Source organism: Podarcis vaucheri, assembly GCF_965113315.1.
Source record: "Podarcis vaucheri genome assembly, chromosome: 4".
In the NCBI taxonomy this organism is placed as follows: domain Eukaryota; kingdom Metazoa; phylum Chordata; class Lepidosauria; order Squamata; family Lacertidae; genus Podarcis; species Podarcis vaucheri.
Genome location: NC_138762.1, coordinates 49,208,468 through 49,352,646, shown reverse-complemented (window position 1 = coordinate 49,352,646; position 144,179 = coordinate 49,208,468). Strand labels below are relative to the sequence as shown.

Sequence of the window (144,179 nt, the reverse complement as noted above, 5' to 3'; positions counted from 1 at the left end):
AATGTGCCGTCAAGTGATCATTTCCCCCCCTTTTGCAGGCACCACTTAAACTGAAGCTGCCTCTGCAAAGGAAGACCTTTGAATTCAAGGCAGGGAATGTAAGGGAAGAATCAGGAGTGAAGAAGAAGAAGAAGAGTTTGGATTTGATATCCCGCCTTTCACTCCCTTTAAGGAGTCTCAAAGCGGCTAACATTCTCCTTTCCCTTCCTCCCCCACAACAAACACTCTGTGAGGTGAGTGGGGCTGAGAGACTTCACAGAAGTGTGACTGGCCCAAGGTCACCCAGCAGCTGCATGTGGAGGAGCGGAGACACGAACCTGGTTTCCCAGATTACGTGACTACCGCTCTTAACCACTACACCACACAAAATGCCCTCCCAATTCTTCCTTTGCAACCAAAAGTTGATACCAAATCAAAAGGTGTCCATTTTTGCTGCAAAGGTTTGCATTCAAAGATTACTCTCCACTCTTCATCCTTTAGCCACAGCTTGAACTTGTCTATGCCTGATGTGATATATAATGTCAGGTCCAGGAAAAATAGGCATGGTTTTTCCAAATCAGTGGTTCTCACCACTGATCAAAGTAACCTTCAGCTGGTGCTAGATAGGACATGAGCTCCAGACCAGGGCACCACGACTGACAAGGCACTCTCTGCAAACACTGCCCACATCATCTCTGACAGGAAGTAGACTCAGAGAAAGGCCTATTACGTCAGACAAAGGCACCTATATACACTTTTCATTCACTTCTCTAAGACACAAAAAGGGTCAGTCCTAAGACGTTTTTAGGCTGATTACCAATTTAACCAAAGCACTACAAAAGTTAGTATTGCAAGCTGCAGCTACCAAACTCTGTGCAAATCCATTAAATACTAATTTGAGAACAGTATTTATGATGAAAACAAGACTCTCCCCACCCCCCTAGAATTTCATAGTTATTTGATGCAATGTCGCTACAGTAGCTGGAGGTTGCTGACTGCTAGGACAGAATGGTTAAGTCCTCCTGATTACAGGTTTTTTATGTTATTACCATGCACTCAGTCTTGTATTTGAGAGCCAAATTCATCTTGGATGTAACCTAGTTTGAAATGAATGAAAGCTCCTGGCCCATTAAGTTTAGCCTGTGATAAAGTCAAGGGCAAAAGGATATTCTTATGCAAAGTAGCATCAATGCAGATATGCCACTAATCGCTGTGGATTAGGAGGAGGATATCCATGTCCTCATAACACCTTCATGCTGATCTTTCTCTCTTTCTCATTTTTTCTAAACACAAGTATAAGGATTTATTCCTTCCCCAGAGAAGACACAGTGCTATCTGTTAATGAAGCAACAGAGCATCATTAAAGGTGCAAATCTCTTATTATTTTGGAGATGGTGATTTGATAAAAGTGTTGTTATGCACAATGTCATATTAAAGGTGTTCATTTTGCTTCTCCAGACCCTATCAAAACGTATTAGCAAATTGGCTTCCAGTGCTGGGTACAGCAAGGTCAACCTAGCCATGCCAAAAGCTGACAATTCAAACTGAATTTAGGCACACACCTGATAGTTTGATCATGAAATCAGTTCTACAACCCACTGTAGCCCCCTTCATAGGTTAATTGCATGGCGGCAACGCCACGTGATTAAGAGGAAGCAGGGCTGTGCCTTTGGGGTCATTCCTGATGTCACAAATCTTCCTGGCCCTGGCCCTGACCCAAACATCCACACACTGAGAAAAGACAGTGTAGAAACATGTTCTGGAATGCTGCGTGATCAGGGCTGCAGAATACACAAAGGCAGCTTCTGTGGTGCCACTTTGAGACTGATTCAGTAGGAAGAATATAAGACAGAGGCCAAATTCATATGGGAGATTCTAGGTGGCTTCAAAAAGACTGCCACTGGAGCTAGAGTCATATGAACATGCACAGTTGCAAGCCGGAAGTCAATTTCATTGGGCAAAGTGCGGCTGAAGTAAACATGCATAGGAGCAAGCTGTTCAGTTCTCTGATTTGTAAAAATTGAAGTGCCAAGCACAGAGGAGGCACAGAACAAAGAAGCACTTTGGATTCAAAGTACTAAATAGGCTAATAATAAAGACAGCACCTTGGTATATTTTCAATCCTTACGCCTCATGGTATGTGTAGCTGTGATAAGGCACAAAGCAACTGCGCTGTCAATACTTCAGTAGCCTGTTAAGGCAAATGTGGCAAATCATTCCTGCTAAGCTGCCTGACAGCTGCAATCCCATTATGAGACTATTGCTACATATCATGTGTGCAGGTTTGCTTGGACGTAGATGCCTTGATGTTTATTGAGATACCATAAGCATAGTGCTGAAAGGTATACAAATGTCTCCTTCAGTCTTTATTCCTGGGAAATACAACCCCTTTGTGCAATGGCCACTTTGTTAAAACAATAATGGGGTTTGTTGCCAGGCTAGTAGTACTCTCTGAACTCATTGCTCTAGTATAACATACAGAGTTGACATATAAGATGGAGGAAATGCAAAATACAACTTTGCCATGTTGACTGCTGGTTTACTGGTGCATTGGCCAATTAACAGCTCTTTCACTTTACTTACATGAATATTTACAACCAGAAAAGCAACAGACAGATCACCTCGCATGCTCTGCAATTCCATTGCAAACCAAAATCTGTTTGATATCAACTTACCTGCTATTAAGAAGAGATATATTACTCTGAAACTCAAGTGAAATGTCACAGTTCAATGATTAACTGATAATATATATTGAATTCAGTTAACATATATTGAATTCGGTTGCTGGGTGTATGCTTAAGCATATTTAAACAGAGCTTATGTGAAATATCTCTGTCTTTATGCAATTATAAATGGAGATGCAGAAGTAGATTATGATTTTATTGCTTAAAATGCATTTCCTCACTTAATCATAATGTTCTGAGTTAAGGTACATTGCAACTGGGAATGCAACTATTGGGTAAAAACTAGGTTATGTTTCTCTTCCATATGTGAGAATATGCATAAAAGATAATCATTTTGCTAAACGGATATAAATTAAGAGCGGTGTAAATTACTGTTACTGTAAAAATAGGTTAAGATATTTCTACCACACTCTTCCTTATTTTGTTTCTAAATAAGCATACAATTTACAGTCATGTCTTGTGTTATGTTTGCTTCACATTGTGGCTTTTCAGGTTACAAATGTGGCAAACCCGGAAGTGTTTACTTCCGGGTTCGCCCCACGCACATGCTCAGAAATGATTTGCATGCTTTGCGCATGCACAGAAGCACTCTATCATGCTTCGCGCATGTGCAGTAGTGGCACTCTACTTACAGACTTTTCAGGGTGCAAACGGCACCTCGAAATGGATTGCATTTGTAAGTAGAGGTACCACTGTAGTTATTAAATTAAAGGCTGACTACATCTTACAGACCAACTTGCTGAGCCAAGTCCAGACTACAATGTTTTAAATACACAAGGCACTTTCCTTTCCCTTTTTTTCTTCCTCAGACCTGCGTTCCATCTTTCTGGTTCTACTAAAGCACATTATTTCATTTCATCCTTGGGTTTTACCTGTTGGCTGTGCCACCTATCTTTTGTGGATGTTTACAATAGCATCAGGAAAGTTGTAGCCATTTGATGAGATAACTTGGTCCTGTGTAGATTTCACTAACAGATGCATTCATGGGAACATTCAAGGTTCCTTAAAAGTAAAACTGATATTTATGTCGAGAGGCAGCAACATTTTGAAATTGCTCTTGCATACGCTCACACTTTCTCAGCTGGGAAAGGATTTTCAGGCTCCTAACATGCCAGAGACAGGTGGATATCCAATATAGCTGCATGCTGCAGCATCTGCTAATGGTCACAGATTACATTTAAAACAGCTATGCATCTGATAAGTACACTAAGTGTTGACAGGTATTCAGCTAAAGCAGACTGTACAATAATATGAAAAAGCAACACATTACACCCATGTTTTAATCTTAGATGCCACTTTAGAAAGGTTAAACATTATTAACAGATACAGACCTCATTTCACAGAATGCATTTTAAGGACAAGAGAGCTAAGGGCCTGGTGCACTGATCCACATCCATTCACTTGCAAAACAGTCACAATTAGAATGGCTCTGTTATATAAACATATGAAAGTTTCCAAGCAGGTCTAGAAACATATGTAATTTGTTTCCCAATGTTTCAGTTATTTCCTTTGACATAGAACACCAGCAGAATAACTACTGTTTGTGGCAAGGCATGGGGTTCCAACTTTGCATAACCTTTGCAATCATATTGTCAGAGCTGCCCGAGGTCCCAGCTCACAAAGGACCAATGCCAGTTCGTTGTTATATACAAAAGTCTTTATTGAAGTTCAGTTTCGCTTTAACAGCCGCAGCGTGCAGCTCTACGTCTGAAACTCTAGACCGCCGAAGCTCCGTCTCCCCCCAGACACCAGTTTAAGACTCTAGCCTTGCTCCACCTCTTCCTCTGCTCTTTCCTCCTCTGGTTCCGCCTGTCAGCTGGGGTCTTGCCCTTCCTAGACTCTTCTGACGCTGAGTCCCCTTTGTCTTCCCCCTGCCTCTGGCGGGCTTTAGGACCTGGTTCCCAATCCGGGTTTTCTGCTGTCCCATGCGCCTGTACATTTGAACTTGGCGCACGCGCCCAGCCGGCAACCTTCCTCCTGACCGTTACACTGCTCCTGTCACTGCTTCCCCCTTCGGGGAGGCTAGCTGGACCTGACCTCCCCTCCGTTCCCCCACTCTCCGATAGAGGCGTGGTCAGCCCTGACTCATCTTCTTTCCCTGCTGGAGGAGACGCTGGCCCTGACACATGGGACTCTTCCCCCCCACTACGCTCTGGTGGGGAAGCTGGTCCTTATCTCCCGCTGCTGCTTTGGGAGTCCCCGCTGGCCCCTTGTTTCTGGTGTGTCTCCCCTGGGACCCCCCTTGCCCTGACCATCGGCGCCTCCTTCTGGGAATCTTCTGATTCGCTGGAGAAGCTCATGGAATCTCTCGGGCCACTGTCATACTCCCCTACGCTGCCCTCAGATTCTTCCCCTTCGCTCTCCATTTCCTCTCTCCCCTGTACCTCTGTTCCTGAGCCCCTGACACATATGTTCCCCAGATTCATCTGCCAGTCATCAGTAAGAGGGGAACAAAATTCTACTACCACTGGAGTTTGGGCTGGTACTGTATATTCCAGCGAGCATAACAGAATTTCCAGAACATAGTTAAAATCGCCTGTTTGGCATCAAGTTCTGGACCTAGCCTAGAAATAAACAGAGGCCCCCTGTGAAGGAAAAGAGGATTTTGCTTGCAAATTCCTGCCTTGAAGGACCTGGGGGCATGCCAGGTGAGGACTAGTGCGGTGCAGGCAATGCTTTCTTCTGGGGGTACTCAATGGTACAGAGTACCAGCACTTACCCCCCAAATGTTCAAAGCGTGGCGCTTACTGCAGCAACTTCATGGTGAGTATCAAGCAGACACACAGAGAGAGAGGGAGGGAGGGAGGGAGAGAGCAGCACTGGGTAAGTTACATATGACTAGACACTCTAACCCAACCCTCATATGTTCCAAGACCATCAATGAAACAGTTGGTGCAGTTTTTATCAACACATCTTAACAGTATCTAAGGGCTTCACTGTGGAAGAGGTTGTGGAAATAATCTGCATTACATTCCTGAAGTGAACACTCTGATGATCTGTTGTGGTAGTGATGTCTTTTACAGCCTCTCTCCCCCCCCAAAAAAAACCAAAAATAAAAGCATACTGGATGGCTTCAAGTATATGCAAAGGGTCTCAGTTCTGCTGAGTTCTGCCAATGTGTGTACACCCACAGTGAACTGTAGAAGCAATCCTGTCTTCTGCAATTCACACAGGTTTGGGTAGAATAGAACATTCCATTCTCTGTCAAAATGTCACAGAGTGGAACAGACTATTCTGTTCTCCCCTCATTCTCTAGGGGCAGGTCACATTTGCAGAGTAGAATCTGCAGATGGGAAAGTAATGTGTTTAATTTTACCCTAAGGTTACCAATTCCCCCCCCCCAAATAATCCGGGGACACTTTTTTTTTGTAAAGGGAAAAAAAGCTTATTAAAAAAGTTTGGTTTTTGTTTTTGTTTTGTTTTTTAAAGAAGTAATATCTTCTCTTAATAATAATAATAATAATAATTTATTATTTATACCCCGCCCATCTGGCTGGGCCTCCCCAGCCACTCTGGGCGGCTTCCATAAAAACCAAAAATACAGTAAAATATCACACGTTAAAAACTTCCCTGAACAGGGCTGCCTTAAGATGTCTCCTGAATGTCAGGTAGTTGTTTATCGCTTTGACATCTGCTGGAAGGGCGTTCCACAGGGCGGGCGCCACTACCGAGAAGGCCCTCTGCCTGGTTCCCTGTAGCTTTGCTTCTCGCAATGAGGGAACCGCCAGAAGGCCCTCGGCGCTGGACCTCAGCGTCCGGGCAGAATGATGGGGGTGGAGACGCTCCTTCTGTAGTCTCCTCTGTCACACGGCCTTCCTCTGAGCCCCGGCTTGCTCTCTTTGAGCGCTAGCCGCCGTGGAGTAGGCTTGAGCCGGGCCTGGGCTTGGCCACGTGTCCTTGCCCTACCTCTCCTACCTCTCCTCCTAAACGGCGGTGGTGGCAGCGACGCGGCAAGGTCAAGGCTCCCCTCTTTTTTCTCGTTCCTCTTTCTCTCTCTTCCTTCTCCTCCTCTCCTCGTTTTCGCTGCATCGGCTCCAGGGTTTTTCTGGCCCCAGAGGACTGCTGGGCAGTCGGCCGGTAGGGCGCTCTCGCTCCCGGCTCAATTTGGGTCACTGGGGGGGGGAGGTCAGCGGTTCCCCCAGTTGATGCTCCAGCCGTCCCCAGTTCTCCCTTGGCAATGGCAGTGGCAGCGGCAGTCTCAGCAGCCCGGACCCATCCTGGTAGCACAGTTGGTTCTGGCTGGCTTCAGGAGCTGCTCACTGCCATGGCGCCCGCCATTTTGCCTCACAGGAAGTCCCCATATGATGTGTCTTGTGCCATTGAACCAACCACACAACATTCCTTCCCTACTAATAAATCTACAACACTTAAAATATAAATTCGGGGACATTAAATGAAATCAGGGGACATTCTGGGGATGGATTTTGTCCGGGGACAGATTTGTAAATCCAGGGACTGTCCCCGGGAAAAGGGAACATCTGGTAACAATATTCTACCCTACTCCTCCAGTTTTATCCCAAATGCCATCCCCCCCCCAGGAAACCAGACACTGCAGATCCCCACTTTAGAATGTCTCATGACTGCAACATGCTTCAACAAAGATCAATGCAGTAATTGTGTTATGACATTAAGCTGCTGGACTACATTTTCAGTGAGGAATAGTGGTTAGTGTTGAACTAGGGTCATGAAGCTCCCTGGGTGACCTTGGGCCACTCACTGTCTCTCAGCTAACCCACCTCACAGGATTGTTGTGGGTGTTAAATGAGGATGAGGGAGAACCATGTGTGCCACCTTGTGCTCATTGGAGAGAAAAAAGTGGGATATAAATTGAATAAATAAAGTGTATATTGGTAGTTGTACCATTTCCACCCCACTTTCAGAATCCTATATCAGAACACAGTGAGGCAGCCCTTTCCTGATGTGAAGGCTACAAATGCCTTGCATCAAATTTCCACCAGACATCTTAGTTCACTGGTACATGATGAAAAATGATAATGCTATATTTATAATCTCTGTGGTTTCTGCAAAATACAATTTCATTCCTGAGGACACATTTTTCACAGAAGGATTCTGCCATTATCAGCTTCTCTCCCCCCCCCCCAATGAGTTTTTATTGGTTTATCATTATATATACATATAAACAAATACAAAGTATAACACATAAATTACATGTATTATATTATTCTCATATGTTGCAGGAACTTACTTTCCAGTTCAATTCTCCTTCATGCTTTTGAATGGGGGGGGGGGATAAGGCTGTAATATAGAGATACAAATAGACGAGGCTTCCCAGGGCAGCCCACAGAGCAGGTGAGAGAACAATTTTTCTGATGAGGACTGTGTTCATTCAAGGGTAATTTGTTGGGGTCCACATGTTGGCAATGTGAAGGGTGGGTGCAGCCAACCCAATTTCTCTTGTTCTCTTTCTGTCAGTCCATTCTCTCTCTTTCTCCTTCCTTCTCTTCTGTCTCCATCGCCAATCACCAGACTGCTAGGGCAGGAACAGATCACTCTGACCTGCTCACCTGCAGACAGCAGTGGTGGCACCAGGGGGGAAAGATCTGGGTGGGCACTGAAGGATCAAAGTATATTTCTAGGGGGGAGAGTTTGCTCTCTGGAATAAAGCCAACACTATATGTAAGTGACAGGATCCCAGCAATGGAGGTGCAAGTGGAGTGGGAATCTCCTTGTTTGGACTGGTATTTGCCCCGCCCCAACCTCTGGCAGAGAGCTTTTGAAATTAGATTGAAGACCACACAAAATTAGTCAGAAGACCACATGCAGCCTTAGAGTGCAGAATGTAGATGCCATCATGCTTAGGATAATATTTTATTCTCTGTTTTAAATGCACATTTTATATTTGACTTCCTTTAGTAATGTTTTCTTTTGAAATGTTTAAGATAAATATTTTTTGTTAACTTTGCTATGTTAAATGTGCATTCTGTAGCTGACCTCTTTGCAATGTTTTAATATGAAATATTTAAGATAATATTTTAGTTTCCAGTTAAATATATTGCTTTGAATGAATAAAACAGCAATGTTTTATTATAGAGTCATAGAATCATAGAATTGTAGACCTGAAAAGGACCCCAGGGGTCATCTAGTCCAACCCCCTGCAATGCAGGAATCTCAACTAAAGCATCCATGACAAGGCGCCATCCAACCTCTGCTTAGAGTCCATAACTTCCTGAAGGAGACCGTTCCACTATCGAACAGCACTTACTGTCAGAAAGTTCTTCCTTTCTTGTAACTTGAATGAATTGGTTCAAGTCCTACCCGCCAGAGCAGGAGAAAGCCAGCTTGCTCCATCCTCCATGGAACACCCCTTTAGGTATTTGAAGATGACCATCATATCTCCTCTCAGTCTCCTCTTCTCCAGGCTTTATCCAGTTTTATTGTATGTTTTAATGTAAGCTGTAAACCACTTGGAGATTTTTTTGCTTAAAAATATAAACAGATATAGAAATGAAATGAATGATAATTATAATCAGATGACAAAACAAACCTTCTGGGGGAAAAGGGTGTTACCTTGTAAGAGGGTCACTCTGAAATTAAGTTTACTTTTGGCCCAAGCTGGTCAGTGGTATAAGCAACCTAATCTGGACGGAAGAAAAATGTTTCTCAATAATGCCAGTAGGATAACTGAGAAGATCCCAAGGATGTTGAAGGTCTCTGAAAAGGTTAGAAGTTCAGTGCTTCATTGCTCCAATGGGGGAGACTACTAGACTCATCACCACAATGGGGAAGACAAAAGCCATTTCGCTGCAGCAAGCCCAACAGGCGGCACTTTACAGAAATGTGGGACAATTTCCCTAGAAGAACAAGCAAAAATGGTAGAACCTCTTGCATTAAATGGGGCTGCACTGTTGTGCCATAGTCACTATATTTGGCCCTGAAGAATCATGATTTCCTATTTGTTGAGATCCAGAGGATGCTTATGAATGTGATAAAGCTCACTATATTCAATGGGCCTTATTCGCTAGTAAGCAAGTCTAGGATTGCAGACTTAAACCTTCATATTATCTTTGCTGTGACCCTATTTTAGTTTAACAGAAAAGGTTTTCCTAATTTGACTATTAATCTTGGTGCCAGACTGATGTATTCTTTCTCTCAAGTCCTTTAATTTAGCCACAACAAAATGCACATGTAGGATATTCACTTACGTGTCAGAAGTAATATATATTAATCGCTGCGGTTGTCTGCTTTAGGGCACAGAATTTGTAAAACTCTTACTGGCTGCTCATCCTGGTTGTCTAATATCTTTGAGAAGAGTGACCCTGGATCCCTTTAAAGTCACAGAGAATTGTGGTTAAAGGTCACGGGAGATTTAGGATGTCACTATGTGTATGCTAGTTAACCATGCTCCAGCTCTGTATAAACAGCTTATTGTTTAAGCTCCCTGTCCCTAGCCTTATTTCTAGCACAGCAGAGTCATATAAGGGCATACAATTGTTGCACCAATTACTCATTGTCCTTAGATAATTCTGGTGGCGCTTCCTCATGCCATCTTGTGTGCAGTTGCTAAACTACACCTTGGGCTATTTGCTTTCACATCCAGTCCCAAGGGGACTGATTCATGCGGATGCAGATTCACAGGGGGCGGGGATGATAATTTTTTTAACCAAGCATAAGCCCATGTGGATGAACAGCGAAGAGATGGTATGTCCTTTCTCTCTCAATTTGCTTGATTGGTTTGTAGCTTATTTCAAGCCAACTGCAATAACGCATCTTGTCTTGGACAAGACTGGCTGATTAGCTTCTGGATGTGATAACTGGATAATTCCTTGGGCATTTCCTTCCCCTTAGAAAATTCAGTTTAGAATGATGGGTTCCTCTGAGTTGTCTGGTAAATAAAGCCCGTCATTCTTTGGCTTTGATGGAACTCTTATCAGCAGGTGACAAAGGCACTACTCATCAAAGCTCCTTGTCAAATTTGTTCTTCAAAATCACTTGTCAGTCTTTCCAGCCTTTTCCAAGCTATCCAAGGGTTGGCTGACTTCCTATTCATACTGAAGGTCCTCTGACCTATCTTGAAGTTTGTCTACTTCTTGGCAATCTTCTCTGCAAATATCAACTCTCTCTCTTTCTCTCTTGCCCGTCTCTCTGTCCCTTGATTCAAGGCTTGTTGATAAAAATATTGTTGAAGCAAAATATCTCTTGCCATATGATTTTAACCATCTTGTAGTCCTCGAACTCTTCTTACACTTTATACAGCAGCAGAAACGTACAAAACTTTATTTATTGATATGTTGCCTTTGGGGGCGTAGCCCACCCAAGATGGTTCATGGTATCTTAAAAACACAATAAATCCTCTGAACTAAAATAACCAGAACTAACAATGGCAGCAACATTAACAATTATTTAAAAGGCCAGTTACATAAGCTGGGTAAAATTCTAGGATGTGTAAAGCTCAGCAAACAGCAAGGAGCCATTTTATTTGCACTGTGCGGGCTGCAGTAGCTCATGCGCAATGGGAACCCATGTGGGAAAGTTGAAATAATCCTACTAAAAGAATATTCAATATCCTTTGTCTTAAGTCACACTATAGCAATGTACAATTTAGTGAAGGACTGTAGTTCATCCATTTTGCATGCAGATGGTCCCATGTTCAAGCTCCAGCATCTCCACCAGAGTGGTTGCCTGTCAGTATAGATAACAGTGAGTTAGATGGGCCATTGGTCTGACTCAGTATAAGGTAGGTTCCTATAGCCCAGTAGAACAGTAAAGTGTTGGTATTCTGTGCCTTATATGGTCTGGAGCTGGGGTGTCTGAAGGATTCCCTTCCCCACATAAGCCTTTCAGAAAATAAGATTTTAGGCATTATCTGGGTGTTCACTATCTTCTGAGTGGATGACTACCAGAAACAAGGCTTTCTCAATGCTGGTACCCAAATTATGACATCTCTCTCTACACTGGTGCACCTTAAGTCTTTTGGGATAAGTCTGTCCCAAAAGTCTTTAAAATGTCACCTGATTTGTCTTGTTATAGTACCGTATTAGCTACTATTTATTTTCTTTTCAGTTTAACAGAACCTGCTTGTTGTTAGATTGTTTTTAGGATACTTGTTACTTTTTTATTGTTGTTTATATCTATATCTATCTATCTGCAGATGTATTTGCCATTTTTTATTTAATGTGATGAGACATTTATATGCACCATTCTGTGCTGGGTATGAATGTGATATCAGAAAACCTTCGGAGCTATTCCACTGCAATAAATGGGGTGACTTCAGAGTAAGTGGTCTGAAAGCTTCAACCTCAGATATTTCCATGCATTTCATAGCAATGAAACTGCAGAATGGCTAATTGAAAATATCTTTGAAGAGTGATAAAAAAATTAGGAGCTTCCATCTAATTGTCTGGGCTGGAGAACATTTTCCTATTAGGTAGAGTGAATTCGGATTCCCTTGCCACCACCTCAGCTTTTAGTGAATAATAAAAGACACCAGTCACTGGACTCATCAACAAAAATTATTTAGAAAGCCATGAATGGTGTCTCCTTCAATACTTGGGGAGAGCCGAGACAATTTTGCTGTTGTGTACAGACTTGAAAAATGTGATGTGACTAGTAATTAGCATGCATTCATATAACAACTAGCTGGATTAATCACCAGGAGTGCAGTATTATGTTGCATAAACTGCACAAAAGAGAAAGAGACTCTTAATGAATTTTGGCTGAGTAGAGCTATGTGCAGTGATGTTCAAAACATTTTGGATCCTTGCCAACTGATATAGAAGAACATGTCTAAAAGATTAAGAAGCAATTTGACCAATCCTCCTGCTGATCATAGAGTTGCCCATTGTTTCAACATTACCCCCCACAAAAAATATCTTAAAACCAATATTGATTAATCTGATTTTCCAAGAAAGCTAGCCTGTGGTCAAGCTCAACCGATAATTTTTCAATGTAGTCAAAGAAGTGAACAGTTTAAGCTTTAAAACACTCCCTCATTCTCATTAAAGAGCTTGCTATTCTTTCTGATCCTCATAATTTTGCTACGAGGAAATATTTGAATGGAATGCATTTTATTATAATAGTCTGTAATTATTACTATTGAGAAAGATCAGGTGTTAGTTAAACGTAGGTTTTATACTTCACACATTGCAAAACATAAGCAGCAGATCCCTCTGGACAGTGGAAAGAAGTCATGATGAGAATGTTCAAATTTAATTCCATGAGCACCAGGAGAGGCATAATTATGGCCTCAGTGTCACTAGTGAAATTGGGCCCAATTCCAATCATTACTCGTGATTTCTCCGACACTTATTTCCAACACCACTAAAATCCCACCTCTGTCCTTTCACTTCTTATGACAGCCAGCCCTCCTCCTTGCTAGGACAGGATTTTTTTTGAAAGATGGTATGAAATTCCCTTCCAGAAAGAATGCAGAAAGAGGAGGTACTGGTTCTCAGAAGTTCCACCTAAGAGGACTTGATTACATCTCAACATGTTTCAGAAGACAGGTTCCTCTGGCAATGTGATGTGGTTAATTCCCTTCTAGCTCCAAATGTCTGCAATGACCACTGAAATTTCACCTCATGGAAAATTCAATTTGGCTGTTCTTCCTCAAATATCCAAGGCATTTTCAAACCACAGAACTAAAAGAATTTCCATGAGACCTGTGACATTTCTCAAAGCAGTCCTCAGATTGTCACTAGCGCTTACTCAGAGTAAAATTTTGAAGCAGAGGTTCCTCTTCAGATGAAATATTCAAGGATTGTTAGCAAAACTGGATAAAGCTGGCAAAAATTCTTACAGGGGTTTCATGCATCTGTACAGATGGTAAGTGAGGTTGTTTGATGGGGTGAGTGGCAGTATCCTAAGAAACTATTTCACAAGCTGCTCTATACTAATTGATTGGTGTATTACATACTGAGAAAGAGGGCATGTTATGCACCAAACAACTATTCATACCTGTTTTATTAGGTATTGCATCAATCTGGTTCATTGGAAGATTGAAAAGCAACCTGATGATGTAGCCAATGGAACAAACTCAGACAAAATGTGATCTCATTGCTCACAAGAGGCTGTTTATTGAAGAACAAGTTAACATACAGCTGTATAGGAATATGAAAGTAACCACTAGAACAAGCTAAATGGGGAGTTTTAGCTGTAACCCATATTAATGGGAGTCAATATTTAACTCTATAATTTCCCATTATTTCACTCATGTTGTAGTTAAATTTATGTTTATTATATTGCATTTGTAAATAAATAAATAAAGTTAGAGGCCACAAGTGATGTAAGTATTGTACCTCCTTGTTCCTCTCTGAATTAGGTATGATAGCACAAGCTTTGCATATACTTTGGCTACGAAAGATTTAGATCAATAAATTGCTTACACATCAGTCCTACTCATAAGGATTTATACTTTGTATAAATATCTGCTGTTCACATCAAGAAATTTAAAATCTGACCTTGCTTTACTTTCCAACCTTGACTTTTGAGCACCAAGGCCAGACACTGAATCATTACCATTTAAGTTTGTACCCTTGACATTCCACTAGTAATTGATCTCATCTCTCCATTATTATGTTAAGCCTATATGGATTTAGAAGCTTGAGATTCTTTCTTAATTGACCTCAGCTCCCCCCTACCAAAAAAGTAAGATTACTCAAGACTGACATGGGTAGTTCATAATTTATCTGAATTAAATGATGGACTTACGTATGAAGGCTGGGATTTTGAGACATAGTGAAAGCCATACTTATTCTTCAGCCCTGCATATATATATATATATATATATATATATATATATCACAGAGCATTTTCTCAATTCCAGATATTTATTTAACCACATGATGGTGACAGCAGTCACGAAATTAAAAGACGACTGCTCCTTGGGAGAAAGGCGATTGCAAACCTAGACAGCATCTTAAAAAGCAGAGACATCACCTTACCAACAAAGGTCCGTATAGTTAAAGCCATGGTTTTCCCAGTAGTGATGTATGGAAGTGAGAGCTGGACCATAAAGAAGGCTGACCACCGAAGAATTGATGCTTTTGAATTATGGTGCTGGAGGAGACTCTTGAGAGTCCCATGGACTGCAAGAAGATCAAACGTATCCATTCTTAAGGAAATCAGCCCTGAGTGCTCACTGGAAGGACAGATCCTGAAGCTGAGGCTCCAATACTTTGGCCACCTCATGAGAAGAGAAGACTCCCTGGAAAAGACCCTGATGCTGGGAAAGATGGAGGGCACAAGGAGAAGGGGACAACAGAGGACGAGATGGTTGGACAGTGTTCTCGAAGCTACAAACATGAGTCTGACCAAACTGCGGGAGGCAGTGGAAGACAGGAGTGCCTGGCGTGCTCTTGTCCATGGGGTCATGAAGAGTCAGACACGACTAAACAACAACATTTGACCACATCCATATAGCACACAACAATGAATGTGTTATACTTTGCATAATACAACACCAACACATTTGGGGATGGTGACCTTTTCCAATTACTCCCAGCTCAGTTTGTTTAGCTGTTGCCCTGCCCCAAACTATATGGTTGTGGTGCCAGGGACGCGGACTTATAAAAAATATTGGGGGGGCCCGGGAAAGCTCGCGAAATGCAAATAAGCTCATGAATATGCAAATAAGCTCATGAATATGCAAATAAAGTGGCGCCGCCCCCTCGTGAGCGAATAGGGGAGAGCGTGCTGCTGCCTATTTATCAGCTCCGGAACAGCTGATATGCGGGAAACCTGGGGCTAGAGGCAGGAGCCCCCGCCCCCGGGGATTCCCTAATCTCGCGGGGGACGGCCGGGGCTCTCCGGCTAGGGCGCGCGGCTGGCTGGCTGGCGAGGGAGCAGGTGGGGAGGAGGCGGGGGACGGCGGCGGTGCCCGAGATTATTGGGGGGGCTGAGCCCCCCAAAAAAATTTTTTGAGGGGGCTCAAGCCCCCTCAAGCCCCATGGAGTCGGCGCCTATGTGTGGTGCCATACCTCAGGTGCCCACATTCACTAATATACTAAAAGGTAAAGGTAAAGGTACCCCTGCCCGAACGGGCCAGTCTTGACAGACTCTGGGGTTTGTGCGCCCATCTCACTCAAGAGGCCGGGGGCCAGCGCTGTCCGGAGACACTTCCGGGTCACGTGGCCAGCGTGACAAAGCCGCATCTGGCGAACCAGAGCAGCACACGGAACGCCGTTTACCTTCCCGCTGGTAAGCGGTACCTATTTATCTACTTGCACCCGGGGGTGCTTTCGAACTGCTAGGTTGGCAGGCGCTGGGACCGAGCAGCGGGAGCGCACCCCGCCGCGGGGATTCGAACTGCCGACCTTTCGATCGGCAAGCCCTAGGCGCTGAGGCTTTAACCCACAGCGCCATCTGCGTCCCAATATACTACTTACATCCTAATCCTAACTACTCAATCGTATACCAACTCATACATATCGCTCAACCATCCCGAATTGAGCAGGACATCTCAGAATTACAGAAGCCATCTCGTTTTTTGGTCCAGCACTCTGGCGTGAGTCAGCTGGTTCATTCCAGACCAAAAGACGCTTGTTTTTTGGTCTCATGATCTTGTGTGAATCAGCTCTCTCACACCAGAGCACTGGACCAAAAGACATTGGCTCCCACGGGACCATGGAACCAAAAAACAAGTATCCTGATTTTGATAAGCAAGATGTTGGAGAATATGCTCATAGACTTCAGTAGTTCGAAAGAACTTTGCTACTGGTCCCACATTGACTTTTCTTAAGACTTTCATGCATAAGGCAAGGCCTGGTTTTGTTTTAAAGCCCTCCAGCCAGCCAGGTTATTGATGAGATTGCTCAGTTCTCAGGAGGATCAATAGCCACGGATATATATTCACAGTGAATCTTTTTCACATTTTGTCTCTCACATGCAGTTGCAGCCATGACCTCAGAGCAGCTACTGAAACCACAAAATGACAAGCCAAAACATCCTCCAGTGATTCTGCCTTAAGATGCTCTGTCTCTATGAATTAACAGCTGAGTAGTTTCACCTGCATGGGAGAAACAGCATCAACTCCAGTTAGTATTCTCCTTTGAATATACACTGACCTTTCTTGTCAGGAAATGCCTTTCTTGGGAACAGATTCTTCAAAACTATTTATGCTGGAATCAGTGGGATAATCCTGAAGATGCTATTCAGCATGACTGAGGAGGACATTTGTTAGAGACCATTTCACTTCTCCGCAGCAGTAATGAACCAGTGTTCGGAGGCTCAGCCATGCAATCCAAAGTGAACTGAGCAAGATGGTGCAGCTTTGAATGATACACACACACACATGATCATACCTGAAATCGGTGTAGTTCAGTGTACAGAATCACATAATGGAAAATCAGCACCTACTTTGGCCAGTGAATGCTCTCCACCCACTTGGAATAACTACCACAATTTATTTCAGGCATCATCATGTCTATATCAATATAAAGCAGGGGTGGGGAACTTGTGGCTCTCCAGATGTTGGTGGACTCCAACTTCCTTGACCCTTTCACCATACTAGGGCTGATGGGAATTGGATTTCACTAACATCTGGAGGGCCACGTGTTCCCCATCCCTGTTTTATATTGATTTGGAGACATATTAGCCACTTCAGCCACCCTGTGAACTGCCCTGAGACCTGTGGGTATAGGACAGTAAATAAATCATCATCATCAACAACAACAACAACATTCTGCGGCTAGAGATATTCATACCCAAAGAGGGGTAGCCTTTATTTAGGGCTGGTTCTGCCACTGCTTTTACAAACATACCTCATATTTTGTAATCATGTTTGGGAGTTCAAGGCTGAAACTACTCATATGAAAGTGTAGCCAGTGAATCCATGAGGACCCAAGGTTCATGCAGAGCAGATAATTTGAGAAAGGGAGCCAAGCTACAGACTCCAGGTCAGGTTACACGTATAATATAGACAAGTTATTAAGCAACATGGAAACACAAACCAATTTTATCCCTCTCTGTCTCTCATCAAGATATGTTCTTCCATGAGATGAGAACCAGACCAACACATTGCTCTCTCTCTCTCGTTCTCCTGCTGTAATAGCACTTTTTGGACTAATTTCATACTACTCTGGACAAGCCAACAGAGAAGGCAGGCAGGCTCTGGGCTAGGCTGTCAACAGTGGACTCACCTGAAGATAGCAGCAGGATATTACTGCCCTCATCAGAGTGGCAACCAGTGTTTAAGCAGAGCCAGCGAGCAAGCCAGCATGCCTTTCTTCCTTCTTTCCAACCATGCAGCTTGCCATGCATCCCCATGAAATATGAGCGCACCTATGGCACAGCCGTCAGTGATTCCAAGTGGACCTGGCAGCCAGGCACATGCCTACTTGCTTACCGGCTGCAGCAACAGCCATTTCAAGTTTTATACATAGGCTCTCTCTCACATGTTATGCCTTCTCTACTTCTTGCTTAGCATGCATGTGGAACAAGTGTAGCAGAAAACAACAGTAGAAGCAAACAAAAATGGTTAAGATAGTTAAATAAAGGGAGGGGAAGGGAGGAAGTAAGCCAATTTCCACTCCTCTCTCTGTGACCCTTGTCATTTCTCAATCTAATCCATGTGTTGTATTTCTCATCTGCCAACACCAAGAGATTGTTGAGGGTGAGAGGCGTGTCCTTGCACTTAGCAGGCACCAACATCATTGCAACTAGAAGGAGGAGGAGCTCCCTTTGACTTAGCACAGTACAGACTTGGCAGGGTTACACAATAGCAGAGTCAGAAGCAGAAGCCCTGTTTGTCCAGAAATGAATGTGGATTAGTGGATTCTATTACCTGTCTAAAATCTGAGATGCACTTGTAGCATTCCATGTACCAGTCCCTTCAGAGGAAGCTGCCTTGAAGGCAGCCCTGTTTAGGGAAGCTTTTAATGTTTGATGTATTACAGTATTATAAACAAAATTTTTGGAAGCCACCCGGAGTGGCTGGGGATGCCCAGCCAGATGGGTGGGGCAAAAATAAATTATTATTATTATTATTATTATTATTATTATTATTATTATTATTATTATTATTTACTGAAGTTCCCACCCTGGGCCAGCAGGGGGAATCTGTAGATAGTTATGCAAATAAGGGATCGAAACCGACGTTCAGTGATTGGATAGTTTTAGAAAATTGTTACAGTTGCATTGTACTGGAGCTCTATATAAGCAGGCTGACTGAACCCTGGCCTTCAGTTCAGTTCTGTTCTGGCCTGTGAATAAGCAAGAGCTGTTTGAAGAATTGCTGTGTCGCCTGATATGTTCACCCACAACTTAAAAATTATTATTATTATTAAACCAAGTCAGACCATTGGTCAATCTAGCTCAGGACTGTCTTCACTGACTGGCAGCTGCTATCCAGCATTTCAAACAGAAGTCTCCCCCACCCCTACCTGGAGATGCTAGGGATGGAACCCAGGACCAGATGCTCCAACAATGAGCTATGGCCCTTCCCTCATCTTCAGTTTATGGGTGCCATGACTGACTTTTCACTTTCTCTGTGATGCACACCCACAGGTTTTGAGTGACTGGAACCTGCCACAGTGACTGGTTGTGCTTCTACAACCCAGTCATATGAGCTGTTGTCTCAGAAGCTGCTAACAGCATTTGGCCATAAAAATGTTAGGCTCATGACAAAGCCTCAATTTATTAAGGAAAACACAGGACTTTTCAGACACATTATGTACAAATTTGGTAAGTGGCCTCATGGATCAAACGATGAAATCATAAAAAAGAAAGAAATGAAACTAGCTGATCCCCTGTAACTGTGTGGAAAAGGTGTTATAAATATTATGAGCTGCTTGGCTCTATTTGTTCACTGTCAAATATATTCCCTCGGGTCTCTGTTCCATGCACAAGGCCATTATTTGATGGAAAAGTATAAAGTCATAACAGGTTGATGTAAATTTCTTTTAGATGCCTCATACCTCATAAATACCTCGGGGAATATGAAGCAGCGGTTTTGCTCCCTTTCATAAGCTTAAATGGAGCAAATGATTTGTTAATAGATGCCTAAGGCTAGAATCCTGTGCACACTTTCTCGAACTCATGGACCTCCCTTCAGAATAAACATGTATAGGATCAAGCTACACACCGATACCTAATGACATAGCCAGAGCATGTTCTTCCATATTTCACAACATTTTTGAAGATCATTCTCAGAAGATAAAATTCATATACAGGGGGGATCAAAAGAAAACAAGGAAGATGCTGCGTTGTTATTTCTGTGTCTTTTAGGATTTCACTGTGCACTACAATTTAATTAAAAAAACCCTGTGAGATATTAATTCAAGACATCAAATCAGAGGTTGGCTCAACTGTATCATCTTCCTCAAACCTTCACCATTCATCCTTCAGTGTTTGACACAGGTAGAGCAAATGTACGAGTTTATGCTGTTTCCTAGACTCATGTAAGACTGAATGTGAATGTGGTGTGGCCTCCTTGTATATTTTTCCTGATACTGAGGAAACAGTTCTTATTAGACAGCAATTATCATTGTGTGTGAGAGAGACAGAAATAAATATTATGTGATCTGTTTAATCAGTACCAGCAGGACATCACCGATTTCCCATGGTAAGCTTGAGGTTGCCTGTGGAGTGAAGCAGAAATGACTATACTTGCTCTAATTGTGTGTCATGCCATGCCCCCATGAGAGCCATGTTGTGTTATATCATGCCCCACATGGCACCCATGTTGTATTATGCCATGCCTCCAAGCAGTCATTTCATGACATGCTCACAGCACCTTCTCAGAATTCAAACTGTGGTGACTGGTCTGAAAATATTGGTGACCCCTGTCACACTTGACAGCAATTTAGTGCCTTATGTGGCTCATGTGTTGGTCACACTCAAGTATTCCAAGAGGGTGACAGCCACAACGTGGCTTACAAAATGTGAAATAGTCAAATCCACTGTAGATGTGATAATAAAAATCCTAACTAAAATACAGTACAAATTCATTTAAATGAATGTAAGCAAAATATGAAATGTAACATTGTTGTTAACAGAGGCTGTTTTAGAGTGGCATAACTGGTATGACGGCACTGGGTTCTGTGCTGCAGGGGTGCTTCAACAATGCTGTAGAACAGAGGTGGGGTGGGGGGACTTTAGCATCGCACAGGGTACTGCTGAAATTTGGGAGCCCAAAGCCTGCCATTGTTAATGTTAGGGTTATGTGGCGAGTGAGCTTGCCCCACTCCCACTAAGACTGGAATGAAAAAATTGAGGGCTGGGGGACAGATGATGAGATTGAAATTCACTACCATGTCATTGATTAAACCAAACCCTCTGTCTAATATCTTTATATGGGTCAGTCACCCTAGGTTAGTATCCCCCACACAAAAAGTGAGGCATCGTTGACTCATTGTGCACTGCACTGGGTTGGGTCTAGAGTTTGTCATACTTGAAATCCCTGGGTCTCCTCTAAGCATGACCAAGTCCAACCCAATGTATAGATGTGTGGATTCAAAGATACGGAGAGTGAACTATGAAATATCAGGACTAAAACGAAGATCTGGAAATGTAGTAAGATTATTTGTGGGTCAGGGAAAATACTGATGGTCAAAAACAATGAAGAGTCTTGTTGCAGACTGATGCATTTATTATGGCACAAGCCTTCATAGATTAGAAGCCATTTCATCAGTTAATTTGGTCTGCAAAAGCTTACACCATAATAAACTCCTTACTTTCTAAGATACTAAAAGATGCTTATTTTCCCCCCTTTAACAGACTAACACCATGGAAGTTGTTACGATGACAGAAGGATGAAAAAAATTGTCTTATGAGATTATGCTTTGAAATATTGACCTGATTAACTTAGCAAAAAGATGTTTGAGAGGAGACATGACTGTGCTTTGCAAATACATGAAGGATACTCACAAGGAAAGGGAATGAGATCTTGAGAAGATAATATAGGTGCAGTGCAAGGAGAAATGAGAACGCAATGAGTAAATGTAGTGTGGAAATGAGATGAGGAGGCTAAATTTCTAGCAGAATTACAGAAAGACAGTTGTCAGAATAATTTTTAAAAATGGATTAGGTTAAAACTGGAGACTTTCAAATTCATATGCCGTATTTCATGAATCATGAGTCATGTGAAGGGAATAACAAAGGGGTTGTGTACCTGGACAAAATGCTCGTTCACAACAGAGCTTGTTAAGCCAAGATATCATAATCTGAAGTGGGTTATGATCATCCTTCCCCAAACTGGTGCTTTACAGATGTTATGGACTACAACTCTCATTATATCTGGAGTCAGGCTGGTGGGTGCTGTCGACAAAAACATATTGAACACATTAGGTTAGCAAAGGTTAACTTAACACAATAAGGGCTCGTCCACACTTCAGCTTGTGTCTAAAAAGCACAGGGCTTCTGTTCTCTTCTTGTCCTGTGCTTTCAGGGAACAGATCCAAGAGGTTTTGACTTTGCCCAGCCACTTCCCCCCAGAAATGTGATCTTTAACGCTAAACCAGAACAAATGGCAATCCGCAGAAAACCTGATTGTAGTTTGTTCCACTTCAACGCTAAACCGTGGGTCTCCCTGGGAGAAACTTGTGGGGAAAATGGAAGTGTGGATTGTATTGTAAGCTAAAAACTTATAAGCAGATCATGGAGATTGTAGTTCCTTTTTTAAAACGTGAAATAAATCCTCTCTCGCTGCCCAGCATTAAACTTGCAATGTTCTAAAACAAAAAACAACAACACTAATTTTATTCACCAAAAACTTTATTCAGTTGATTTTCTAGACTCCCAAAACTTAGTCTTATATCCCTTTTGCGTGTGTTTATTGATTTTATATAGAAACATACAAAGGACACAACTCAATTCAGAAATAAAACACAGTTCTAGAGATTAACAGGCCCAGCAAAAAAAAAAAAAAAAAATCACACAGGAATTACTCAAAGAATAATGGTAACGGGAGTTTATCCCCCCACAAATCTACAATTCCCAGCACCCTTAACAAACTACAGTTTCCAGTTTGCAGACTAGGAAAGAAGACAAAAATTTTGATGAGTTGCAACACAGTATTCTGTAATACAAAAGCAAACACCTAAAGACTTTTCCTGCCCACCCCCTGCTGGTGGGACGAGGAGAGGACAAGTGCTGCCTTCTGCAAGTACTTTCCTGCTGAATAGCTACAGGCAGTGTCCTCCAAGGGTTGGACATGACAATGTTGCTGGCTATACTGGCAGCTTGCCAATTATCTTGTTGCCAATTCCACTCAGGTAGTGACCTTGCTAGGTTATAGAAGCATGTTGTACTGACTTTATTACAGCGTGCCCTTTTATTGAGGGTATGTTTAGTGCATGTTTGGGGTCTAATTAAAATGCTAAAATATGGTTCCGGGAGATTATTATCCTTCCTTCAAAGAAGACACAGAGCCATAGGACTTCTGTGCCGAAAGTGGCTGCATAAGTTGAACAAGCAAGGTTCTGGAACCTCCACAGATTCACATTAGATGCATTATCTTTGGTGATTTCTTTCACATTACCTTCTAATCGGCAGATGCACTATCATGGAACGAGTCAAAGAGTTAATCAGAGAATATGCAAATTCTTTTACTAATCCTAGCCTTTACCCAAGTTGCTTTGCTTCTTCTCTAACAACAAAACAACAACAAAACAGATTACCTGACGGCTTCTTGAAATGGTGAGAGTAAGTAAGCAAACCCAACTGCTTGTGAGTCTAGCTTACAACCTTGTGAAAGCATTATAATGGCATAAGATGCTTTTGCATTATGAGAGCACATGAATGCCTAAATCATTAAGGTCACATAATGAGGTATCATATGTCATCTTTAAAATCTTTGAAGATACATCTTTGTTGTATCTTTGTACACTGCTTATAGACTGAAGTTTCTAAATTAAGCAATATATAAATTGTTTTTTAAAATAAAATGAATTAGGCAATATTCCTGAAATTGTGTACACTTTTCATGTATTCCCCAGAAATAACTTTGTCCCCACATATTCTTATGGCACATTCTAAACTTAGAGGGTCATTTAAATTCCATATTGATATTATTTTCCCTTTGGAAATGACAGGTTGTGCTTGCAGACTTCTCACTGGTATCTGGTTGGCCCCTGCAAGAACTGGATGCTGGACTAAACAGGTCTTTCACCTCATCACCCAGGACCTTTCCTATGTCCTTTGGTTAAATTGTAAATTTCTCATGTAGGTGTCAGTACCGAAAGCTCTATTGCTTTCTTCTTTCTTTCTCTTCATAAATAATAAGATGCCAGCTAATTAGAAAGATAAGGATAAATCTCCTACTTGTACGTGTGTGGTAGTGCAAACATTGGGTTAATAATGGAAAAATAATAATGGGGAAAAGTGATTATGTTTATTCAGTCTCAGTGAAATTTGTCTCTCCATTTGTATCTGGTTGAAATATGCACAGTTGCCTGGTGGAAACTGTAGCTTATGTACTTCACTACAATACATTGAAATGTGTTTTAGTTGTAAAAGGCTGGATTGATTCAAATTCTGTGGTTTCCATCATAGGCTTATTGATAAAGCAAGTTAGCTGGATATTAAATTCACAAAAAGATCTATTATGTTGACTGAACTACTAACTGGATAAGGTTACTGGAAACCACATGGTATCCTGGGAGATTGCTATGTGGAATCTGTACCACATGGAGAAATAGTTGCTGGTAGCATCTGATCATTGGGTTGCTTTTCCAGTATTACTATCCAAAACCACTAAATTTCTGAATGACTATGGAAGGTTTCATGGTGGTGCACTGAGTTCATAAGTGACTATATCATCATTCTTGGTCATCTGAATGTATTCTGTGACTATCCTTATGAATTCCATAGATGTTTAAAGCCTTTGTTGTTGTTGTTTATTTGTTTAGCCATGTCCGACTCTTTGTGACCCCATGGACCAGAAGACCAGAACATGCCAGGCACTTCTGTCTTCCACTGCCTCCTGCATTTTGGTCAAGCTCATGTTGGTAGCTTCAAGAGCACTGTTCAACCATCTCGTCCTCTGTTGTCCCCTTCTTCTTGTGCCCTCCATCTTTCCCAACATCAGGGTCTTTTCTAGGGAGTCTTCTCTTCTCATGAGGTGGCCAAAGTATTGGAGCCTCAGCTTCACGATTTGTCCTTCCAGTGAGCACTCAGGGCTGATTTCCTTAAGAATGGATACGTTTGATCTTCTTGCAGTCCATGGGACTCTCAAGAGTCTCCTCCAGCACCATAATTCAAAAGCACCAACTCTTCAGTGAGGAAACCTACTGCAGACTGATAATAGCCTCGGAGATAGACATTCGTTCCGTGTCTGTTTTATACCTTAATAATTGAGCATGGCTGCCAATAAAACCATTTCTGGATGTCACACACCTGCTGTAATATATGTAAGAAGACCAGCAGCTGATTGGCCCTTTCATTTGAAAGAGTCTATCTGGCAGTGTCATTCCATTTTTGAGGGTGTGCACACTCTCTGCAATAAGACTAGTTCAAAAGAAGAGCCACTTATATATATCAAATCATTTATATGAAAGGCCATGCTTCCTACATAACACCTATGCTCCCTACATAATCTGTTTCTTCTTTGTATCCCACAGCAGGATCAACCTAGTGCTCTTATTGGAGACCTAGAAGAGAAAAAGAAAACTCTCCGCCCACTCCTCTTTCTTTCTTTTCAAAGATTCATCAGAAAACACAAAATTTACACTTCTACTTCACAGTCGCTTGGGCCTTTGTACAATCTTGGCTGAGAGTATGTCTGGATTCCAAGTCAGAGCAGCCTGCTATGTCAAAGACAAGCTGGTGTGTGTGTGTGTGTGTGTGTGTGTGTGTGTGTGTGTACCTCATTTGTAATCCAATGGAGTAGTTAAAACCTTTCATGCTGTTCATACCCAAGAGGGTGAAATTGCATTTTGCACACCCACACTTAAACAGATGGATTGTGCAGTGCTTAATAGAGTCAATATTTAATTTGTCAATATTAATACTGAAATCTCTAACTGGGGGTTGTTGCATTACATCTCCCCCTCCTCTTTTTATTTTTAGAAAAATCATGAAGATTATTCTTTCTCAAGGCATTTCTCACAATAAATGGTTTGCAGAATGTACAGTTGAGCCCATCCATTCCCTTTGTACTCTCAGCAAGGTTTTCCTAAGGAAGTCCAACTATAGGTACCACAGAGTTCATAAAATCCCTAGACTGAGAACTGTTTAGACAAGTGCACATTTTAGAGGTGATGATTAGAGAACATTTCAATTTCTTGTTTTTCAATTCATAAGAACACCTGTGTTCATTTTAGTTTGAATAAGCTTCTTAAGTCCCATACTTGTTGTAGAACAAAGTTTGGGAATATGGCCAAAGAGTATCCCTAATGTTTCAAAAACTGAAGTACTGTTGTACTTTTCTTGTGCTTTCTCTCTCAGAAACTCCCAACAGTTTTAACACCTGACATATGATTTGTATATGAATAGGTTTCATGGAACAAAATAAGAAAAGTGCAAGTGCAAAAGTCAAACAAAATATAACATATGAAAAACTTTAAAAAGCAAAAAAAAAGGCCTTTTTCTTCTTTCTCCTTCCTTCACTATTCAGAAACAAGGCAGGCTTTGAATTTATTAGCACACTGACAGTTTCTGGGGGGAATATGTCTTAGTGCTAAGTGAATGTGGTTAACAGACACCTCACAATAGGTGAAATTTGGATACACCGAGCCTCATAATAAAGACGTAGTTATGTGTTCTTAGCATTTGTAAGGGGTGGGGTGGTCAGTGGAACTAAGCCCCCTTTTAAAATGGGTTATACATTTAGCACTGGCATATTCTTGTGAATTATTTGGGGTATTATCCTGCCCTGCCCATCAAACCTCCCTCATGGTAGACATTGGGCACAAAGAAGCATTGAATCTGGCCTAAAATACTAAAATGGCTCAATAGCATCCCAGTGACAAAATGGGCCCAAGAGAGGCTTTTTGTCAGTTGCAGAAAACATGAAAACCAGCCTTCCATGAATGCCCAGTTCATGGAAGACTGATTTCCTGTTTCCAACGAATGACAAAATGCTTCTCTTGGGTCCAGTAACTCATGGTGAGAAGATAAACAAGCTATGTTAGCCTTTCAAAATGTTGTTCTAGTACATTTGCAAAACTTGTTCTGTGGTATGTCTCACTCCTACTGACTGTCCTCCGAGGAAAATATTGTTTCTACAACAGAGATGACTATGCATAAAATGAAGAATTCCTTCTTACGTGCCACAGGCATGCTGCCTGGACAGGATTTTTAAAGCCTGCCATTCCAATAATAAAGTGATACAGCAGAAGCTGCTGAATGGTCTTTTCATAATAATCCAGAAAATTATTAGTAGCATTAACATTTATTTATATGGTGCCATCAAGGTACATAAGCAGAATTCTCTCCCAAAGGGCATACAATATAAAAGAGCATATATAAACAACACAATAAAAGCCAATAGTTCAAAATGCACAGGTAATACTGAAACAGCCACACCTACCCAGAACTGGAACTGCTCATAGTATAGGACCAGCTGGGATTGCTCAGCTGATAGCTGAGCCATAGGCAAGAGGCCTGTGCCTGAAGGTGGTGGCTCCCATACTTGAGGGGGTGGGAAGAACAAATCCAAGCTCACAATAGAGGCTGAAATCTCCCAGATGTTTCCCTTCTCTCTCACCTCCAGCAAAAGCACAGTGTTGCAGCCCTGTTTCCCCTGATCAGCTCTTGATTTAAAATATTCCTCTAGCCAAATATTTGAATTTGGAATCTACAGTTCAGATTAAAGTTTCACATTCTCCACTGGAATAGTGTCTTAGAACACATCATATTCTATTGGGCTAGAATAGAAAAACTAGAATCCAACCCTGTTTATGGATTGTTTTAATGTATTTGTCTAACTTGCGGCAATAGTATACTGGTGTGGGCTAGAAATTGGGGCCTCCAGAGTGGCATTTTGATAGCAGCTCAATCCAATAAATTGTTGTCAGTTCTATGACAGACTAAATAAGAATTTAGGGAAACTGTGGCCCTTCGGGTGTTATTGGACCAGCTGACATCAGTTCCAGCCAACATGGCCAATTGTTAGGGATGATGAAAGCTGCAGTCCAACATCTGGAAGGCCGAAGGTTCCCAGACTAAAACAATGGTTTGATAGCTAAAGAAGAGTAGTTTGCATCGTGGACAGAATAGCATATCTCTTAAGCTGCTGCTCTCTACATATTTTGACATACAGCTCCCATCAACCCCAGCAGAATTGTAGTCAAAAACATCTGGAAGGAATCAGGTTGGTGGTGGCTTCCTTACGTTGCACCTGCATATACATTTATATTATACCAGACTTACCATTGCTTATGGCATATGTTTTCATTTTTCTGGTTTACTATAGTCTTGGGGAGGGCATGTTTTATATTGATTTAAAAACATTACAAAGACTTGTTGAACCTGTTGGCCAGGGAACACAGTAGGATAGCAAAATGAAAAATATGTATCACTAGCAAAAATGCCTAAAAATCACCAAGAAGCTATTATTTGTACACAGTCTTATTGCCACACAGTTTGCATCACAAATGATGGCTGCCCCCATCTGCTTCCTTACTACAGATTATTTTTGGGGGTAGAATTGTGTGACAAAGGATTACCACTATGGCCATGTCTCCCCCCCCCCAAGTAGAATTATATATAGTTTATTCCCATGTTCACAGCTCCATAGTTTAAAATTACACAGCTACTATACTTCATTCAGGATCAATGTAACCTCTCTCTCATGCACATGCAATGGTTCTCGATATAACACCCTTCCTCTTTTGGTTTTCAAAAACAGCTTGCTAGCATCTATTCCATGCATTTTTTGTTTTTGGTAGAACATGCGGTTGGATGTGGCTGTTATACTGGTCCAGTGGGAGGAAACCTAATAATTCCCCTAGTATTTTTACACCATTTGTTATGGACCGCTTTAATTAAATGTTTGGAAGATGATCTTGAAACTCTGATAGCATATGTTAATAAAATAAATAAGTAATGAAGTCAGGGATTTTTTTTTTAAGAAAGTGAGGCATGGATTAAGGTAGCGGCTTTCTCAGCATGAAAGAAATTGTGGAGTCAGGAAGAGCAAAGGACTGGAAATCTTTTGCATCAGCTGGGGTGAAAGATAAACTACTATTAGCTCCACCACAAATAAAGGCAGTTTGTGAGATTTCGGTGGTGGGTGTTGATGTCAGCACGGACTAAAATTTAAAATGTTCACTATAAAGTCCATTGATTTTAATGGAGATTACTTCAAGTAGTATAAAGGTAAAGGTAAAGGTCCCCTGCCCGTACGGGCCAGTCGTGACCGACTCTAGGGTTGTGCGCTCATCTTACTCAAGAGGCCGGCACCGTCCGAAGACACTTCTGGGTCACGTGGCCAGCATGACGAGGCTGCACTGGTGAGCCAGCACCAGCACTGCACACGGAAACGCCGTTTACCTTCCCGCTATAAAGCGGTACCTATTTATCTACTTGCACTTAGGGGTGCTTTCGAACTGCTAGATGGGCGGGAGCTGGGACCAAACGACGGGAGCTCACCTCGCCGCGGGGATTCGAACTGCCAACCTTGCGATCAGCAAGTCCTAGGCACTGAGGTTTTACCCACAGCGCCACCTGCGTCCCTTTCAAGCAGTATAGGCTCTGTCTTTCATGACTTGAAATGGGTTTGGTGGTCCAGTAGTAAGAATGGGGAATGCAGCCGTTGAATAGATGCCCGAATAATTTCAGAAATTCCTCTGAAGGAAGCTAAATGATCGTGGGAGTAAGTAAACATACCAGAAATGCACTAGTTCTTTGCTTAGGGGACAACAAACTTACGAAAAGATTTGAAAATGTCGGTGTGGACATAGATGTAGCTCAGAGGAAAACTTAAATATGGCTTTGGAGAAACTGGAATGATGATGAAGAAGAGGACAGCTCCTGTGCTAAATGAAGGGCAGGAAGAAACTGAATGATTATGGCTGGTAGCAGGATGGGATTAGATGAGTGCTCACTGCACAGGAATCTGCAAAAGACAGATATGAGCCCTGAGTCTAAGAAAAATGGCAGTGACCTAAAGTATAACCTGGGGATCTGTAAAGAAAGAGAGGAAAGGCATTTGTTGAGTAATATGGCTGGTGATGGGGGCATATTAATTAGAACATTAGAGAGGGCATGATGATCTAAGAGATTAATGTAGGGGATTTGATGAAATGTGCAAAGCTGCCAAGGGTCAGTATTACCCAGAAAACAGAAAGAGACAAGGATCTAGGAAACTAGACAGGCTTCAGATTCTAAATAGAAAGGGCAGGGTTACTGTATATACACCCATGTACCTGGTTTGTCACATTACCATAGACATATTCAAACACAATTTATGCAGATGTGCCCAGATATGCACTGGTAATGCTGGTCATATGGGGTGTCCAGCACACATTTTAGGTACCCTTAACTTTTAACAGATTGTTATTTCAATAGAAACTGGAATATGAGCTCATATTTTTACGTGGAAGGACAAAAAGGCTCATTGGACTATCAAGCTGTAGGAAATGAAACCTTATTTCATTTCTTCATTACTGTATTTATATAGGATGCCTATATAAACATATTCTAACAGCTCACAAGAGATGAATGTGTGTATGCCCCTACCTGGATTGGCAGTGTTGTGTCTTGGACCTATACTGATTTGACAGACAGTGATGAACAATACATAGACATATGCATGGTTAATTGGAAGTAATTAAGTTTCATTTATCTCAATGCAAGTAAACTTCCCTAGGATTGGGTTCCTGCCCTATAATGCCTACTAAATATATACTAAGTAGGAGGACTAATTTAATTGATGTGACTATATCACTGTAAGTAATTTTAAAATTACATAATTGCAATCCACCCAATGTTATTATTCATTCAGAAGACTCAAACCAAAACCTTCAGTCTAGATTGGGTTATCTTTAAACCAGCTAATATTCAGTCTCAGCCAATCTCAATTCACTGGATTTAAATGTCCCTTAAAAATTCAGTATTTTCATAATGTGTTCCGAGTCTTGCAACTCAAGACCATTCCTTCACTCACAGCACTACTGAGCATTTTGGCATGTACTCTCAAATCTTCATGAAGAACATAGTGGGGATCAGGCTGTCAGTTGGGTGAAAGGTGCCCTCAGGCGAGTGGAACTGTCTGTCAAAGAACATCAAGTGCCATGAACTTTCCTATCCAATCAACAGCCTGCAGCGAAGGGGACAAAATCAGAATGTTCCCTTAGGATGTGCAGTGTTGCCCCTATGGCTCTCAAAATGGCCCCTTGAAGCGTTGACAACCAATTCAATTAAAGCCAGCCTTTAGGTTGCTTCGAGCCATGCTGGGGGTTGCACACGGTGCATACAGGACTGGATCATCAAAACACAAAGCAGGCTTGATGTCATATTTGTACATTCCCAAGACCAAATAATTTTTGGCTGCCACTCAGGATCTAGACATGTCCTTTGTAATCAAACAGTAAAACAACTCCTTTCTCCCCTGCTCTTTCTGCTTCTACAGATTGGTACGCTAAGCACTTGTATTGACCTCAAGAAGCCTTTATAGTGACATTTACAAGACCATAGAACTGGAAGCATCTCACAAAATAGATTTTATTTTATTGGTGGATAAAATTTAAAGAACTTTGATTGCTGAGATATTATGTGAGAGGAGACTCAGAATCAAGACAGCTATCAAATTCTCTTCAAGCTACTACTAACTGTAGGTGGCAGTGTGCTACAGTCTTAACCTTCAGACTACAGTATTCTTATTGCCCAGGATTTGCACATATGGAAGCTCTTACCACCAGGAAAGACATTCCAGACACTGGCATGATAGAAAACTAAATTTTAAATTAGACATATCTCATCTCAGAAAAGAAGACCAAAAGATGCTCAAGTCTGGTTGAGCATCATTAAATTTTTAATATTTGTCCCTTTCTTAAACATAATGACAATTGTTCCCTTAAATTTGTTGAGGTCATGGCATTATGGATCATTCCCCCCTCTTCCACATATCCCCCCCCATTAATTTCCTATTGGGATAGTTTTTACTTAAAACAAAATGAAAAGGTAAATGGTGAGCCACCTTCCTAATCGGTTTAAATTACGCTGTCTTATGTGGGTACCTTGGTATCTGCCTAAGAACAAAAATGTTCATAATGTGAGACAAGAAACTTACTAGGAGAAACTTTGAACAACATGAAATTAGTCATACAGAAGTTGTGAATGAACTACATAGATTTGTATCAGCCCAAAGCTGTAACATTCTTTTTAATGAAACAGAAATGATAAATAACTGAAGCTTTAAATAAATTGGTATCCCTGGCACCATGTTCTTCTCCCTTCATTGGCACAGCATAGACTCAGGGGTTATCCAGTGCAGTGCCTCCAGATGTCATTAGATCAACTCCCATCATCCTTGATCCCTGGCTGTGCTTCCTGGGGCTGTTGGGAGCTGAAGCCCACAACTACAGGACAGCATTATCCCTAGTGTAGACAAACCTGGAAAAAACTATACAACAAGAGTGACTTCTTAGATGAATGGCTTATTATCTGCTCATTTCTTTCTTCCCAGTGAGTCATCTATGTAGCACATTGCATTTGCAACAATGGAGTCTTCATTCAGGAGCTCTTGAATATGTTTTGTGCAAGGAGATTATTTCACAGCAAGAGGAATCTTTAATAATCAGGCATGTCTAAAAAGAAGCCTTTGAAATGAGGCATGGGCTCACCTGCTTGCATTTTATTCACACACAGCCATATAATAGAAGGCTAATTTAGGACTGCAACTTCTACAGTATAGGCTAACCCAGTACTGACCTGTTTCCCCCCCACCCCCGCCTTCCCGTCACTCTTTCCATTTCCTAACATCTAGATGTGGCAGCAAAAGGGAAGACTCATAGCTGGGGCTATAATAAGACTAGTGTTGATTACAAGTATCGAGAACCACCAGGAAAGATTTTGTGCATATTTATTGTATATGTACATTTTTCATGGTTCCTTGTATCCCTGAATGGTGTTGGAGACCCTGAGGTAGCTCCCATCTTGGGTTCTTGCTGCCTTTACAACATCCAGGTAAGATGAGAAAAGAGGAAGGGGAGGTTAGAAGTGAGAAGGAGAGATGGAGGCAGGTTCAGTCTGCACTAGACCCAAATTAGGACATGGATTCTGTGCAGTTCAACATACAGAATATGCCTTACAAAGTCATTCTGGAAGTAAAAAGTCCCCCAAATTACAAGCATTATGTCCTCTATTACAAATCACTTTTAACTATCTCAGCTGGGTCTTTTTTTGCACAGAAGTTTGTAATTTCCTGCTTTGGAATGGGCATTTCTCATGTTGGTACTGATCATCTGTATTACAAGTCAAAAACTTTTCTCTTAGGTGTCCTTTTCAAGGTGAGAATATAAAAGAAAATTCTGCACATGCATTGTCAGCATTCAGTATGTCCAGATTGCAAAAGTTATCTAATGTTAGCTCCTTACTTTAAGTGAAACCCTTATCGAAAACTCTCATTGATTGCTGAAAAGCAATGTGAACTACAAGCCAGCTGCTTTGTAGGTGCATATGCAATTATTTAATGTAATCTCTTTGCATGCAATGGAACCGTTATTGATCGCTGTGAACTATATGACCAGGTCAGCAAACCAAGCAGCTTTGCACTTGGGAAGTACCTTCTTTCTGTTTGGGTCAATTTTCAGGATTGTTTCTTGCAGACAGTTGGTATGGTTGTAGTCTCCCATCCGTACCTAAAACCCACTCTTGTTCCTGGGTACATTTGTTTTGGCAGCAGAGAGGTGATTTTCAATTCTCAAACAGCTATTCCCATAGCTGTGCTGAAAACCAGTATTCTGGGAGGTAGGGTGGCATTACAACACAGTGCAGGAAGACCATTGAAAGCCAGAAAGACCCAATCAGCCTTGGGTCAGCCAGCTAGCCATTCATTCATTCATTCATTCATTCATTCATTCATTCATTCTCTCTCTTTCTTGAGTGGGGGACAACCACATACACTACCCCAAGCTCATTCCAGATGAGTTTTTACTTCCCTTGTAGATGGAAATGAGCAACATGAGCCAATGCTTTGAGACCTCCAAATACACCTCCTTTAACATGTACATTTAAAACCTGCCTGTCCATGTTCAGGTGTACAGATTGGAGCACAGCTGCCAAACTCACAGCATAATGGGTCTTTTAACCATGATACATCCTAAGTGATTTGATGGCCATTTTAAGATCTCCAAACTCCCACTTAATCAGACGAATAACAGTGCTTTACAGCTTTGTTAATATGAAGACTGCTACATTTCTCTTGACTTCTGTTCTCTTCTTCTTACCAGGAACACATGTGTTTTGCTTGAGGTGTGAGATGTATCTTGGAAACTGCCAGGCTTTATGATTTTAAGAATGGAGATCAGCTATTGCTTCTGTATCCCCGAATCCTAGCTGTAACCTGAACCCTGCAGCAGTGCAGCACCTAACAGACACTCAATCAATCAATCAATCAATCAATCAATCAATCTGCAATCTCCATCTTGATACTGAATCCAAATGCCAACCTCCATTCCTACAGTACAAAGCCTAATTTTTGCACCTTTTTTCCTTATTCCCACATCCCCTGCTTTGTACAACATTTAGTCTGATGAAGAGTTATGAAGTACCTGCTTACAATTTTCTGACATTTTGGTTGATCCAGTAAAACTGTTGCCCAATCATGGGTTTTGGAAACATGGCTACCTTAAGTGTTGTCTTTTGCTTTTTTCTAATGTGGCATGAGACTTACGGTATATCAGAGTTGCCAACCTTTTTGGCCAATAGGCACACCTGGAAGTCTGAGAAAGTGCTGTGGAGATCAGTCATAAATCAGCTCCCATGAAGGTGTGGCATAATACTCAATGGCTGTGGTGGATATGTGGCACAATATGGCTGCGACATCCCCCAAAAAGCAGAAAAGGAGGCAGGCCCACAAAATTGTACAGGCATGCCCTCCCCACATCATTGGAGAAAAGGCATCTACACGACCGACCCCCATGCTCCATCATAGAGAGAAGCTCTTTGCATCTCTCCTCTGTTCAAAATAAAATGATGGGTGGTTGTCTAGTCCTGGCAATGAAATGTGGGGATGTTTAAGAGGGCACATTCAATGCAGACAAGGCAGAACAGGCAATATAGATTTTTGAGGGGATTTACTGAGATCTTTTGTGGACTCCAAAGGAGGTACTGGAAAGCAGAATGGTTCCTGCAGGTGCCATTTTAATGAACCCTTTCTAAACACATCCACAGCCCAGTCAAGTCACAAAATTATACATTGCAGCAAAACTTAACAGCTTCCCAGATGCAACTGAAAACCAGTTTTTGCTTTTTGTTTTTAATTTTTGAGATGACACAACAACTACCTTGCAGTATTAGCATGTGGTGGCTTAAAAATTCCAGTCTGCTTGTTGCTTATTTTTTAAAAAAGATATTTATGTGCGCCTAGTCTGTCAAAAAACGTGGATTCTCTGGATTAATCACATAAACAGAATGACCGCTCCACGCTTAAAACGGGGGGCGCCCTTTGCGTGGACGCGCGCAGCCCCTAGATCTGGAGCGGCTCCAACAGCATAGGCTTGGCTTTGCCTTCCCTCAGGTGGGATACCTGGAGGTCTCCGCCTACCTCAGTCAGTTGTCCAATCCCACCTGGGGGAAGCGTTGCCAAGGAGACCAGGCCAGGTAGGGGAGGGATTACCTGCCCACACAATAGAGGGAGGATCTTACCTGGGAATCCTCACTTGTCTCCAGAGCTTCTCCCACCCTACCTACCCTCAGTTAATGTCATATTTGCAGATTAATTTTTCTCCACAGGTTTTGCAGGTTAACTTTTCTTCACAGGTATGCGGGCGCTGCTACGTTAAGGTTGCTGTTAAAGGGCCGGAAAGGAATTTCCTTGCATTGGCAGGTTTTGCCTTTCCCGTAGCAAAACGTCACAACTTTGGCGGTATCAGGCCTTGGGAGGAATCCTTTAGTCCATCTTCCTCTTGCGGCGGCGATACCAGGGTTCCCCGTTAAAGGGGTTTTCTGAAGGGAGGCTTTGGCCGTACACCGAAAGGTCGTCATTGCTCTCTCCTGCGGCGGCGGCATTACGGGGGCGGCCATCTCTGCTTGAACATATGTTCTCCAGAGACGGCCCATCCCCCCCCCACACTGGATAACCCTGATGCTCCCTAGGTCCCCAGCTGGGAGGGAGGGAGAACGCCCAATGCCTGAGCCAAGGTCTATCCACATTTGAAATTTAATAAAGTTGTGGCCAATTTAATCCCATAGCACGTTGTCATGAGTCGTTATTTCACATGACGGGGGGACCGCGCGGGATCTGGGGACTCCGCCTGTCCACGCAATGTGGATTAATCATAGTTGGTAGTTTGCTTCTGAATACGGATGGCTAGAGACCACAAGAGATGAGAACTGCTTATAGGTTTCCCACAGGGTCTGCTTATAGGTTTCCCACAGGCATGTTGGCAGCCACGGTGAGAACAGGGTGCTGGACTCTAGTCCAAGAGGGTCTTCTTGGTTCTTGCAGTAGGAATAGTGATGCACGTTTCAATGTATAATTAAACATTCAAATACACATATACATTCAGTTGATGCCACAGTCCCTGATCCATAAAGTCATGTGATGTGTGCATAAGCTACAGATCCTGTACCCATATCCCACTGACTGATTCTAGTACTATCGATTTTAGTAAGGTATTCATATAAATAAATATGCTTATTTAGCATGAGGACCTGAAATGATATGAGGGGCTGAATTCACACCCTACATTTTCTATGGGTTCTTCAGCTTGTCAAATAGCTTTCCTTACATGGCTGGTGGAGATAAGCTCATGAGGGACTTAATTACTGCCAGCATGGTATTTTTTCTAATTACACATCATTAATCAAAATTATGTGATTTGGGTCACTGAAATCAGGTTAACCATATGGCAAGCACAGCGAAGGCTTAGTAATGTACAGGTTTGCTAAGGTTTAGGAATCTGTTAGAGCACAGATTTGGAATTCCATTGAAGAAAGTAATGAACTGCATTTGAGAGGACGCAAAGTAATCTCGGATAATCAGAGAAAATAGAGTCTGCTTGACAGTATGTTGAAAAGGTTCAAGAGGTGAAGCAGAAGTCATGCATAAATACGAAGAGGCAAGGCTTTATTATTTGCAGGGGGTCTGGAAATCTCCAAGTCTGTGATTATGCCACAAAGTATGAAATATTGTATTTAATACTGAACCCCAAGAATCCCAGCATTCTATGACACAAATAAAAAAGAAGCTTTCCTTTCATAGAAAAAGGCAAATCATAACTCAGAGCATGACAAATACATTTAAATGCTCTGAAATTATAATGAAAAGAAGGGTGCACTAAATACTTCTTAAATACTTGACAAAGTCGCAAACTCTGCTCTCCATATATTAATTACCCTGGCAGGTTTTCCTGACTTACTGGAAGGTGACACCAATAATCTTGATGAAAATTAAGTAAGGTGTTTGGTGAAACACGGAACACTTTCTTTAGTACCAATTATTTCTTTCCTTAGAAATACACAAAGACATACACAGAAAATTGCTCTTTGATTGCCCTTAATGAAACATGGATGCCTATAGTATATGAAAATACATTCGGCTTATATTCACAGCAATTATTGCCGTAATGTACTAAGTATTTTGCTTTTTCATATACACAGAAACAAAACAAAGAACACTTCAGAGCCAGCATGGCTTTGGAATGATTTCCCTGTATTAAAGCAGATTAGCCTACTGCACACCACTTTCCCGAAGCCTTAAATCCCAGCTCTCATCCCCCACCCTCTACAAACAACATGAATAACTTAAAATTCATTTCATTTATTTACTTCTAGTGCTGATACAAAGATCATGACAAACACAACAAGGAAGAAGATAACTAAAGCATGGGAAGGGGCAGATTTACTGGGAGACGGTTGTGGCTTTGATGGGTTTTGGCAGTACAAAGGAAATTAATGTTGGGGAGATGCTTTAGACAGACACTGCAATAAAGCCAGCATTTGTGGACTTTGATTACAAACAGAAATCATCTACTTGCAAGGTCTTTTCCAGTCATTTCAGCAATGGGCAGTGCACCAGGGATAGTCAATGTGGTGCCTCCACCAGCCAAGTCAGCATAGCCAGTTGTGATGGGAAATGGGAGTTGTAGTCCAACAACATCAAGAGGGTGCCATGTTGGCAACCCCTGCTCTACATTGAACTGTATGGCAAGGCTGATGCAGGGTGCCCATAGGATAGCATTGGCCTTCAGCTGGGGCTGCCTTTTACAGAGGCCCCTGCTGCACCCACCCAAAGTAGGGTGTTTAGGAAGTTACCACTCATGGTGTTCCCACCTTGATACCTAGCACAAGACTCCACAATGGGGAATTATAGAGAAAAGGAAAACAGACCCAGTGGATCCAAAAGTGGCCCATTTCCCAGGTTGATCAAGCCTAGAGTTTGCACAGCAAAATAGAAAAACAAAGTACCACTTTCTACCCTGATTTTTTGGGGGGATCTGGTGATGGACCTGTCACTTGATTCTGCCCTGCTGCTCCCGGCTGAGGTTTGGAGCTCTTCTAATTGGTATGCCCTAAGACTCTTCCTGTATCCGGTGCTGGATCCAGGTTTGGGGAGGTCCTTGGCCAACATGCCCTCAGTGGACCTGCTGCCTGAGTTGGCCATGTCTTTTTCGCTACAGCCAATTCACTTGCCCTCTCCCTTTGGGCTAATCCACACAGCCACCCAAAAAGGAAGGTGAGTGGAAGTTGCAGTTACTTCCTCCTCCTACCATTGCCCAGCTGCTTACAGGAGGCTGACGAACAGGCACAGCAGAAACAGCAGAGTCAGGGGGTTCCAGAAATTGGCAGTGCCCCCTGCTTTGTGATGTGCACCTCAGTATGTGCCCAAGGATCCTGACTCTCGCTCTGCCTGTATCAAGCATCCTTTCACTCTTAATGCTGCTTTGAGAAGCCTCCTGGTTAACAGAAGTGTTTGTCCTGCAAGGGTTCATTCACCAATCCCATTGCCCTTATTGGATTTTATGACTTTGTTCCTGTGAGCCCCATCAAATCTGTATTGATTTTAGGTGGCCTTCTCTTTATATATCCATCTCTCATTCATTTTAGCTAAAAAGGTAAAGGTAAAGGTACCCCTGCCCGAACGGGCCAGTCTTGACAGACTCTGGGGTTAGTTGCTATCTTAAACAGATTGTTGGTGGGAACAATCTGTTCTCATCTCTAAAGTAACTTGTGTTTCTCAAGGAGATCGCCCTCTTAGTCTCCTTAACATGAGCTATAAAGGGCAAGACTGATTAACCTTCTTTCAAAACTCTAATTCGCAAAGCTCAGAATCATTTTGGTTGTCCTTTATTACATTCATCTAATCGTCTACATCTCCTGCATTGCGTATATATGATGGACAACTCTGGTTGGTGTTTCTTTCAAAGATACATCAGTGGATTCGGTATGATCATCCCACTGATCTGAAAGAAGTAGTGGGGGGGGATTTTCACATCTAAAAAAAAAAAATCTTGCCAATTTAAATCTAGATTAAAACTTGTTTTCTGCTATTACAGTGGATCTGGCAATGACTTTTATTCCCCTGAGCAGAACAAAACAATTATTTAAGAATAGTGTTCCTTAATACATATTCTGCTAGGCTCATTTAGTTAACTTGCAGAATGGCAAAAATAATAATAAAGAATCATGACAGTGAGTTTAAACAGTTGCAAAGAAGTGTTTTTAAGAAGGCCCAAAGCATACATTATGAAGCTTGAAAATAAAGCATACTTAATATCAAACAAGATGTATTTCTGGAGAACAATGAACTGGATCCTCCAGGATTTTATCATTTAAAAACAGCTATTGGGTGTTAGGGGTTTATCGGAGTACTGCAGCTCCCAGGGAGCTGAAATCACCTCTCAGGGGTTGTCAACCAGGTCCCTACCACCCACTAGTGGGCGTTTCAGGATTCTAGGTGGGCGGTGGGGAGTTGTATGGCACAAGCTGAATCCTCCTTCCATCGAGCACTGGTGGGAGGTAAGGAAATTTTACCATCGAGAAAGATGCATTAGTGGGCGGAAGGTATAAAAAGCTTGACTACCCCTGATTTAGTTCTTGAGAAGTATATGTATGCCCTCTTAGAAGGAAGATGGCAGCACCATGCCATCGTTTTCCACTTTGAGGGAAGGGAGATGGCCCTTGGAGTGCTGCAAGAGTCTGTAATGTGCAGCGACTATCTATAACCTTCGGTTACCGAGGGGGGGGGGGAAACAAATAAGCAATGCAGGCAGGAATGTTGTAAATGTCTTGGTATGCTTGATATGAGAAAAGAGGAATTGGAGAAAATTGGTTTCTTTTAATGTTTTAGCACGTTTTTCATTACTGCTTCATGAAGTGTTTTTGCCTTTCTTTGGCAGCACTGCTAGGAAAAAGCAAATATAGATATGATTTCATTAATAACTTGGTAACCAAGACACAAACAAATACTGTAGAAGTGTTATACAGTGGTACCTCTGGTTGCGAACGGGATCTGTTCTGGAGGCCCGTTCACAACATGAGCAGAACACAACCTGCAGCGGCGCGTCTGCGCATGCACGGGTTGCAATTCGCCGCTTCTGCGCATGCACGTGACATCACTTTGCACGTCTGTGCATGCGCGAGCAGCAAAACCCAGAAGTAACCCTTTCCGGTACTTCTGGGTCACTGCAGGACGCAACCTGAAAAGACGTATCAGGAAGCAAACGTAACATGAGGTATGACTATATATCATTACAACACACTCACACTTTATTATATTTGTATAATTATTTATTGATGTTCTTTATTTTTCTGTTGTTGTTTAGTTGTTTAGTCGTGTCAGACTCTTCGTGACCCCATGGACCAGAGCATGCCAGGCACTCCTGTCTTCCACTGCCTCCCACAGTTTGGTCAAATTCAAGCTGGTAACTTCGAGAACACTGTCCAACCATCTCATCCTCTGTTGTCCCCTTCTCCTTGTGCCCTCCATCTTTCCCAGCATCAGGGTCTTTTCCAGGGAGTCTTCTCTTCTCATGAGGTGGCCAAAGTATTGGAGCCCCTGCTTCAGGATCTGTCCTTTCAGTGAGCACTCAGGGCTGATTTCCTTAAGAATGGAGAGTTTTGATCTTCTTGCAGTCCATGGGACTCTCAAGAGTCCCCTCCAGCACCATAATTCAAAAGCATCAATTTTTTGGCGATCAGCCTTCTTTATGATCCAGCTCTCACTTCCATACATCACTACTGGGAAAACCATAGCTTTAACTATACGGACCTTTGTTGGCAAGGTGATGTCTCTGCTTTTTAAGATGCTGTCTAGGTTTGTCATTGCCAGTGTGGTGTAGTGGTTAAGAGCGGTAGTCTCGTAATCTGGGGAACCGGGTTCGCGTCTCCGCTCCTCCACATACAGCTGCTGGGTGACCTTGGGCTAGTCACACTTCTTTGAAGTCTCTCAGCCCCACTCACCTCACAGAGTGTTTGTTGTGGGGGAGGAAGGGGAAGGAGAATGTTAGCCGCTTTGAGACTCCTTCGGGTAGTGATAAAGCGGGATATCAAATCCAATCCAAACTCTTCTTTTCTCCCAAGAAGTAGGCGTCTTTTAATTTCATGACTGCTGTCACCATCTGCAGTGATCATGGAGCCCAAGAAAGTAGAATCTCTGACTGCCTCTATTTCTTCCTCTTCTATTTGCCAGGAGGTGATGGGACCAGTGGCTTTGATCTTAGTTTTTTTGATGTTGAGCTTCAGACCATAGTTTGCACTCTCCTTTTTCACCCTCATTGAAAGGTTCTTCAATTCCTCCTCACTTTCTGCCATCAAGGTTGTGTCATCTGCATATCTGAGGTTGTTGATATTTCTTCCGGCAATCTTAATTCCGGCTTAAAGGCCTAAACACTAAACACTAACACTTTTAATTGTGCTCGGAAACGTACTGGGAGCCAATGTAGGTCTTTCAAGAACAGTATTATGTGGTCTCGGCAGCCGCTCCCAGTCATCAGTCTAGCTGCTGCATTCTGGATTAGTTGTAGTTTCTGGGTCACCCAACATAGAGCGTGTTGCAGTAGTCCAAGATTATATGCCACTTAATCATCAAAATCTCTAAGTGCTTTGCAAAAAATATACATTAAAATTACTGGTAAAGTAGCTGTTAAAACAAGCTAGCTTGATTTTTTTCCCATAGCAGTTTTAAAATATTCATTATAAAATAAAACTACATATAAATATACATGCCAAATTTACACGTCTGGACAGGCCTGTTTCAACAAAAAGGTTCAGCAGGTGATGAAAGCAATACAGCTAATAATAACAATCCCCTCCAGGAGGTTGGTTACACATATGTGCATTGATTTTAAGCATTTAGGTTTTAAAGAGAATTCCTTTTGCCCTTTTCAAAGATAATGTGGGTGTCAGTGTACTGTGTGAAAAGAATCATGAGTAAGAGACCTTTATGCACATCACACATTATCATCCATGCTTCTCTTGCAACACAGGAACTGTGCAGTCATTTTCTGTGATGTATTAAGCAAAATGCCCATCTACAGAGCCACAGGTACAATGTGTGATAATCCCTCCCTGTCCCCCTCCTGCATTTTCTGATTTAGTCTGGCTAGGTGAATGGGCTGCATACCTTTGAATGCAATAATCCTCTGATTCACACGTTGAGTTAAATTCTTACCAGTCTGTAGCACATGCTTCTCTCATCCATTAGCATCAGACGACATACTGCATTCACCTACCGAGTGAGCAAGAGTAATAAATGTCTACTATTTATTTAGTCTACAATAAATTTAGCCTTAATAGATATATATATTGATCATGTATTTACTTTACAGAGTTTCACTGCATATTTAAAAACTGACATCCTGGAGCACTACACTGGTACTATGTTCATCAGGTTCTCTCCTTTAATAGGTCAAATCATCATTATATATCACTGGGATGCCGGGTTTTAATTCATTTAACATTTTAATCTTTCATCAGTTTTTCATTTAAGAGGATTTCACTGCATATACTGGATTTGTATAAATCTGTGTGTGGTAAATTTATTCTTTTAACAGTTTTATTCTTTCATCAGAAATTCATTTAAATAGATTCCACTATATATCATATCTACTTCCAGTGAGGCTTTAGGTCAGGCTGTAATTGATGCAAAAGCAATGAGGTATTAAAAGAGATGGGAAATATCTGAAATTGGAAAGAGTTCAAAATGCGTGCCATTGTGAGGGCATGACATTCCTCAGATACGCAAGGGGAGGGGAACTAATGAACCATTTTGTTCCAAAGCTTTGAACAGTAGATCATTTTCTGTTCTTACGGGAAAGTCAAAATCTACACTTTCCCTTCCCTTTAAGTCAAAAATTAAAGGAGTAATCAATGTGATATTTCACCTCCGTCTAAAAAATAGCATTTCCCATGTTCTAGAACCATTCAACAAAAGCCTTCTGACTTTTAAGCCTTTAAGACTTTTAAGCCTACTGAAAACTTTGTTCTGCCAGGCTTGTGAGGGCAATGAAGAATATGTTTCTCCATAATAGTTTGTTGCTAGGCTCTGATTTTAAGTGGCCATGGGTTTTTTTTAATGAAAATGTGTTGTTGTAAACGGCTTTGATATTTTTTATGATATAGGAGGATAATTACAATTTCCTTATTACAACAGCTTCACTCGCTACTTCTCTGCTTCCAAGCACAATTCAAAGTGCTGTTTCTAACCTATAAAGGCCTATATGGCTTAGGTCCAAGCTGTCTGAAAGACCATATTCCCTCATAGATCATTGGGGAAGGCCCTTCTCTCAGTTCCACCACCCTCACAGGTATGCTTGGTAGAGATACAGGAGAGGGCCTTCTTGGTGGCTGCTCCCAGATTTTGGAACTCCCACCCTAGAGAAGTTTGAGTGGCTCCCTCCTTGTTGTCCTGCCAGCAGGTGGTTATTCTACTGATTGCATTTAATGAAAGGAATGTTTCTACGGTAATTATCTGTATGGTTTAAATAGAGGAGAGAGTTTCTCTTCTTTTAATTTTTAATTGTTTCTTAATACTCCCCCCACCCTGGGCTATATTTTTAGCTGTTCTTATGTTATCTGTAAGCCACCTTGGGTCCCTGTCTGGAAAAAGCCAGTAAGTAAGTAAACAAACAAACAAACAAACAAACAAACAATCTGTAGTGTCCAGTGTAACATTTGTACATTTCTTTATATAATATTTTGTGTTTTAGCTAACAGTATTTAACTCCAATTAACCTTTAACTATTAGTTAACTGCCTTTACCATCTCTACAAAAATAATTAAGGCTTTTGATCCATAACAGCTATATAGAGTTGTTCAAATTCGTATTTTATTATTTCGGTAGATATTAAAAAGCAAGTGTTGATGGTTTTTAATGCATAAGAGAAGAGACTGCTGTAGAAGAGCATACCTTGCCACAGATCCAAATCAAGGACTCAAGAAGCACAAGTTACAGTCCCAAGAAGCTGTTCTTTCCTAGCCATATAAACTGCAATGGAAAATGTGAAAGGAAGTGGTTTCATAGGTGAGTAAACCCAAGTCATATTTTTTCATCCTACTCAACTGTGATAGAGAGAAAAGGAAGCAGAAAATTTAAAACTGCTGATCAAAGGTTTATGTGGGGTGATGCAAACACTGGTGAATGATGGAACGGAAATGCCAGAGGAGTATAGGAGGGTGAAAAATATAGCGTGTTTTACAAGATCTCAGTGAAACAATGAACTAATTTATTTGAGAAAAGCCCAGCTATGAATATCACTGATAAATTGCATTTATGTCATGTGCTCAACAGCCTTTTCAATGCATAACGTTGAATGTTAACCATACCTGCAAAATTCAAACAGATTTTAAAACAATAAGTGTTATATTTTGCTTTCCAAACACCACACAGTGGAAAGAAAGGGAGTTGAACTACAAACCATTCCCCAAACAACAACAAAGCGTGTTCTCCTTCATGGAGAGCACATGTTGCGGTGGGGTCTTACAAGACATCCCACTGTTGCAGGACGGGTAAAGGTAGTTGGCCACCATTGCGATTGGGTTCCTCTTGTCGTTGGGGAGAATTTGATGTTGCCATTTTTTGATTGACAACCAAGAAGTTTTATATTCCCTGCACGCAGTGTTGAGCTTCCTCTTTTCGCTGTGTGCATCAGATTACCTGCCCTGGTGTAGTGGTTAAGAGCGGTAGTCACGTAATCTGGGAAACCAGGTTCGCGTCTCCGCTCCTCCACATGCAGCTGCTGGGTGACCTTGGGCCAGTCACACTTCTGTGAAGTCTCTCAGCCCCACTCACCTCACAGAGTGTTTGTTGTGGGGGAGGAAGGGAAAGGAGAATGTTAGCCGCTTTGAGACTCCTGAAGGGGAGTGAAAGGCGGGATATCAAATCCAAACTCTTCTTCTTCTTCTTCTTCTTCTTCTATATTTAGGGTTGTTCGCTTTGACCTTGCTATGCCTGTCATGGGGTTGTCTGTTTTGGGGTCAGGAGCCTGGTAGGAATTTTGTCCATTTGGCTGATTGGCTGGTGCCACTTGGTTTTTGCCTGCTGAGTAGCAAATCTTCACAACTTCCAAGGTTGCGGTTAGGCATTGGTTTATGGTTTGGTTGGCTGAGGGGCATGGATTGGCTGTGCCTGCTCCTCTAATGCTGCTGCTGCAAGGGTATTCCGTTAAAGGAATCCAGGGGCTTGCCATGCTTTTGTCCGAACCTCTGTCAAGGGGCTAGGGCCACGCAAGAGCCCCTGGGAGCATTTGGGGAGAGGTGAGGGCATGGTTCCCAGCTCCATCTTTCTCCCCAAAATGTTTTCCCTTTCTGACTTTCGCGGGCATGCGAATGTAAGTCTGTCCCCGGGCGGGGACAGATAGTCGCAACCAATGCATTTTTTGTATTTTAATAAAGTTGTGGCCAAAATTATGCCAAAAACCTTAAACAAAAATTCTGTGTGAATTGTGTTTTATTGGGGTGGCTTAGGGACCTCGAAACGCAACCACAATCTAAAGAATATGGAGACATTGTGAATGTGTGAAGAATGGAGAAGAAACATCCATTTAAAGAAACCATTTGGCTTCCTTTTCTTACAAACCATGTGCTCTACCACTGATCCTTATAGTTGAATGAGCAGAAAATACTTTAAGACTCAAAATGGGTAATCCCATAAGTCTGAATTGCAGCCTGGTGCCTCTGCATTATGTCATGATCCCATGTGGCCCTCCAATCTTAGGTTTTCCAGTCGGTGAAGTGGCTTGCTTCATTAGCCAGGTTTTCGATTCAGGCCTACCCATGAATTGGCCCATGTTGGGCAGGCCTGAATGACAGGCACCTCCCTGGGGATAGGACCAACAGAGGCCAAGACTTTCCTTGGGTTCACTCCTAGGCAGTGCTTTTTCCCCTAAAAAATATGTTTATGAGTACTCTCATTTTGACTCAAGGAAATCACCATTTTATCATTCAAATCAGGAAAAATAAATACAATAAATGGACAAAAGTATAAAATTCACAAAATATTTAGGGGTATGCGTACCCCTGTGTAGGCCACCCAAAAAAGCACTGCTCCTAGGGAATAAATATCAGCCTGCTCTTGACCCTGGGTTGCAATTCTTCACCGGGTCTCCCTGTCTCCTTCTCTCCCTCCCTATGTGCTCTGCGAATTCATTGTGGCATGAACTTGCTATGGTCATTGTTGGCCACCATATTCAGGGCCTGGCAGGAATTTCTCCCACCAGGCAAAATGGTTCATGCCTTGTGGTTTTCATCTACCTCATAGTAATCATCACAGTTTTGGTGCTATAGGCATTGGGTAAACCTTAGTCTTGGCTGGAGGGGAGGTTCTAGCCTCTGCCTGCGCTTCCAAGAACTGGCTATTCCGTTAAAGGGATCCAGGAGGAATTGCTTCTGTCCATATGCCCAGGTGGGGGCGGGGACCACAGCACTCCTCAAAACAGTAATCCTGCAACTGGTGACCCAATATGATGTAGGTCCCAGGACCCCTCTCACTGTTTGTTGACCTGATAACTTAATTCTGGCAGGTGGGCCTGAAATCAATGGTAATACCCTACACCCAATATGCCAGCAAGTTTGGAAAACTCAGCAGTGGCCAGAGGATTGGAGAAGATCAGTCTACATTCCAATCCCAAAGAAAGGCAGTGCCAAAGAATGCTCCAACTACCGCACAATTTCACTCATTTCACATGCTAGCAAGGTTATGCTTAAAATTCTACAAGGAAGGCTCAAGCAGTATGTGGACCGAGAACTCCCAGAAGTGCAAGCTGGATTTAGAAGAGGCAGAGGAACCAGAGACCAAATTGCAAACATGCGCTGGATTATGGAGAAAGCCAGAGAGTTCCAGAAAGACATCTACTTCTGCTTCATTGACTATGCAAAAGCCTTTGACTGTGTTGACCACAGCAAACTATGGCAAGTTCTTAAAGAAATGGGAGTGCCTGATCACCTCATCTGTCTCCTGCGAAATCTCTATGTGGGACAAGAAGCTACAGTTAGAACTGGATATGGAACAACTGATTGGTTCCAAATTGGGAAAGGAGTACGGCAAGGCTGTATATTGTCTCCCTGCTTATTTAACTTATATGCAGAATTCATCATGCGAAAGGCTGGGCTGGATGAATCCCAAGCCGGAATTAAGATTGCCGGAAGAAATATCAACAACCTCAGATATGCAGATGACACAACCTTGATGGCAGAAAGTGAAGAGGAATTAAAGAACCTTTTAATGAGGGTGACAGAGGAGAGCGCAAAATATGGTCTGAAGCTCAACATCAAAAAAACGAAGATCATGGCCACTGGGCCCATCACCTCCTGGCAAATAGATGGGGAAGAAATGGAGGCAGTGAGAGATTTTACTTTCTTGGGCTCCATGATCACTGCAGATGGTGACAGCAGTTACGAAATTAAAAGACGCCTGCTCCTTGGGAGAAAGGCGATGGCAAACCTAGACAACATCTTAAAAAGCAGAGACATCACCTTGCCAACAAAGGTCCGTATAGTAAAAGCCATGGTTTTCCCAGTAGTGATGTATGGAAGTGAGAGCTGGACCATAAAGAAGGCTGATCGCCGAAGAATTGATGCTTTTGAATTATGGTGCTGGAGGAGACTCTTGAGAGTCCCATGGACTGCAAGAAGATCAAACCTCTCCATTCTGAAGGAAATCAGCCCTGAGTGCTCACTGGAAGGACAGATCGTGAAGCTGAGGCTCCAATACTTTGGCCACCTCATGAGAAGAGAGGACTCCCTGGAAAAGACCCTGATGTTGGGAAAGATGGAGGGCACAAGGAGAAGGGGACGACAGAGAATGAGATGGTTGGATGGTGTTCTTGAAGCTACTAGCATGAGTTTGATCAAACTGCGGGAGGCAGTGGAGGACAGAAGTGCCTGGCGTGCTCTGGTCCATGGGGTCACGAAGAGTCGGACACGACTAAACGACTAAACAACAACAACACCCAATGCCTATGCCACACCTAGGATATCTGTAATTCAATAAAGTGGTGGCCTTATTTCATCCCAATGCACTGTTTCTTATCCAGTAATTGTTGGATGTGATGACGGGTGCTGTAGGGCCTCAGCACGTAACTATCTGCCTATTAAATAGAGAACAAAGCACAGTCTTAGCAGCTATTGGAACTCACTAATAGCATGCAGCTGAAGAATTGGCTGGTTAGTTCAAATCAATAATTAAATCTCCCTCTCAAAAACACATACACTTTGTTTTAGCTTTTATTGACCTCTTTGATTTGATTTGCTGCAGTGAGAGTAGAATCTGCAAAAGCAAGAATTCACTTCTATGCAGCTCTTTCAGATGCTGCAGCCATGTCCTGTCCTAAAATCCCCAACAATGCAATCCTATACATGTCTAGTGAGAAGTAAGTTCTATTTCGTTCAACAGGATTTAACATCAGGGATTGCAGCTTATTATTCCCAAACTCCTTTGTTTAACTTTTTTTTGGCCAATAGTGCACAGCCCTAATTCCATTCCCCCACCTTGATTTAATTTCCTTGGCTCCCAATTTCTTCATGTCTCAACCACCCATTCCTCAGGTTCTTGGTTTTAGGCCAATGCCTGCTTCATATCACTTCCTTTACATATCCTGTCTCATAGAATGCTGCTTGATTTTAAGAGTTGTGCTTTTTCATGGCCCCATCCTTAATTCATCCTTTTGTAACTTAATTCACTGTCTGCTCTACCCTTTCCCATGGTTCTCTGTGCCTCTCCAGTGGAATCCTTTGTATTGTGTACTCATGACAATTTGTACTCATTATGTTATCAGAGCAGTTACATGCAACCCTGCTTCTAATAATATTAGTAATAATATATTTTCACATCTAACCTCACATACAGCAAGTAATGCGTGCAAATAATAAGACTTCCAATAAACCCACATCTACAAACATGTACGCACGTAAGTCAAGATAGACTAAAAATAGCAACCATCCATTTTGTTTCATAGACATAATGTGAAAGCCAAGTGCAGTAGACACATTTGAAAATACGTTTATCGGTTTTTCGTTTGATGCTTCTCTATAAAAAACCTTCGTTCCAGTGAATATTCAAACAAATAGTACTGTACTGTATTTTTCCGTGTATGATGAGCTTTTTTGACCCAAAAATTAGGTTCAAAATTTAGGCTCATCTTATACATACCGTATTTTTCGCCCCATAAGACGCACTTTTTCCGCCCTCCAAAAATGAAGGGGAAATGTGCCTGCGTCTTATGGGGTGAATGCAGGCTTTCGCTGAAGCCTGGAGAGCGAGGGGGGTCGGTGCGCACCGACCCCTCTCGCTCTCCAGGCTTCAGGAAGCTCTGCGCAACCCTCGGGAGACCGGCTCCGAGGGTTGCGCAGAGCTGCCTGCGGTCCTGGGACCAGCGCAGCTCTGCCCGGCCACCGGAAGCTGGGGGCGAAGCTCCGCCCCGCTCCCGGTGGACGTGCAGAGCTGCCTGCAGTCCTGGGACCAGCGCAGCTCTGCGCCGCCATCCCGAGCGGGTCGCTAAGTCCCGCCCCGCTCGGGATGGCGGCACAGAGCTGCCTGCCGTCCCGGGACGGCAGGCAGGTCTTCACCGGCATCCGGAGCGGGGCGCCAAGTCCTGCCCCGCTCGGGATGGCAACACAGAGCTGCCTGCCGTCCCGGGACTGCAGGCAGGTCTGCACCGGCATCCGGAGTGGGGCGCCAAGTCCCGCCCCGCTCGGGATGGCGGCACAGAGCTGCCTGCCGTCCCGGGACTGGTGCACTTCTCCCCATCGCCAGCCCCACAAGCTCGGGGGACAGCGGGGAGGCAGAGCGTGCCTTCCCACTGTTCCCCGACCTGGTTCTTCCAGCCCTGCACCTGGGGGGGATTTTTTTTCTTTATTTCCCCCCCAAAAAACTAGGTGTGTCTTATGGGCCGGAGCGTCTTATGGGGCGCAAAATACTGTAGGTAGTGCTGAGAGGGGATGTGCAAATGGTTTTTTGGCATGAACCAAGATTGTAAGAGGCGATTGGCCACTTGATTGTTTGGGGGGGGGGATGCTGAAAATAGCTCACCCACCAGAATGCAGTACACAACTGCTCGCATCGCTTACAATCACCGCTTACAATCTCAGGCTCGCACTTTGTTCGACTTTCGGCATCTCCCCACAAATAACCCTCCCCAAAAGCTCAACCCCCCATTTTCTAAATTTTGAAGCCCCCAAAATAGGGGGTGTCTTATAGACGGAGGCGTCTTATAGATGGAAAAATACAGGACTTTACTGAAACCAGGTTGTAAGCTGGTTTGCCATCCTCTCTGGCTGCCTGAGAGTAACTGTTTTATGGCTGGAAGTATTTGTGGTTATAAAGGAGCAGCAATGAGAAGAAGCAGACATAAGTGGGGGTGGCTTCCACACCAGTAAGAGGCAAAAGAGCCCTAGCTGGTCTTGTATTATACAGTGGTACCTCTGGTTACGTACTTAATTCATTCTGGCGGTCCGTTTTAACCTAAAACTGTTCTTAACCTGAAGCACCACTTTAGCTAATGGGGCCTCCCGCTGCCGCCGCTCCACCGCCGTGCGATTTCTGTTCTCATCCTGAAGCAAAGTTCTTAACCCAAGGTACTATTTCTGGGTTAGTGGAGTCTGTAACCTGAAGGGTATGTAACCCGAGGTACGACTGTACAGCCAAGAAAGCCAGTCTGCTATGAATTGAAATTTCTCAAGCTATAAAGCAATGCTAGGTGATCCAGACTTATGTTCTGGTTTTAAGGCAGTAACTAATAAAAGTACAGTTGGTGTTTGAGATAGAAGATTGTCCCACCTCTGGCCTGAAACAATCTGCAGAGGTACTTCGGAGAAGCATTAAAAGTGCCCTTGGAAATTTATTTTGGACAATCTCCAGTTCTCCGACCTCATTGTAACCCAATAATTCTCTACTATAAAGTATTTGTCCTTTGTACTTGAGCTGTAATAATGAGGAGTGCAAGTGAGATCAAGTTTCCACTACTTGATTTCGTACAACCCCAAATTGTCTGCATCGTGTACACAGCTTTTCATCTAACATAGTTGTGAAAATACATTGCAAGTCTAGACCCTGCTGCACACTGTCTCAGTTAAGCCCTGACTGAATCACCCATTCACAGCTACAGTAGCTCCCTTCACATGAAATAATTATAATTAATTATTATAATTTATATACTGTATACACAATCAGGGCCCTGCAGCAAAATATTGCGCTGTATCACTGGTGTCCTGTGGTGGATGGGGCTGAAAAACGAAAAGATAATGACAGCTAAGACAAGAGTCCCTGCTATAATTTGGCTCTTACTTCATGTGCATTTAAAAAGTTTATTGGTCTTTTGATAGTAAATAAACATAAGTAAATGTAAAGCATTCTCTCTCCCTCCTTTAAACATTGCCAACTAATGTGCAATTTTAAACAATTAAAAGCTTAAGCAGTCTGCATGCAGACAATATGAGGCTACTGCATGCAGTTGAGTGCTGGATTTGTCCTTGGAGGAAGTCTGAGGGGGACAATTTAAGTAGATTGACCATTGCTGCAACATGAAGGGTATGGGGGATTTCTTGTTCCCTCAGGGAATTGGTGGGCTGTATAGTATTTGCACACTGATTATGCATCTTTGTGGACCTAGACATTCAAAGTTAGCTATATACTTAAGTCGTTAACCATGTGTCCTACCTTTTACCTACCCATGGGTTTGAATGAGCTTCAGCATGACTAGCTTTAGATGGATCAGAGTCATTCTGTAATCTGTCAAACCCTTCAATGTATCTGAATATAAGCATATATTCCTTTCTGATAGGGTTTAACATTAACCAGCTGTTATCATCCATATGCTGGCCTCAGTGAAACTCTGACATGCTTCATTGCCCATGAAGTACCTTCCACTAACTCATATTATATATATTACACTTGAGAAACAGTATTTTGCAAGACAGGCATTTCCAGTAATAAAGTGTGTTTTTCCCAGAAAGGGTATTAATTTTGCTGACATGTTCTGGATTTGGGGGTTCTAGACAGACCAAATTAGCCATATGTAGGGCCTACTAAAACCAATGTGAGCAGTTTGTCATAGCTCTCATTGAATTCGACGCATGTCTAGTCAGAGTTAAGTCTCATTGAGCTCACTGGAGCAAACTCCCGAGTAGGTAGGTTTCCAACCCATTGTGTGGAAATTAGGGATGTAAAGAAGCATTGTTTCCCATTCTGCTTGTATCTAGTTTATTGTTACTGTACACAAGTAACAATAAACAAGGAAACATGCTGCAGATATTCAAGTGCCAGTTTGGTATAGTAATCACCATGTTGGATTCAGACCTGTTTAAAGCCCTGTTCCATCACAGTGATCACTAGGTGACACTGGGCCAGTTGCTCTTTCTCTCTCAGATTAGTTTGTGAGTCAAGGAACTGAACCCGTGTGGTGGTAAATAAGAGATAACGACGTAAGAATTTAGGTTATTGGGCTGAAAATAGGCCACAACCTTTATTGGTTACAGCATGTGAGTGGTATTGGCTTAGGCACTGGATAAAACAACCTATACATGACCCCACTCACGCAGCAGGGGGGGTGTCTTTGTTAACCTTAAAAACAGTGGAAGGAGCTTGTTGATGCAAATACAACTGGAAGCTTCCCCTGATGTCACCGGGGGACGTGCCATGGCCCTAGCCACTGAAAGGGCATCGGACAGGATCCATGACCGCCAGATTCCATTAACAGAATACCCTACAAGGGCCGGGGTAGGTGGTGGCCAAACCCCACCCACAAAAGCACAACACATATTCCAATGCCTAACCGCCAATACCGGAAAAGTTGTGACGAATTGCTACGAGGTAGGCAAAAAACCAAGAGGCTGGTGCCAATTAGCCAAATGGATAAAAACTCCTACCAGGCCCCCTGTACAACCAGGGTGACCAACCAAAGTCCATAGCAAGGTCAGAAACATGAACCTAGCCTAAAGGGCAGATGGGCGGGTGATCTGCCGTCTTCCGAGGGCTGAATGAGGTGTGGAGGCTGCCGTGGCTGCTTCAATGCGGCTATGCCCCTCCGCCAGACCAGCCCTATTGGCTGACCAGCCAAGGGGGCGGCATGGCAGCCAGGAGATGACGCAGGGGGCCGAACACGCCCCGCTGCTGCCATGGGAACGCTTCCCGCTCACAATGCCTCCCCTCTTTGAGGAAAGTGGTATAACATATCCATGTAACTCACAGATCCTTCAGATTTCATCCAATGATTTCTCAAATCAGTGTGTGGCATTGGGTTGCCTTCAATGAGCACTAGATGAAAAACCTTGATAAAACACCCTGAAACAAACACACCTAAAGAACTATATGAAATGCAAGCCAAATTCAGACTTCTCACAAAAATGAGCCTTGGCAACCCTGACATAGTCACTTCTACCTATATGACTGGCTGCAACTGATATTTTGCAGCATTGCTGGCAAAATGCTATGCACCCATCATCCAAAGCACATGGGTCAGCATGGCAGGTTTTAGGCTCAGGCTGAAAATGTGATTAAAATAAACTGAAGAAAAAAGCCACAACATTAAAGTGGAGTAGATGTGCCAGCTAGGTAGAGGTGGTAAGACACTTAAGGTATAATTAAAATATTTTCTCCAGCCATATTTGTCAGCATCAGTTGCACTGAAATAGCTTACAAATAATGAATGATTATCTCTGAGTTGGCAATGCTGGTTTTCTGAAAACAAAGTGATTAGTTTGGCTTAGCACTGTATTCCAATCAATGTTTATGATGCTCTACTTTCTCGAAAGCCTCCATCTATCTCTTAAATGCAACAGTTTTATTTGCTTAGGCTTTCTTAGGCATTTTACCTTTTTGCAGTATATTAAACATATACTGTGGTTGAATTATCTAGGCTTTAAAAATATGAAATCGTGCCCAAAACAGTGCTATAGAATGTAGTAATTCACTATGTTGGCTGTAAAGCACAGATGGGAATGTGTAGAAGGAGGATTAAGCAGCTTTCTGGATCCTAAACGTTATCAGGGATAACAGAGAAAACTGTGTCATTCATTACTGCCTGGGGAGTTGTCGAGTGTTAACAATTTATCTTGCTTATACATTAAACAAGATGGAAAGTGTGAGGGTTTTTTTATTAGCAATAATAGTCTATAACTAAAATGAAAGTAAATTGTTGCTTTGCCAGAGTTTTACTAATACAAAGCAAGCCAAACATCGCAAACTAGTTTATTCCAGCTGAAAACATAACTTGCCAGACCCTAAAGATTTTGGAATGAAGCAGGCATTTTGGGGTCAAGTTCCTTTAAAAGATAATTTATGTTTCGAAACCTTGATTTATCTAAGTGTTTATGCCAGTTTTACAGCATAAAAATAATGAACACATCATTTCCCGTCAACCTGACTTTCACTTATAATGTGTTCAGTGAAAGTTAAGGTTGTATCAGGTCACACACTGCTGAACAATTCAAAAATACTTCAAAGCACAAAAATGACCAGTTAAGGTGAAAGTCACCTTCACTGCTTGCTCTCTTCATTTTGCCTATAGTGCTATCACTTAATACTTAATCATCTCCAGCCTGATCCACAACCCAGTCATATCACAGTACTTTGATTAAAGTTGATACAGACACTTTGAAGTATAATGGTCAGGGAGCCCAGTTCTAAAAAGGCATGGTACTTATGGCCATGTCAGAAGTGGTTCTTATTGCATGTCTGAAACCTATTCATGGGCATCTCTATCCACCTGAGCCAGTATTTTCTTTGGTGCGTTTAAACTGAATAGGTTTGGGGGTCACATCTTGATTCAATAGTGTTTTGAAAACTATTGGCACTGTCTTGGTTATTCAGGATAAAAATGTCATATTATTCCAAGGAGCTTGGCTTTGAAGGCTTGTGGTAAAATAACAGCAAAGGGAGTAGGCCATCCTTTGATGTAAAAGTATTTGGTCTCAAGTACCTTAGTGTCTACAGCTTTTTAAGATCTTGGTAAGCTTGTCCCACTTCTCCCACTTCTTCCTCCAGAGCTGTTTTTTTTATTTCTCCTTGAGTTTAGGTTGAAGCATTGAGGTACAAGATGCTCTGGAAATGAACTGAGCACATTTTTAATTCATGAATGGGCTTAACCACAGTTAACTACGTGTTGGACTGTGGCCAAAAAATGCATTTTCTTTGACTTATGGAGTGGACCTTTGTTACACAAAGCCTAACAATGCACTGATTTCATAATGCTCCCCTTTATTTGCTATAGTTACTGTAGCACAGTAGTTCTCAACTGTTTCACTATACAACCTACCAATGAACCTTTGACTCTGAGGTAATTCACACAACCATTTTGTTAAAAGTTATTTTCTCCCAATACATGCCAAGAAGTGCAGCAGTTGAAAAGCCAAAGTCAATATTATGAATTATTAGGCACTAGATAGAAGATAAAATGACAAGTGCCATGTTTTTAATACTAAAATATATAATAATATCCATGATGTGACCACGTTTGAAATTTTGTGTATAGTTCTAGTTGCTCCATGTAAAAAGCAGACATTTGTAGAAGCAGAACGGGAAAAGAGAAATTAAAATCAAGTGGGCTGAGAATCAATCTTACGATAAAAGGTTAAGTAGTCTGGGGCTTTTTTAGTTTTTTTAAAAGTTGATTGAAGAGAACATGAGCAAAGGCACACAATTCTTAATGGTGTGGTGTACGTGAAAAGAGATAATTTCTCCTCTCCCATAATCCACAACTCAGGGTCACCCAATAAAGAAGGTTGTCTGTTGGGTCATAACAGACAAAAAAGAAGTACTTATTCACAGGATACACAATTAACTTGTGGAATCACTATCCAATGTCATGATGATCTTTTAAAAATATTAGATAAAAGAATGGCTGAAATCCTAGACAGCCATAGCTGAGAGGGAAGTAGAACACTTGTAGGTGGAAGTGTTTTGAAAGTTTGTACTGCAGTTGATCACCTGGCTGAACAGACAAGCTAGGTTTAAATGAAAACGTGACCTGTCTATTCTGCAAGGTGATTGATTGGTATCAAACAACGAAGGAATACAGAGAATAGAGCCTCATCAAGCACAAACTCTGTATGCAAAATGAAGGTATATAGTACACTAAATATCTCAATGCACTGTGTACTATAGCACAAAAGAATACAAACTCAAAGATTATATGTACAGTCTCAAATCACTATTGGAGGTGATTGATTGGTAGCGGCAGGGCGGAGGGGGACCCATCACCAAAGCTTTCAAAATGTTCATGTGTACCATTGCTGTCTAGGATTGTGGCCATGGAGCCTAGGTCTATTAATAATTTTCAGCCAGAATAGTTAACTAAAACACTATCAGGAGAAAGTATATCACTAAGCACCAAAAACTGAGGAGTGGAGGTGGCCATCACTGTCATACGCTACATATATGTCAAGTTAAATTCAGGACTGGACCAACCATGAGGTAAAGTGAGACAGCCGGCTTGACCAGGCAGCTAATTATAAGTGTCATGAAGGGCAGCAAATTGTGCTCATGAGCCCTTAGCGCTAGTAGTCATTCTAAATTCTTTACTCCCAGGGAAAATGAGAGGCAACAGAGAAAATGTTTGCCTCAGGTGCCAAAATAAATTATGTCCTCCTTAAAAGAGGGCACGTGTTGTGGTGAGACCTGGAGACTGACCTCCTGTGTTGTGGGTGGGTAAGACTGGTCAGCCACAACACCCGATTGGTAGGTCCCTCGATGTTGAGTTCAGCCCAATGGGGCACAGTCCAAATGGGTTGAGGGACCTATTTATACCCATGCACGTGACCCAGAGCTCTTTCAGCGCATGCATTTGGAACACCCGCCCACATCTCCGTACTATTAGGGCTTTTGCGTTTGACCTTGCTATCCCGTTGTGTGTCATCTTTCATTGGAACAGGGACACGGCAGGAATTTTTCCTACTTGGCTGATTGGCTGTGGCCATTTGGGTTTCGCCTGCTGCATAGCAAATCATCACAACTTGTAAGGTTGTGGATAGGCACTGGTTCAGGTGATAGGGATGGGAGAACGCTCTCACCATCCCTATGTGAAGGGTATTCCGTTAAAGGAATCCAGGGACTCAAATGGTTTGGTCAACCCCTGAGAGGGGGTTGTGCCCTTGCCTGAGTCCAGGGGGACATCTGGGTGGTGAACAGAGTCTGTTCCCGGCTTTCCGCCTATGCTGGTGCCCTGGGTTAGCACTGCCTGCAAGGGAGCAGGGAGCTAGTTGAACCAGAGCCTATGCAACCACTCACTTTCTGTAATCAATAAAGTTGTGGCCTAAATTCTGCCAAAAACCAAACTAAAATTTGAGTCAAGTGTGAATTTACTTAGGGGGGAGGTCTCTGGGTCTGAACATGCAAATTGACTGGCCTTGAGTACTATGTGTCTTGAAGGAGAAGCAGGCCTCATTTGATAATGTGTCTCAGACAGCAATGTGTCTTGGACAAGACATCCTGGCTAAAATTTAAACTCACTGCAGGTAGCTGTGAAGCCCTATTTAGGCATTATGCTATTGAACAAGTGGACAACATGAATGGGTAGAGGGTGAATGCACTAGTTCCATGTCTGTCACCATCTCTGTTCCCTCAGTGAGTTGGAAGCGGGGAATTTTCATTGCTTTTCAAAAGTAGGGCTGGGAAAGAGCCCTGTCTGAAACCCTTGCCAGTGACGACAACGCTGAGCTAGAGGAACAAATGGTCTGACTCTTTGTGAGGCAGTTTCCTATTTTCCATAGCATCCTCATTGGTAGGCACATGCACACCTTGTCTTTTTAAATATACAGCTAATTGATTCTCGCAGCAATGTGGGGAATGGCACCATCAGGAAAATTAGAAATTGCATGCCTTCAAGTCCTTCATACAAGGACATACTTGGAGAATCCTAACCTTGTTAGATACATTTAAGGAAAGAGAGGTAAGCCTTCTTAGAAAGCAGGTTGGAATATCTCCAAACACCTTTCAAATTTCTGTTTTTAAATACTTTCCCAAGACCTGGCTAAGCCCTGGATTAGAAAGACAGGTGCCTGTTGTCTAAGCTGTCTCCGTCATGTCCCCTCCCCACTGACTGATGCTCTCGATGATTGCATTCAAAAAGCAAAATAAAATAAAAAACCATTACAAGTAACAAAAAGGCTGAGTACGTGAAGGGAGGAAGCCTCTTGCAGCAAATGTCTGAAAAAATCTGACTGGCTCTTAGAGGTTTGCCAGTCCATTACCAAACAGAAATGCATGAACTATGTGATTAAGAGAATACTAAGTAGTGAGTACAGAAATCAATTCTGTTTAGTGAGGATGCAAATCCCCTTGAGGCTTTAAAATGTTTTTTAAGGTCTGATGAGGTGGGGAGTTGACATGTCTTCTATAAATGCACAGAATTACTGAGCACAGGGGATTTATTTAACCAGGAAACTTGCATTATTGAGATTAGACATCTCGCTTTCAAGGTGCTCCTGGAAGATAATGACTGCTATATCCATAATTCACAGTAGACATCAGTTTTGTCAGGTAATATATAAATAGGCCTGAAGATGGAACTTAGCAGTTTTCACTCTGAATTGCAAAACAAAATTATGGACCAAGTTTCCTAGCATTCAGTAGAGCTACACCAGCAGAAAATTTGATCTGGTGACTTGAACATATTCACAACTATATTCTATATTCAATATGTTTCCACTTTCCATTGATTTGATAACACAGAAGATAATAATTTGAAAAACTGTATACTTTGGAATTTTTATAGCCCCTTCAGGCTTAGAACTGAGGTTACATGTCAATCCTGTTTGGATTTGGAATCTTCTAGGCTTTGTGTGTTATATTATGTGTGTATTTAGTTTGCTTTGTGTATACTTACTATCTTCCAAAAAGTACAGTGTCTGTGTGTTTAATATCTCTGAGGCAAACAAAAACTTCATTGGTTTCAATTGCTCTGCGAAATCTTAGAAAATCGGTCAATTTAAGGGATTTTATTGTTCAGGGTGGGGATGGATGGAATGAAACAGTAACCTGTCTGTAACACCTACATCAAGATTTGGCTTAAAGGGTCACTTTTGTAGGCAGTTTTGTAGTCCTGTTTTCCTTAACATTGCTTTCTTCAGTCAGTGGGAAAGAACATTTGGCAATTTCTAAATATGGATTAGTTATCAGTAGGAAAGTGTCAACTGATCGTGCCAAATACAGCCTCTGCTTGCATCAAATTTGTGATGGGCTCTTGCCACTGCACCACCATTTTGTGACTGGTGGGTCTCAGAAATATTAAGTCATCCCAGTGGTTCTGGGGTTTGACAATTTAAGAACCCTTGCTTTCATTTGTATATTCAATGGGGGGTGGGGCTGGGCATGAACCTTACCTACCACCACACATACGTGTAATTTCCCGTGTGAATCAAAGCCTTCACATCATCGTATGATTGCATAGTAAACCCCTCAAACCAAGGGGAGGAGGGAAATAAGCAGCACAAATGGGAACTTTTAGCAAAATCTGTGTCATTTTAATGTCCGAATTTAACTAAAATTCTGAATTTAAGGAGGGTGGTCAGTGGAGCAGCCCTATCAGTGAATTGTCTGCATGCCACATAAGATATTTTTAGAAAAAAACTTATTAAAATGTTTCTTTACTATGTTCAGTTACAGTAGGAGAAGCAGAATTTTTAAAAGCTGTTTAAATGGAAATGGATTGTTTAAAAAAAAATCAATAACATTTAAGAGTTAGACTTCCATGGGTCCATTCCAAATGGTTTAGTGTATATAGATCAGGGCCAGTGGTTGTATGCTTGTATTCTGGAACAGAATGTTCCAAGGCCTCTGACCTGATATTGTCAGTGCCATCTTAAATGTTTTATAGAAGTGGGCATCCAGAAGTGCCAATGATACAGATATAGCATCTTGGAACTCACACATGTGAGTGCACATTCTCTGCAGGTGAGAAACAGAAGTCTGTGGCAGAGATTTCCAAACTTCGTGTTGGTGACACACTTTTTAGACATGCATAATTTCACGACACAGTTATTCAGTTTTACTAGCAAGCCGGAGGTTAAAGTAACCCCTTTCCAGCCCCAGGAGGAGTGTGGGGAGTGTTCGTGTGACACACTAATGTGTTGCAACACAGTTTTGAAAGCTCTGGTCTTGGAACTACCTAAGCAGCACAACCCTAACCATGTTTAGTCAGAAGTAAATCGTACTGAATTCTAAGGACTTACTCCCAAGTAAGCAGGGTTACCATTGAGGCTAAGAAGTTTGCATGATTCTCACTTTTGAAATTATTACTTCTAAACCAATTTTTTTTGAGGGGGGAGAATACAGACTTTCTTACTTAAAATGGAGGTGCCTATGGTTCCCCCCATTGCCTTTTGTCACTTGAATTGTCTACGGTTGACGACTAGCAGCTGAATCCCTTTTACCAACTCTGTTGGAAAGTCTTAAAGGGAATAGAATAGGAAAAGGGGCTGTATTTTGATAACTAATATTACAGAACAAACCAGAAAATGATCCCCATGATATATGTTAGAACTGAACAAAGAGCAAAAATATGTATTGTGACAACTTGGCAGTAAAATGTAATAACGACATTCCAGAGAATGGGATGCAATATGGGGAAAGAATCCAGTGCTCTTTTCCTAGAAAAATAAGGGCCAGTACTCACCATGAAGTTGTTACAGTGTCACATTTTTTAACCAAAAAAAAGATAGATGTTAGGAAGTGCCACACTTTTTAGCAGCAACAAAAAAAGAGGTCTGGTACTGCATACTCTTGAGTAAGCCCTGAGAAATAGGCACTGGAGAAGACTAACCATCTTTCACCAAATGCAACTATTTTTAGAAAACTTAAATAAGATATTAGCAAGGTGGTACATCACTTAATGGAGAAGAAAACAGATATCATAAGGTAGATACGCTATTTGTTAGAAATGTCTTAATGTTCAAAATTTGGAAACATAATAACTGAAGAGGCAATAACTGAAACAGAAATCCCATTGGATACTATTAGAATTTTGTTGGAATAAAAGTAAAGGTAAAGGTACCCCTGGCCGTACGGGCCAGTCGTGTCCGACTCTAGAATTGTGCACCCATCTCACTTAAGAGACTGGGGGCCAGCGCTGTCCGGAGACACTTCTGGGTCACGTGGCCAGCGTGATGAAGCTGCTCCGGTGAGCCAGCACCAGCGCAGCACACAGAAACGCCGTTTACCTTCCCGCTATAAAGCGGTCCCTATTTATCTACTTGCACTTAAGGGTGCTTTCGAACTGCTAGGTGGGCAGGAGCTGGGACTGAAAGACGGGAGCTCACCCCGCCGCGGGGATTCGAACCGCCAACCATGCGATCGGCAAGTCCTAGGCACTGAGGTTTTACCCACAGCACCACCCGCGTCCCTATTGTTGGAATATATGAATGCAATTGGATCAAAAAGCGATAAATAGTTTATATATTACTTCATCATGGCTACAAAGGTATAAGTATCCCAGCATTGTAAAAATGAGAAAATAGCAACAGTTAAGGACTGTGAAATAAATTGTTGGGGTGGTATTAAACCAAAAAAAATTGTGCAAGTGGAGTGAGTTCCACTTGTACACTGGGACCTTCCCCTTCTCCCCCCCCCACTGCCACTATCCACAGATCTGTTCCAGAGGGATGGTGGAACAGATTTAGGAGGCAGGTGGGGGGACGAGAGGGGAAGAACATTGCTAGGTAGTTATTCAGGACTCAGACCCATAACACAAATATACACAAGGGTATAGAAGGCATATGAGCAAATTAAGGTTGGGGAGGGGGGTAGTTGTGGTCTTACTGGCACTTCACTTGGCAGTGCACCAGGCTCTAAGCAAAGTTCTTAAGAGGGAGAGTGAGGAAGAAGCAGGGCAATACTCTTGACTGTCTCAGCCATCCTTTAACAGTTCCCCTGACAGAACTACTCCTGTTATCTCCAGCCCTCTTCCCTAATTACAAGTTCATTGAAAGTTTAAATGGCTTTGCAAATGGTTGGTACTACCCTCTGGTTTTTCACCACAATGCACCACTGTTTCAAATGTCAGATTTTCAAACACCAACTGTCAGGGGTGCCAACTATAGGGGGCGAGGGTGAAGATCAGAGGCAGGATGCATCACATGACACTGGGTCCTCTCAGTGTGGAGGGCAAGTTGGCGCCCCTGCCATCTGTTGCATTTTATATGTTATTTGTAGTTAGGATTGGCATTTTATCCCCTGGCATGACCCCTTTGTCCTGAAAACTGCATGGTAAGCATGATTTTTCTAACAAGAAAACACAGGGCTGCACTTGTTGAATAGGTGTCTTTCGGAAGCCCTGCCAGAAGAATGGTGACACTCTTTTCAAAGTGTAACATTGGGAATGTAGGTGCTGTAGACACTAACAGAACCAGTCAGGCTTGCTTTGGAATCACAAAAGTGCACTAACCTGAGCAAATTAAATTCAAGGCTGCTGGACCTTAATCTGGTTTTGTTGGTAAACATTGTTCATTAATTTAAGGAACTGCGTGTGCTGGCCCAGGCAATCCTGTCTCATTTGATAATGGGCTGGGAATCCAGTGGATTATTGCAGGGATTTTATCTTGCCCTAATCTCTAGGGAGAAATGTTCAAACAGCTGGGGAGGACAAGAAGGAGCTGCATTCTGTGGCTGCAATTCCTTGGACGAGGATAATATTTGTAAATGCTGCAAATTTTGACTTCGGAGAAAAATGAATCTGTTCTGTTTTTCACTGGTAAGTCTCTTCTTAGTCTGCCTTACTTTATAAACATGAGCTTTAGTCAGGTGACAGAGATTAAAGGTGTTAAAAAGAGAACTGTTGGGTGTACAGTATGAAACTCTCAGTTAGTAAGGGGAAGGGGAAGAGAACAGCAAGGAAGCAAATCATAAAAATAAAATAAAACCAGAGATGAGCGTGATTTAGAAGTATTTTGTCTGGTAGCTGTGGAACTGATGTCCACCCCCCTTCATGGTTCATGTGGAGCCATTTTTTATTCATGAAGATGAAACAGTTTCTCTTTGTGTCATGCATTCAAGAAACGATTTGATATTGAGACTTATGCAGTTGTATTGTGACCTGGGGGGGGGCCATTGTGTGTTCTCACAATATAAATGCCATAAGGTTTTAAAACTTTGATAGCACACTTTAAGTGTAAGTACTATTGTAAAATGCAGCTCTTTTCACAAGATATTTTAGTCTATGTGCTGTCGTGTTTCAATAACTATTCATATGGTGAAAGCAAATGCAGGGTGTTGTTTTTAAAACAACAACAACAACAACAAACAAGCAGTTTTTCCTACCTGTTTGTGAATATTTATGCTTCTACCATGAAAATTTAATTGAATACATTGCTTATTTGTTGAAAAGAAATATATTTATATTTTAAAGTGACATTTTGATCTAGTTCAATACATACAAGTATTTTGTTTTCATTTATTTTTAGATTTATAATCCTCTATTGTATACATCATAAAAGAACACTGGTAAATTACAGTGGCAAGTACATTAAACGAGCCAACAACAAAGTGAGAATACAAAGAAGTTGGATTAGAGATCAGGTCAAGAATCTATTAGCATACCTTACAGTGGCTTCTATCTCATCAAACCTTGTTAAAATGACTGTTCTTGCTGATTTCCTATGAAACTAAGGATCAAGAGGGCTTGATGTATTTCCCTCAGATGGAATTACATAAATGAAGTATTTTTTTTAAAAAAAACACTTGCCATTACACCTATCAGTGAAAGTTTCCATTTCACTTGAGATGAGGCAGACATAATTGCAGTATCAGGGATTACCTGGGCCATTTTGCCCCTGCAAGTGGCTGTATGTGCAACATGAGCCAAGAAATAGTTATTTATTTAATAAAAAATTATACACCCCTTGATTTAAAAAAAACAAACAAACAAAACCATCCATGCGGTTTACATCAAGATAAAACCATGAAATCAAGAACAAATTACAATAGTTTAAAACATACAAAATGTTTAAATAGAAGGTGCTTTAGCTAAGTACTTTTCATCATATTTCTCAAAACAGGAAAATTTAGTTTGAAATGTAGTAATTGGCTCAGACAAATTGCATTACCAAATTCAAAGCTTTTGAATGAATTATAAGATCAAAGGATAGCTCAGCTGGTAGAGCAGGAGACTCTTAATCTCAGAGTCATGGATTCAAGTTCCACATTGGGCAAAAGATCCATGCATTGCAAGGGGTTGCATTAGATGACTCTCACAGTCCTTTCCAACTCTATAATTTTGAATAAATCATTTGTGACCCATGTATTTTGGCTTCTTTATGCAAGGTGCCAGAGTGTGCTGGCTAGAAACTGCCTATTGTCCCGTATATCTTGGATTACATGTTGCCCTGACTCACATGTGCCAATGGGGTAGCCTAGTCCTGCTCATTATAAAATTGAATCTTCCTGTGACATATCTGATTGGCTTTAGAACAGAACTGAAGATTTTTAATAAACTTCTTTAGAATGGGTGTGGGAGCTGGGCTAGAAGCAGACAGAAGGCAGAAAGCAGAAGGGGAGAGAGAGCGAGAGCAAGAGAGACTTGATTTGTGCTTGATTCGAAGTCTGTGACTATGGGAGAAGCAAGACCTTCTGGGGAATTAATGCTGTGAGCCCCTCCATCATAGGCTCAAGTTGTAAATAATAATAATAATAATAATAATAATAATAATAATAATAATAATAATAATAATTTTTATTTATACCCTGCCCTCCCCAGCCAAGGCCGGGCTCAGGGCGGCTAACAAGAGATAATAAAAACAAGTTGAATGAATACAACAAAATTAAAATACAACATTAAAATATTAAAATATTAAAAGGTAGCCTCATCGCAGGAGGAGAAAGGAAAAGAAAAAAGAAAGAGGGGGAGGGAATCAAATTGGCTCCAAGCCAAAGGCCAGGCGGAACAACTCTGTCTTACAGAGTTAATTATATGTGCAAATAAACCTTATATCATAAAGACACCACAAATTCCACTGTCTCTCATTCCAAGGAAACCAAACTCTGAATAAGTGCCTGGAGGTGACTTGCCGAAAGGTCACCAACATGGTATTTTTACTGGGTGGGGGGAGCATTTTGGGAAAGGATGGTCAGAGCAGAGATGTAGCAATGTAGCAGTGTGTGGCTTTGTAGGTTGGTTGGACATTACTGTATTGACTTTAAAACTCTGCATTGCGACTCTAAAAGCAATGGACAACATCTGTCCTGTGGGACCAATTAGACTCAGCAGGGATTCTAATTTGATTTACCCCAAGCTGCACCCACCTGCCTTACACGTGATATTCTATATGACATAAGCAGCTAGAAATGTGGATTTCTTCTGAAAATTGGGTTTTCAGAAACTGCCAGATAGATGATCGACAACACCAACCAAGTCTTGTGCCATGTGAACTGATTTCCAACCACACAGGCAAAGGAAATGGGGTTTGCAGGCTCTACTGATCAGGTGATCATTGATGCATGCAAAGCCCTGTGCTTTAGACTGCATTGTTTGATTTCAAACTATGTGAGAAAGGAAAACTATGTGAGAAAGGAATACTTCACCTGAGGTCACGCAAAAGCAGCTGAAAACTGGGGAATTTTCAGTTGTGTGGCAGATATATAGGTGGGATGGGAAATCTAAGAATCTAGCCCACCAGTTAGAAAAGTTCCCCCATTCCCCTTTCATATAGAGGTCCACAAAACAGTCTGCCTATTTAGGGACAGAAATCTAATTATTTTGTCCCAATGTGCAATACACTGTTGGATTTTATTAATTTGCTATAGTAAGGTTTTGCATGAGGTTCCTAAACAACCAATAATCATAAGCAATTTGTAATTACGTATCCGGTATGTAACAATTGTGAAGGTTATGTATCTGTTGTGAAATCAACTTCTGTGGAGAAAGACAAAGGGATGTTCTCCCGGCTTTTCTGTGGTTTGTTAAACTCAACTGAGGAAAGTTCTCTTCAAGTCATACAGAAAAGATATACAATCTGCTTGCATCTGCTGGAAGATGAAAAGAATTAACCCAAATAAGGTTTCTTCCATTTATCCATCTCTCTTCCATATGCTAGCTCTAAATTTTACTGGTAAATCCTAATATTAAATACAGTGTGGCAGCTTAATCGTCTTAACGATTTTCAGAGCCACTGAGCCACTTTTGCAGTTTATCAATATTTGGTTGTTCAGCAAATAAAGGGATGGTGTAAATAAAATATTCTTGTTCTTGCTAATCTTTGTTAAAGCAAAACAATAGTTCTGCAAACAAAGCTCTTTCTTTGTGGGATGTAATCCAGATGAATATGCATCTGAAGACCAGTTGCTGAGAATGGCAGGTGGGCAGAATGCTGTTGCATTCAGGTTCTGCTTCTGGGGTTCCTAGGGGCATCTGGTTGGCCACTGTGTACCAAGACTGCCCAAGTTATTTTGACACCCGAGGCAGAATGCCCCACAATACATAACCATCTGCTGCCCTTTCATGACACCCAAAATAAGCTGTGGTGTCTGTTTCACTTTGCCCAATGGTGGGGCCAGCCCTGAGCCTATTCCTGGACCAATTCCCTGCCATAAACTCAGACAAGTGGGGCATACCAAGGATAGTGGTGCAGCTGGCAATGTTGCCACTTACTGTAAGAGCCTCAACACCTGCTTTTTTCACATCTTCAGACCTGGGCATAATCAGGCCTCCACACGAGTACAGCAGATTAAGATAAATACTCAATTTAAAATAGTTGCAAACCCCATCCCTACTAATTGTGGACCTCTGACCATCTGTGGACCCTTGGTGTGATTTTCTTTTGCCCTGGAAACTCTGTGGAACCTGTAACAGCTGTTTGGCATGCTGTTCTTACTGTACTTGAAATATAAGAGAGTGTGGCCCTCCCCAAAATATCAGAAATAGAAGCAATACTTGTGTGAACTGACTTTGTATGACAGACTGAATACTATTCTATTCTATTCTAATCATTATTTCTTACTGGTCCTTTACCATAAGATCCCAGGGCAGATTAGAACAATAAAATATACAATTATAGAACAGTTGCTAAAACAATTATGATGCTCTTGAATTTCAGGAGGGCTCTATGGATAGTTTATATGAACCAGTTAAGGAAAATCAAGACCCACATGAGACTATTTGCATGACTAGCAGGGCTAACACCCCAGTAATTGCCTCTGCGAAATGTGGACCTCCCGAAAAATCTCAGTCTTTGGTAAGTGATCCTACATCAGTAATTTGATGCTTAATCACTAATGTCATTCTGTCTTTAACCATTTGGACTGCTTTTCAATGGCATTGTTATAACTGCTTAGGTTTGAACACAGACTTACAAACACAACTCTTTTCAAACTGGTACGTCTCTGAAAACACCAAACGTTATGTGTTAGAAAAAGCCCAGTCCCTTCCATAATGGTCAGAAGTAACTGGATTAGGATATGGTCCAGGATCTAGGACCCTGTGTTTCTAGGGCAGTCCACTCTCCTTAATGAGATGTGGAAGTTCCAACCAAGCATGAGAATTCCCCAGTGGGTATAACCAGCATCTGTTTATTGTACATGACTTGGCAAATGTCTCCATTGTCCATCTCCGCTTGATGCTCATATCCCATTTCACTTCTGCACTAGCACACAGTATTAGTGTGAAGGTGCAAAGTGTGCAGATGAATTATGGGTTTTTACTCTTGACCCCATCGCCAAAGAAACCTGGCTTCTTTCATCTCCAACTCCAAATACTAGGGATGCCTGAGGTCCAAACGCCTTCATGCAAAAATCTCTATGCAATCAGGTTTCTGGTGATGTCTACACACAAAAAAAAACTCATATGCACAAAAACTTCCCTGCCTCTCACATCCGTGCTAACATGTAGACCTGGGGCAGAGCTTTGCATCACCAGTGGAAGGTGATTAGTCAGTTTAGGTCTTATCCACACTTCCTCTTATCCCGCTGCTTTTCCCTGCTCCCCACCCCCACTCCCGGAAAACCACTCTTTAGCGTTCAATTGGAGCAAATGGCAATTTGGATTGATGTTTGTTCCAATCTATCACTAAAGAGTGGGTTATCCCTTGGAAAGGAGTCGAGCAAGAGGGGAAACCGCCCAGACGCATGCTTTCTGGACCTGCTTCTCTTGCATGCAACTCTGCATGCACCATCTATTGCTAAGCTGGGCCGTAGTCCAACAAATATAACCAGGAGAAACAAACAAAGAATACATCCATCAGGAAAGGGGTGGAAGTCAATGCAATATTCCAAATGCTTGCATGATTTAGTTCCATTTACTTTCCTAGTTGTTTTCAAATGGAGCTTTTGAAGCTCTTATCTATTTCCAATAAAACCTAACTGCAAGCCATCTGTGCAATGTTTAGCAGCAATATTATTTTAAAGAAAAGAACACACAAGATCTTGATTGTATGCAGTATGAATCAACAGATGTTATTTTCAAAAAAGAGTCTGGTATTACTATGAACCTATTTGTGTTATCCTTTGGAAATCAGGTCACCATGTTAATGTATGTTACTAAAATTAAAGTCATGGCATGAGGGGCAGTCACAAAGGGCAGCCAGACAAGATATACAGATTTATCTTTGCTACTGTTTTATGAATGAGCATTCAAAGTCACTGTTTGTGCTACTGCAGGAATCGGTGCCTTTGAAATAAAGCGGCACTTTTATTTGGTACAAGTAGTAGTAGCTTCTCAACACAACTCTACCTCAATAATTTCATCTGGTATGCCAGCTATGGCGGTATCTAGATTGGGGAAACTTGGCCACAGTATTCCATGCATTGGCCATCTCAAGACTGGATTACTGCAATGTGCTTTATGTCGGGTAGCCCTTGGCCCTTGGCTGGAAGCTCCAGCTGGTGCAGAAGGCAATGGCTAGACTGCTGATGGGGCAGATGGTCAGCAGCATGCTACACCTCTGCTAAAATATCTACACTGGCTTCCCATTTGCTCCCAGGCCAGGTTCTTGTTTTGCTATGCAAATCCCTGAATGACTTGGATTGAGGATTCCTAAGGACTACCTGAGCCTTTATATCCCAGCCTCATCATCTGGAGGTCTGCTGTTAGTTGTCCTCTAGAAGTTGGGTGTTTATTGCCTGTTGGGTGATGTTTTTTAATATTGAGCAGCTAGTCATTTTAATTATTGTTTTGTACTGCTTGTAATGCTTTCTTTTTAAGTGTTTATGTAGCTGTGCAATGCCCTGATATTTTGTGAAAGGGCTGTATATAAATACTTACATAAATAATCAATCAATCAATCAATAGTCAACCTCTCAAAGGCAGACCTTGGTAATATGCTGCCCTGTGCAAGGCCATTTGATGCCCTCCCCCCCCTCCCCAGGCCTTGTGCCGCTGGCTTGAACCAGGCTTTGGAAAGGAGGTATGAAGCTCTGGCAGGGTCCTAGAACCCTCCTACCTCCTTCCCAAAGCCCAATAAGTGCTTGCCTGGCTTTGAGAAGGAGGAAGGATGACTCTAGGACCCTGTCCAACCCCTCGCACCTCCTTCCCTGAAGACAGGCAAATACTTACTGGCTTTGAGAAGGCACCCTCCTTGGCTCAGTGCAACTGCACTGCTCGCACTGCCCTAAATCCACCTTTGCCTTTTTCTCTGATATTAGCGCCTTGCACTGCTGATGAAGCTGAAATGTCAATTCTGACAGGTTGGACCAGCATGGAGTACTCTTGTTCAGGAATTATCTTTGGTGTCATGTCTTCGTCCCAGCAGCAGCAGCAGCAGCAGCAGTAGCAAACCTTTTTATATAGCCCTCCCACCCAGAATTAGGAATTAGGAATGTTATACAAGTCAGAGAAGCTTGTGCAGTTAGAATATGCAAACTATCATGTTTTAAAGCTCTAGTATGTAACATGCCCTAACACACTTGCCATGTCTGTTTGAATGTGTGAATCTATCAGGCTGTGGTTCAGTCTATCCTCGCTGACTGGCAGTGACTTTCCAAGGTGTTTCCCACCTCTGCCAGGGATTACATTTGGAACTTTTCCTTTGTTCCCATAACAGAGAGCAAGTGGATTCATCACAAAGTTAAATTCACACACACACACTCAATGCACACAATAGTAAGCAAACCAATCTCTGACACCATCTCTCATTCATTGATACCACATGTTTCATGCCCATGAAGAGGGAACATTTTTTAGATGCTGCACTACCTTTTTTAATGTAACGCTAATTAAAATTCTTCTTTGGGGATAAAAAGGAAGAAAAGAATACTAAATCAGTTAAATTGCTCACTATCAACCAGCTTTAATGAGGAACATAAATATCCTGTTGGATCTCTACATTTTTGTTTTGAGAAATGTTTAGTCCAGTAGTTAACTAAAAATAACAGCTCTCTGCTGTGTCACTCTGCTAGCTGCAGAATCAATATGGTTATTTATAAAATAGTTTCTAGAAATGGAAAACGAGATTAGCGGTGACGTTTCAGCAATGTGCCTTGTGGAAAAATGCCGCTTAGGCCAAAGCGCAATGTGTAATCTCCTATCTGCTATTTCTAGCATGAGAGTTATTAGGTCTACACCTTATATGCAGCTCTAAGCTCATTAACTGAGCCTGCCTGGACTCTCATCTTGAATCCTGTCAGTCACCATCTGAACATTGTCACCTCAAGGCGGCATAACTTTATTCCAAAATCAACAAGGACTCTCTCTTTCAAACGCTGAAGAATTTTGCTAGAATTCCTTTGTGATGAGGAACAAGTCATACATGTACAGCAAATGGGTCTTGCTCCAATATTCTGCAATGTATACCCATCACTGAACAGGAATGTTCCGTCTCAGCCAAGCTGCCTTCCAGCTTACTATAAGCAAAAGGGGATTTAGGGCGGTGCAACTGGTTCTGCCACACTGGACATCACAACTATGACATAGTCAATTGAGCAGAATGGAGTGTACGCCGAATGTTGGCCACTGAAATTTGAAGGGCCAAAGTCTGCCCCTGCTATAAGGGCTCCTCCAGACTATTTGTTTCCACAAAACTTATGTGTAGATTAGACTGTGCCTGGTGTTTACTGAGCATTGATTCTGAATAGTTTTGGGAGAGGTGATACAACACTGAGCATTCAATCTGGATTTACTCAAATTTGCTTGCTCGTAGCTATGCATCTTCCTGTTATTCATTCATCCCATGCCTTTCTGAACCACAAGAATTCCATTTTTAAAAATGAATTCATGGACCTAAAATGACTTTAATTCACTTAAACTGCACAAACCAAAATTTCCAGTATGCACATGAATCCCTCCTGCAAAATGCTGACTGTTTTGAGAAGACCTAGAATGTTAGGAGCTCAACAACCCAATTCCATCTCCCATTTCTTCTTCCCCTAATTTCCCATTGTTTTTCTAGAAATGGTACTCAATAGACTGTAACTTTTGCAGTCTACTTAGCATGCTCACACTTCACTGAGCAGTTTTGGGGAGGTAGTATGAATTTTAAAGACATCTTATAAGAACTATTTTTTAATTAAAAAGGTGTTTTTTTAAAAAATGGAAACTAACCAGTTTTATTCTTTTCACCAAAGGAATTTTCTGATATTGAAAACACATTGATGAAAAAAAGACAGTAAGTAAACATTTATAATAGCATCCGTGCACTGTCACTAGTTTTGTGTACTAAACTAGCCTCAATCTTTTAACTGTTTATGTATTTGTACTGTGTATGTGGCAGTGCTAGTGCCATTTGAAAATGGATATAAGCTTGCAAAGCATTCTAAATCTTTTTCAGCATTTTGTTTCCAAACTTTCTCTTTACAATAACTGAAGAGGAGACATCAAAACTCAGATACATTTAGTCATCATTAAGCTCAGGATGGGTTAACCATATTGTCAGGGCTGCCTCAGGTCTCAGCTCACAAAAGACCAACGCCAGGCTCTTCTTATATACAAGGATGTTTATTGCAGTTCATTATCGGTTCCACAACAGAGGCGCGCAACCCCGCGTCTCTTAGGCTAGACGTTTGAAGTCCCCTCTGAATCAGTCCCGCCCCTACACCAGCTTAAGAGGCTTGTGCTAGTCCACCTCTTCCTGTCTTTCCTTTTCCGCAGGGTCTTTCTGCCCCCCTGGGTTCCTTCCCTCCTGCTCTCTCCTGAAGCGGATTCCTCTGATGCCTGTTCCCCCCTCCTTCGTGCTTTGGGGCCAGGCTCCTCCTCCGGGCTCTCTCCATTTCCGCGCGCCTCCACATTTGAACTTGGCGCGCGTTCGCTACCCCTGACCTTCCTCTTGACACTCACACTACTCCCTGTACTACTCTCCGCCTCTTCCGGCAGGACGTCCTGCCCCGATCTCCTTCCCCTGTCTCCATCCTGCTCCGCTCCGTGTGTCACACTGGGAACTCCACTCTCTTCACTTCGTTCCTGCTGGGAAGCCGGCCCCGATCTCCCACTCCTACTCGGGGTTTCCCTGCTGCTTCCCTGCTCCTGGCAGGTCCCCCCTGTGACCCCCCTTGGCCTGACTAGGGGCGCCCCCTTCTGGGAATCCTCCGATTCACTTGAGAGACTCATGGAAGACCTCAAGTCATTGTCATCCTCTTCCTCACTGTCCTGGGATTCTTCCCCATCGCTCTCCGTCTCCCCCCTCACCTGTGCCTCTGTCTCTGAACCCCTGACATCCATCCCCCCTCGAAGCCCCCCCTTCCCCCCTCCCGCTGATCGGGCGCAGGTTCCGGGGGCTCCGTCATTGCGGAGGTCGCTGCCGGACACAGGTCGTCGACGTCGATCTCCTCTGCTTCCAGTTCATTGTTTGTGTGCTCGAACCCATGGTCCTCTCCCAACATGTTCACGTCCTCCCCTCCCCCTGTTGCCTGGGTGGGGTCTGCTTGCCAAGGACCCATCCGCCACCTCGTGCGCCAGTCCTCTTCTGGTTGGTCGTCCCACCAGTAAGAAGGGTCGGTGTCCACCCCCGAACACGATCCCCTTGGAGGGCTCGACTCTGGCGTCGTCTCCTCTGCGGAGGAGAACCCTCGGAAGGTGCTGGCGGAAAGTGTGGGCGTAAAAAGCCAATCGTCGAAAAACTGTGCTGGCATGGGCCTGTGTGGGAAAAGGGCATGGAACTCGTCCTTGAGGAGGGGTTCGTCCAAAGCGTAGTCCGGCACCCAACTGTTGGCGCTGGCCGGGGCGCCCTCCCTGGCGAGAAAATATTCTACTCCCTCTTCCCCCCATCTCGAGTCCAGAATCTCTGTGACCTCGTTGATTGGTTCGTCCCTAGGTGACCTCCCCCTCTTGGGCGACTCTCTGCTCGGTTCTGGTGCCGTCCCTGACTTCTGAAATCTGTGTGGGGCCCTGTAAGGGGTGAGCACCGACCTATGAAAGACCAGGTGCATTCTGGAACCTTCGGGGAGGGCCAGTCGAAACGCTACGGGATTGATCCTGGCCTCAACTTGGTACGGCCCTAGTTGCCTGTGTCCTAGCTTCTTTTTAGCTAACGACTTGGCTGGCATTGCTTGGGCCGCTAACCATACCCAGTCTCCCACCTGGATGTCTTCCCCCTCCCTCCTGTGTTTGTCTGCCTGCACCTTACAGGCCTGTTTGGCTAGCTCCAAATGTCTCCGTAGCTCGTCGTGGACCTCTTGCAATTCTGCTGCGAAATGGTCGGCTTCCTGTGGCGCCCCCTCCCCCGTCGTTATGAGCCCCGGGAAGGTTCTGGGATGCCGTCCATTGTTAGCGAAGAACGGCGTCACCCCCGTCGACGCGTGCTTCGTGTTGTTGTAGGCAAACTCAGCCATCGGCAGGTAATCCACCCAAGCCGCGGGTCGCTGATTGGCGTAACATCTCAGGTATTGCTGCATGATCGCGTTGACCCTCTCCGCTTGGCTGTTGGTCTGCGGATGTCTCGCCGACGACAGGTTGATTTTGACGTGCAGAATCCCTAGGAGCTTCTGCCAGAAGCTGGGCACAAACTGGCGCCCCCTGTCGGACAGAATGGACCGTGGCAAGCCATGCACCTTGAACACGTGGTCGATGAACAGTTTGGCGGTCTGCTCCGCTGTCGCCACCTTCGCGCAAGGAATGAAATGCGCCATCTTGGTGAACAGGTCTACAACCACAAGCACCGCCGTCTTGCCTCGCGAACTGGGCAGATCAGTGACAAAGTCCAGCGCCACCCTCTCCCACGGTTGCAGTGGCGTCTCCAGCGGTTCCAGCAATCCCGCTGGCTTCTGGTGCACTGGCTTGGACCTTTGGCATGTGTCACACCTGGCGACGTACTCCGCGACCTCCCCTCGCATCTGGGGCCACCAAAAGTCTCTGGCCACTAATTCCGTCATCTTTTCCTTGCCGAAGTGGCCAGCGCTGGGTGCGTCGTGCAACTGCTGCAGAACCTTCGCGCGGAGATCGTCTCCCGGAACGTAGAGAGCACCCTTACGGGTCAGCAGGCCGTCGCGTATCTGGAACTCGTCGTCCTTCGCCGTGCCTCTCCGCACCTCTTCCATTTTGGACTGTGCGAACGGATCCGCCTGCAATGCGCGCCGCACCGCCTCCAGGTCCACGGCGGCTGAAGCGCACGCCCACGCCTGTGGTGCAAAAATGTGCTTGGCTGCCGCCGGTGCCGCTTCCTCGAGATACTGCGGTTTCCTGGAGAGCGCATCTGCTATGACATTGTTGTCGCCTGGAATGTACTCTATCCTGAAATCGAAATCCGCAAAGAACTCCGCCCAGCGTATGTGCCTCTGGCTCTGTAGCTTCGCCGTGCGCCAGTACTCTAGGTTCTTGTGGTCCGTGCAGACCTGCACGGTGTGCTTGGCTCCGATGAGAAAGTGCCTCCATGCCTTGAAAGCTGCGTGGATGGCCAGCAACTCCCTGTCCCAGATGGTGTAGTTCTGTTCCGACTTGCTGAGCTTCCGGGAGTAGAAAGCACAGGGCCTCCAGTACCCCTGCGGGTCTTCCTGCAAGAGGACGGCCCCCACCGCTCTGTCAGATGCGTCTGTTTCCACCCTCATGGGCCTGCCGGGATTCACGTGTAACAGCTGTTCTTCGGACGCAAAGAGACTCTTAAGTCTCCTGAAGGACTGCTCCGCCTGGTCCGTCCAGGTGAACTTCTTCTTCTTGGAGCTGAGAGTGTCCGTGATAGCTGCCGTCTCCCTGGCGAAACCCCTGATGAACTTGCGGTAAAAGTTGGCGAAACCGACGAACCTCTGGACCTCCTTCCGCGTTTGCGGGCTCTTCCAGTCCAACACCGCGCGGACCTTGGCGCTGTCCATGGCTAGTCCCCTGTCGGACAGCCTATAGCCCAGAAAATCCACCTCCGTCACGTCGAATTGGCACTTCTCCAGTTTGCCGTAGAGCCTGTGCTCCCGTAGCCTCTGCAGGACTTCCTTAACGTCGCTCTCGTGAGCCTCCGGCGATTCCGAGAAGATAAGAATGTCGTCGAGGAAACATACGCACTTCTTGTAGAGGAGTCCCGCTAGCACGTGATGCATAAAAGCTTGGAAAAAGTGGGAGCCATTTTGGAGACCAAACGGCATAACTCTGTATTCGTAGGTGCCCAACGGTGTGAACATGGCCGTCTTCCACTCATCACCCTCTCGCACGCGTATGAGATTGTATGCGCCACGGAGATCCAACTTGGTGAAGATCTTCCCTTTCCGCACCGTCCCGAGCAGGTCGTCAATCTTGGGCATGGGGAAGGCTGCAGGCTTTGTTTTCGAGTTTATGAACCTATAGTCTACGATCAATCTTTTTTGGGGCGTGTCCTTCTTCTTCACGAAAAACACAGGACTGCCCCCTACAGCCTTCGATTCTCGGATGAATCCCCGCTGCAGGTTGTGAGCTATGAACTCCTTGAGCTCCTGCAGCTCGTCCTCGGACATGGAATACAGCTTCGCAGTCGGTAGCGTTGTCCCTGGCAAGAGGTCAATTGCGCAGTCGTAGGGCCGGTGGGGTGGCAACTGGTCAGCCTCCTTCTTGCAGAAGACCTCCAAAAACCCCTTGTACTTGAGGGGTACAGCTTGCGTCATGCTGAGCCTCAGCTGCTGCCCTTCCTCAGGGCCCTCCTCCTCTTGACCGGTCTGGATGCAATGCTGCGCGCAGTATGACGAGCCGAAGGTGAGCTGCCGCTGGTACCACGCCATGGTTGGGCTGTGCCTATCCAGCCAACTCATGCCTAACACTATAGGCGTGTCTGACAGGCGGGTGACGTTGAAACTGATGATTTCTCGGTGATTGCCAATCTGCATCACCATGGGTGGCGTCTGTTGCACCACCTGCCCACCCAGCAACTTCCTGCCATCCACCGTGACGACGTTCAAAGGCAGCGTGGCTGGTAGGAGCTCTATGCGATGCTGCTTGACGAAGTGCACCCCCACGAAGTCTGCGTTGCTCCCACTGTCAATTGTAATGGGGACTTCTAGGGCGCGTCTATTAGGTAGCTGGAGAGTTGCAGTGAGCTGCACCACTGGCTTAGGTGGCAGGGGGTCTGTAGGCTGCAAAAGCGCTGGGGACTGCCCTACTGACTTGCCTGACTGTGCCCCAGCATTTCTGCTTCCAGCCAGGCATTGCCGTTTCCCTGAAATTGCTCTTCATGTTGTGCTGCTGCAGTTACTGTTGCTAAGGCTGCAGTGTGCTGCCAGAGCCTCTGGGGACACTCTTTGGCCATGTGCGTCCCACTGTCACAGATGTAACACTTCCTGTTCCCTCTAGGAGGCTTTGTCTTGACTGCTCCGGACGCTGGGGCTCCAGCTGCTGACTGAGCCTTTGCACTCCCCAGTTCCATCGGTTCCTCCCCTGCCTGCAGCTGAGGTGAGGGACGCGTACGTCCTGGATCTCTGGGAAAGAAAGGAGGCACTCTAGACGGTGCGTGAAGCTGGCTACCCCCCTCATCGCACCAAGGGCGTTCTTCATGGCGTACTCCAATGGCAAGCGCCCGCTGCACCACGTCTGCCAGGGTTTTAGGTCTGTCCCCCCGTGCCAGTTCGTCTTTCACAGGGCCAGAGAGTCCCTCCCAAAACAAGTCTCTGACTGCCAGAGAATCTTTCTCCCATCGCAGCACATTCAGCAAGGCGAAAAAGCGAGCATGGTACTGACGTACTGAAGCCTTGCCTTGCCTTAAACCATGGATCTGCTGGCGTGCCACATCCACATCCACGCTAGACTGAAAGCAAGCGTCCATGCATTTGATAAATTCATCAGAGTTCCTTCGAGCAGGGCAATCCTCGCGCCACAGATTGCGCAGCCAAGCCCTCGCTTCCCCATGCAAGTGGGACACAATGAAACCCACCTTCTCCTCCTCATCTTTAAAGTCGTCGCGAAGCAAATGCAACGCATATTCTACGTCTGCTTTAAAACTGGGGTACTGCTTCAGGTTCCCATCGAAGTGGGCTACCAAGTTGCCTCCTCTTCTGCCCAGTGCTACTCCAGCAGCTTTGGCCCCCGGGAACCCCACCTGGCATGCATGATCCCACCTGGCTTGCAGATCTTGGCACCGCTTTTCCGCCTCTTCCCCACTCTTCTGGGAGACCACTACCTCAGTGGTAAGCTGGGAGACTGCGTTGCGTAGCTCAGCTATCTGCTGCTCCATACTCATGGCTGCCAAACTTCGTGAGCTTTGCAAAAAAAAAATTTGCGTATCTTTGTGAGGGGACTTACTGTCAGGGCTGCCTCAGGTCTCAGCTCACAAAAGACCAACGCCAGGCTCTTCTTATATACAAGGATGTTTATTGCAGTTCATTATCGGTTCCACAACAGAGGCACGCAACCCCGCGTCTCTTAGGCTAGACATTTGAAGTCCCCTCTGAATCAGTCCCGCCCCTACACCAGCTTAAGAGGCTTGTGCTAGTCCACCTCTTCCTGTCTTTCCTTTTCCGCAGGGTCTTTCTGCCCCCCTGGGTTCCTTCCCTCCTGCTCTCTCCTGAAGCGGATTCCTCAGATGCCTGTTCCTCCCTCCTTCGTGCTTTGGGGCCAGGCTCCTCCTCCAGGCTCTCTCCATTTCCGCGCGCCTCCACATTTGAACTTGGCGCGCGTTCGCTACCCCTGACCTTCCTCTTGACACTCACACTACTCCCTGTACTACTCTCCGCCTCTTCCGGCAGGACGTCCTGCCCCGATCTCCTTCCCCTGTCTCCATCCTGCTCCGCTCCGTGTGTCACACTGGGAACTCCACTCTCTTCACTTCGTTCCTGCTGGGAAGCCGGCCCCGATCTCCCACTCCTACTCGGGGTTTCCCTGACTAGGGGCGCCCCCTTCTGGGAATCCTCCGATTCACTTGAGAGACTCATGGAAGACCTCAAGTCATTGTCATCCTCTTCCTCACTGTCCTGGGATTCTTCCCCATCGCTCTCCGTCTCCCCCCCTCACCTGTGCCTCTGTCTCTGAACCCCTGACACATATGTATGGTTTTCCCCCATAAGACTTATATGGTAACCTATTTCAAAGTGTGCTTGTACTATTGACCTGATAATCTTCTTGTGAGTTTCCCCTCCCCCCCTTTATCCAAATACAAATTAGTTTTCAAAATGATTTGGATTAACCACCAAGCCAAGGTACATTTTATCAGGCATTTCTGTGACAGTAGTTTGGTTGGACTAAGATTTGCATGAGCCAATCTTATGATTGTTTCTGCTAATGACTAGTATGCACATTGATTTATTTTTGTATTTATTTAAGAAAAGAGCTGGACTGGCAGATTCCGAGCTTCTGACAGGATCTTTGTAGGTGTTTCCTCTTTCAATTGCCATCTCATTTTGAAATCCCATCTTATACAATGACTTATCAGCAGATCTGTGTCTATGTGACAGACATACAGGGCCAGCCCCAAACATTTTGCTATCTGAGGTGGGCAATCAGATGGCACCGTCTCTTCTTCAAGACACAAAAACCCAAGGCCAGCCAAGTTTATCTTTTGAAATCCCATCTTATACAATGACTTATCAGCAGATCTGTGTCTATGTGAGGCAGAAATTTTCCCAAGTACCTCTCTCACTCTTCAGCAGCAAAAATAAATATTAATATTAATAATATTAATAATAAATAACAATTTGCTGCCTTTCATGGTACCCAAATAAGCTCATGATGGGGCCTACCCCGCAGACATGTCAGCTATTTCTCTACTTGCACTTTGACGTGCTTTCGAACATTTTCAGCACTGGAGGGAAGCAACTCTGTGGCCCAGGACTGCTGCCCCAAGTAGTTTGGAGGCACAGAAATGGAGAAACAGGTAGACCTGTTCCTACTGTAGAATCATTCAGGTCACATGAGCACCCCTCCCCAACTACTGCCAAAACAAACATGTCCTGATGGAGACAATGCTTTGGATGGATTTTGAGGGGCAGAGAGGGATCACACTTGTCTCACCTAGGGCAGCATTTTGTTTTTAGCAGTTCAGATTCTTGAACCTGTGTGAACAACAGTTGACTCAGACGATCATCCACTCATTACATATAATGAATAATGTAAACCAATTATTTGTGAATTATGTGCTCCCCGAATGAGTCATGCTCCCCTTAACTATTTGGTAAATGCTTGGCAATGAATAATAGATGGGAAGAAAATTAGGCTCAGTTTGAGAATAATTTTCTCATCCAAAGCAGGGTCAGCCTTATGATAAATGACTTAGAGTCCTATGGCAAATTTATTATGGCATGAGTTTTTGTAGGGTGCAGGATTGTTTTAGCACAAAGCTCCACTGTAGTTAGAGTGCACAGGCATCATTTAAAGATAGCAGACAAAAACCCTGGTTCAGTCGTTAGAATAACTACGTTGAATCAATTAATAAAAGATCAGACTCTACATTCTTTTTATCTCTTTCTAGGTCCATCCAGAAGTCCATGTCAGAAAATGAAGCATTTGGTTAGTAATTCACATTGTGTTCTGTTCAGGCTTTTGTGTTGTTGTTTTATCATGCAAATAAGGGGGCATCCATGTGCTGAATACTTCTGGTGAAACAGACAAATCCAACACTCTGACAGAGGTTGCTGGAAAGTACCATACATGCATACAAAAAAACAATTATGGGAGCATTTCAGATTTAATAGAATGTGTGTCTAATTTGTTTTCCATTGTTAAAATGGCTATTTTCCTTTGCTAGTTGAAACAGCAAACATAACTTGAGAAATGAAATGTGTTTTCATAAAATGTCTAATCATTTTTTCATGTTTGATTGTGATGGTCAACATATCCTCTTTTCAGCAGCTAGCTTTATAAAAATCATTTCGTATATATTCCAAGTTGTAGAACTGATTTATTCAGACATTTTAAATACATTTTTTTTTGCTGAATATGGAAATAAATAAAAACATGGCAATCCATCATAAAGAGCCTATCGACTTCTCTGTGAGTTTTGCAGTTCAGCAGGATTTGCATCCATTCATATTTTATCTCACTAGATGACAATGAATGGAGAACATTTAAAGCAAGGATGCTTTCTAAAGGTAAAAATATAGATTTTAATTGCAAAAATCTTCATATTTCATGACACCATGTTATTGCTTTAAAGCCCACAAGTACAAAATGGCCATGCCATATCAAAAGAATTTCCTTTCTTTTTCTCCAAGTGTATTTAAAATGAAAACAAATGAGAAGCCTTAAAAAGAATTGCATCACCATTCAGAAGTGAAATCACAACAGATGTTTCATAGATGTGGTTCTTAGTACACTCTTGAAATCAATGCAATATAGTCTTGAAATCAATATGAACCATGAAAGAGATGCAATCATATTCCTAAAAAAGATGATACTACACTCTCACATGTTGAAACCACAAACTTGCTGATGTCTGCTTTGAATAAATCGGTGTGGCATCCTTAAAACAAAACCATGGCAAATCTGTCCTCATAGAACTTTCCTAGGGATATTAAGACCAATTGCTTCACATGTAAGTTGACATATAGAGATAGCGAGTCAATAGTAGCTTGCAACCCAACACAAGTTTCTCACATCAGCAGTCAACACATATTTGCCAGCTTTGCAGAGTTAATTTAGAGGCTATGGCCTCACGGTTTGTGGCAGCTGCTTCTCTTTGGACGCTCACTTCTTGATGCAAGAGTGACACCTCCAACATCACTTGCAACAGAGCCCAACCCCTCAGCATGATTGTCTTCTTGCCTGACTTCAGGGTTTGGGGTTTATATTTACCAGTGCTGACCCTGAAGGGGCCAGGACCAAAATGGGATCTCCACCTGAGGGGATCCCCTTACGGGACACTGCAAGATCCATCTCCTTAACATCTAGATAGCATGAAGCTGGGGTGTACCTTCTCTGAGGCTTTTTGTGCTGGGATTAAGAACCACCGGTTCATCTATCTGAGTATGAGAGTATTCCCAAATTGTCTAAAAGAAACATTAGTCGGATCACTCCCAAATAAACCATCACTGAACCGAAATCGAAATAAGCTACTGACTGATTTCAAAGCTCCCTTCCTGGTCAAGATCCTTTAGCTGGTAGTCACTGGCCAGATTTGGATCCAGTTTAGGCTCTGTTACAGGCTTTAGTCACCTGGAGTCAGAAGAGAGAAAGTGGGTTTTTGACTTTGTTGATTCTCATTGATCTTAGCAGCTTTCAGTCCAATTATCTTTCAGTTTTGACCTATTAAGCCTTAAATGGCTCAGGACCACAATACCTCAAGGACCGCCACTTCACATATGAACCATATGTGCCTCCTCCGCAAGAGGTCAGGAGGGTGGCAACACAAGAACGGGCCTTCTCTGCAGTGGCCCCCCATCTGTGGAATGCTCTCCGCAGGGATGTTCGTGTGGCGCCTTCACTATACAGCTTTAGGCGCCACACAAAAATGTTCTTTTTCAACCAGGCCTTTGCCTGACTCAATCTACATCCTATACACTGTTTAAAAATGCTAGCTCTTTTGGGTTTTTTTATTGGTTTGTTGGTTTTGTTTTGACATTATTTATTTTATATTTTATGTGAACTGCCCTGAGACCTTCAGGTATAGGGCAGTATAGAAATAATAATAATAATAATAATAATAATAATAATAATAATAATAATAATAATAATACAATGGTACCTCGGGATGCGAACGGGATCCATTCCAGAGCCCTGTTCACATCCTGAACAGAACGTAAGACGCGACTATGCGTGCACGAGTCGCATTTCACCGCTTCCACACATGCGTGTGACGTCATTTTGACCATCTGCGCATGCGCGAGCAGCGAAACCCGGAAGTAATGTGCTCCATTACTTCCAGGTCGCCGCGGAGCACAACCTGAAAATACTTCTCCTGAAGTGTATTTATCCCAAGGTATGACTGTAATAATAATAATATCCTTCTGGAGTAGCTGTCCAAGTTGGGAGCGGGCAGTATTGCTTTGCAGTACTTCTGGTCCTAGTTGGATGGCCGACTCTAGAATCTGGTGTTTGAGCTGTATTGTTCAGATTTTGTTCAGAAATTGTGCAGATTTGTGCAGCCCCCAGTGTGGGGCTCTACATGGTTTGAGCTACCCTCCATGCTGTTTAACATCTACAGAAAACCATGGTGAGGTCATCCTGAATTATGGAGTGTGTTGCCATCAGAATGCTGAGGACTCACAGCTCTACTTCTCCTTTTCATCATCCTTATATTCCCAAGCAATTGTTGTGCTCTACAGGAGAGGGCATCCTGCAGATACTGTTGTTGTTATTGTTGTTGTTCTAAATCACCCTTCACCCTAAGGTCCCAAGGCAGGCTCCAGCATAAAAAACAATATTAAAAACAATTATAAACAACTTACAACCATAAAATAAGGGACACCATTTCACACAATGTTGGAATAAGGACTTTGTGTGGTAGCACCTCTCCTTACATATCGGACAGGTGTCTTCTCTATTGTTTTTTCGGCATTTGTTGAAAACTGTTCTCAACAAGCATAGATTTTTATCCCATCAGCATCTGTAATGGATTTAAAAGTGTTTCTATATATGTAGTGGGTTTAAATTGTTTATATATACGCATTTGATTATATCGTTTTTATATATGCAATGTGAAATTGCTTTGAGATTCTTCATGACAAGCAATTCATAAATGAAACAGACAACTGAACAAATGAATAATCACTGGCCCTTGTGGTACTGTAAGGACTCTCTGACACTGTAATATGGATCTGCAGATCAAACTAAATATTGTGCATAGATGCCAATTGGTCTAAATCTTTCCCCACTTTTAGAAGCTTTTTCAAGGAAATTGCCCTTTGGGATTGGTTGATCTGCATCCCATCGCTAATTATGTAGAGTTTTCGGCTGCTTCACTAATATGATATGAATCCAGGAATCTGCTTTCTTTGCTTCGCTTCTAGATAGGAAAAATGTGAATGGCACACTCGGGCAGCTTCCCAAGAAGCAAGAGAATGATTTGTACTTCGGAAGGCACTGTCAGTCTGAAGGTAATTGCAATACGCATTTCAGCTGATTTTGCATTTTCCTCAAAACATTTTAAAGGGCACAGAGGAAAACAGTGAAATAATTTGTCAAGGCCTCTGGTGGGGAGGGCTGACTCTTCCCCAAGGGAAAGATATGCACTTTAAATAAAGTGGAAAGTTGAAGCAAGGAACTGCATGGCTTCTATTAAATGCTTCCTGTAGCTGACATGTAGCAGAAGACCCTCATGCAACCAGCTTGCTGTTGTTTTGATCCTGGCAGAAGATTAGTATGCCTGCTATTTGACATGTATTTCCGATGAACTGTATGCTAGGTGCTTTGTAGAAAACAGAAGTAGCAAAGCCTTCTAACAGGAAACCCACATGGGGGGGGGGGGAGAAATATAAACCCCAGTCCTGTCTCAGTAGCAGAGCAAGTGCTTTGCATTCAGAAGGTTCCAAGTTCATTCCTTAGCATTTTTAGGTAGCGCCAGGAAAGACTCCTGCCTGAAATCTTGGTTAGGCACTGCCAGTCAGAGTAGACAGTACTGAGCTACATGGACCCGTGGTATGACTTGGTATAGGACTGCTTCCTGTCTTTCTAGCCTAAACATTTTTTGTTTTGGTGTAATTCTCATTGATATCTGTGCAGCTTAATTCTTGCGCCAGAAGTAGTCTAGTCATGCTGGCCACATGACCCAGAAAGCTGTCTGTGGACAAACACTGGCTCCCTTGACCTGAAAGCAAGATGAGCACCACACCCCATAGTCATCTTTGACTGGACTTAACCGTCCAGGGGTCCTTTACCTTTACCTTTACCTACTAGAGACAAAATCATGTGGGGTTGGGGGCGGGGAAGAAGACATGCATACAGCATTTTAGACTAGACTCAGACTGGATACACACAAAAAAAATTAAAGCACATTATTTCCTGGGACTCCTGGGAGCTGTAATTTATTCCTACAGAGCAACAACTCCTCGCACACTTAACAAACTAGGGCTGGATCTAGGCACATCAAAAAAGTGTTTCAGGAAAACGCATTGTACACTTTATTATGGGAAATCACATTGGCAAAAGACGGGACTCCACAGCACCTTCTGATGTCACAGTGTTATAACACATATAAAATGCTTTTTCTTTACTAATGTTGACATAAGGTTCTTCAAATGCATGGTGTGTATGCAGGTTTATTTCACTATGGTTTGCCAACACTGCGGTGGGTCCTATCAGTCTGATTTTACACAGCACTATGGACACACCAGTATATGAATGGAGTTTCCAAGGAAAGGTGCAGACATACAGGGGAAGTGAGCCAGGAAGCTGTGGCCAAGCACAGCTATAAATATTTTTTTACATATCTACCACCTTAACCACTGGTGCTCCTGCTACCTTTCCACTTTGAATAAAGGAGCCAATATGAAAGACCAGTTATCATGACACTTGAGGGTAGTACATAATAGCTTGAGGAGCAGCTATCTCTATGCAGTCCTTTCAGAGTTCTGGTCTACTCAGTTTAGATAAGAGAGTTGACACAAGAACATGGCAACTTTTATGTTATGCCTGTTTGTTTTTAAAATTCACTGAATCAGGTTAAGTTGCCTCTCTATTTCCTTCTTTCTTTCGCCTTACTTGTCCCTCCTTTCTAAAGGCAATTGGGTGTGAGGATTAAGTGATTGACCCCACAGAAACTAGACCCTGATGAATCAAAGCACTAAACCACAGGCTTAACTTTAAGCACCTTAAAGCCATAGATTTCAAATAGGCTATTCATGAGCCTATCTTATCTTTTAGCTTTTCTTTAACCATTTCATTTCCCTTGGCACACCAGGAGGGTCTTGTCCCAGTTTGTAGTACAGTTTACTTCTCCCTTCATAGTTTTGAATAATCCTACAGAGAGTTCCTACATTGCCAGATGGCCTGGTTGCTTGGGTTCATTTTAGGATCTGCACATTGACTTTGTCTTGCTATGCAGTATTTCCTGCACAGTTCACAGCAGGAAAAGGCGCATGGAGAGACATAAAGGCATAAGGAGATGTTGTAGCTGCAAGAGTGGAGGGTTTTGCACATGGTTCTGGCTTACAAGCATATGATGCAACCTTATACCGTTGTCTAGTTCAATATTTTCTGTGCTGATTAGCAGTGATCTAGCAGACTTTTGTGCACTTATAGCACAATAAAATAGGATCTGTGCTGAAGCTAAGTAAAAGTAAAGGTAAAGGTAAAGGTACCCCTGCCCGTACGGGCCAGTCTTGCCAGACTCCAGGGTTGTGCGCTCATCTCACTCTATAGGCCGGGAGCCAGCGCTGTCCGCAGACACTTCCGGGTCACGTGGCCAGCGTGACAAGCTGCATCTGGCGAGCCAGCACAGCACACGGAACGCCGTTTACCTTCCCGCCGGTAAGCGGTCCCTATTTATCTACTTGCACCCGGGGGTGCTTTCGAACTGCTAGGTTGGCAGGCGCTGGGACCGAACGACGGGAGCGCACCCCGCGCACCCCGCCGCGGGGATTCAAACTGCCGACCATGTGATCGGCAAGTCCTAGGCGCTGAAGCTAAGTAGGTCTGGTTAAAGCTGAAATGAAAAACCAAGTAGAAACCCATCTCTACTGCTTTGAGTTCCATGATGAAAGGAAAGTGGGATACAAATGTAATTATTATTATTATTATTATTATTATTATTGCAAAGGGAATATACAAAGCTTTGTTCCCCAGGATGATGATACTGCAGATTTAAAGTAACATTTTGGTAACACCTTCGCATTTCCCAAAAGAATAATAATACCAACTGTTGCTGACATTAACATTTTGAGGGAACATAACATACATTTTCCAGAAAAGTAGACTGATTTGATATACTACTAAAACAATTGTGGTAATCTATATGCTCATGTGCATGCAAGTTCCATTTACATTAATGAGCTGTTTGCAAGTGAAAAGGTTTAGGATCGAGGGGTGAAATCTCTAATTAGATTTTGGTTGAAATACATCATCCAACTTCACCTAATACAAACTAAAGGAGTTGGATTTTTTTAAAAAAATAATCATGCCATATAAAAGAATTTAGAAAATAAATGAAGACAAAAGTAGACTTTCTTATTATCATTGGCATCAATCTGTCTCAAGAGAATGGAGTGCATCTCCAGGGTGAAGCCAAACCTCTGGAGAATCACAGTGCCTGCTGTGGCTGCAGAGGCTGGTAACTCATAACTGCTGCCTCCTGCAATGTTTTTGCTGTGTTAGCAGTGCCAAAGTGACCTATCTGGGGCACAAACGTAGGCAATTTGTATGGGGTTCCTGGGCTGCCAAGACAACAAGTCTCTCTTCTCATCCTTACTGATGTGGTCCAAAGAAAAATGAGCAATATGTTTGTTGGAAGAAGCATACAAGATGCCATCCATCCCTCTTAGGAACTCCACTCTGGATTTGTGTAGGGTTTACTCCTTAGCCTTTTCTTCTCCCAAATAGGTCCCACAAGGCAGCGGGTATGGATTTTTCCTTTGGGTTTCCTCCCAAAGTCTTTCTCGTGAATGTATATATCTGTAAAGCAGCAGAGGTTTAGGATCAGAGTCTTCCTTATCTTGGATGAACTACATTCCCAGGTTGACAAGCCCCATCTGCCCCTTGCTTCCCTTACAGCATGTGGAGTAAGTGCCTTCTTTACCAGTGGACACACTAATGGTCTTGTCTGCTCAATCTGCCGGAGCCTGTCTTCACATGCAGGAGAAGTCCCTAACTCACTGAGGTTTTAAGACTCATCGGCTACCCTCACCTGGTTATCAAAGCTGTTTGCTGGGGTGCGGCCACTGTCACATGCTGACAGTTTCTAGGAGCCACAGGTGAAAACTGAGTGCAGGGTAGGGAACAAAGGTGGACAAAGTACCCCAGAAGGAGCACAATGTGTCTCCCACAAGAGGTACTACCCCTCCCTTAACACCTATACATAGTAATGTTCTTTATTAATTTGAGACGAAAATGTTCTTTATTACTTTGAGACGAAAATGTAAGGTAACACTTTCCCTTTGCTATAAATTTCTGATCAGTTTTAGCCAGATGCAATGAAAGAGGCACAGAGTTATTATTTGTTTACAGTTACATCTATTTCATTCCTAAGCATAATTCAAACACTTGACTACATATTGATAAGCCTTCGGTTTTTCCTACCTCTGCTTAGGACTGTAAAATTAGGAAGTGGGTTATTAAGGATGTAGCAAATCACAATACATGGATGGCTGTTGGAATTCTGCTTCGAGGCTCACAATTTTGCAGGCTTTGCCTAGAGCTAGCTAGCAAACAGATCAAAAGTCTAATGCTAACCAAGTTTGTTCAGATGCATGCAAGTATTTCCACTGAAATATGTTTGGGACTGCTACTTTAGCGATCCACAAATTAGGCATGAATGAGTTTAAGTCCAAGTATACCAGCTTAAGTAGCTGATGAATCATAGTGGTGATCTTTAGAAAGACTGGGATAGTAAAGATGTTCCCACTATGGAAAGCAGCATGGAAGTAAAAACAAAAACAAAAACCTTCACAAGAACTTTGCTTCATGAAAATCTTGATTTCAAACAGTAAAAACTCATTATTATGATTAGAGAAAATTTTAAAAGTGCTTCCCGTGTGTGTGTGTGTGTGTGTGTGCTTCCCGTGTGTGTGTGTGTGTGTGTGACAATATGTGTTTATCCTATAGTCAAAGAACATAAATATTCTGACCTCCTAGGTGTCTGGTGTACTCTAAGTTTCCCCATCACCATAGCTATTATAAATGTCTACAGCATACCAAGAGGCAATGAATATTTTTAAAGCTCACAGGATGTTATAAGGGAAGGGAAGAAGCCCAGAGAACACAGGAAATAAGACTGAAAGCTTTAAAAAAGAAAGAACAACTCCAATTTTCCTACTGTGGTAAAAATAGATCAATGCATTTCCTACCATGTTTCTGTTATATTTGTATATGTTACTCATTCTATTTTCAATGAAAATGTATTGCAAAAACTTTAATTAGGTTCTTCGTGATAATAATCTTTGTACTTTTCTAATTCCTCCCCACCTCCGGACAGAAATGAATGAAGATTTTCTTATCGGAGAAAGGTTTCATTTACTACAAGGAACAAGAATAGAGGAAACTACATGTCAGGTAACTGTGAAACTGTAGCAGAACTTGGGCAATAGAAATACCTGCCTGAAGTTCTTTCTAGACTGGGCTGCAAAATGGATCCCACGTGTCTGTAGGCTTGGCTGGATTTTATTTTATTTTTATCAGCCTGCTCTCTGACTAAGGACTGCTAATGGAATCCCTGCCACAACATCCCCATTGAGCCACCCTAGCACCCTGCTTGGAGGGTCATGCATAATTTTTCTTGTGTACTCAAACAAATGGGCCTGCCAAATGATTAAAGTTGGTGGTTCTCTTTTGGTCTGTGGTGGTTGAGCAACTCCTGCTGGCTATGTTTATAAGCTTTTATAATAGATGCTCATTCATACAATCCACATTAGTCAGATCATGAGCTTCCTGGTTGTCACAAGCACTCCGACAGGTTAGGGGAAGAGCTGTAAGTCAGTGGTAGAACATCTGATGCAGAAGACCAAGTTTCAATCCCTGGCATTTCCAAGTAGGTCTAGGAGAGGATCTTCTCTAGAGATCCATTGCCAATTAATGTAGACAACACTGAGCTAGATGATCGTACAGGGCAGCCTTGTACGTTCTTGCCAACCTTCTGGACCAGATATGTATCTCCTGTAATTGCTTCACTTAAGGAGAAAATAATCTCGTGTGGGGAGCAAGCGTATTTGGAGTATTTTTTTTTTATTTTTCCACTCTTTTAAATAAATGTGGCCAGGAAACTGCTTCAAGACAGGTTCCTATGAATGTGTCACAATCACATTAGGTTTGTGTATCTGGTGAACTAAGTAAAGAATGAAAGTTTGAGTACCTCTCTTGATTTGTTTTTATTCAGTGGGCTATTTTATATATATATATATGACCCATAAGGGTTTAATGCTTTGTAGCACACGCAAACACATAACTAGGCTGCCATTAAATTAGTATTGTGAAATTTTACTTGGCACAGACCTACCCTAAGTGCTTTGATCAATCTAGCCAGCTCCAGTTTGGTGTATGTGTCCAGAATGTTTCTCAATTTTTATAAACATATACTGTGTCTCCAGGCACTTGTCTTCAAAAGACTACATTAATTAACCCACTAGTATGAGCAATTAAAGAAGCCTGACCCTTGGGCCTGTGCATAATAATATAAAGGTAATTAATGATTCATCAGTTACTGAACACTGAAGAACTAGAAGACACAGCAGAAATAGGTGTTCCTAATGATGCTGTTGTTATTGATATCTCAGAAATCCGTGAACAAATTAAAAGGAACCAAAGGGGGTTCCCTTATCAATGGGCAAGCAAGTTGCTACACAATTATATCTCTCAACTGGTGTGTTGCAACTTGTGGTTGGTTTGGAGTGAGACAAACCACAAACCTAGGTTTGCATATAATGCTAAGCCAAACCATGGCTTAGCTCCTGATGATGTGGAAGTAGCAGCTCTGAGGGAGAAGAAAAGTGGCCGTAATTTTCTAAATGCAAACCAGGACATTTATTCATTTATACAAGGCCATTAGTGTTACATGTGAACTAGGCCATTATGTCATTGAGAAGCAATTCAAGATGCTGTAAGTCAGCCTGGGAGAGCTATGCCCCTCAAGGGTAGCATCTATATTATTTTATGAATGAAGTTTGAGTCCCAACGTTAATTTTGGCTTGCTTCTTCTTCTTGGACAGTTCTTACTTGACAACAGAGAACTATGCGGGGGGCTTCACAGACAATCAACTGATTTTAAAAATCTACCTCATTGGTATTATTGATACCTTTTATTTTAAATGCATTCTGCATAGCCCAATTGCTTTCATGATATATCTACATGGTGCTGTTGCAATTCCTGTTGTTGACATTTTGTTTACCCTTTTGTGGCCAAGGTAATGACATTTGAACAGTGGATTCCACCTCAGAACCATGTCCCAAGTGCATCCAGTGATACAGTAAGAGAGATTCCACAATTTATATTCCTTTTTCGTTTTGGCTGAATCATACATTGGCTGCAGTGTTTTGAAAAGCCTTCTTCGACTAAATGAACGTGCAGAGCATTATGGAAGCAAACTCTTTTAGATCTATGTATTTGTGCCCTCACACTGATTTGCCAGCCAAAGTTGAGTGTGCCTCAATAGTATCTGTCCCTGCGGAGATTTTAGGAGATCAGGTTGTCCCCATTTCACCTTATCTACAAGGACTCTGATAAGAAAAAAGTTTATTAAAAATTTGTGCTAGTCAAATGCTGACCAATGTAGCTAACTGGTAGGATCACGACAACTAAGATAAGGCAGTGTTTTGATTATGGAAAGATGGAGAGCTGAATTAAGCCTAGAAGACCCATACCTGACACTCCCCAATTTTGACCAAAACGCAGCCCTGCACCCTTCTAGATGCACAAAGAACCAGGCAGAAAATCAGGCAGAGGGCCTTCTCAGTAGTGGTACCTGCCCTGTGGAACGCCCTCTCATAAGATGTCAAGGAAATAAATAACTATCCAACTTTAAAAGACATGTGAAGGCAGCCCTATTTAGGGAAGTTTTAATGTTTTATCGTGTACAGGGGCTGCCGTGAAAGATCAGTATGCCCCATTTGCTTCCCTGTACTTCTCTCCACTAAGGTGAAGTGCAAACAATGAAGTCTTAAAGTATATTCTCCATAACTGTGTGCTTTCTGGTACTATTCAGGTTAGGAATATAGAAAGGGGCCATATTCCAGATCACACTATCTGCCTTTCTGACTCAAGACTGACCAGCAGCTCTTCCAAATCTCAGAGTAAATGATATCCGTATGGGTTTAGCATAGATCATACATTGTATGATTGTGACCCATTCATATAGGGACATGCTTGAGTGACTCAAAAGAATGACAAGAATAGGTTTATTTGTCCCAGATATAAATATATTTAATTTTTATTCATTCATTTTCATACACAACCTCCCTCCTTCCTGTTCAAGTAGTTGATATTTCCCCTACCCCCACATAGTAGTGTGATGCTCTGAAACTGTTTCAGATCCTGTTTCTGATAAATTGCTGTGGTCATGAAGCCCCAGAACATTTGGTGCTTATCAATCAAAGCAAAAAAGAAAACTCCAAAGCTTTCATTAACACAGTTTGCATCAGTAAAATATAACTACTGCATTTATTGTTCTGCTTACATGACTTTTGCTAACATAAAACTCTCCCCCTCCCCACAGTAACTGCTCTTAAAACAAAGAGGATTACACTTCATCCATTAGCAAAATTGTTTGAGTAGATTATATTCCCGTTTTACTTTGAGACGCTCAACCATCTACCCCTCAAATAAAATACAAGTTCAGACCTCAGTTCAAAATTCATAGCGATGTTATTCTCAGTTAATAATTAGAGTTGGACACGTTGTCTGCTAAACAATCCACTTGACTTGTGTAGGTTTGCTTCTGGCTAAAATGCGATGATTTCTGTGTTGTCAGCTAAGAAGCCATTTCACTGATAATTATCCCCATTGCTTTTTGGTGGAGTGGTACCCACCAAAGTACTGCACAGTGGCTTGAATCTATTTGCTGCATGAACAGATGGAACATCCATTAATGACAGGACTCCAGCTGCTCAGGAAAGGACCCCTTCTGCATTTTGAAGTCTCATTCTGTGAATGGAATGGCATTATAATCTCAAGCATGTCTGACCCAACCAAGTGGTTTTGATATTTTAAATGAACATGCAACTTCCCCCAGATCCAAACTTTTGCATCTCTTGTTAAGATGACTGAGAATGAAATTAGATTTTCTATTCCAATTCCACACACTCAAACATAACTTGAGTTCCTTCAACATGCACCAGCTGAGGATGGCATCAAATAAAATTAAATCCAATGCAAAACTATAGACTGCTTTTTATCTTTCAAATAGAGTTCTGATGAAAAGTTCTCAGATATGTAAAATCATTCTTATATTTCAGGGGGTCACGCTTGGTTCAGCATATTCAGTAATGTTATATTGCATCTCAGGATCCTATTATTTTGTAATCTCTTCTCCATTATATTTTCCCTATTCTAGAAACCTGCCAGTTCTTCATATGATTTGTGTACTCTGAAATCTATGGTTAGGTTGAAGAACCATTTGTTTCAGAACTCTTCCATTAGCTTACTCAAAAATGTAGCTTTACCAGCTTAGTAATGGTATTCCACACATTTGTAACGGAAATATTGTTGTTGCTGTTTAGTCATTTAGTCGTGTCCGACTCTTCGTGACCCCATGGACCAGAGCACACCAGGCACATGCCTGTTGTCTTTGTCCATGGAGTTTTCTTGGCAGGGATACTGGAGTGGCTTGCTGGTTCCTCCTCCAGGTGGATCTCGATTAGTCAAAACTCTCCACTATGACCTGTCCTTCTTGGGTGGCCCTGCTCGGCATAGTTCATAGCTTCTCTGAGTTATTCAAGCCCCTTCGCCACGGCAAGGCAGTGATCCATGAAGGAGTGTAACAGAAATACTAGTACTTAAAGAGACTTTTGAACTATAACCCAATGGTTGATGAGCACAAAATAGCTGCCAAATGGAAACACGTATCTTTCTCTCTTTCCTTGTTGTATTTTAGTTGCCCTATAACCTGAGTTATTGAATCATTAAAAAAACAACAACAGAGAATTCATAAAATACAATCACATGTATACTTAAAAAAACACAAAACCCCCCAGGAGCCTAAACCTGGTTCCAGAGCACCAAAATAACGTAACAGAGCAAAAACACATCCACCCTATCCACCATAGAAACAGACTCTAAAGTGTTAAGATTAATGTTTTAAGTATTAAGGTAAAGTCAAGGGAGAATAAAGAAGACTTTCCTTGATGCCAGCGAAATATTAATGAATACTCTAGGCAAGTTTTTCTGGGGAGAATGTACAATAACTAGGAGGCCACCATGAAAAAGGCCCTCTCCCTTCTTGCCCTCCCTCTGATCTTCAGGTTTGGGAGACACTCATAGAAGGGTCTCTGTAGATTACCTGAGGGTTAAGGGAAGGGTATATATGAGAAAAGGCAATACGTTAGATACTGCTGGTCCTAAGCAGTGCAGGATGTTATAGGTTAAACCAAACAATATGAGTTGGACCTAGAAACAGCTTGGGAACAGACTTGGTGCACAAACTTCCTTCATACCTTTTGAAGGAGTGAGTTTTATGACAATAGAGGATGTGTTCACATTACTGCTTACTGTGGCTCCAGTGTGCTCCTACCACTGTTTTTTAAAGCCAGGTTCACATGACATTAGCCACACTCCATCTGCATCCTGTAGCTTTTAGAAAAATACTCCTCTTTGATTAGCTTTTTCTCAAACCAGCTTTCCGTTGCAGTGTGAACAGTTCATGGTTCCGTCGTGGTGTGAACTGGTTCAGGCTGCTTTTGTGCATGTGCAAATGAAACCATCGCTGACCTGCAGTTTGGTGCATGCAAATAAATAACTGGTTGGAGATATTTCCAGTCCTGCTCTGCTGTGAACAGCAGTGGAAAAAAGCTACTTGAAAATGCAGCAAGAGGAAATGATCTTGCAGTGTTTTAAGCCACTAATGCAAACATAGCCACAAAAAAGAAAAACTCACTTCACCAGTGTCGAGCTGCTGCACCACAAATGGTTTAGTGTAGCACTAATAGCTATGTGCCAAGTGGTTCTGTATAACAGCCTTTACTATCTGAATTATTGCAATAACAGCTTGTCTGGTTTGGATTTGAGATCTATTTGCAGGCATAAACAGAGAACCAATAGGACTTTCCCACCCATTCTTTTTCTTATTCTATGGAAGATAGGCCTACTGGTAACAAAAATCAATATAGACAGTTCTGAACCAATACACCTCTGGCCACCAAATCCTAAGAACTCAAAAGTAGAGAAATAGGCATTGCCATCATACCTTGCTTCTGCACTGTTATGTCTAGCAGCTGTCAATAAGTAATAATGAATGAGGCATAGCACTTCTTATGTTCTTATATACAGTGAAATACTACAGTTCCATAATCATAGCTAGTGCATCCTTACATATTTTCCTTTCTTTTTCTTTCACAAAGAAAGAAGCTCACAAGTTATATACTTGTGGCTGATTTAATTAATATTTTTGTAGCACCTTTGAGAACACTTCAGAGTCACTTTGTAGCTTGTAAAGAAATCACACTGTATTTCTTTGCTTCTTGGGAGAGAGGTTGCCATTAATTTTTGAAGGCCAAAGGCTGACTATCTCCACCGTAACTTCTGTCTTCTTTCAAAGCCACATACTGCTTGTAACCTGAGAAGAGGTAGTGCAGTCAATCCAGGAACACTATTATTGAGGGATCTTCAGACACGTGAGAAAGACTCCTGTCTGCTGCTAGTTAGTGTAGGCAATATTTGACAATATTTGATTAGGTCAACTAGTAGTCTGATGCAGTAGAAACTATGATGTTTGGAAAGCCAGGAAAATGTGCATTTCCAGGAAATGGAAATTCAACCTTTTCCATGAGACTATTTTTCAAGTTGTCCTTCAAGCAATCATGCCGCTATTGCATCAGTCAGCTGGCTGATTTAATTAATATTTTTTGTAGCACCTTTGAGAACACCTCAGAGTAACTTTGGAGCTTGCAAAAAAAAATTACACTGTATTTCTTTGCTTCTTCAAAGAGAGGGAAACAAACATTTCAATGTGTTTTGACCATATGTTTCTTTTCTACTCTAGGTTGCAGAATCTGATGAAAATAAATCAGAAACAGTGGGAACTTTAAAACGGTTGCAGAAATTAGTGCAAACTAAGAAAGCCAGTGTACACAGTTTGGATGACATCAAACATGTTTTGATACCTCTCAGTAAGTAAAGGGACACCTTTTGAGTCTATATATGCTTGCGCTTGTTTCAGTTTTCTATGTAGGTTCAGAGAATGAGTACCAAAGTAGGTAAATTATGCATAAAAAATTTTATTCCATCATTTATTTAAATTAAATATGTCCTGGGGAGACTATAGTGTCTCCTGAGTAAGCTGAAAGAATCTAGGAATTGTGAGATCAGTGGGAAGTAAGAGACTTCCTTGCTTCAACAGAATGTCTGCAAACTGGTTCAGACAATACCTCAAGAGTTAATGCAGCTCATCATGTGAAACGTGCACACTATCCTCACCTCTGCTGGCTTCACTTTCCCATGTGGGAATAGACCATTCAAATGTGGCCATCTCTGCATAAAATCTTAGGTGCGTAGGTCATAATTGTGGGGTCAGTTTCCTAGATCAACTCTTACAAATATCATATACTTTCTACCAAGTGTGTGTTAGTAGTTCCACAAGTTCATTACAGAATTGCCTGCATCCCAATATTTCTATGTGTCTTTTGGGGATGGGTGGGAAGATAAAACACTGTTTCAAACCACAGTTTCATTTCTTTATTTTTAAACTTTTTAAAGATCCACTGCCACAAGATGTATATGTCTCCGAAGATGAGGATGAAGCTCCAACATCATGTATGAAATTGACCAAATCCCAGGACAAGAAAGTATTGAGAGAGAATACAAGGCGAAAGGATGAAGCTGAGACAAGAACAGGCCTTCTATCGACTTCCTTGGGCAGATCTTATACTTCTAGACTAAGCAACTTAGGAAATATTTCCATCCGTTCAGAAACTGAATTTCAGCTCTGGAGTGATTGGAAACCTTTTCCTGATAACCAGCTGTGCCCCTGTGATTTCCTGATTACAAGGATAGAGGAGTGGGAAAAATGTACTTGTTGCTCTCACCAGCCCCGTCTTACTTCCTCTCTCACGGACGTTGATCTCCCAGATTCATGGGTAAGTTGCTTTCCTTCCAATTAATTAGCTCAGCTATAAAGACTTGTTGGGATACATCTGGCAGTTATTCTAGTCTACCTGTAACATGGCTGAAGCATCCAAGAGAATGGTGATAGAAAAATCCTGAAAGACAAATCTGATCCAAACCTGACATTGCCTTTATTCATTCCCATAATTGTCATGACAGATGATCCCAGTCACCTGCTCATTATAGTCTTGTCAAATGGTTAAGTAGTGCTAATGTGTCTGTAGCAACTGTAGGATTATGAAAGTCAAGCTCTGATGGTTCAGAATTTGTTCTGGAGGAACAACCCTTGTCTCAATTCAAAATGGATTCACACATAACAAAGTTTTTCAGAGAAGGTTCAGTGGGGGGAGAGATTGAAAGGTTCATAGATTTCTCTCTTGGCTTGAATTATCATCACATGCACTGATTGTGCTGTGCATATACCCATTATCATATTGACCCTTAGGAAATTGTTGTTAGTTTTAGCTACATCCACAACATAGCACTTGAAATTCAACTAGACCTGGATGGGCAACATTAACAATGTTAAATTTCTGCAAGAAACAATAATAAGAATTAATTTACCATCAAACAAAAGTCTACTTGGTTAGATGATCTGGTCACATTATTCACAGCAAGCAATAAATGCCTAGTCAGGGCAGATAGCTTTGGGTACACACATGACACACGCAGAATGTCATTTTACATTCTGAGACATAAAATAACTTCTAGAGAGAATAGTGTTCAATTTTTGTTACACCTGAGCATTATGAGATGGACAAATTTGGATTTTGAACTGGATATTATTATTGTTTTATTAATAAATTTTATTTGTTGTTTTTTTCAGAAAAATGACTCAAACATCAATGTAAAAACAAACATTAAAACTAAGTATAAGAATACAACTACAACGCTCTTAGATTTCAATATCAAAAAGTGAAATCTGTTTATATTTGTGTCATTCCACCTTAGTATTCAGAATAAGGAGATCATAACATCTATTAAAGAGAAGTGGTTTTTGCCTCAGTATTTTGAAGAAAACAACCTGTTAAATCACTATCCTTTTTCATCCAGCAAAACCTTGCCTGTTGTGCGGGATGTGTTATTTGACTTCTTTCAAGGTTGGCACTTAAAATACTCTTAAGAATATGGTTCCATACTCTTACTCTTGCTTCCTTCACTAATCTAGCCTGACAACCAATATTACTTACTGTTCCAGGCCCTTCACACTCACAGCCTGTTTTTTCACCTTAGATTTTGCTAAGAGCTCACATGTACCCAAATGCCACAGAAGTTTAATTCTTTAAGTATGTTAAGCTTAGTTTTGCATCCATGTTTTAAATCATACCAGCACTTGAATATGACACTGATACAATTGGGCTGACTGACAGACAAAAGACAGCCACAGTTGTCTTTGGTAAGGTACAAGTACGGAATAGGAACCAAAACAAAGATATTAAAAATGTAGAGAATATAAAAAATTCACTCCAGTTCTCTTCCTGCTTCAGTTTTTTGCCAGTGTTGCTCCCTTGCTTAAGCAAATTTTACGTAAACAGGCCTGGTCAGACCAGGCCAATGAGATTCTTTGCAAACTAGAAGACTGGCATGCCCCAACACATGATACAGGCTTGGAGAACATTGCTATCTACAGCAAACTATGAAATTTGCACTTTTAAAATAAATGAAAAGTTTGAATGTGCCACTCAAATTGTATATGAGACAAAACAGTGGCAATTCAGCAGTATGACACTGACATGAAGAAATAAATTCAGTTTGAACTGATGGCCCTGGCAGAAAACAGTTTATTGATAGCAGACTCTGCTTTAGCATTAATCAGAATATATATTTGTTGATCTTGATTTTAATCAGAGATAGGAAGACAGATAACATCACATTTGCAGCTTGAAAGGTCATCCACTACATGCTGCTTGCTCTTGGAGCTGCTTTGTAAAACAAAGGTTTGGCAGACCTCACACTCTGTCTCTGAAATATAGTCTGTTGATAATGTTGCAAATCCTCTGACTAAAGTGTGTTCTGTTTTTCTTCTTGTCAACTCCAAAATGACTCTCCTTCTTTCAGCTTTGTACAGATCTTTCTAATCTAAAGCTTCATCAGAATAAATTGGTAGCCCCCAGCACCTCCAGTTAAAATAGAAAGGCAGGGAAAGGCCTGTCTCAGTTCTTGGAGAGCAAATGCCAGTCCTCTAGTCTGACTTGGTATGAGGCAGTGTGAGATGTTCAGATCATACCAGTTTATATAGTGCAAAAGGAAGCAATGGAGCCTTTTGCTGATTTTTTTACTTGGGAAAGGTGAATGTAATTACTTTGATTTTGGTGCCCATTCCTCCCCTTTTAAAGTCATCATTGTGAGTCAAGGACCCGAACCTGTGTGGTGGTGAATAAGAGACAAGGACACAAGTAATTTAGGTTAATGGGCTGAAAAAGGACCCAACTTTTATTGGTTACAGCATGTGAGTGGTATTGGCTTAAGCATTGGATCAAACAACCTACCGGTATATATGACCCCACCTGTGCAGCGGAGGGGTCATCTGAAGGTTAAAAACCAGTGGGAGGAGCTTGTTGATGCAAATACAATTGGAAGCTTCCCCTGGTGTCACCGGGGGTCGTGCCATGGCCCTAGACGTCTTCCAAGGGCAGAATGAGGCGCAGAAGCTGCCACAGCCACTTGAATGTGGCTAATCCCTGCCCCTAGGCCAACCCTATTGGCTGGCCTGCTGGGGGGGGGTGGCATGGCAGCTAGGAGATGGCACAGGGGGCCGAACATGTCCCCCTGCTGACATGGGAACGGTTCCCACTCACAACACCTCCCCTCCGGGAGGAGGAGAGGCTTTGCTAAACTTCTCTGCTCTCTGATAATGATGCATTGTGGACACATTTACACATGAATATATATCACACAGTGATGTCACTTGATAACTTTCAGCTGAAGCATCAGTGAACCGAGTCTGCTATGAAGTGTTATCCGTTAAATGGTGTGCAGTAATTTGCACGTTCTGTGTTGTGTGTCTGATAAGGCTTCTCATATTTTCAACATATCATTTAATCTTAGTCATTGAGAAGTAATAACATAGTTATGGACTTGCCTTCATGTTGTTTGCTATGCTTAGGGCATGTTAATTAATGAGAGGCAGTGTGGTGTAGTGGTTAGAGTGTCAGACTAGGACCTGGGAGACCAGGGTTCAAATCCCCACTCCGCCATGAAGCTCACTGGGTGACCTGGGGCCAGTCACTGCCCCTCAGCTGAACCTGCCCCTCAGAGTTGTTGTGGAGATTAAACGATATGGGAGAGAACTGTTGAACTCTTTGGAGGAAATGATGAAATATAAATTCAACAAATAAACAAATCCTTGAGAGTTAGAGGTTTGTTGATGAAACTGGTTATCTGGATGCATTTGAGTCAGTTTCGGCACCAAATCAGCCTTGGTCAACCTGATGATTGGTAGAGGACAAGTGGAGTACTTTGATAGAGGACAAGTGGAGTGGCTTTTGATACTATCAGTCATGGTACTATCAACCATGGTAGTTTCCTGCACAGGATCTGTGAGATGGGTGTCAGAGGCACTGTTTTACAGGAGTTATGATCCTACATGCCCTGTCAGTTCCAAAGAGTGGCACTGGTGGATGCTCATTGGCCCCTTGGTGTTTGTGCTATGGGGTGCAAAAGGGGACTGTTTTGTCCCTGGTGCTATTTAACATCTTTATGAAGCAATTGGGAGCAATCATTAGGGGATATGGAGCAAAATGCCATCAGTGTGCTGATGACGCACAGTTCTAATCTGTAATATCAGAGGTAGATTTAGGGGAGTGCGGCCAGTTTGGCTGCATCAAGCATGGAGCCTCGAGGGCACTGCAGGGGGTGCCACAGCCATGATGTAGAATGGAGGGTGAGAGGCAGGGGGCACCAAATTTTGGTGCCACACAGGGCACTGCTGAAATTTGAGACCCCCATGGTCCACCACTAGTAACATCTTAAATGGGACTGGGTGTGCAGACTCTGGACTAGTGTCTTGCCAATGCTGTGGACTGGACGAGGACTAATAAACTGACTTTAAATGCTGGTAAGCATAGGCGCCACCTCCTAGGGACTGAGATCCCTTTGGCCACCCCCCAGTTGATGGGGATTGCCATTCAAATGATGTGTGTGCACCACATCTTGGCATTGATTATGTGAGGTGGACCTTACCTGCCCCCCCCCCATATTTTATTCAAGCTGGCACCCCTACTGACAAGATAGAGGCCCTGTGGGGCCTTGTGTTTGAGAGACAGGTCAGTTATCTCCTTTTCTTCTGCCAGTGGGGAGCTTTCGTGCCTTCTATGAGTAGAAGGAGCCCTTCATTTGTGAAATAGTCAATCTTGATCCAACCCATCCAATTTTATAATACTGTAAACCTACAAAAAGTCCCATTGGCAGCTAATTTCTTTATCTGTGATGCATCACTTGTAAATGCTAGTGGGCTACAGAAAATGAAAGAGATCCATTTTACCTTGAATATATGTTCTGATCTTACACACTGAGTTTTCACTACTATTAACTACAGTATGTTTTTACAATATGGTTGGTCATATGCATGAACAACCCTGCATGTAACATTATCAAATGTGATGTTCCAGGTATTACTATCAAGTGATTTCTTACATGGGGGTGGAGGAATTTTGTAACCTGTAACATACACAACTAATCTGTGGTTTACTAAAAAGGACTGATCTGAGGTAGTCAGGTGCCATTTATAACCATCCCTAATAGTGTGTGTGTTTCACATGCTCCCTGTTCACCTGTCCCACTTTATGATCAATGTTGTGCAATGCATTCTTCATATTAGACCATTTGAAAATTAAAAAGATAAAACTCTCAGACTACATTAACTTTCCAGGCATTAAAATTCATTCAAGATTCCAGCTTAACTCAATTATGTGCTTGTAATGTTACGAGTGTCAGTCTTTCGCTCTGTTTAGTATTTTCAACAACTAGTGCAGAGGTCAAACTTTCAAGGACAAGGAGATAATCAGGTCAGCCTTCAACCTGCTGTAATTTTTCTGATGCATGGAGAGAGGAAATAGATATGGGTGGGCACTATATCTCCTGAAATGGCCTCTTTCTACCCGTTTAATGATAAATATTCTAGCAAAGGGAAGCTCATATATTACTCTACATATGAATTCTCTTTTTATTAATCACACAGATTTTAGCAGTGGGCAGAAAAGGAATTAATGTTTGAATTATCAAGGTGGTTTGATTCCCTCTTAAAGGTTTATTTGGTGCTTTAAAGGTTGGAACAATGGCCAAGAGTATAATAAATGAATTTATAATTGCATGAACTTGGGTTCAGTGTGCATTTCCAAATGATATGATAAAGCATTACTAGGTGTGTTGTGTTCTTGTTGCATTTATTCTCCAATAATTTCATGTGAGTTTGGTCAGGTCTATGATGGCATTTCAGCTGCCATTACCAGACATATGAAGATGAGAGATATTTTACTCTTCCAACAATTTTATTATTGACTCTATTGCAGGAATACAAGATAGATTTAAGCATGTGAAACTACTCAAAATCTCATGAAAAATTTGATGAGAGAGTGAAACCTGAACATGAATTTCTGAAATGCTAGAATGGCTTTTAATAAATATAGGGTCTAATCCATAGGGAACTTCTCCTACAATACTGTATCAAAATTAATGGACATGATTTAGCTCCTGCCGGGCATAGACCAAAAGAAGGCTGGATTGTGCCCATAAATGCACTTTTCTTATTCAATTGTTTAGAAGGTTTAAAAGAAAATAGTTATGAGGATACCTTATAAATACTCATCATGTTTGTAATCTTTCTTTGTTAGGTAGTCAACCCATTTTGATCAACCCATCTTGACATGATATTGCCTCCTCAGATTTGCATAAATATATACAGTGACCAGAATAACAAAATTAAATGATAACTCATCTGAAGGGTGATATATAAGCTTCAAGCTTTCTTTCTCCGGAATATTTATTGTTAACTCCAGAAAGACAGAGGCCATTTCCAAAGATATAGTACTTATCCATTATTTCTTATTCATGCATCAAATTTTACAAGGGCGGAGGGAGAGGGTATATAATTGAAGGTTAAAATATTATCTTAGCAACTGTTGATATGTGTTTGGGTCTTTTGACAAAGTTTTGATTTGTTTTTAATCCATGAAGCACTGTGTTAAGAGCTGAGCCGTACACCACACACACACACACACACACACACACACACACACTCCTGGTTTCATATATAAGACTATAGAGATATAATCTAGATGGGTGCAATGACCACAAGAGTAGGTTCACACTCCTGTTTGGTGTTTTGGAAAGTGGCCCATTTTAGTTTGTGCTGCTTTGCCTTAGATTGATATCAGCACCTTAATTTTGAAAATCTGAAGCTCCATGCCTCTTTATTGACTTGCATCAACAAATGACTATAGCTCTCTCTCTCAAACACACTTTTTTGACAGAACTGAATGAAATTTGTAGGCATAGTAGGCCCTTCTATATAAAGTCTTCCAAAATTCCAGACAAATAGGTCCAAGTTATATGTTTGTTGTTTGGTGCTGGCTGCTGTTGAAGTTTAACATTTTTTAAGAGAGAGAGAGAGAGAGAGAGAGAGAATCCCCTATGACTTTTTAAATTCCATGTTAGTTCTACTAGATCCAACTTTTACTCAAATAACTTGTAAAATTGAGGAGTGTGCATGCACACATGCATGTTTTTTCTCTATTTGGGGAGGAGAGATTAGCAGGAGCAGGAAAAGAGGCAACAAGTGTGGGTGGTGCCCATGGTACTCTCAAAATTTCAAATGGGTCCCAAAAGACCACTATGCTATTCTGTACAAGCTACAATGCGCCACTTTCCAAAACACAAAACATCCTTGTGGTCATTGCACCCTCCTAGATTTTATATCTCTAGAGTCTTATATATGAAACCAGTGAGGTAGGGGTATTGTTTATTACTCTAAAAACCAGTTGACTAGAAGTACCAGGAGTAAAGCTGATTTTAATCTCATTGATATCAAATGATCTAAACTAGCTCACACCAAGTGTAGGCTGCTAATAACAAATATGATTCCATTTCTGGCTAGGATGACAACCTAGGGAGGATTTCGTTTTTTAGGGATAAGATTGTTTGGCACATTTAGATGTTTTTTGTAGGAATATGCCCTGGAGCAATGGTTGCAAAAGAGTCATGAGCCTAGCTTCCCATGCACTCCTGAAAACCTACTCTAAAGGAAACATGTAAGAATATAAGAAGAGTCCTGCTGGATCAGACCAAGGTCATCTATCAAACAAAAGTAGTTCCTCTAGTGTAGTTCCTCTGATGCCCACAGTGGCCAACCAGATGTTCCTGGGAATTGCACAAGGAGGCAATAGCAGTCTCTGCTTGTTTCCCTGCAACTGGTAATGCTGCAGGAGAATGGATGTAAATTGTTTGTTACCCACCCTCATTAGAACATCACATACTAGACAGTGTGTGTTCTTTTACACTTTAGCTCACTATATTTTTTTATTTGTTTTGAGAGGGATGTGCCAGAAGATCATGATTGCTGTGGTGCTTCCTAGTATGGTTGTAACACTGAAAGAAGAGAATAATAATAATCCTGCTGTTTGGGATGTTATAAATTGTTGACAAAGCTATAGAACACTGCAGGGGGTCGAGCATCTCTGACTTGCTCACCCTTCCACACAAGGCTGCTAGTATGGAAACAGTGCATCAAGCACCGTTTCTGTGGGAGTTGCCGTGAAAGAAATGTGGGGAAGAAGCTGAAGGAGCAGCGCTTGCTGAGTTATACCCAGAGCCTCTCTCTCTCTCTTTCTTCTTCTCATTTTGTCTTCCTTCCTCTATCTTCAGTCTTTCAACCAGTCCTAGCAGAAAGCTGAGTGAAGTCACATCCTTAGCAGAATAAGGAAGTTTTATTTTGCTTATTTGAGCTCTGTGTATCATTCACACTGCTGCACTTTGGCTGAGCAAATCAAGCAACTCTGCCTTATAATGGTATTTTGATTCAATCTGAATGTTAAGATGTTGAAGAGAAAACCTTCGAATGCTTCAGATAAGGAAAAAACTCAAAAGCCAAAGGTAAGAGAATTTAGCATTTAAGTAGGACTTACATTTAGATGGAAAAACCCAAGCTGTGGTGCTCAAAATAATCTCAGTTATATAGTACCAAATTACAAGTTTTTGATATTCACAGCCCAGAGTTCACTGGGACTGAGGGCAGCTGGACAATGTTCATTTCTGGAGGGGGGTGGGTGAGCTTTTTTTTTTGGTGAGGGTAATTTCACACAAACAGGCCCTCCCATGAAAATGAGGTGGCAAAGACCCTCTCTTCCAGGAGTAGATGTTACAGGCTTCAGACCTAAGTACCAAGCAAGCAGAGGTGTCCTTGAAATTGTCTTCAACATGCTGCCCTGAGTAATTCCCAGATTTAGGTAAGCAAATTCCAAATGAGGATTTTACAAAGGCCCTAGCTAAAAGAGAAGGCCACCACCCTCAGAGGGAGTTGCACAAGACCAAGTCTTGGTAACTGTATGTAGCCCTCATTCCCAGTCCAGTGAGGGACCTTGATTCTAAGTTATTTTTAGTTTAAAAATATGAAAGTAGCTCCTTCAGAAGTGTCATCTCGACAGTTCTACTTCTTTCATTGTGAAATGACCCTTCAGGGGTCTTAGGACTAGTACTGACAAAAAGTAATGGGCATTTTATCCACAAGGATGTGTGCTCAGTTACATGAGTGTTCAGAAACTTTGTAAATTGCTGTGTGAAGAAGTTGTCTGGGAACGAGCCATGGCTTAGACAGGAGCATCACTATGATTCCATAATTGTTGCAGATGCTTGTTTTTGTGAACCAATACTTTTGTTTTTCTATCTTTAGTGAACTTTTTAGTTTAACAGTCAGTTGCACTTTGCTGCAAGTGTTTTTATAGTAAAGCCTAACAATGGCAGATTATGAATGCATTTTATTTGAAGTAGCAGACGTTTGTTATTTTGGTACCCTTTTGCCTTCAGGTATAATATAATTGATCCCTCAACAATGTTTATTGTTCAGTTCTTCATTGTTTTGGCTGCCTGTGTTTTACATTTACATTCAGAGGCAAAGATAACATATAGAAAGATATATACAGATATACAGTTATAGCTAAGATATTGAATGCATACATTTTAATTCTAAGTCGAAATTCCAATCCCATTGATGTCAGAGTTAGACATGGTAGAGTTAGATTTTTCCCATAGGAACATAAATAGCAAACTTTGGATATTTTGTTCCCAGGTTAGGATATTCAAGTAGCAAAGAGGAGCAGAGGAGAGTCTTGCCAAGAGCACAAGACAACCAAATTATTATTTTCCTGCCCTTGTATTTTCATTTCTCTCCCCTCCCTTTATTTTTGGCAGAATAAAATGCTGCACGAGTGTGAAATCATTACTTGTGAAAAGAATTGGGGAGGCGGAATATTTTGGGTTCAAAATGAATTTTCACAGTTGGACCCACTTTTTCCATTTTTTGGTAATTTATTTTTGATGGCCTTTATATCTAGCATAAAAATATTGCTGGTACATTGTTCTGATAATAATACAGATTTTCATTTTTGAAAAAACAAAGGGTTTTGGTTGGGTCAACAAGATATTGTTTATGGATTGATTCATATTTTTTCTTATCTGGTACTCTAAGCTTTCTGTGACTGTTATTGTGTGTATGTGAATTGTAGGTGTTTGTATAAAAATGTTAATGTTTTATATGAATTTCAGATGGTATGTTGTATTTATTTTCCATTTTTAAAAACACAGGTCACTTGGAAATCTTTAAGGTAACAAGTGATTAATAAATCTTATTGCAAATAATAGTATAAGACAAGGTGCTACTATTACAGCTGTAATCTGCTGTATTGCTGTAAATATTTTAATTAATTTCAAGTGGTTCAGTGAATAAAATTTTTCTACACATATAAAACCTTTAAGTTCATGCAGTAATTATGAACTTCCTGAGCATCCTAAGACTGATCTTCTGGTGATAAAGGGATTTTCCCAGATTGAATTACACTTTCTGCCACTTTCTGGGGAAAGAATGGATGAACTTGTACTATCAACAGTAATCTTGAACAAGTCAATATTTTCTGGGAAGATAGAATGGATAACGCAATCCTCTCTTCACTGATTTAAAAGCTGATTAGGACTGTAATAAAATGGATGAATTAATAATTGGTATCAATAAGTTATTTAATCTTATATGTTTAATGATGGGCAATGGCCACCATTGGGCCGGCCCTACCATTGCCTTAGGTAGCAGTTGCTGAGCGAACAGCACTCCAGCTGTTTCTCCTGAGGCCCCTGACTATTCCTGTCAGTTGGCAATCAGAACTATGTGTACCACCTATGTGGAGTTGTGTTTGAAATAGCTCCATTCTACAGCTATAATGTATTGATCCCTTGCAGAGGGCTGATAGGTCCAGAAATAAAATCTGGCCCCTGACGGCCACAACATTCAGTGAGAAAGAAAATATTGTCATGGACACATTGCTCCTTAAGCCTTTCTGCAGGCTGGGAAAAGATGGTAATTTTAAAACACCTTACATGGTTCCTCTGAGAGGAGACATGCCTCCAGACACTTCAGAAGTGCATAGTATTGCCACACTTTCACAATCATTCCATCATCTAGAGTGGCTGTGTCCTGCGTTATGACTGCTCATTGAAAGTCTCTAGATGACTGGCTTTCTACAAGTTTAGAACTACCATGTGCAAAATTAAATGGCCACTCCTCAGCAAATTTCCCCTTCTAGTGAACCACCGCTGTGGCTCACCAATGTTTGTATCCACCACCACCCATTTTCTCTACAATATTTTACTGACACCTTTTTATTATCTTAATCAATGTAATTTCATGGGAAGGAAGTGACAAAATAAATGACGAATGTACCACAGGGTAGTACATTTATCTTTTATTTTGCTATGATATATATTTTGATAATGTTTAATGCAAAAGCATAGTGGTGCTAAGCCAGTGTGTCTTCCACACATTTTATACTGATTTTCACTATGTGTTTTAAAGTAGGGAACAGTGGGGGAAACCTAACTAAAATCAATTCTGCATTCGTCATACTGAATTTTGCAATTCCCCTCTAAAGAAGATTGTTACCAAACTAACCATATGGTTGGGAAACATTTAAAACATGCACCGATAGTTGAAAAGGAACTGGCAGGATTTCACAAGGAACTTCCTTGCGTGCCTTCCTGGCTGGTCAGGCATTGCATTCTACAAAAACTAGTAACAGTCATGCTTAGTTGTTTCAATATTTATCTAGCAACCATTTATTTTTCTTTTAAAATGAGCTTCAGTATAAACAAGAATCCCCTATTCACTTCAGTGGGTAAACTGAGCAGCTACACGCAGACACTCAATGTCTCTCAGAGATGCATTTTTTAGGTCAGCATACACACATTATCATCTTCATATTGTTGGTATAGCATGTTTTTGGTGTTCTGAAAGCACCTTTCCGTAGAACAGTTATAAGCCATCTTACATCTTACATTTCCTTGTGTGGAAAGTGAGAACGCCATATGGGAACCTCCTATTGGGGAGAGTCTTGTGACACTGTTGAACTGCACTTGTGTAGATACTCCCCCACATCCTTCCATGAAGATATTAACCTGAGAGGTACCTGAGCCATTTGGTGTTGGGATTACTTTGAAGATAATCAATTGGTTTTGTAAAAAAAACCCCCAAGTATATTGGTATATTTTAGTCTTTGGAGAATTGCATAGGCTTCCCTAATGTTTTGCTATTTGAAAGGAGGTAGCGGAAACAGCCTCCATTAAGTGTTTATGCTCTTTAAAAGGACAGATGGAAACAGCCACCATTAACTCTTTCTCATCTGCACGCAAACACAATTGGGAAGGGGCTGGCTTCTGCCATGGTATTTATTGTGGTGTTGCTTTTTAAGTAATCGCTCCAGTTTATCGAAACTTCAATCAACTTAGTGTTGTAATCACTAAAAACTTTTCCACCAAGAGCCATTTATCTGATGCTTATGGTAGCAGTTTGATAGATATGAAGTGCATCCATTTTGTGCATTGCCCTTGGACAAAACACAACTGTACGGTGACATTTTAAAAACCACCATGACTCTAATGGAATTAACTGGTATAAAAGGGAGCAGATATATTGAAAGCCTGAAGTGCCAGAGGGTCTATGAAGTGCCATTTTTTTGCATTCCTCACTGAACAGATCAAACTGTGTGATGTTCCAGGCCTGTCTGGTGCTAGGGCAGGGATACTCTGAACACAATGCCAAAAGTAAAAAAGATACGTAGTCATTTGAAGTTGCTTGTGTGGCACAATGGAAGGAAGCCTCTGGGCAAACACTGAGTGCAGTATAACTGTATATGTAGCCTGTGCTACTGGACTTTTGGCATCTCAATAAACCTACAAGCATTTTTTCATAAAGTGCAGTGTGCATTGAACAGGGAGGGAGCAAAGAAATTGATGTGCTAGAGGGTCTATGACCTCTGTGTGGCAACTGCTCATGTTGTCTGCACAGCATGTAGGTGTGGACACCTGCAAAGCAATGTCTGCAAACACACTTTTAGAAAAAAACCTCAAACTGCAGGGCTTACAGGCTAATGTGCACACACAGACACACTTCACACAGTAGCATGTAAAGAGCTGCTCCCTTCATTCCTACAAGTAGGGAAGTGGTAGCCAATGGAGAATTATATTCTCCTACAAATGGAAAAAGCTGCTTGATGAGGATGAATGAGTTTAACTTTGTCCAGGAATGGATGGAGGATGGGGCACAACCACAATCAAAATTGCTGGAATCTAAGGGTTGATTTACTTGATTTTTGTACATTTCACAGACAGGATCCTGATTGCATAAACTGACTCAAAAACTGTGTTTTAGGTTCCATCCACGGTGACGCATTCACACGTGCAGGTCATTACTTCCTGTTGCAGTTCTCAAATCATGAGCATATGCTTGTGAACAAAGTTTTAAGTGTATTGCAACTCTGTGGGTTAAACCACAGAGCCTAGGACTTGCCGATCAGAAAGTCACGGCTCGAATCCCCACGACGGGGTGAGCTCCCATTGCTTAGTCCCAGATCCTGCCAAGCTAGCAGTTCAAAAGCACATCAAAGTGCAAATAAATAAATAGGTACCACTCCGGGGGGAAGGTAAACGACGTTTCCTTGCACTGCTCTGGTTTGCCAGAAGTGGCATAGTCATGCTGGCCACATAACCTGGAAGCTGTACACTGGCTCCCTCGGCCAATAAAGCGAGATGAGCGCTGCAACCCCAGAGTTGGCCACGACTGGACCTAATGGTCAGGGGTCCCTTTACCTTTACTACCTAACTGTCCCATTTTTACCGGGACATTCCTGCAATTACAGAGCTGTAGAGCACCTTGGGTGGCTGGCTGCTGCCACCTACCACAACATGCATGAAAAGGGCTGCAGCTTCGTGATGTACAGTGCCACTTATAGAAGTAAATCAGTGTGTGGTGGAGGCGGGCAGCCCCCGGCACACAACTGAGTGGTGGTGCAGTGTGGCATGCAGTAGTGGGCATGCGCACACACAAGCCACTAAGGTGGCGTATGTGCAAGCGGTGGCGCGATGGGGGGGCGGGCTTGCAGAGAAGCAGTGGCGGCAGTGGAATGGGGGGGGGTGCAAACCAGCAACTGGTGGTGGTGATGGGATGGTGTGGGGGAGCATGCGAGTCAGCAAGCAGCAGCAGCAAGTTAGTGCAGGGAGAGGGGGAGAATGTCCCAATTTCGTCTTAGGAGGTGGTGGAGCAATTCAGTGGTTTGTTATTTTATTTTTAAAAATGAAACAAAATTGTGCTTATGGATCAGATAGATTCTTCATAAATTTCCTATGTTGTTCTCCTGTTTAACGGTGGATACAATGAATTCCAAAATAGCAGATACAAAAATAAAAGTTACTGTCATGCTAAACATTCATTATTCAAAATATAATTGTGGGTTTTAAAGACCAAGATATGCAATGTGGAGACTGTATACCATTAATGAATATTAACCAGGGTTACGCTTTCTAATGTTATTTCAAAGACATTTAGGAGATTCAGATTTAAAACAGAAAAGTTTAGATTTCATAAAGAAATTGAGCCCATAATTAATCAGCTACTCATATCATTGTAGCTGGTTTCTACAACCTATTTGGCAGTCACATCCCCCCCCCCATTTGCATTTATTCCTACAATAATGAGAGGTGATGAGCTGATGATAAAGCTACATTTTTCTGGCTTCCAACTGTGTAAATTTATGCTTAGAGGCAGAGATGGCACATAGGTCTGTCATCAAAGGTCTTTAGTATAATCTTCCAAGAAGACTGTCAAGGTATTTGCAAGTTCTGCAAAACAGCCACAAACAGATAACATCTGGGTATGATGATTTTTGTTGGAAATACCTGTAAGCATTATCGGATGACACCCACATGCATAGAAACTTGTCTTTATATTCAGTTAAAAAAAGAACTTCAGGTGACATTACAGATAAGGTTTTCCTGTTTTCTGCAGGCCTTGTAAATTAAACTGGGTCAGAGCTAACATCGGCTGCTTCATCATCACACGAGTGTGTGTGGGGGGGTGTCCATTAGTCAAAGTTTCTGCAGCCAACAATACTGCTTATTTTCTTGTATTCTGTGTAGACAGTTGAGCCAAAACAATCCCATAGAAAACTTTGTTTACCGTGGTAGCTCCTATTTATTTCAGTGAGGCCTGCAGAGGATAGCTTCTTAATGGTTTCCTGTTCATGATTGCTTGTTGATGTTTTTAATTTTTTAATTTTTTCAGTGAGATGTTCCTTGTTTTAAATTTACATGTTTCTTCAGTTGTGTTCATATATCATAACATTCTCATTTTAAGATTTATTTATTTATTTAACACTAAAGACAATTTCGGAAGTTGTAATACAGGTAACAAAAGACAATTTAAAATCATGTTAAAATATATTGTTGTGATGGTAGTTTATGTCCAGTTTGCTAATCTGTCACCCTGTGATTGTAGAGATTCAAAATCATAATGAATTGTGCCATCATCAGTCCTACTATTATATTCCCAAAAGGTGAATGGGATTTTAAGGTTCATTTTGGCTTTTGTGTTGCATTTCCAGAGCTCGCTGTCCCCCATCTAAGATTGTGCTACATCTATGTCAGGCATCATTTAAAAAAAAAAAAGTGCAGCAAGAGGATGTGGTTGAAGGTTTTTTTTAATGGTGACAGAAAACTTCCAGTAATCCAAACCAGATGGTTCTAATCTACTAACCTCATTTTAAAAAATAAATAAAAATGATTACGATACTCAGACAGAATTTACCGTATTTTGCATGGTAGATTTTTCTGAGGGTTGCTGCACTAGATCACTGTACATAATGTGAATGTGTGTGAACTTAATTAGATAAAATATCTGCTTATCTAATTTGAAAAATATCTGAGATTCAGAACAAGGAACAACCGTTTAGAGAAAAATATCACTTCAAAGGAAAGAGGGCAGAAGAGTGGTGAGCCATGCCCCTGCCACTGCTTTGTCCACATCTTTGGATGTTAGGCTATTCACCCAGTAGGGCAAAGAAGTGAGTACAGAATTTGCCTGCCTACTCACATAGGTGACTGCATAATTTGCTCTTTTATAGTGTAAATGCATTGGTAAAGTGGCTAGTCTTTTTACAGTGGACATGTTGTCCAACTGGGATCAACTTGCCGAGGCATTAATTGATAAGAACTCAAGCTCTTATTAATTGATGTACTTTTTTAGAATAAGTATATCTACTGCTTTTCCAACAGCTTTTCAGCAACAGAGAAGTGAATAAAAATAATAGAATAGATACCAAGAATAAACTCAACAAAAATATAACTCAGTCAAAAACACTCTCAATGAGAAATTCCCAAGGCCAGATGTTTTTAGAGTCCGTGTATGTGTATGTATGTGTGTGTGTAAAATAAGTTCTGAGTGGGATTCACCTAGCAAATCCTATCAGTGGAAGCCCTCTGCAAAGGGCTTCTTCTCCTCTCCTCCCCTGCATGCCCCCCAAGTGGCTTGCAGGGGTCAGGAGAACCCCCTCTGAACAGCTCATGGGGAAAGGGAAGGGGAATTCTCCTGTCTGATATGCCTGCATAGATGGAATGTTTGTAATAGTGCATTGTTCAATTCAACCCAGTGTCATTTAAACTGTAGGAGAGATTACAGAGAGGCCACATGGATATCCTACGAGTGATATCCACCATTAGTCAAACATGTGCATAGATTTCATTAAGCCTAGTATGACTTAGTTTGACACCCAATGTATCCAGGCCATCTGCATACTGAACCCATGTCACTTGAATAGCCTATATAGTACAAGTCTTCATTTGGTTCCATTCCTGCTCTAAAAAAAGTGGTGGTGGGCCAAACATGGAGCAGCTTCAGTATTGGGGTTTTGATTACACTTTGCTCTTTCTTTTCTGCATCTAAGTCAGCAGGTTTCAGTTTTTAACATCTGTCAAACAGCTACTCAGCTGGTCCTAGTTATTTGTAAACTTCAGTGCGCTGGATCAACCTTGCATTTACTTTACATTTAAAAAGTCCTTTTACAGATTTACAGTCCACTATATAAATGAACTGGAGACAGGGCAATCCAATAATATTTGAAATAAATTTTCCTCACTTTGCACTCAAAGGTGAAACCTCTGTGGAATTGACTACACAAAGTCCTTCACTCTATATTTTTCTTCCTTATTAACCTGCTGCCTGCAACATCAGCCATTTGTGCTCATTGAGTTTACAAACCTTCTCCTCCAAAAATCCTAAGAAAAGATTTACTTATTTTTATTTATTTAGGATTACATGATATGGCATATTTGCTGTGCATAAAACTGTCATTGGCTTTTAAAAAAATAAAAAGTTTAGGTTCAAAAAATCTGGTGGGTTTGGGGCTGCTTGGGCATGAGGTTGTTTATAAGCCCTGCTATATTCACTGCAGCACTCAACCTCAGGTGATATAAAGCATGCAAAAAAGAACTTTCTGTCAGTTTTATTATTTCTAAAAAGGTTCCCCTTGAAGGAGAAGAGTGACCTTGTTCTGCTGAGCTGACATGTGCCATTGAATTAATGGCTGAGCTTCGCTTTAGGGAAGCTTGCAGAAACATTACAACTCTCGTGGCTGAGTTTGCTGTGCACATTAATCAGGTAAACCAAAATGATGCATCAAACACTCATTTAAAAGTAGTAAAATTCCTCCCTCCCCATTCCTTTTTTTTATAAAAAAAAATCTTCCTAAGAATTAGTGTACAGTTGGTCATTGCTTATGGTCAAGGGCACTGCTGGATGGATACAGTAAAACATAGCTGAGGGGACTGAAACTTTTCTTAATCTCCAGCTACTAAAGAAGCTCAAGAAGGAAGTTAGATATAATAGGGACAGGTTAGGACCTGTATTTAATACAAACCTTATCTCCTAGAACATATTTGCTCTAATTCTCATGACCATAACATTATTTGACATTATGATTCATAACAATGTGGTAGCAACATTGATAAAAAAGGAACGAAAGAGTTTGATCACACTTCCAATGAAGACAACAGGGAGTTTATCATTCATTTAATGGAGGCCATGATCAATGGCTTCAGGCAAGACAAACAGTCTCTCCCATTGACAGTGATTTTTGTAATAGTCTGTTAATGAGATTTATGAAGTATTTAATAGTGCTTAAGGGTCCAATGCACCTTTTATTTTTCCTGCGCCATTTTGTGGTGGTCGTTAACTGAATGTAGTGCTCTTCTGGAGCTCCCAAAACTAAAGTTGTGATAGACATGTCCACAAAACAGATTTAAAGCAGATTGTGCCTGCACACCCACCCATCTGTAATGTAGAAAGCATTTATCTAAAGCTTTCCCAAATTGTGGATCTCAACATAGTTGAACATCCCCATTTTTCAAATTTTTCAAATTTAATGACCAATAACCACATAGCATGGGGCAAAGAAGGTAAATGCCATCACAAAGTTGAAAGCCTTAGCTTAAAGAACTGAGATGCTTTCAGGAAATGGTTATTTATTATGTATGCCAATATCTGCAAAACATCTCCACAGAGATACAGCCACTAAACTTGCTAACGAAGTCAACCACAACCTGCTTTTTGAGACCAGATCAGAAGGCTGCCTTTACAAAGAGAGCATATATTATGTTGAACGCCCCAGTTCTATAATGTCAAAAAGCCCAGAATGGTTGGCACTGATGGAAGCAGCTATGGACTAGGTGGAGTGTTCCCACAACTGCATGGCTCAGAATGGATGCATTCTGCCCCATAATTCTTAACAAAGCAGGAAAATGCCATGCACGAATAAAAAGAAGCGCCTTGTGAACAAAGCTGGATGAATATTTGAGATGTGAACAGCTCACTAAAGTCTCTCAACAGTTATCCTAAGGTACTAACCTAGTTCCAAAGGAGCACTTATGGTGATGAAACAGTTTATGGCCATATTTAAAAAAAGATTTTGCACATGGGACAAATAAAAGCCAATGTTATAAAAGCAGGTGGATGAACCTCATTCCTGTTCAGAAGGCCAGGACATGATCTTCCACTTCTTTATCCTTTGTCTTAGTGGTGCATGAGGCTCTGTGTGGCCTTTCCTGAAATGCATATTTACCATAGATGCAATCTAATAAGCACTGATCTCATACAACCCCCATTTGTGCTCATAGAAAAGCATAACTTGGCATCTTAAGGCTGTCTGCCTCACCAAATGCTAATAAGCTAGACAGATAATTCTTTAGTTAGCATAACCTAACAAAGCACAAGATACGGTTTATGGCTGTCTTGGGTCTGGCTGTAAGCATTAGTTCTGTTAATATTTCCCAGTATTAAATGCTGATTATTACTATTGAGGAATGTAATGCAGGGATTAACTCTGGCTCTCAGGAAACCCAGTGTACTACAGACCTCCCAGAAAGGAAGAATGAGAGTTAGTGATGATTTAGATGGGGAATGGAAAATACAACAATTATAACAATGTCAGCACCTCAACCAGCAGCACATTTACACCTCCTGTCCTCTGTGCTGAAAACCTCTTCTCAAAAGTATATAGTAAAAATTAAGGAGGAGCGGAAAGAAGAGCATCCTAGCAATAGTGACAGGCATACTTATATGTATATAGAGCCTTCAGTTAAGGAAAAGCAAGGTGGAAAAGCAAGCAAGAAATGGGTGGCCAACATGGTGCCATCCAGATGTTTCTTCACCACAGTTCTACAGCAAAAACTGTATTGTTTAGGCCTTTGCAATTTGATTTATTTTTTCTCGACCAGCTTTGCTGATATGCTCTTGATGCTTTTAATGATGTTCTTGTTGTAGTATTTGTTCTCAAGCTGTACACTGCTTTGTTATCTCTTCTATGAAATTGTGATTTAGAAATATCTGAACAAAAAAAAAATCCCTGATTTTTGGCTATGTTGGTTCATGGGGTATTTATGAATCAGGACTTAAGAGTTCATAGTCCTTGCCAAAGCAGAACATCCTCCAGCAACCTCAACTCCATGACTTACAAGAGGGAGGACACCAGAACTAGCTTTACAGGGGCTGAATTGTTGAAAACATAGCAGTGAGTTGACCAAGAAGTAAACTTCTTCACCAGCTCTCATATTCCTCTTCTCCTGGCAAATCATCCAATCAGAAATATTTTGGTGCCCAAAAGGAACCTCCTGCGTTCTTGCTCCTTCTTAATGGGTGCATGCAAACCCTTCCCTTCCCGCAGCACATTTTATGTTCAGGGAGATTAATTTGCTTAATGTAGTCATCCTTCCAAAAGAGAATCACTTAATTTTATGGGATTCTGAATACCAGTGTCAAAATCAATGGCCCATTCTCTTCCAAGAGACTTGCATTTGCTTTAAAAGCTTTTGTAAAACTGGAAAATAAGGCTCCCACATTACACCAATGGCTTCACCGGGCAGATACTCACTGAAGCTGATGTGGCGGTTGGCACAGGCGAGCAGAAGGACTCAGGAGTCAAGTACACACACACACAGCAGGCCCTCAGCTCCTCAGTGTGTTTTTCTACACTGTTGTCATGGGGTTGAATGCATTTTAAAAGGTGGCAGCTATATTGATTACTTAATGGGGAGAAAAAAGAAGTTGGGACTGAGAATTGCTGAAGTAGCCCTGCTTAATGCTCTCCTGTGCAACAAGGCCATTATCTAGAATGGTGGAAACCATCCTGCAGCTCTTATTAATGTTTAATAAGTACGGCACAACACAAAGGTACATGACAAAATAGCCCAAGGCCTCTGCTCAGATAGGATAGAAGATTGTTGTGAGCCTCGAAAGGAATAACTGATTTCCCTCAGCTCTGGCTCTTTATGAGAACAGCAACGATAAGCATTATTTCCCCTCTGCTCCTCAGTGTCTCACTATCACATCGGCACTTCAATAAACAGGGATTCATCGTAGGCATCCTGAATGCTACTAAAAGGCACTGGCTGCTAAATTTGTATCACGGCATGAGCCTCTTCCTCAATTAAACATTGTGGTGAATTGTAGCCTTCCTTCATTTATCTACAGTGCTGTGGGGCATATTCAGCAGGACTGAAAAGTCAGCAAAAGGTGTTAATCCTGCCTGATAGGCCCATAATCTTTGGTGCTGTGTGTGTTATATCACACTATTGAGATGCCTCTCACCACTTGTCAGGATGTTGTTCATTGATTTAATATAGAAAATCTGTAAATGAAATGTTAACTGTACGAACTGAGGGGGATAGCTGACACCCATTTGCAAAATGTACACACACACATACACACACACACACCATATGTAATGGGTAGCAATGAAAATGTTCTGTTACCATGAATCAAATAAGGGGGCAAAGTAAACTTGATATAAAATTAGAGTAAGCCAGGAGTGGAGAAGCTTTTGTAGCTCAAGGGCCACATTGACAGACTGTTCAGCGGCTACGTGCATGGGATGGATGTGATAACCCCAGGCCTGAAACTCTCACATGCACCAGTAGTGGCTCACACTAGTTTCCAGCAGATGGGGCAATGCTGCCTACCAGGAGGGAGGAGAAATGAGACAGGGAGATCAGTGTGCTGCAAACACACAAATTAGCAGAACCAATTTGGCCTTCCTGCTGGTGTGTTTGCACCATGATGACCTCCCCATTGCCCCATTTTGGGGGGTGGAGGAGGTGTTGAAAATGAATAGCAATGCAATCCTAAACAAATTTACTCTGAAGTCATTTCCACTGTACTCAATCAGATTTTTTTTTCACTAGTGAGATTGCAGCTCTAGATAAGGAATTATTCCTGAGCCTTGAGGATTAATGTGGGCTATAAAATCAAATAAACAATCAAAAGAGTGTTGCAGCTAGCAAGACTGATCTTCATCTGATTGCGAACTAGTTGTCCAAATGATAATTTTATTCCATCAGTAAATTGTCTATTACTCTTTATTTTTAGTTTCAAAAGAATGTAAAAGAAATGGGTAGTAAATTTGTGATTTATTACCAGGATTGTAATAAGATGAGGCACCTTCCAGAGTGAAAATTCTCCAAGGAAGCTACTTTGTAAAGTGTACACTTAGTGTCAATTGCATGTACAGTACATCATTCTTAGAATCACCACTGCTGAACTTGAATGCTCACTTGTCACTTTGCATAATGGTCAGCAATGCAAACATACCCATAATGAGACTCTTTCAGAACCAACCATCAAACCCTTGCAGAACCAAAAGGGCAATATGTAAATATAGCCAAACTACCTTTAGTACATAGGTTTTGTTGTTATAAAAAAATGGAGTTAATAGAGTAGCATTCAGTAATACTGAGAGTAGACTCACAGAAATCAGTAGGGCTTAAATTAAGCATAACACTAAATCTGGATCCAACTCATTGTTCCTATCTTATCCGTTGTTGATTTGATCGCAATTAAAAAACACTTTGTAGTACATTAGGAGTGTTTGGCAAACCTGTGTAGAAGAGAACAAAAAGTGTGTGTCTTAAGGCAGACATTTAAAGCACATCCAATGCATGCTCTGGTTATCTCCCGCTTGGACTACTGCAATGCGCTCTACGTGGGGCTACCTTTGAAGGTGACCCGGAAACTGCAACTAATCCAGAATGCGGCAGCTAGACTGGTGACTGGGGGCGGCCGCCGAGACCACATAACACCGGTCTTGAAAGACCTACATTGGCTCCCAGTACGTTTCCGAGCACAATTCAAAGTGTTGGTGTTGACCTTTAAAGCCCTAAACGGCCTCGGCCCAGTATATCTGAAGGAGTGTCTCCACCCCCATCGTTCTGCCCGGACACTGAGGTCCAGCGCCGAGGGCCTTCTGGTGGTTCCCTCATTGCGAGAAGCAAAGCTACAGGGAACCAGGCAGCGGGCCTTCTCGGTAGTGGCGCCCGCCCTGTGGAATGCCCTCCCATCAGGTGTCAAAGAGATAAACAACCACCTGACATTCAGAAGACATCTTAAGGCAGCCCTCTTCAGGGAAGTTTTTAATATGCGACATCTTAGTGTATTTTTGGTCTTTCTGGAAGTCGCCCAGAGTGGCTGGGGAAACCCAGCCAGATGGGCGGGGTACAAATAATAGATTATTATTATTATTATTATTATTATTATTAGAAACACGTAACTTCCCCCCAAAGAATCCTGGGGACTGTGGTTTTCCCCTCCCATAGCTATGGTTCCCAGCACCTCTAACCAACTACAGTTCCCACAATTCTTTGGGACGGGGAGTCATGTAGGTTGGATATGCTTTAAATGTATGGTGTGGATTTGACCTTAGTTACTTTAAAAGTCAACTGTAGCTACCTGCTCAGGGTGAGATTGATGAGTAGAGCCATCCTTTGGGACTGGACTCAGGATAAAGGTAACAACTGATAACTTCCAACTCTGCAAAGTTCTGATTGCCTCATCTATAATGTACTGGTATTTGATTATCATCACTGACCATATGTCAAATATCAATGCATAACATGTACCAACTGGAACACTCAGCAAAGTTATGAAAACTTTGTATCAGCTTACTCTAAAAATAAATAATCATGCTAGTGTGTCTATCTATATTTATTTTTTTCTTTTCATAGCGAGCAAGTAGCTTTGGGAACTTTGACCAACGCAGACATCAGTCAGTTTCAAAGCCAGATGATTCATCTGAGGTTTGTATATTACTCAATCTAGTTATTTTACATAACGGCTCCTTAACTTCTGTACATGCAATAGAAAGCACATTGTGCAAAATACAGTGGATTTTGCACCAGCTGAGTGAGCAACTGACTGCTGAATTGAGTAAAAATTGTGCAGACTTAATGATTTGATGATACAGCACACAGAACCTTGGTTTTGGGAGGGGAAAACACTCAAACAGCAGGTTGCTGTTGTTGAGTAGTGGTACATCTCATAGTCATCTATTGTCTATTGCCTGTTACATTGCTCGTGTTTAGTTATACACCCACCTTGCATAATTTTGGAAACTTGCAGTGGCATGTCCAAACACAACTGGACAAGGGCCAACAACTCTTGCCTTGCCTTGTTGCCAGCCAGAGTACTATCATCATTACCCTATTCCCTCATCCAAGTACAGGGGGAAGGGCCTTCTTACATTATGTTGAATTCAAAGCTCAGCCTGGCTGTGGGGTGTGCTTGAGAAAGAGCAGCCCTGACCTCTTCCACAGTGAAGCTCACCCTCATTACATTTAGTCTCAGACATTCAAAAAGTGCTGAGAAGTCTCCTGGCTCTCCAAGTATCTCTCAGGTTCAATGCAGTATCAGGGAGAGTCTTTAAATTTCTCCCATGATTCTGAAGTCAGCCTGGTACTTTTCCAGGCACTGAAGAATGGCAGGGGCTGTTCTTGATTTCAGAGCAAAAGATGTAGATTCTTGCTAGTGGAACTCTAACACAATTTGCCTGTAATGAACAAACTGTAATTTGAGGGCAGAAAACAATGACTTGCTACATGTATCATCAGAAAGCTGCACCAAGAGACTCCTATAAAGTTTTAAATAAACTTTTTTTCTTTTTAAAAAACCCAGATATGTGAAGCAGATGCTGTAAGTGATGGTGGAGAACTGGGACATAGCAAATCACCAAATAGTGGGGGAAGCCTTGGAAAGAAGATGCGGGCCATTTCCATGACTATGAAGAAAAAGATGGGTAAAAAGTACATCAAGGCACTTTCAGAGGAGATGGTAAACATATCACTAAAATATTTTGATCTTCTTTATCTGCTTGTGGTTTAACTTCCGGTTTTTAAGCTCTGCTGTCAAAGTTGCTTCATATTTAGCTGTGCATGTCACTGTGTTCAGGCAACATCATAAACACTGCAATGATATTGCAAAACTAATATGTAAAGTAATTTTCTCCAAACTTATTGAACTATGCTTAATCACGCCAATCTACTTCTTTGAGTGAACATGCAGAAATTAATATGTGCAACTGATTGTGCATCTTATTACTGCAAATGAAGGCTTTGGGAACGAAGTGGGGAGAAATGTTCAGATTCTGTTAGTGGCAGTAGATTCAACACAGGAATCCACCTTAAATCTTAGGTGTTGCAATTCAAATACTTTCCCTTATTCACTCCCATTTGGGAGTTGGAATGTTCAGATGGGGATGGGGAAATTACACTTCACACTGATTTGAATAAATAAATAAATCAAGCAATTATTTTGTTGCAGACTTCCAATACATTAACTGAATTTTTAATAGAATTTCTGGGCTCCCATTGTACACAGTGGTATTTATCCCTGAGTAGACATGCATAGGTTTACACTTTGATGACTAAGCTAGAAGTTACCCTGAGTTGCTTTTTTCTCTGTTTGGCCCCTTGCTGATATTCTGTGTTATAAAGTTTTTCTAAGTCTCTTTCACCAAAACAAAATGCAAAGTTGTTGTTGTCATTGTATTGAGAGAATGCCTCTCTTTGACTACTGTTTAAAATCACTGGAAGCCAAAAGTACTGCATAACTCCCAAAATGGAAGGTCTCGAAATCATGCCCGGAAGAAGTTATATTCTTTGACCCCAAAGCTCTTTCTGCTAATCCCAGATGTGAAACAGCTGGCTGAAGTTACTTAGGGCAGAACTACACATTATTCAGAACCATGTGTAATAAAAAACCAATGGCTACTTTTCTGATATTCTGTGTTATAAAGTTTTTCTAAGTCTCTTTCACCAAAACAAAATGCAAAGTTGTTGTTGTCATTGTATTGAGAGAATGCCTCTCTTTGACTACTGTTTAAAATCACTGGAAGCCAAAAGTACTGCATAACTCCCAAAATGGAAGGTCTCGAAATCATGCCCGGAAGAAGTTATATTCTTTGACCCCAAAGCTCTTTCTGCTAATCCCAGATGTGAAACAGCTGGCTGAAGTTACTTAGGGCAGAACTACACATTATTCAGAACCATGTGTAATAAAAAACCAATGGCTACTTTTCTGATGGAGGGTGGAAGCAAGAGTAGATGCTTAACTCTTTGCCAGCTGCTTTTCCCTCCCTCCCCAATCAGAACCTCAACTTCTTTTTATGCCCAAAGCTTACACTGTGAGAGTAAAGATGTGCCTGGATCTCTGCAGTAAGAGAGATGCAGTTTGGGACAGTTGCTATTTGGAGTGGAGAAGTAGTGGGCATCCCCCTTTCCCTTTTCCACTCAAAGGGTTCCCTTTGCAGCCATCAGGCTTGTGTGATATGGTCCTGTGGTCCTGCTTCTGTCATTAATTCAGTGCACATGGTACATACAATGGGGGACTCTTGATTAATATTACTTCACTTACTCTGCTGTCTTTAACCAACAGATGTTCAGGCTAAGGCTAAGCCCTTGTTCAAATTAAATGCTGAGTTGATGAGAGGCATAAATAATCAGGCAAATCTTTTGGCATGAAGGTGTGTTCAATGAAATAGTCTAATGATTTGTATTCTGATATTTATTTTAAAAATCCATTAATGGCCTGGGGAAGGCTGTGAAAAGTGAAATGGCAGAATTTGATGAAAGTACTAAAGTAGGCTACGAAGAATTACAAAAGAATCTTAGAGCCCAAGCAGAATGGGAAAGTATATGGCAGCTGAATATCCATTAACTGAAAAAATGTGCCTTGGAAATATAACCCAGTTCTACATAAATATGGTTAGATACTGAATACACTATTACTGCCAAGTAAGGAAGTTTGGGAGTCACTGTGCATACTTCCTGGAAATGTCAACTCAGGCCACTGAAGTCTTGAAAAAGCAAAAAATGTTAGTGATTAATCTTCAAGATGACATAAAATAATATGCTAATTCTCTATATAAGTGAATGGTACAGTCTTTTGCAAAAAAAAAAGTGATAGCGTGTGAATGTTTTCAAAGAAGAACAATTAAAATTGTCAGTGGTATCTTAAGTTTTTCATGTAAAGAGAGTCTAAATGAATAGGATTTTTCAGTTTTAAGGGCGGGAAATCCAATAACCACAGCACGCACAACTGTGCATAAGGCAACAAAATGTGGTGGGTGAGCAATACCACACAGGAGTGCGCATAGGAGGTGCCATTTCTGAATGATCTTCCATGTGAAAGCATCCAAAAAGAAAGACATCAAGGAGAAAAATTCTAGCTAAGCACAATTCCTACAGTCTTGTTTTCCCTTGCAGGGAAGGTTAAGTTGGGAGGGAAACCCAGAGGGGAGCATTCAACAGTGTAATCTCCCACCAACAGGCTGAATGGGTACCACTTTGGCATTGTATAACCCTCATTCTGTTATGTGGGTAGACTCAGTCTAAGTTGTTGAGACAATCATCTGCAGTTTGGTAAAAAGAAACCAGGGTTTGACCTATATTGGATACAATGGATTCTTATGGTGTCGCTTTAAAATAAACTACTTATTTTTTTGCATTTTGTATATAGTTAACGGGTGGAATTTAAGAGTGCAAACGTGGTAAAAGAACTGGACTCAATAATAGATGTAAAAGAATATTACCAGAAGGCACACAGTTCTTTTTGATGGTGGCAGTGTGCACAGTTGCCAATGAATCAACAAACAACATGAATAGACTAGTAACTAGTGGGGCACTACTGGTAGGGGGAAATGCTACCAGCCAACAACCGAAACCCTCTTGTGGGGGCAATGGGTGATATTTTGCCACTGTGAGAATAGTGGACAGAATACTGGGGTAGATGGGCCATTGGCCTAATCCAGTAGGCTCTTCTTAAGTTCTTAACGAGTTACAGAAAAGCTTGTATGAGTTGGTCCTAATCTAATATTAATACATTTTGGAACATAAAAATTCCCATAATGGGCATCATGGGGAAATGTGCTTCAAATCTCATCCTGTGTGTAGCTGCTTAAATCAGGCAGCTTTTGAGTCTTATCTGAGGCATCTGATCATTTAATCCCTTACTAAGCCAAAAGAAATTGCACTTTGTCATCAAGGTAATGCATCCTGCCACCCAAACATGAACTTAGAACTGCAGAACTATAGAAGTGGAAGGCACCTTAAGCGTCATCTAGTCCAACCCCCTGCAATGCAGGAATCTCTACATGGGGTCACCCATCCATTCTGAAACTGTGCTGGACCCTGCTTAGCTTTCTGAGACTTCTTCATGTAGTGGATTAAATACCGCTTTTGTCTTACTCACCAAACCTAATAACGTGAATGTGCTGTAATCTCCCAAGGTACATGCTACCTCTCTGTCATGCTGACTTCATATGACGCAACAATAGGGAGAAGTTGCTTCCCAAGTTCCTCTTTTCTTGTGAAGTTATTGTTGCTTAATTATTTAACTTAGACAGTGACACATAGCAAGTGGTCTCACTGTTACAATACGTTCCCATTTTAAAAATAAAGCATTAGTTTAAGCACTCTGGATTAAAAAAACACCCCAAAACAAATCATAAGCAAAGGTACCGGTAACCTGTTAGGCCATAAGAAGAAGAAAAAAACCTTCAAAATCCACAATTTGGAAATACGTTTTCTTGGGGCCAACTAAAAATGTCACAAAAGTGTGGTAAGTTTTCAAGATCTTCTAAACTCTTCCTTGGGCAAGATGTTACAAAGAGGAAGGAGTGAAGGGGACAAGGAAGAATTTAAAGTACAAAAATTCAGCTAGATGTTATAGCCGTGAGGTCAGTTTGTGGACTCAGTTCCAAAATGGAGATTGCAAGCAGAATTAGTCCCACCCAGGTACTGCAGATAATAGCTTCCGCACCAGGATTCTGGGATAAAGAAATAATGGCTTCTCCCCATTTCAGAGAGATTTCAGATGGCACCAACTATAGCAAATTTTAGATGAACCCAAGTTTCTGTTAGAATAAATGATCCCCCCCCCTTTTTGCCTATTTGTTTGGTTGCTACCTACAATGACGTACTTGCAAGGCTCAAAACCACTAGTGTTTTTTTTTTAAAAAATGATGTTGCTCTGTTATGTGAAAGCTAGTAATTATAGCTTTGACATACATGTTTGTCCCTTGAATTCTGAAAAACAAAGTGATTTTCAATCTGACAGCAGTTGCCCAGAGAATGGCAGAGAGGAGTGAGCACTTTTTCCAGGTGACAGGAATTGTATGTCTTCTGCCAAAATTGCCTTCATTTCAGACAGCCTTGCGTTCTTTTGAGTTACTATATATGTTTAGCAAGCTCTTTCTCTACTCCCACCACCACCACCTGTGCATGGCTTTACTAAAACCATAGCATGTGACATCTCAGCTAAAACATCTGTTCTCGCTGCCTATATCCTTCGGGGACAGGTTCAAGGTTCACGCATTTATATACAAAAGCCTGAATGACATGGGCGCAGGATACCTTATATCCCATTATTACAGCTCGATCACTGAGATCATCTGCTTGAGTACTGCTAGTTGTCCCCATGTTACAGAGGCCCAGCTGACCTCAACTAGAAGTTGGCTATTTAGTGTTGCTGGTCCCATGTTGTAGAATGCTCCTCTAGCAGAGATCCAGCAAATATTCTCCCTTTTGACTTTCGGCTATCTCTTGGTGACTTTTTATGCCAACATGCCTATGCAGATATTTAAAATGCCCCTTGATTAGCCAGATATTTTAATGCCCTCTTTGTATTGCTTTTAAATGTTTTTTATACTGTCATGCACCACCCTGATGCTTTGTGAGAGGGGGGTATATGCATACATTTTTTATATAAATAAATAAATAAAATAACACCCTCTTCCAAGTTCTGTTTGGACCCAATTCTGTTTTGCTGCAGGTACAATGCCAAGTCTCCAATTAAATTTTATTTTAAGCGCATCCACATTTCCCAGAAGAATTTGGAATTTGTGACGACTTGGTGGAACTGGTTCTGCTTAAGTACAGCAGATGATGAACTAAATAGTGTGATATCTTTTGGCTTTGATATACTGCTTCCTTAAGGGGACATATTTTATTTCACAAATGCATACGTGGGTAATATTTCTTTATACTGTACTTACCATCTTCTCTCTCTCTTTTGCTCTAAAGAATGATGAAGGAAGAGATGATTCCTGTTCTAATCGAAACAGTGACCCTGGTGGAGGGTCAGGCACTGAGAAGGCCTCTCTAAAGGCCAGCGACTCCATGGACAGCCTCTATAGTCTTAACAGTGGCCAGAGCTCATCAAGTAAGTGCCAGTTAATGATATGCTGCAGAATATATATATTTGAATGGCTAGAAACAATCTTAAGAACATAAGAGCATCAGTAGGCTTAAGTTCACCTAAGTCTGAATTGAATTGCAGCCAATGGCAATTCTTAACTTGCTTTCACGTGCATTGAATGGGGCTTTCCTGCCTTCCCTTTCTATTGGCAGCCCATCAAAATCTTCTCCTTGCGTTGGGTTGCCCTTGGGAATTGTATAGGATTTGGTACAGGTGGGTACAGATAAGAGTAAGAGCTGGTGAAAATCACCCCTGCTTCCATTAGCAAATAGAATTCAATGTGGTTGAGTTGCATCTAGTGATGGCTTTGCTTTAGTGGAAGCCACTTCTGCTCATAGCATCAGAGCGCTTGATTTTGATCCTGACCCATACTTCTTCATAAGGCAAAGGCACAATCAAATACCACCCACTGTCTTTCCCCAAACTATTTACATTTTATAATTTAACATACTAGGGTATTTACATTGTAATACCAGATTTTAGTGTTTGTATAGTGCTGCAGAGTATGCAAATAACTTCACATATATTATTTCAGTTTTTACAACAGTCCTATAAAATAGGTCACTCTTCTTATTCCCATATTACAGATGTGGGGTTCACTAGTATTAGTTTGGCCAAAATGACTGAATGAGTTCAAATCCTAGGTAGATTTATGCTGGGGATTTAATGACTCACAACCAACTCTTTGGGAGATGTACCCAGTGTTAGTTATACTGTTCAAATTAATGTACACAACTAACTTAGGTTCATTAATTTTGGTGGGCCTACTTTTGATTAGAATTTAGTTAGATAAGTTGTCATTAAACTACATCAGTATCCATGCATTTAGGTGAAATATTGTGAACAAAATATATTATTTATCATTGCCGACTTTGTCTTTGGTGAAAATTCATTTAGAGAGAGCCTAATTTTCCAGAAGAAATATTTGTATTACCTTTGTTTATTTATGTATTTTTTTAAAAATAGAACACATTCATAAAGTCCTCTGTTCTTGCTATTGCAAGGGATATCTAACATGCTGCATAGAACATGAAACTAAAAAGAGGCCAAATTTTCCTTTTTTAACAAAAAGTAGGAAAAGTTAATGGCACAAGCTTATAGAAGTTTACTCAAATGTAATTCCCATTCAGTGAGGATTAGTCCTTAGAAAGTGAGTTTAAGATCACACCCTGAATCTTGTGTATGTCAGTAAAAAGTGTGTCCTAGGATGTGTTGCATCTGATCAACAGTACACATAAAAATTATGGATGAGACTTGTATCTGGTGAGCAACGGTGTTTGAATGGCAAGCACTGATAGGGATTTTGTTATCATATGCTTTCACAGAGAACTTATGTAAGGTTTTATATTGTCATTCTGTCTAATAGAATTGATTAATGACACTAAATGATCCTATTTTAGTCTTTTGAGCTAAAACACCACTCCACTGTAAAACAGAATTGTTCACTGACATATCAATTCAATTTTCATTTCCTAGGTCTAGGTTAACCATATTTCCAAAGCGACATGGCTTTTGTCCATTTAAGTGCTTAAATGCAGGGTAATATTCTGCAGGTGCTACTTCTAACTCTTAACTGCAATGGTGAGTTTATACAGATAACCTATCTTACCCAAACCTGATCTCTCCTACGCAGGATAGTCAGGCTGTCTTAGGTTTTTTTTATTATTTAAGGATTTGTATGCCCACCAAACACAAGTCCATGGAGCAGCTAACAACATTGTGTAAAAGAACTGCAAAGCCAATATAAAATGGATAGCTACTCAAATTACACATGTAAACAACACATCCCATACACAACCTGCAGCCGCAAAACTAAAAAGTTGCCCATCAGATTTTAGATACTTATGTTAATGCCAGCTCACATGAACAAAGTACACTGGAATAAGATGGTCTAGAGAAGGGTTTCCCCAAGGTGGGTCTCCAGCTGTTTTTGGACTACAATTCCCATCATCCCTGACCACTGGTCCTGCTAGCTAGGGATGATGGGAGTTGTAGTCCAAAAACAGCTGGAGACCCACCTTTGGGGAAACCTGGTCTATAGATAAAAACTGAGCCTACATGGCGGGCCTTTTGAGGGAGGAAGTTTAAAATGAAGATGCCACTGCAGAAAAGCCCATTACAAAGATGGACATTTAGATGCCTATATATGTATTGTGGGGCTTGTATGGACAAAGTTCTCTTCTAAGTGAAGATGGCCCAATCATTTTAGTTTCTTCATCTCTCCTGTAGGGGCATGCCACATGGTAAGTAGCATCTTACCAGATATCAAATGCTAAGATGTGGTATAGTCAGATGGGACAAACTGTACCTGTGGAACTTTTGTTTCCCTCAGAGAAGTACAGAAGCTATGTCCCTCTACGAATGTGGTCACTATGTTTAGGCCTCAACCCTAGTTTTCCTATGTCAATGTGATACGGAAAATGGTATGTTGCATTCCAAGCCATCTATGCAAGAACAAACTCTCTAACAATTTTTGCATGTGAGAGAGACCGAAAATGGAATATAAGTTGCCTCTTGGGTTTCTTTTACAGTGGTACCTCAGGTTAAGAACTTAATTCGTTCTGGAGGGTCTGTTCTTAACCTGAAACTGTTCTTAACTTGAGGTACCACTTTAGCTAAAGGGGCCTCCTGCTGCTGCTGCCGCACCGCCGTGCAATTTCTGTTCTCATCCTAGGGCAAAGTTCTTAACCCGAGGTACTATTTCTGAGTTAGTGGAGTCTGTAACCTGAAGCATTTGTAACTCGAGGTATCACTGTACAATCATGTTGTAAAGAAGAATGAAGGCACATAGAACATAGGAAACCACTTTATACTGAGTCAGACCACTGCCCCATCTAGTTCAGTATTGTCTGACTGTCAGAGGCTCTCTAGAATTTCAGGCAGAGTTCTCTCCTAGCCCTAACTGGAGATGCCAGGGATTGAACCCGGGACCTTCTGGTGCAAAGCAGATGCTCCACCACAGAGCTACAGTTCTATTTCTCCCCTGTTTCCAATGGCCACCCTCAACTGCAGCCAGCTGTCAGAAAGAACCAGAAGTCCTGCTTGCTTCAGCAGGAGGTGCATAGGGTGAGCGAAGTCATAGACTAAAGATGGCGTTCAATTAAGTTTTACTCAGAGCAGTTCTATTGACAGTAATGGACATAAATTAGTCATGTTCATTAATTTAAATGCCTCTACTCTGAGTAAAATGTAGGTGAATACCGCCCAATGACTGCATAACATTTTGAAGGTGCAGTGCCGCTTTTAAATTATCATGACCTAGCAACCGTATTTATTCCTCCCCCATGTATAGCTAAGCAAGCACATCAAGTGAACCAATTTTTGTGTTCCATTATCTGTTTTGTCGTGGGAGAATTCAAGATGCTGCTGTTATCTAAAGCATATTTGAATGGAATATTTCTGTGCTTGCTCAAATGTGCTGATGCAGGTTTCTTCAGATGACAAAATGACAGAAATCTTGAGAGTAAAACTTTTTCCTCTCCAGTGTGCAATTCTTTTGAAGTTCTGTACTTTGCGTATTCTAAGACATCACCTGTAAAATGTTATCCCTGTTTGTCTGAATAAAGAGGTAACAGTCAGCAGGTGATTATTCTACATCGTATATGAAAAACACACAGTATTAGTTTGGGGCCATTGTATTTCAGTGAGCCCTGAGTAAAATCTAGGCTCTAGTCTTCACATCACTCTATTGATGGAGATTTTGACCATTTTAATTGCATTTCCATTGTTTCAGGATTTTGCGAACCAAATAGTCTATCTCTTAGCACTTCCTCACAATTAAGTATTACCCTGCAGCATATGTTAATTAATTGCATGGGGCATGATCCACATTTGCACATCCACAGACACAGAATAGAGCAAGAGGCTCTTAACCTCAGGGTTGTGGGATTTGAGCCCCACACTAGGCAAAAGATTCCTGCATTGCAGGTGATTGGAGTAGATGACCTCCAGGGTCCCTTCCAACTCTACAATTCTATAATTCTATTAAATCCCTTGCTAAATCCTGTGGATTGAATTCAGTAGAACTGTACATAGCTTATTTTTGGCAGGAATGCTTCTACTCCATAGAAAGTTGACAGTAGTGATTAATAGGAATGATGAGTGGATTTAAATGAAGCCAAGCCTAAGCAGAGTGCCTTGGAGGAATTGGGTCTTCTCAGAAGTCAAGCAGGATCTCTGTGAGATGACACAGGTGAAGTGGGAACCCCTAAATCACCTCATAGTACCTTGGTAATCCAAACATTTAAAAAAATCCTAGAGACATGCATCTACTAAAAGTAGAAATAGTGTCTCTCAGCTTGCCGTATGAGGAATATAACCAAAATTGGGTGATGAGGGAAGAGAGAGGAAGTACCAGGGTGGGGAGAGGATGGATGGAGAGCCTTGTTGTGATTGACTGGTCAAGCTAGTAATCAAAAGGAATTATTTTTACTTTGAACGTGTATCTATTTTAGTTCTTCCCACCCACAAAGTCAAACTTATTTGTCTGCAGTGTAGCAGGTTTCTTACTCATGAACATCTCTCTTATGTGTTCTTTTGCTGCCCACCTGCGAATTGCAACAGCTGTCCTTGTGGGGAAGCCACTGCAGCTATCCTTCTGAAATTGGGCATAATTTATACCCTCTGAAAGGGTAAAGATTGGTTGGACAAACTTTAAAGGTGCCCAGCACAAAAGTCAATGCCCTATTTCACTGTAATTTAGCAAGCTTTGATTCTATCAAAGTTAAATTGTATTTTAATTATCTATTTTTCTATGCTTTAGTGGTTCTTGTTTTATCTGTAAGTCACCTTGAGTCCTGTCAGGGGAAAAGGTAGGGTATAAACGAAATAATAATAACAACAAACTCTTTCTTAGCAGTAAGTATGCCCTCAAATTCCATCCACCTCTGTAAAAAGGGGGGGAAGTTATAGTCTTTTTTATAAAAAAAAAATACTCCCTCAAATAGTGATTTGAGGTGGGATGAAGTGGTCTCAGGTGAAGCCCAATCCAATTCAGACAGCCTTCCAAGTGTCTCATATGGAGGTGGGCTGTTTTCCAAAGTGCTGAATTGGGAGTCCAAACCAAATCTTGTGGCTCATGGACACCTCTTCTGATTTTTCTGTATTATATTTTTCAAATGATTTCATCTTCAAACTCTTTTGGCTTCATGTTGTATCCATCTTAAATGCTGTGAAAGGTTGACCATTCTTATTGCTTCCAGGTGGGGTTACTAGTTGCTCAGATGGGACAAGCAACAGGGACAGCCTAAGGCTTGATGATGAAGTTCCTTACACTGGACCTTTCTGTGGCAGAGCTAAAGTACACACAGACTTCACACCTAGTCCTTATGACACAGACTCTCTCAAAATCAAGGTGAGTTAACTATTTGTTACATTTGCTTTATTCCTGAAGTCACTTTCCACCTGCGAGGCTCTCCCAGTTCAGGCAGCATTATATAGAAATCATTTTTTTAATAGAAGAACAAGTATTGCCAATGAAGAACTAGCTTGGTTTCCACAAAGCTAGCTTGTGTCTAACTAATCTTTCCACTGAGTGTCTCAATGAGCATGTAGATTGGGCTGATTTGGTATGCTTTCAAAAAACTTTTGACATAATCCCTCACTAAAAATTCCTGAGTAACCTTTGCAGTCATGAGATAAAGGGACACGTTCTCTTAAGCTGCTTAAGGAGTGGAAAGTGGATAATAGGAATAAGTTCTCACAATAGAGGGATGTGAGAAGTGGTCCCCCAGGTAACTAGACTGGAGTTTGTGGTTTTTAATTTGGTCATAAAATATCTGGAATTAAGAGTGAGAGGTAAAGTGACCAACTTTGCTGATAATATCAAATTGATCAGGATGGTAAGAAACAAGATGAAGAATGGAAATTGGGGGATCACAAAAAGTTTCTCAAAACTGGGTGAATAGGCATTTAAATAGCAAATGTGATTTAATATAAGAAAGTGTAAAGTGATGCACATTTGAGAAAAACAAACCAACCTAACTTCACAGGGTCTGAACTGACAGAGACTGAGCAAGGTTACAATCTTGGAATTGTGGCGGGTAGCTCAATGTAAATGTCAATTCAGCATGCAGCAATTGTGAAAAAGGTGGACTCCATGTTAGAGATCATTAGCAAAGGGATTGAAAATAAGCCTGCTGACATCATAACATACAACATACAAATCTATGGTGAGATCACACTTGGAATTCTGACTACAGTTCTGGTCACCTTGCCCTCCAAAAGCATATTGTAACTGAAATGACTGAGGGGCTGGAGCAACTTCCCTTTGAGGAAAGGTTACAACATTTGGGACTTTTGTTTTAGAAAAGAGGGAGAATATATATAAAGAGAGAAGTATATACATGGTGTAGAGAAAGTCAAAGGGGGACATTTGCTGGATCCTGGAGAAGATGGATCTTTGGTCTGCTCTGGGGGGTTTCTTGATACGTTCTTATCAAACTTGTACCTTAAGCTTTTGTGTCACAAAGAAAAAGATGTAACTAATAATAATCTTCAGATGTCTTTTCTAGCCTTACTTCACATTGTGCTGCCTAACACTCTGCTGTAGTTCTAGTTGAGTTATGGCTGTGGCGTGTGACGTGTGGGGAGGGAGCTGTTTCACTTTTCCATATTAACAGAGACAAGATGATGTCTCATGACCATGTTCCCAGCAATGTGGGGTATGATTAAGTGCTGATTTGCTACTAGGGGAACTCTGAAGTAATAATTTGAGTCCCAGGAGAAAGGAGGGACTGCCCAGGTTGTCAGTATTTACCGGAGCATAACGGTGATATGCTCTCTTTAAAGTGGCTGAAAGCAAAAACCAATGGCTGCTCCCAAAGTACAATAACATAATGCAGATGTTTCAGAAACAGAACACAGTACTTGCCTAACAGATGTGTTTGGATCAAGTCATATTTGGTAAGCCGCATATTGTGTTAACTTAAGTGCTATGGCACAAATTCTGCCTTGCCAGAGCAGAAAATCATTTCCACTTGTACATGGAGGTGGAAATCCCTTTTACATCTGCAGCAGCCCCACATACCACAATCCATTCTGTTTCTGAGGGTCCCCCAACCCTGAAGAGCAGATGGGGGGGCACAGGTAGCTGCAGCAGGAAAGAACTTAAAATTGTGATATAGAAGCTGGTGAAATGTGTTGCACAACTGCTTGTCCTTTTTCTTGGCACCTGTCTGGAAAGATTAGCTCCTGTGTTTCTGGATATTTTGATGCTGCTCTTTTATTTTTGCTATTTACCTGACATATGTGTTTGGATTAACATGTTTTGAGTTTGAACAAAACAGTTTTCTTTTTTTAAAAAAAAAAACCTGCTTTAATTTTTATAATAATGCTTCATATACGAGGGAAGTGCAAAAGGGTAAATGACACATTAGTAGTGCACAGACCAAATGCTAGAGTTACATTTTAAGTAAGTATGTGAAGGGGAGTGCAGGGTCGATGATACTGTCATTGGAAATAATGAATTGTATTTAGCTAAGTCTTCATCACTGAAATTAATGAATCTGTTAATTAATTAATGAACCATTAACTTCAATAGACATATTATGACAGGACACCATGACAAGTGTCAGAGCGCAACAGAAACAGAGTTTACCTCCCCACCACAGTGGTACCTATTTATCTACTTGCACTGGTGTGCTTTCAAACTGCTAGGTTGGCAGTACTAATAATTATATTATCAACCTAATAATTATAGCAATTGGTCTGTTACTTCTCTTCAGACCTTTCTGAAATGGTGTGGGAAACAGCGGTGTTACTGCAGTTTCCACTTGTCAATATGGAATTAAATCTATGGATTGGGCCATTTTTGTCTATCCTATTTTCTATTTTGGTTAGGTGTTCTTCTTTATAAGTCCTCATCCATACTGTAATGTGGATATTAAGCTTCCTGTACCTTCATTAATTCTCTCTTGTCCATATGATATTTTCCTCTGTCACAGCCTTCCCCCACTTTTCCCTCTCTCAATCTGGATTTTCTCATACTAGAATCATAGAATCATAGAATCATAGAGTTGGAAGAGACCACAAGGGCCGTCGAGTCCAACCCCCTGCCAAGCAGGAAACACCATCAGAGCACTCCTGGCATATGGTTGTCAAGCCTCTGCTTAAAGACCTCCAAAGAGGGATACTCTGAAATGCAGAGGGTATGAGAAAATCTGGAGGGAGGGAGGGAAAGGTAGTAATTTAGAGAAGAACATCATATGGACAACAGGACGCTTGCTCTCCACATTAAATGATAGTATGGATAAATAAGCTCTCCTTTCTTTTTAGATAATGTGCATCACTATTTGAGCCAATTCTGATTTTCCATTGGTCTGCTTTTGATCAACTGAGGCAGACTAGTCTTGTGTATCACAAATAATACGTACAGTACTAGTTTCAGAGTTACATTTTGTTTCTTTGTTTTTCTTCCAGAAAGGGGATATCATTGATATCATCTGTAAAACCCCAATGGGTATGTGGACGGGACTGCTAAACAACAAGGTGGGGAATTTCAAATTCATTTATGTAGATCTTATTACAGAAGAGGAATCTGTACCTAGAAAAATAAAGCCACACAAGAGGAGTAAAAGGGCCAAGCCTAATTCTCTTCAAGAACTCTTGGACCGACTCCATCTCCAGGTTGGTAAAACTCAAAAAAATTATTTGGTAAAGCTTCTTTTTGCATATCATGATCATTCTCAAGCTCAAAACTTGCAGCTTCAGGCCATACCTTAGGAGCCACAAGCAAGATTTGTTGTGTACTTTGGCTAAAATGGATAATTCCTTTGACCTCTAGAGTCAAATTGCTCCATTTATTAGGCAGCTATCAAATTATCACCCAGGTTGGTTGCATGCGTGTGGCCAGATATAATTAGCCAATAATCAGATAAGTGCCAATCAGGTATTGAAGGGGAGACTAAATAAATCCTCTGCTCCCCCTCCCAAAGGGTTGCTTGATGCTGTCACTGATTATCTGACTAGGGTTATGCATGTACAACTGACTCCTTGTGCAGACTAGAGTCACACGTGGCACATTTGCAGAATAGGAAAGTTTCTCAGATTTATATTGATGTTTGGTAACATCAATATACAGTAATATGTCTCTGACAATGTAGTTTGGGGGTTACTCTGTGAAATTAGATCCAAGCTCCCAGGTGACCCAGATCTGATGACATGCATAAAATCAATAGTATATAATCTTACCACTTGTATTTTCTCAGCATTCAAAGTGTTTCACGTACATCTATTAAAATAGCTGCTTTGGTTGTCCTCAGAGGAAAAGGCAGGGTATATATTGTCTAAAATGAATGATCAGGTTATAAAATTGTTGGGGGTAATCTACGATTCTCCGGTTGTTACTGGACTAAATTACGACCATCTCCGACCATTGGCTATGCTGACTGAGATTGATGGGATTTGAACAACAACTGGAGGACCATAGAGTATCCTCCCTCATTTTACAACAGTCCTATATGGAAGCATGTATTATTTCTTTGACTGTAATACAGAGAAAATAACAATAACCTCCTGAACAAAGTGTTGTAAGGGTTGCTAAAATAATACGTGATACAAGCTTCCAGTGCTTAAGAAAGCTTCTGTATTTAAAAAAATCAAATTGATATTTATATAATTAAGATGATTATTCATCAGATCTGAGACAACAAGTAGACATCAGGAACCAAATCTGAGCCATAAGCAAGGATATAAACCTATCTTGAAGCAGCAATTCTTTCAATGAACCTGTCAATTGTATACTTAATATCCTTCACTCCACTTTCGTTATCACTAGAGAATAGTTTGTAGCTGATTTCAATGTAGTTCCTATATATAAAACTTCCACACATAGTATTGGTCTATTTAACTAGGCATGTCCAAAGTCTGTTTCGGGGTCTAATCCGACCCCAGGGGCAGTTTATTTACCGGGATAAAATATCCTTAAAAAACCTCAACAACTTCAATCCTAAAAGAAGCTCAACAACTTCAACCTCAATCCTAAAAAAAAGGTCAACAACCTTGGTTGGCCCTTTGGTTGGCCCCCGTGGCCCTTCACTTCACCAAATCTGGCCCTCTTTGAAAAAAGTTTGGACACCACTTATTAAACCATAGAAAAATATTATAGCATTGATGTAATGCAATATAATCAGCATTTTTATTAATGCTTCAGAATCACATTTTCTGTTGTTAATTAGTCCTCTTAACTTTGCACAGTAAGATACACAAATGCTTTTTTTTCCACATGGACAGTCTTCGGAAATGTATGCCTATAAATATATAGCATGCCACAAAATAAAAGACATGCCTGTGCTACTGCACTTTATGTTGTGTGCAAAAACTGCAGTCCTGCTTGAAATGGCATACTTATAAATTATACTGGTGACATAATGATTTCCTCCTACAAACTAGATATAATTTTTTCTTTATATAATATTCAGCAATGATTTGTTTGAAAACTGCATTAAAGAGGAATGTAAATCAATTGTAAAGTAGGAGAAAAGGTCTTCAAAGGGTTAGGTTTGCCCCAGCCTGCTTGTTGAAACCTTTCACTGAAACTGTAGGTGTATAAATAAAGAAAAACATATAAAGTTCTGAGTGCATTTCTAAAAAAACTTGGGAATATTCTTGCCAAAGTGAAGCAGTTGTAAGGAAAGGTGCATAAAATCTTCAGATGAATCCTGAGTAGAACTGAGGCTCAGGAGCTTCAGAAAGATTCTGGACTTATCCAAGCTGAAGCAGAATCTCTCTGGAGTGCTCCGAACCAAACTGGGGGCCACTGAAGCATATACGGAAAACACCAGAGTGGGCCCAAAGAGGGAGAGTTCTTTGTGACTGACAAGTTTAATCAGGGAACAAGTTTAGCTTCTGGAGGGATTACTATGCCTGCAAATGTCATTCAGTTTTGTCAAAAGGGATAAAATGCCCCATTACTGAATGTAGCAGGGGGAAACCAAGTGCCCTACCAGAACAAGGCAGCCTGTTTTCTGAAATGCCAAGTCAGGGCCAAATCAGGGTTCACACCCCTGAAACACACACACACACACACACAAAATTGCTTTTCTCTTCAGCAATACAATCAAAAGAGGAAAAACTGTCAATGGAGAAAATAACAGAAGTATGTTGTTGTTTTCAGGACTACTCATCAACCCTCTTACTAAATGGCTATGAGACTCTGGAAGATTTGAAAGATCTACAAGAGAGCCATTTAATTGAACTTAATATTGAAAACCCAGAAGACAGAACAAGATTACTGTCGGCTATTGAGAATCTGCAGGACTATGAAAGTATGTCTGAAGTCTCCTTTTGGTATTATATATCGTCACTTTTATGTGTAAACCTCCATGTCCCCTACCCGGGGGGGGGGTCTGTGATGGTGATGGTGGGATCTACAGTAGTAGCCAACATGGTTGAATTTCAGCTCTTATCAACCCCAGCCAGTATGGCCAATGTTGTTATTGTTGTTGTTTAGTCGTTTAGTCGTGTCCAACTCTTCGTGACCCCATGGACCAGAGCACGCCAGGCACTTCTGTCTTCCACTGTCTCCCGCAGTTTAGTCAAACTCAGGCTGGTAGTTTTGAGAACACTGTCCAACCATCTCGTCCTCTGTCGTCCCCTTCTCCTGGTCAATAGGTAAAGGTAAAGGTACCCTTGCCCATACGGGCCAGTCGTGTCCGACTCTGGGGTTGCACGCCCATCTCGCTTAAGAGGCCGGGGGCCAGCGCTGTCCGAGGACACTTCCAGGTCACGTAGCCAGCATGACGAAGCTGTTCTGGCGAGCCTGCACCAGCGCAGCTCACGGAAATGCCATTTACCTTCCCGCTAGAAAGCGGTACCTATTTATCTACTTGCACTTAAGGGTGCTTTCAAACTGCTAGGTGGGCAGGAGCTGGGACTGAACGACGGGAGCTCAACCCGCCGCGGGGATTCGAACCACCGACCATGCGATCGGCAAGTCCTAGGCGCTGAGGTTTTACCCACAACGCCACCCGCATCCCCTCCTGGCCAATAGTCAGGGATAATTGGAGTTTTTTTCTGGCAACATCTGGAAGGTATCCCCTTGTCTACCCCTGGTCTAATGCGCTACCATAGGTGTGCCTTTAAAAGATACTTCCAGTCTGCCAACACTCAGCTTCATGGGATGACCCTGAGTTCTAGCTGTATAAGGAGAGAGAGTAGGAAAACTCCCAACTAATAGGGGTTGAACTGTCAGTAATTGATCAAGCTAGAAAGTGTGCAGTCGAACCACCTGAGCACCTTTTTGGTTAAACAGAGGTAGGAGCTCCATAGGGCCAGGACCATGTATGTCTTCATGATGTCAGACAGAGGAATCTCTGAAGTAACTCCCTCTACCCTTAGAGAGGGAGATCTAATGCTTCCAAAAGGCCCTTTGATGCTCTTGCAGAGGCCATAGGACTGCAGGGCCCACTATCTGACTCATAGTTATAAAGAAGCTCTTAGCAAGACATTCTGCACTTAGCTTAATGCATGTATAAGGAACACTTTAATAAAGAAATTTGAAGCGGGTCTCAATGGCAAATTGATCTTTCCTATAGAACAGTAGCGTTTTCCCCCAGTGTAGATTGGTAATGCGGAAGATAAGAAAAACCTGCAAAAGTATGCAATGGGATATATTAGGTCATCCAGTCAAGTAATTATAATGAAAGAACGGCAGCCAACATGATCCTGGGGTTAACTCTTAGCAGAGTAACTAATTCTGCATGACCTTGGCAATACCATTGTGTTTAAGTCAACCCGAGTGGAAAATTGGGTTGAAAAAGCTGGACATCGTTGTTGTAACTAAATATTGCATCTGAAATCAACTTTCCAAGGTCAATATTTTTTTCTTAAATAGGCATGACTCTGTCTACTATAAATGATTTCCTAATTAAAATTGATTATCTGTACTGCTTAGAAGTGAGATGCATAATTACCCAATTGTACTAGAGAATCTAGATTCTGACCACAGAAATTACACTAAAGTGACAAAAATATAAGCATCACCTACAAATAGAAATGATCTTTTGTTGAGACTGTATGGGAAAATTCCACTTAAAATAAAAAGCTTGTCTTCCTTTAACAAAGATCCATAGCACTACGGATCCTCTTTTGAAGGTTTAGATGGCTGACTCACATATAGGCCAAATATGACGTGAGTTTTTTCAGTTTCCCAAAATTTAGACAATTGGCCTTCCATTAGTTTGACTCTACAGGAAATAAATTACATCAACAATAACTTTATTTTTCCTAAAATAAATTCCAAAGAAGACTGACCCTGATCTTGTGAACAGGATTTGTACTGCTAAAAATCCATTGTGAATCCCTTCCATGTGAAGCCATGGCAAATTCAATCGAGCTCCCCACCCACAACTAATGACTTCACACCACCTGAGCAACTCTGCAGCTGTTCTTATAGCTAAAAGATGTCTACTTTATTGTTAAGAGTTTTATTACCAATAAAGAGGATTGAATTGTATGATGAAATGAACTTCCAGCCCTCAGACCACTTTCTCGAGAACTGAACTGACCCCAAGAATACAGCAACTAGAACATCATCCAGTGTCTTTATAACAATTGTGTTTTGGGTAATAAGAGCCCTTTACATTTTAAACCCATCACCTGCACAGTTTTCACAGTGAGGAATCAAAATGATTGTTGTGACTCACCACTGAAATAATTGCAGGGCACAACTCTTGGAATTCTAAGAGCGCAGGTGGCCCATGGACTACATGCCTGGATTTTCTGCACATATCACTAGCATATCTCTATGCTAGAATCCATCTCCCTTATGTGCTAGATTATGTGTCTAGGAGTCTTTATACTCGAGGAAAAAACTAAGCATGCAATCGCTCATCTACAGAGTGTGGGTTGTATCCCAGCAGAACTAGCACATATCTCTATTTGGATCTGATGATCAGTTCTAAATGGACCTGCGGTTCAACTGAAGGACATATCTAGAGCTTCACCAGGAGATGTCAAACTCATGCATACAACAATTATTCTCCAAACAAAGATCCTTTCAACGGCAATTTTCTTTATGAAGCAAGCAATATTGTCACAACTTCCATTGCAGTGATCTAGACACCTGTACATTTGCAAAGGCAGGTTCCAAGGGCAAAACAAGGGCAAAAATGGAGATAATGAATATTTATAGCATAGCTCTTGTCAGTGTGTATGCATCAGCCTTATATTTCTTCAATATCCATAGCCTAATCCTACAGACTAAAGTAGTATCAGACTATACATGTCAAAATGATGCATATCATAGACTGTGCTAACCCTATCTTAGACAACTCTGACTGAAAGCCATTTATCTTTTATGAAACTGCTATGCTTTAGGAAAATTACATGACTTCTAGTAGCTGATAAGATAGCATGTTCCGCTGATTCTGCAACATTTAATAGTAGCCCTTTAAAAAAAATTCTATCCTGGGCCTTTAACTAATATTTAACAGATTAAAACCAGCATCTGCTTTAAGTGGTACAATGCTTCAAATCAAAACTTGTGCATTGAGTCACGAAGCAAGCTTGCTACTTTTGAAATTAGAAGATTGAAGATTGGCATATGCTTCAATTTTCTGGTCTTTGGAGTTGTAGTCCTTTGGTATAGCAAGGTCTCAGCTTAGTTAGGGTCCCAGGAGTGGCCTGAAGGGACAGCTGATGCACTCCTGCTGGGACTGGGAGGAGTCTCCTCCACATTTGGCCAACAACCCCTTGATAGAACAGTTTGCATGGAGCAGAGGAAGCTCATTTACACCTCTTCCTAATGGGCTTTTCTGGCCCATAGGTGCTACAGTGCTGGCATTTCCTCCTTCCATATAGGGCAAAGGATTAATTTAGCTGCTGCATAGGTTGATCCAAAGCTGATCTTTTGGAGTAAGGTGTTTGGGTTCTAGTGGTTCTACCATTGGTAAACATAAGGACAGACTATTGCAATGCATTATCTGTTGAGCTACCCATGAGGCTCGTTCAGAAGCTGCAACCTGCTTTCAATTCTGCAGCCCTATTTTTCTCAGGCATAGGCTACGGACACCTATATAAATACCTGTGTTGAAGGAGTTGCACTGGCTGCCAGTATACTACTGAACTATCTTCAAGGTCTTACTATTAGTATTGTTGTTGTTTAGTCGTTTAGTCAAGTCCGACTCTTCGTGACCCCATGGACCAGAGCACGCCAGGCACTCCTGTCTTCCACTGCCTCCCGCAGTTTGGTCAAACTCATGCTGGTAGCTTCAAGAACACTCCAACCATCTCGTCCTCTGTCGTCCCTCTTCTTTCCCAGCATCAGGGTCTTTTCCAGGGAGTCTTCTCATGAGGTGGCCAAAGTATTGGAGCCTCAGCTTCAGGATCTGTCCTTCCAGTGAGCACTCAGGGCTGATTTCCTTCAGAATGGAGAGGTTTGATCTTCTTGCAGTCCATGGGACTCTTAAGAGTCTCCTCCAGCACCATAATTCAAAAACATCAATTCTTCAGCAATTAGCCTTATGATCCAGCTCTCACTTCCATACATCACTACTGGGAAAACCATAGTTTTAACTATACAGTGGTGCCTCGCAAGACGAAATTAATCCGTTCCGCGAGTCTCTTCGTCTAGCGGTTTTTTCGTCTTGCGAAGCAACCCTATTAGCGGCTTAGCGGCTTAGCGCTATTAGCGGTTTAGCGGCTATTAAAGGCTTAGCGGCTATTAAAGGCTTAGTGGATTAGCGGCTAAAAGGCTATTAGCGGCTTAGCGACTTAGAAAAAGGGGGGGAGCGGGGAAAAATCGGAACACTCGCAAGACGTTTTCGGCTTGCAAAGCAAGCCCATAGGGAAAACCGTCTTGCGAAGCAGCTCAAAAACGGAAAACCCTTTCGTCTAGCGGGTTTTCCGTATTGTGAGGCATTCGTCTTGCGGGGCACCACTGTACAGACCTTTGTTGGCAAGGTGGTGTTTCTGCTTTTTAAGATGCTGTCTAGGTTAGTCATTGCTATTATACTATTAGTATATAAAGCCCCAAAAGAAATGTGGCCAGTGTTCTTAAAAGATCACCTTACTCCTTATACCTCTGCAGGTTCTTTGCATTCTGCCACTGAGGCACGTCTGACAGGGCTTGGCAGTGTTCGACTGCCCTCAACAAGGAATTGGGAATTTAGTGTAGTGGCACTGGTGTTGTAGAGCTCTCTCCGTAATGAAATTTAAGTTTGAAATCAAACTGGTTGCCATCTGTAATGAGGTTTTTTTTAGGCAACAACTTATAAATTGATTATTTATTGTGAAAACTATCTACTTTTTATAACTTCCTTGTAGGACGAGTCATTCTGCACTTCTGTTTCCTTCCATTTTGTATTTTGCTTTGATTCTATTTGTCATGTTGTTTTGGTTTTGAGATTCATACACTCCATTTTTGAATAGGTCTGTGACATAGAAATGAATAAATAAATTTGGTGGAAGAAATCAGCCCTCCGTTTCTCTTTCCCCAATAGTAGATTGTGCCCCCTGCTGTTCCTAGAGCAGTGATTTTTTTTCATCTTTTGGGGAAGCACGTGCAACACTGGTTTTCACATACGATTCTTCCTATAGGATTAGGATGCTATGAAAGCATGCCGTTTTTGGTTATGATTTATTTTTGACATTTTAAATCCCACCTTCCTTCCCCAGAGTTCAGGGTTATGAGCAGAGTTCAACTCATGTTGTCCTTGCAATATGCTGAAAGATAGTGACAGGAGCCAAGGTCACCCAGTGAACTCCGTGGTTGAATTGGGATTTGCATCCAGGCCTCCCCAATTCTGCCACCCTACACTGGCTTTCTGTGATATGAATGGAAATTGGCTTGTAAGTTGTCTGGTGCCCTTCCTGCAGGTCGAACCAAAGCAGCCACATAACTATCAATCTTTTACTCAAAGGGATTTTTATAGCATATTGTTTCAATTTTACAGATGAACAAGACCAAGAAGCAGAGCAAGTGCCACAGACCTTAAGCCCTGACCTCAGCTTTAACAAGTCACAGTTAAATGACTGTCCAAGAGACTCTGGTTGCTACATCTCACCAGAAAATTCAGATAACAGCAAAGAAGACCTGGATACAGAGAACCTGCCTAACATGGTGCGGGCAATCACCATCACTGAATCAAACTGAAAACGGCTCGCATTTCCAGCATAGTGACTCACAATGAATTTGCCACTTCAGCAAATGCATGGAACTGATCTGTTAGTCTGGGCATGCAATAATTGACAGTACCATGCATTATCAATGAACGTTAAGACTGGACAAGCCATTTGATTTCCATCTTTTAAAAAACTGCAAGAACAGATATGTCTGTTGAATCTTCTATATGTTTGAGCAATTGCATATGTTTGAACACTTGCATTTTTATACATTATTTGTACAGTAAACTGCTTTTCTATCATGTGAGAGTAACTAGATAATGGTTTATAGTTCCAAGATTGTTCATTTCCAAAAAAAAAATCTAAATATTGTAAATAGTGTATGTAATTGCTATTTTGCAAGTTATCTTATCCTTTGTATCTAATTATTGTTCCTCTACCACCACCACCAAAACGCCACTGTAGCCAGGCAAATATTTAAATGTATGAATTTTTCTTGCCCTAATTTCAACAATGCAATGCAGAGTTAACTCTAATCATCACTTAAAACGATTTATATTGTCATAAAGTAAAGGAATGTTAATACATATAGAAATTAGACTATAATCGCACTGGGTAGTGTCTTCCAAATACACTGTGCTCCTTTTTATAAAGGGTTTACTTATTCCTTTTGTTGTTTTCTTTGTAAACAAGTGCAAGGGGAGTTATTAGAAGCAAGTGATTTTCTTTTTCTTAATTCTCTATTTCAAACCCTTCTTCAGTGTGCTTAATATAAACATAGACATTCAGAAATTTCTATTTATTAGTGAACAGTCAATTACAGGTTGAAAAATGAGTATATAACATTGTCCATCCCTCAGAGAACTATCATGTCTGCATGTATCTTGCAATGAAGTTTTTTTCATTCTCTTCTTAAAAGTACTCTCCTTGAAAAATAAACCAATATCACTGAGTCCATTTAATTGTTAACGTTTATATTTCTACCCCTATTATTTATACTAAATATTTTTCAGAACATTTTATTCTGTATTATAACAACATTGACAACATATAACAACATGTTCCATATTATAACAACATATCAACATAGAAGCTCACACTTCACAATATAATTCCCATTTTAAAAATATATAGTTTTAGTTACAAATTGGAATTTATTTAATTTGTAAGGTGGAAAGCAAAACCTACTAAAGATGGGTGAAAAATATGGTGTTCTGATGTAAAAATGGTTCAGTGAACCTATATTG

General features: G+C 41.7%; 1 protein-coding gene and 1 long non-coding RNA gene across 4 annotated transcripts in view; one reads left to right on the top strand and one right to left on the bottom strand.

The window, feature by feature from the left end:
- LOC309531395 overlaps window positions 1–42,387 on the bottom strand; it is a 46,622-nt gene extending 4,235 nt beyond the window's left edge. The window contains exon 1 of one of the 2 annotated variants that reach the window (XR_014219290.1): window positions 42,289–42,387. This is a non-coding gene — a long non-coding RNA (uncharacterized lncRNA). Of the gene's footprint in view, window positions 1–5,727; window positions 5,784–42,288 lie in introns of those variants that run through there. The other variant, XR_014219291.1, reaches the window with a different exon arrangement.
- Window positions 42,388–62,741: 20,354 nt separating this feature from the next.
- On the top strand, window positions 62,742–143,889 carry SAMSN1 (SAM domain, SH3 domain and nuclear localization signals 1). 2 transcript variants are annotated; one of them, XM_082220784.1, is made up of 16 exons: window positions 62,742–62,839; window positions 67,176–67,313; window positions 71,635–71,675; window positions 79,851–79,888; window positions 83,326–83,412; window positions 88,443–88,519; window positions 90,364–90,426; window positions 95,152–95,278; window positions 95,865–96,244; window positions 119,346–119,417; window positions 120,292–120,447; window positions 125,697–125,835; window positions 131,073–131,224; window positions 134,290–134,496; window positions 136,985–137,135; window positions 142,764–143,889. In XM_082220784.1, exons 1-16 carry the CDS (start codon window positions 62,816–62,818, stop codon window positions 142,961–142,963), a joined length of 2,052 nt encoding a protein of 683 aa, XP_082076910.1. In that variant the 5' UTR covers window positions 62,742–62,815; the 3' UTR covers window positions 142,964–143,889. The 2 variants fall into 2 exon arrangements, with proteins under 2 accessions (XP_082076910.1, XP_082076909.1); XM_082220783.1 differs by lacking the exons at window positions 62,742–62,839; window positions 67,176–67,313; window positions 71,635–71,675; ... (4 more) ...; window positions 95,152–95,278; window positions 95,865–96,244 and adding an exon at window positions 104,200–104,360.
- Window positions 143,890–144,179: the final 290 nt, after the last annotated feature.

Excerpts from the sequence above, each read along its gene's own strand:
- SAMSN1 (XM_082220784.1), top strand. The coding sequence starts at position 62,816 with ATGAATCTGTTCTGTTTTTCACTG. Across the intron at positions 62,840-67,175 it reads ATCTGTTCTGTTTTTCACTG|GAGGGCTCTATGGATAGTTT; the intron begins GTAAGTCTCTTC and ends CTTGAATTTCAG. Across the intron at positions 125,836-131,072 it reads CAGTGGCCAGAGCTCATCAA|GTGGGGTTACTAGTTGCTCA; the intron begins GTAAGTGCCAGT and ends TATTGCTTCCAG.